General features: G+C 41.0%; 6 protein-coding genes across 6 annotated transcripts; 4 read left to right on the top strand and 2 right to left on the bottom strand.

Annotated features, from left to right (window-relative positions):
* Positions 1–2,560: 2,560 nt before the first annotated feature.
* LOC311002609 (somatostatin receptor type 2) lies at positions 2,561–3,547 on the top strand (the record flags this gene model as incomplete). Its single annotated transcript, XM_083994021.1, has 1 exon — positions 2,561–3,547. Exon 1 carries the CDS (start codon positions 2,624–2,626, stop codon positions 3,545–3,547), a length of 924 nt encoding a protein of 307 aa, XP_083850147.1. The 5' UTR covers positions 2,561–2,623.
* A 21,738-nt stretch (positions 3,548–25,285) lies between these two features.
* LOC311002422 (somatostatin receptor type 2-like) lies at positions 25,286–34,126 on the top strand. Its single transcript, XM_083993787.1, has 4 exons — positions 25,286–25,728; positions 27,888–28,560; positions 29,156–29,481; positions 31,002–34,126. Exons 2-4 carry the CDS (start codon positions 28,173–28,175, stop codon positions 31,431–31,433), a joined length of 1,146 nt encoding a protein of 381 aa, XP_083849913.1. The 5' UTR covers positions 25,286–25,728; positions 27,888–28,172; the 3' UTR covers positions 31,434–34,126.
* A 16,367-nt stretch (positions 34,127–50,493) lies between these two features.
* tnfrsf13b (TNF receptor superfamily member 13B) lies at positions 50,494–55,564 on the top strand (the record flags this gene model as incomplete). The annotated part of the gene is made up of 4 exons (XM_083994890.1): positions 50,494–50,608; positions 51,494–51,610; positions 54,240–54,467; positions 55,277–55,564. The coding sequence occupies 4 exons, from the start codon at positions 50,494–50,496 to the stop codon at positions 55,537–55,539; spliced, it is 723 nt and encodes a 240-aa protein (XP_083851016.1). The 3' UTR covers positions 55,540–55,564.
* A 2,069-nt stretch (positions 55,565–57,633) lies between these two features.
* Positions 57,634–81,730, bottom strand: usp22 (ubiquitin specific peptidase 22). Its single transcript, XM_083993964.1, has 13 exons — positions 81,274–81,730; positions 73,745–73,877; positions 69,969–70,082; positions 66,941–67,042; positions 65,092–65,258; positions 64,071–64,218; positions 63,638–63,740; positions 61,504–61,662; positions 60,803–60,929; positions 60,065–60,156; positions 59,406–59,468; positions 58,761–58,910; positions 57,634–58,629 (listed from the first exon to the last, which is right to left on the bottom strand). The coding sequence occupies exons 1-13, from the start codon at positions 81,391–81,393 to the stop codon at positions 58,587–58,589; spliced, it is 1,521 nt and encodes a 506-aa protein (XP_083850090.1). The 5' UTR covers positions 81,394–81,730; the 3' UTR covers positions 57,634–58,586.
* Positions 81,731–82,107: 377 nt separating this feature from the next.
* On the bottom strand, positions 82,108–92,431 carry cops3 (COP9 signalosome subunit 3). The gene is made up of 12 exons (XM_083994038.1): positions 92,259–92,431; positions 91,148–91,277; positions 90,322–90,434; positions 89,640–89,689; positions 86,944–87,036; positions 86,051–86,230; positions 85,765–85,905; positions 85,020–85,193; positions 84,044–84,130; positions 83,446–83,559; positions 83,230–83,310; positions 82,108–82,933 (listed from the first exon to the last, which is right to left on the bottom strand). Exons 1-12 carry the CDS (start codon positions 92,311–92,313, stop codon positions 82,880–82,882), a joined length of 1,272 nt encoding a protein of 423 aa, XP_083850164.1. The 5' UTR covers positions 92,314–92,431; the 3' UTR covers positions 82,108–82,879.
* A 718-nt stretch (positions 92,432–93,149) lies between these two features.
* nt5m (5',3'-nucleotidase, mitochondrial) lies at positions 93,150–100,829 on the top strand. The gene is made up of 5 exons (XM_083994361.1): positions 93,150–94,103; positions 94,870–94,970; positions 96,810–96,870; positions 96,957–97,071; positions 98,936–100,829. The coding sequence occupies exons 1-5, from the start codon at positions 93,828–93,830 to the stop codon at positions 99,073–99,075; spliced, it is 693 nt and encodes a 230-aa protein (XP_083850487.1). The 5' UTR covers positions 93,150–93,827; the 3' UTR covers positions 99,076–100,829.
* Positions 100,830–144,179: the final 43,350 nt, after the last annotated feature.

Raw genomic sequence — 144,179 nt, forward strand, 5'->3', positions numbered from 1 at the left:
AAGCAACGCTGGCTGTCCTCTGACTCTTTGCCCCACAGACGGATCAAAGAACCAAACTTTCGATAGACGTTTATTGTTGCCAAGTGATGTATTTTATCCTAGGTGATCCTCTGACTTTTTATCTGTAACATCTGAAAATGGGGACAACAAACAAAGCAAGAAATGAAAACCGCTAAAATACTATATTCTAGTGCTGCTCTATAGTCAAAAAGTCTCACATTGAATACATTCATCATGTTGCCAGATGTTTGCACTCACAGGGAGAGACAAAATAGTTTAAGAATAGCTTCAGAGATAAATGGGAAAGGTGTAAGTTATTCCACCATCCAACAAGCGCTTCTGTTGGAGCGTACTGGCCCCTGAGGAGCTGTCTGCTTTAAGATTATGTATTGAGTAGGTAGTCATCATCTCTGATTTATCCAGTCTTTACAAAGCAAGAATAATCTTCTTCCCATCAAAAGGGAGCAGATTGAAAGTATAAAGCTTTTCTTGTGACCCCCGCAATGTGCAAAAGGGATCGGAGAAAGCAACGTCCTTGGTAAAATAACACCTGAGAACAGAAGATTTCTTTAAAGCCTCTTTTTTTCTGAGAAAAACAGCGGAGAGCAGCCCTTGGCCTTGAGTTTACTGACATGCATTGGATTCCACATGGTTTCTTCTTTCGCTGCAGACGGCTCTGAAGCACGTGGACGTGGATGCCAGCATGTCTTTCTGAACACTGCAGTGAAATACTGCCTGTGAAACACAAAGCTGTCAGACGTCTCTAAATTTAGCACCGCAAAACAAAGTGTTTCCAGTGATGTTTTTCTTTTAGTTTTTTTTTAACGTACGGGCTGAGGTGGAGGTGGGCTACGTGAATGAAGTGCCACTCTCTAGAGGAGAGTTAAACCACGAGCTAATCAGGAGTTAAGGACTACAAAGGCTTTTTTTTTCACTTAATTGGAACCAGTTAAAAGCAGAGTGGTGGTATGTGAGGAAATCTGATGGCAGTGTTAAGAGTCTTTGAAATGAGATAAAATTGCAGGACGGAGGTAGAAAACGACGGCTGGTTGTGACTGAGCTGTGTTGATGGTGGGCAGCAGAGCAGGCTGGGAGTTTTTTTTTTTTTCAGGAGGACATTCCCCGGGTATTCCAGCTATGCGTGTCAGAGCGACAACAGGATAGAGGTCATCGCTGTTGCTGTGTCTTTTATCTTCGCCAACCACCACCCCACCCCACCCCCAAACACACACACACACACACACACACACACACACACACACACACACACACACACACACACACACACACACACACACACACACACACACACACACACACACACACACACACACACACACACTTTCTCCTCTTTTCAATCACTTTTTCCTCCTTTCCAAGCTTTCATCGGTTTTTCACCTTTCACTCCTTCCTCTTTCATCTCATCCCTTTGTGATAGATGGCGTAAGCAAAACAAGGTGCGAGGCTTGGAGGAGAATGGATGGATGGAGCCTGAGAAGCAAAAACAGCATCCCATGTCAAATGTCAGAAAACAAAAGGCGCTCTTACTCTCTCTCTCCCTCTCTCTCCCATCGGCAGCTGTACTCAGTCTGAGCTGTGAAGGTGGGTGGCCTGAGTGACGAGATAGTGTTATTATCTGTGTGTGTGTGTGTGTTTAGGTTTCGTTGTACGGCCACCCAACTGAACTGTGAAAAAGCACCGGGTAAGAGTGTGCTGAGACAAAATGGATGGAGAGGGGGGGCACAGAAGAAAGAGTGGAGAGAAAAAAGTTATGAAAACAAAAGTATTGTAGCAGATGGGGCCACGGGCTTTACCTTGGAAACCGCATTACGACAGAGAAACTGGGGGAGCACTCAGGAGGGGCGTGAGCCAAGCTGGAGTTTATCACAATCTCTGGAGACTGATGAACAAGAGGGGGGGGAGGGGTCTGACACACACACACATGTATACACAGGAGTAGACACACTCTTCACACACACTGTGGGGGAAGAGATATAAAAGGGCTCCCAGGGAGAAAGAGCGCTCAGGCAAGCTTCTGAACGGCCGTCCTGCTCATTTCCACACTGAGTGTGTTTAACGCCGGTGTGTATGTGTGTGTGTGTGAGTGAGTGAGTGAGTGAGTGAGTAAGAAAGTGCACATGAGTATCAGAGAGAAGCGTGCTGTCTCCACCACAAAGGAAGAAACTTTGACAGTTGTTTTTTTTCTTCTTCCAGAAGATAAAAGGAAGTAACGATTGACTGGTTGGGGGGAGTTGAAGAGTTGCTGAAGCCTGAAAGGTTCTTGTACATGAAAATGGTGTTTTGATTTTTTAGGGTTTTCTGTCTTTCTTTCTTTTTTATTTTGGTTGACTTGTTTACTCCTCTGAGTAGTTTTTACCTCCATGACGGGGGGAGTCAAGAGGTGACTCCGGAGCTGCTTGCAGAGGAATTTGAAGAGAAGTAAAGATTTTATCCTTTTGAACTGCTGCTCTGAGACAAGTTTAGTCTTTATATTTTCTCTTTGATCAGTCGGTTGATGCACCAGGGCAGAATGGCATCATTTTTAACAGATCTAGACTACAATCACACCTACGTAGACGAGCATTTTTATCTGGAGGACACCATCGACGGTTTCGGCATCACCATGGCCATCCTCTACCTGGTGGTCTGCATCCTGGGACTGGCCGGGAACTCCCTCGTCATCGTCGCCATCTTGAAATTGGACAAGATGTCGTCCTCCACCACCGTGTACATCTTCAACCTGGCCCTGGCCGACGGACTCTTCATGGTGGGTCTGCCTTTCATCGCCAGCCAGAACTTCCAGAACCAGTGGATGTTCGGCGACGTGGCGTGCAAGGTGGTCATGGTGCTGGACGGCATCAACCAGTTCACCAGCGTCTTCTGCCTGACCGTGATGAGCGTGGACCGCTACATGGCGCTGGCCGGACCGCTCCGGTTCACCCGCTGGAGGACGCCGCGCTGCGCCAAGATCGTCTCGGCGTTCCTGTGGCTGTTCTCGCTCCTCACCATCCTCCCCATGGCGCTCCACTTCTCGGCCGACCGGGGCCTGTGCATACCCGAGCTGGTGTCGGACGCCTGGTGGCTCGGCGTCCTCTCCTACACCTTCGTCATGGGCTTCGCTCTGCCGTTCACCATCATGACGGCGTCCTACGCGGCTCTGCTCTTCACCCTGTGGTCCCAGCGACTCCGGACCCCGACGCAGAACCAGGAGAGTCACCGGGCGGAGCGACAGGTCACCAAGATGGTGGTGGTGGTGGTGGTTGTGTTCGGCCTGTGCTGGCTGCCGTTTTACACCTTCAACTTCTGCTCCTTGTACCAAAGCGGTCTGGTCCTGACCTTCGCCAGAGCTTTCGAGTTCGTGGTCCTGCTGTCGTACTCGTGGAGCTGCGCCAACCCCATCCTCTACGCCTGCCTCTCCGACACCTTCAGGAGACACTTCCGCACCCTCCTCTGCCCCGGCGACAAGACATCTCCCAGCATGCAGTGCAACACTGAACGGTATGACTTAAATGACACTGGCGTACGGGATATCACCATCCTGGCATAGAGGCTAAACTAAAAACTCTCTCAGCATTTATTTACATTGCCTGTCATCATGCACTCTGGTGCTTTCCAACTGTCTTTTGTTGTACTCATTTAGTTGATTCATATGTTTTTCCACTTACTTTTTCCTTCAACTGGTAAAGATGTATCATGTTCTACAAAAAAAATGAAGATGTACAGATTTTCTTTGAGTTCCTTTGAGTCCAGCTGAGTGTGTTTGTTTTCATCCTGACAGTAAATTATATTGAGTTGTATGATCACAAAGCAGGAGCTGTTCCACTGTTTCCAATACACGTGATGAGATGTCTACAGAGACCGGGCTTTTCAACACAACCGTAAAAGGCCAAAGAAGAAAGAGAAACACACTCATCAAACGGCAGCACAGTTCGATGCGACTATATGAGAATTTCAGTAACACTAACAATAACAAATCCCCTGTCTTGATATTGAACAGACCCACTTCCTGTTCCTCACACAGCTTTTCACCAGAACTGATGAAATGAGGCACAGGAGACATAAAGTGTGGACAGGCGGAGTATAAACAGACATGCACAGTCCACATGCAGCAGACACACACGGACAAACTCCTCAAATGCACACTGTACAGTAAATCTCCCGGCAAGTTGTTTTAATTCTATAAGAGGGAGTCACATGTGTGTTTATACCCGGGTGGCCATGTACGCACCTGTACACATGTGGTTTGCTTTAAAGCATTTCCAAAACTTTATTGAAACATTCCTGAGAGTGAAAATTTACCAGCACTTGTGTTAAAGATTTTGTAGTGTAATTTTGTGGATATCAGCACTTCAGCTTAAAAACCATAAACCAATGTATTAAAAAAAAAAGAAAAAGAGAAATCCTCAGAATGTCAGGAGATGAGACATTTTAAAAAGCCGTCTTGGGTTTGGGTCGATGAAAATGCTGTTTCATTAATATCCAGTCTCACTGGATAACACTTTCAGTGCTGCTGAGAGCATGACACGACAGTCGCCTCAATCCAAGAATTACTTTCACATAATAGCAGTTTAACATTCAGTTATTTCAGCTTTGGGTTTAACGCCCTGTTTCATGCATGCTGATGCTGGGTAAAGATTTCAACACACTCAGCACAGATCCAGGGCTCTAATCACAAAGACAGGCAGCCTATTTACAAACAGCCCTGTTAAAGGTGGATCGATCAATTTCCAGTGATGTAAATATGTCTGAATGAGAAAATGATGTCTGTGACAATCTGTGTTTTGTAGAGAAAGACAAACGTGATATTTAAATGTGTGGCTTGTTGTAATCCAGTTACACCACATCTAATCAAACATTGTTAGGACTAGGAGTTCACCTCATATCAAATATTACTCTATCTACCCAAATCCTGTAAGTGCATTTCTTAGATTGTTGCTCTATATTTTGTAAATAAATATGTTTTCTTGCATTTTATGTGTAGCTCTGTTTCCTATTTCACTGCAAAAATGAATCACAGCTACATCTTCTATCTTCTATCTTCTATCTACATTTTCTTTTTTTATATTTCTGATTCTGTTGCTCTTGAGGTCATGGTGATCATGAGAAATGACTAAATACATTTATACAACCGTATATTATACTTGAACACTTTGCACTTCAATAGGAAATATTTATTAATCATTAATATGCTTCATTCAGAGCAATAACCATCATCTTCATCTTATGAAATAATCTATTATTATAGATTAAAGAAGGCTAACATACCATACAGGAATCTAAAATATTCAGAATAACCACTTTGACCTGAAAGAACAAGGACTTATTTCTTATGGATCAGTAATGTCAATACAATAATAAAAAGTGAAAGTGGCCATCATCCTGAATTAATATCACTTTTAATCCATTGTATACATTTGTTAGTATTTTTACATACGCAAAGTGTGTTACACCACCCCCTCATGACTAAGCACAGATAAGTATACTGTAGAATGGATAACCAAAATAATCAAAGCAAAACCAATGTTTACATTTTGTTTCTGTATTTATTATTTTTTATTTTTACATAAAGAGACGCACACATAGAAACATATAATAAAATAAACTTTTACAAAAGATTCTAATCCTTTTCTTCTTGTGATCCATCACAAAACACCTCTGCATACTCAGGGCTTTTCAGACATTCATGATTTGTTAGCAGTTTCATTTCACCTTATACCCATTCAAGGTTTTATTGAAATAACAGTCTTGAGGGTTAAGATGTAAAATCATCTAACATTTTACCTTCTCTCATATTATGAGAGAAAGTTCCGGAAAGATGAGTAGCCTACAGGTGTGTGAAGAAGAGTTAGTTTTATTCCCTCTGTCTCAGTGATCATGACCAGCTGTGCCCTGACAAATGAGTGGAGAAATGAACTGCCTGCACCCATCCACAGAGCTTGAGGTTCACTGAATGGTTTGATGGGTATGACCGTGATGCGAATCATATGCTGTGGCCTGTGCAACCACCGTGTCTCAACCCAGCTGGACATCTAATACTTGAGTAAATACTCCTCCACTTCTCCCACTCACTGATTTATGAAGGGAACCCACATAGAAATAAGGGCTCCGCTTAAAACATTCTCTAATTGTCTGATGAGTTTTTGGATGGCCATAAAACCATTGACTTCCTCTGTAACATGTAAAAGCAAACTGGGTGTCCTCCTGACCGTCTGCTCTGAGACTTTCCCCAGAAGGCATCCTGTGAACTGGAAAGACTCTGTAAATGTCAAGCCTGCGAGCTGAGACTCACTTGTGTCTGTTGGCTTGTTTTTAAAAGAGCTAATAAACCCTTGCCACATTTCCTGAAAGTTTGAAAGATGCTCATTTGCCGACGGCAAAGAGGAAATTTGATGGACAACACTGTGAAAAAGGAGGCCAAGTCCAGTGTCAGCTACAAAACACTCAATTGATTCATTGGAAATCACTGTGACTTGAGATACAGAAAAGAATTTCAATGAAAATTATATCAGAATTGAAAAATAAAAATCCCAACATCTATTCAGCATATTAATTTTGGGTGAACAGATACATGACATTTGTTTCTTTTAATTCTATAGGAGATCATTTCCCCTTGGAACCTTATAGTCTTACGCCTGTCAGTTTATGGTAAACTGTGCTGTTTTAGCTGTTCAGGTTTAACTGAGAGGATTTTTCCCTGTAAAGAAATGAAGTTAACATTTTCAATTACACATGCATATTAACAAAAACACATTTACTCTCATGTGAAACATTTTGCACATGTGGTTTTGGCCCAATTTTATGTGAATCACATGTGACTTCCCATGTGAACCCATTTTCCACATTTGGTAACATGTTTTACACATGTGCTCTACACATACGTTACCAAATGTTAACACCATGTTTTGCACATGTGTAAAACATGTTAACATGTGGAAAATGGGTTCACATGGGAATTCACACCACTAAATCAGACAGTGCTTGTGATTTTTGTGGTTAATCACCTTGTTAGAGAACAGCATGTTATTCAATAAGTACTGAAACACTGAACAATTGGTCATATGCATTCAAAAGTTTAGAGAAGGTTAAATTAAGTTCACCTGTAAAGGTTACAGTGCATTTTAGGTGCATTCTGAAATTTAATCCAAAAGCCAAACATCCCTAACCTGTGAGTAGTGTATATTACATGAAGATATTTCTAAGATGAACAACAAATTGGTCAAACAGCAATAATTTACAATAACTAAATAGCATGGGCTGCTATATACCACTTTTCAAACACAAGATGTGTAACTACCTCTATTTACTATTTGCATGATGCCACTGTTGTTGCTGCTGCTGCTCCGGCAGTTGCTGGTGACGTGGTTAATTTGCATTGCAATGTGTGAGCCAGTTCGTCACAGGTGTAGCTATTCAGATCCAAATGCTGGCAGTTGGCAATGTGGTCATCTGTCATGGTGCTTCTATGTTTGGATTTTGATATTTTCATATCAGAGAATGGGAATTCACACATGGTAAATACAGCCAAAACACAGAGCTGCTCATCCCCAGCTCTGGCTTTGAGCTGAATATCACACTGCAGGTTTACTGTGTAGTTGTGTGTTGTGTATCTACTTACTAGAGGATGCTGGAGATCTCAGGATGCTGCGCTGCATGTTTTTGCAGTAGACAATGAGAGAAGAAGCAGTGGAGACAAAGTTAACTGTTTGTTTGTTTTTTATTCTTGCTTGTCACACTAAGAGGGACAACTGACCAAATATGAAAAAACGTGCAATTTTCCAATTTTTTCAACGATTGTGGGCATTTCAAAATCAGTATCTTTCACATCCAAGTCCTCTGTTAGACATCTCTCAGTAAGTCTAGTTCACTGAGTGTATTGACAGTCTATTAAAATAGAGGTTGACACAGTAGAAGTCTAAATATTAGGATGTCTGTTACAGCAAGAACTGAATACTCTGATACGAATAAAGAGTGCTTTGAGAATGTGCCTTACACTTCTATTTTTGATTTATTATGGCATTTAATGCTATTAATCCTGACAGCCCAAGGCCATAAATTGTGTTTCATGCTGCATTTACTGACTTTACGTCTCTTTTAGTTTCAAATAAAACTGCATTACACATAGGGCTGTTTGATGTTGGGACTAATTGCGCTGAACTTAGGCTTCATGATGGATGATCATGTAGACTTAAGGTTCTTACATAAGTAAAAACAACTTTCCTTGAGTTATGTGATGATCACTAATGGAAATGTAAAGCTACAGCCAGCAGCCAGCTCCTTCCATGATCATCCATTTCAGGTGATCTGCTCACAAGTGAAGATGCATCCAAACCACGTTCAGAGGAGATGTGAGCCACGTGCAGCATGAACACGAATGCATCATGGGCCACATGGAAGGACCACCTGACATATTGAGATCCAGTCACAAGTGGTGAGGCACGTGGAGATGCATTTTAATGTCAGAACTGTAACAAGTATAGCAGGGACAAAGACTCTGCTGCAGAGACAACATCAGAGGCCAGGGTGAGTAAAAAACATGTAAAAACCTTTACTGCTGGTGCAAAAGGTCATACACATGTAAGCAGTCCACTGAAGGCAAACAAAACAAGCAGGGAGTTGGCAAAAATCAATAAAGCAGGGAAACAAACATTCAAATATGACAGGAGAAAACATTTGTAAAAGACAGAGAGACAGTGAACATACAAGGGAGCAGAGAGAGAGGCACGTGGAAATGACTCCAGGGATAACCAGGGGCCAGTGAGTAATTAACAGCAGGTGTGGCCAGCGAAGGGAGGGAAATACACAAGAAGAGAGGTGGGCTGCTATAGAATAGAAAAAAAGTAAGTATAACAAAAGATTCCCATTAGATTGGGATGCCAGGCCTTCTAAATGATTGTCAGTTGTAGCAGTCCGGAGCTCAAAGAGGAACTGACTCACCCCAACCTCCGGTGGACGGAGCTTGAGAGAAGGGAGCTTTTTAAAATCTCTTTTTTGATTTTATATTTTTTTTGATACAACACAAAAGGGCAGGAAACTGCAATGACTGCAGAGAGATGAGTTCTGCCGGATAAAGCAGGAAATGGACACAACACAGAAACAGCCTGACCTCACCGCCTTACAAAACCCTCAGGATGTTACTGCCCACAGTACACGAGACATAGTCAGGACGGTGGGGATTTGTCATGTTCACTGTATCAAACAACCTGGATAAGAAGGTAAATTGGAATTTGAAGTTTTTTTTAATATAAGGCATTTTATTTATGCCATGTACGTACTGTATACCTACAGTAGAACATGAAAACGTCATTGCTTTAAACCCATATAAGATGCTAGAAAAAAAACTAACAAACAATTAGGTTGATGGGAGACAGAGTGAAATTGGAACATTTGTCTTGGCTAATTAAGAGATTATTCCAGTGTTTTGTATGACACAACACAAAATCTGTGTTTTAATACTATGAAAACAACCAGCTGTGCTAATAGCAGCCAAAACCCACAACAGAACACCGCTTGAATGAGTCAACAAATGAAGTGAAAACGTTCAATTAACCTCCGTTCAGTCAAATGTCCTGAAAAGAAGATGTACTGTAACACCCAAATCCAAAAGGTCGGACTGATTAAAAAGGTCTGGGGTGTGTGTGTATGTGTGTGTTGGTCCTAATTAAAACAGTGGCAGACAGCAGTTATTTTCATTGGTCCTCTTTACTCTGACTGATCCAACCTTCACCCTCTACGTGTAATTAAGACCAGATGCAAACTGCCTGAGAGGTTTCTCAATAAATAATATTGATGGGGCCCCTGAGAGAGAGAACGAGAGACAGACAGAGACAGAGAGTGGTGTGTTGTGTGTCTGTGTGTGTGTGCGTGTGTGAATCTCTGTATTTCCATGACATGATTAGAGGCAAAGATCAATAAAGGTCAATTAGGCAATTTACATAGCCTTCTTGCTGTCAGGCATTTCGTAATTTCTTTTGGTTGTCCCTCCTCCTCCATTCCAGTCATTCCCTCGCCTCATTTCCCAGCAATTGATTTATCTCTCTAAATCTCTGCTTCCTTTTTTTAATTTGGATTATGCAAGTGGACTGACAACACAACCAAACAGAAACAGCCCAGAGTCATCAGTGTTCTTAGAGAGCATATTAAATAAATCTGTTGCACAAAAAAAAAAAAATAGGATGTAAAGCCACCCCTGCCCCTTTCACACTGAAAAAAAAAACACAAAACTAACAAACAAAAAACCCCCACTAACACTCACTGATGTGTGTTTTTTGTGGTCATTGTGAAAGGGTGCAATTGTCAGTGAGTCCTGGGTCAAATCTTCAGCTCCAGCTCTCAACTGGCAGTGATGTTAACATGACACCCAAGGGAACACGCTACTTTTCACCCCCTTTTTCCAACTGTGATGTCATTGGGAGTACTGTATACAATCACTGCCAACTGCTCAGTAAGGTGTTGTTAAACCAGGAACACTGCAGCTAGACCAACAGCCCTGAAATAAATTTCAAAAGCTCTGACGCTTATGGGTAATGAGACATGACAGATATGTCAATTTTTCTGCAGTCTGTACCGAGAAACACAACGCAGAGGGTCGGATTAACATCGGCTACACCAACTAATTGTGACATACCAAGCTATCATCAGAAGACAGCGTCCCCGTTTTGATAAGGATGCAGATGCACCTAGCATTAGCTAAATGTTACACAACACCAGAGGTAACCTGTGGTTTGGGAGTGGCAGTGCAGACACTTAGAAGAAAGCTGTCTGTCGCACTTTTTGTTTACTCCCACCATGTCTTTGAAAAGCCGGAAATTCGTAGCAAAGAACTGTTTCCATCAGCATTTGTCGCATTTGCATTTATCAATCGAGAGAGAATCCAACAGTATACATTTTTGTCAATGTTCATGACATTTAATCTAATTTTAGTGTTTCCATATGACATTTTTAATTTGATATAACCTCATATGCATAAAAATGTGTGGATTGAAACATAGCTTATATGTCTCACCAAAAACAAATATTACACTCAATCAATAGCTGTTACCATTGGCCAGTTTACAAAATACAATGCTACAACCTAGATGAAACTAAAGAATCCCCAACTCTCTGGTTACAAAATAGGGTGAGGAGCTAGATGGGTTCTCAAATGAACAACATTAAGTAATGTGTTGAGCCGCCACAACAGCCTCAGTGCTCCCTGGTGTAAGTGTTTGGAGAGACACTGGAGAGAGGAACATCATTCTTCCCTGAGATCCTCCCTCATTTGGTGCTGGCGTGGAGAGCACCACTTGATTTTCATACTCATCAAACCATCCAGCGACCCCCGCTGTGGATGGGGGCATTGTTGTCCTGGAGGAGAGCACTCAAATCAGGATATAACAGTCTCACCATAGGATAGAGGAGATACTTTTAATGTCAAGATGCCATTGATTTCAGTGAAATGTAAACGTGCAGAGTTGAATTGGTTGAAGTAAATTGGATCATTTACATATCAGGAGGAAGGAGGAAGTGCATCTCAGTCATACTGTGATTGACTGCCAGTTTTTGGTCAGTGAGCCTGTGCTTCATCAGGATCTGTGTCTACCTTCACCTACCTATCTCTCTTCTTGGACAGTTGGTATTATAAACTAGGCATTTCAATCTGAAACCAAGATTTTTAAAATACAGAAGGAAAGAGTCAGATACAGAGCATACATTCATTTAGAAGTTTAATCGACACAGATTAAACTTTTTCTAAATAAATTTGTGCTACTTGGGTCAGTTTGAGTTCTCAATGGGCCAGCCCGACCAACCTGACTGGATGCACTGGTTCAGGCCAGGTTCTGGTTGAAAATACAGTATATACAAATAACTCGGGTCGGGATACAAGATACAAGAACATGCACAGAAAATAGACCCAGCTTCTAATTGAGACCGGCTTTTATTTGCTCAAACCTGTAGCCAGTACAGGGGACTGGCATCTATTTGAGACTCGCCTTTTATTTAAAAAATGTACGGTAGATACACATAATAATGGCTAAAGCTGCAAACACACAAAATAGTCTTTGTTTTTCATACATTTCTTAATTTAATTTACCCACAGTAAGTAGGATTATGAATACCAGATTTAGAAGTATTTTCAGATTGTTGAAGGAAGATCTGAGCACACTTCCTCCCACTGGTTTAAGCCTTGAAGAAGAAGAAGAAGAAGAAGAAGAAGAAGAAGAAGAAGAAGAAGAAGAAGAAGAAGAAGAAGAAGAAGAAGAAGAAGAAGAAGAAGAAAAAACTCATGCTGTTTGATTCTGAGACAAAACCAGTGCAAAAGCTCCACAGTCAGTGTCACAGATATAGACATTAATTCAATTATTTTCCACATCGGTAATTTATTGTAATTTGAAATAAATGATCTTGTGCTTTCTATTGACTGAACATGATCATGAAACAGAGTGGAGTGGATTGTGGATCATCTAAAGATCAGACAAGTTATAATTATAATGGTGGATCAGCCTTAATATGGATTTGAAGTTAGCAATAAAGGGGATGTTTGATTCCACCCTCGCCTTTTCAGAGCCACGTTTGTGTCTCGATTTGAATTTTTCAATGAATAGAAATGATATTTTTAATGACTAAGATAAATGTCCCGGTCATCTTGGGAAACAAATTACGAAGCACATCGTCTTGAATAAGCCTGTCCCTCTAGTATGCGTAGGTAGAAACAAAACAGAATGAGTCAGTGTGGAGGGTCAGCCAAGTTTGGGGTATTGCTTTGATTTAAGAAGATTTATATGGGAGATGTCAAAAGGGGGAAAACGTGCAGGAGATTTTTACCGGAAAGCTGATTTATGCAAGTACATGAACGCAGCACTGGCACATGTCTGATTGTTTCCAAACATGCTTTCCACTTCTCAATGAGAAAAACAAAGCAGAACTTTTTTTTTTGACTTTCCATTACTTTTTATGTTTACATTGTATAAACCACATTGAAGCCTGAGTCACTTTCACAAACACTTATCTCCAGAGTGGGTTGCAAAGTGAGTAATGTCTCTACAACTCTATTGCGAGTATGAATGCAGACAGTACTACTTCTGCTGCATATTAACATTCATTACACCGACTGAATCAATATTTCAAGGTAATTCATTTTAATAGATTTGTTTTTAATTTGACTCCTTTTGTTGTGTGCCTGTGTCAGAGCATACACTTTATACAGACAAGAAAGGTTTAGCTTCTTGCCCAATGACTCTTGACTTACCCTCTCCATCCTCTCTGGATGTTTTTGTTTTCTTTTTACATAATCTAAAAGCATCTTTCCACTTCATTCTGTGTCTGAAACCGAGCAAACGATCTGTCTAAATTTATGTTCCTCCAGGGAAACAACATGATCCAGATTCCCACTGGACATTGTCCCGGGATCATGCAGAGGGCAGCACATAGGACCAAGTGTGGTTTATCAATGAGCTGTTTTTAGGTGCTGGGGATCCGTTGATAGACCGACTCTCACAGTGATAAGGTACGGACTTCTATCTCATTTGGCCACATGAGACTCTATAGGCCCTTCAGACTGTGCTAAATACAGATATAACTGCAGTAAACAATGGTTAAAGAATGGTTTTCTTTTTTTTTGTATGTAAGTATCTATTGTGCCAACTATTTGTTAGTTTGTTCAAAATACCATCTCTAACTTACTTTTAAATGTAGATGCAGAGATATCTAATTTTAAAGGGACAACTAGGAGTTTTGGAAAGTGAAGTGTTTTTCACACTACATTTCCCATGAGCCTCCACGCGCATGGTGAAATTCTTGGACCGGCGCAAGATGGACATCTTGCCAAGAATGCTTTCATTCATCAAGAATGAAAGTCAGAGGTTTGAAGACGATCAGATACCGTCGTAGTTCCGACCATAAACGGCGATTTGGCGGCGTTATTCTCATGACCCGCTGGGCAGCGTCCACGAAACCGAAGGTAGGAAACACTGGTCGGCTCTCCCAGCATTTCCACCACCACTAATAATAACAAACTATTATATAAGTGTGGGTAACGTAGATTCATCCACATTAATGTGAGACTTTTTTATTGTCGCGGAATTTTTCGTTCTGCCAATGGAGAAACTTCTCGTTGTCCCTTTAATTATGGTCTGAAATGGTCATTGTTGTGGTTGACTGTTGTAATGATAATTTCAACCATGTCTTTATGTTTCAACCACTTGAGATGTCCCCATAACCTCCCTTTTCCACCAAGATATCAGACCTTCTTGTGTATTAACCATTTGTGAGTTGTAATATAAGGCCCCGTCCACACGAATCCGTTTTTTTTAAATCCGGATAAATACTTTATCGGATTGGCCTCGCGTCCACACGAATACGGCGTTTTCAGGGGGTGAAAATGGTATTTTTTGAAAACGGGTATTTATGTGTGGCAGCGCTGCAACGCCACACACGCTCCACACACGCCTGCAGTATGTAGGTACTACAGCGTTTTGGGTCGTTTTCACTGGATCAGTGTGGACGCAGATATTTCTGAAAACGATGCCGTGTTTACAGAGATTTTTTTCAAAACGATTAAGAAAAAGATCGGATTCGGTGAAGCCGCGTTTTCGTCTGGACGGGGCCTAAGTTTCACCCTCTCACCCACTGTTGTTTACTCCCCCACTGGGGGGTCAACTCCAGTAGGACACCCCAAATGGGAAAACAATGGAACTAGGGGGACATCAGTTCCTGTAAGGTGTGAAATCCAGGGCCCCCACTAGACCAAAAGGCCCTTTGAAGACCCCTGAGAGGTGGTACCTTGGAACTCTGGGTCTTTCCTTGACCATCACTGCTCGGGTGAGGACTGACCTTTCCTTGCAAGGAAATAAAAACTTGTCGGCCAGCAGAAGTTTCTATTTCATTATTCACTAACAGCAAACTGCTAAGAATTTCCACAACACTGTCACCACTCACTAGAGAGCCCAAAAGAACAACAAGGGAGAAGGCAATGAAAGTTCCGTTTACTTCATCCAAAAAGTCAAAACTAGGAGAAGAGGCACATCAGGCAAACAAATCTGACATGGAGCTGGCAGAAATCCAGAATCCAAAAAACAAAAACAGCAACAAGGGTATTAACAGGAAGACAGAACAAGAAACGCTGGAGAGCTTCACCACAAACACACACAACATAATCTGCCAGAGAACAATTGAAAATGGACTAATGAGCAAATGGGCTGCAGGTGAGGAGATGGGCGGGGCATACTGTACCAGGAATGAACAGATTGCTTTGCATGGTAGGAAGGCAGGATCTGAGTTAGTGATGAGACATAAACAAATTCAAATGAAGGAAGTTTTGTTGTTATATTTTTATCAGATTTCTAGAGTTATCAGAGAACCAACCTATACATGGACAATTTAGAGTTGCGAGTTAATCAGATTTTAATGTCTCTGGATTGTAGGTGCAGCTGGAGCAGAAAGAGAACAAACAGAAGTCCACAGTGAAAGGCCTCAGTGGCCACAAGGTCAAACAGGACTTTCGTGCTGTCAGGCACCAGAGCTAAAGACTGTACCACTTTGGTGCCTAAGATAACGGAGAATAAAACTGAGCAATAAAGTTGAGGTTCGGCTCAAAGACACTTTAAGACACTCCCCTAACAGTATCAGCGACTGAATGATTTGTGAGATGAAACTTATTTGGTGCTCTACACCAAATCCAAACCTCAGCAAGTTCACCTCATCACTCATGTTGATTACACTCACACAAAGTGAAAACAACCTCCCTCCGAGTTCTGCCCACTGAATCAATACATTGTCAATGATTTCTAATCTTCGGAGGCCGGCCCTGTCTGCTGCACCCTGATGTCAAACTGATGTCTAACAAGACCATGGTTGTTATTGTTGTTTTTTTCAGCATGGCTTTTCAATTTTCATTTTGCTCTGTTTGCTTTTTACTTTCCAATCTTTGGTCCAATCTGTCTTTTTGTTTTTAACAGAGTTTTTTTTTCAGTGTGAGATCCAACTTTCTGGTTGTTAGGACATTTAGAATCCAGCCAAGCAGTTACAGTAGCTGAACTTCCAGAACAAGTTGGTACATCTTGTATCCATCTTGAATGCTACATGGATATTGAAGACTGACCTCCATGGTTACATGATTATGCTGTGTACTAGTATTTAATAGAAAGTGATGTACTAAATGACTTAATCTTCTATTGTACTTTTCTTTTTTAATTAGCATTTTTCCTTTTTTTTTTTTTTTTTCAAATTAAACCGCAATTTCTAATCTTTGTCTTGCAAACCATCTTTTGTGAATGAAAGATTAATATTGTTTTATGGCAAAAAAAATTGTTGGTTGTTGCATTTCCACACATACTCTATTGATTTTCTTTCTGTATCTTTTTCATTTTTCTGTGTCTCTTTTTTGACATTTTCTGTCTTTCTCTTTCTTCAAAGTCCCTAAATAAGCTACAGTGGTGGGTTTGACCCTTATTCTGCAGAGCAGCCAAACTTCTTTCAGACTTGAACTCAACAAAGTTCTGTGAATATCTCACAGGGTCCATGATGGTCTTGATAATGTCAGTCAGTTCCAGCAGATATTTTCCCTCTCTTTCATCCAAGAAATCTCAAGGATCTGGGGGCTTAATTTAAATCCCAGGTGTTCCTGGACCAGCCTGTTCTCAGAACTGTACATGTTACTGTGAAGAAATTCTTTTTCCATCTTATTTTCTTACTTTGTAGGCTCGCACTTGTAATCCAAGTCATAAAGACCTCACAGTGTTAGACAATGGTTCACCATCAAGCTTCTATTGTGACTGATAATATACAGCTGGGAGTACCTTTATCATCTGTATCTATGGAGACCAAGGTCTTATAGATAAGGATGCGGACAAAAGCATAACTTTGAGAAAACTGCCCAAATCCAGTTCCAATCATGGTTGAGTGAAGTGAGGTAAAGGCCAAGTCACAGATAATGTTAATTAGATAACAACATGGGACAATGGTCACACTTCAGTGACCAAGAGTCCTGGGTATAAGGTCTACAACACAGTCTAGCCCTGTGTGTCAATTATTTAGAAAACTACTGTATCCATGTGATGCCTAGGAATATTTACACCTGAGGTTCAAGACCTCTTGGCATGGAGTCCCTTGGTAGGTCTGTACCATCGGTGTATAAAACTTGCATCTATCCACTCCTTTGAAATTTGTTGTTGCATATGCATTGCACGTTTTGGCTTCTGGGATAGACTCACTTTATGGTGTATGCAGCTCTCTGATTATGTGCAGTGGTGTTACTCTCATCATAACTGTGCTACAGGGCTGAGCTAACTGGCTCATGTTCATGCCATGCTGACAGACTGCATGGATATGCAATAAAACCTTTACAGGTCTTGCTTGGGGGCTTGAAACTTGTATGGCAACAACAACCAACACTGGATATGACTCTCCAAAAAAGTAGCATAATACCAAATGCTATGAAATGTATTAAATGAAATGTAATGGTTCTTGCAAGAATAGCTCCTTAAGAGGAACTATGAGAGTCCAGTCGCTTTCCCGCTGTTTTGCTAACCCTCCTCTCAGCTATGTGCATTTGTTTACAACGAAGCCGGCCAGAATATCAATCAATAGAGTGGTAGATAACATTATATATCACATCATGTGTATATTTGTGTAGTTTAATCTATCATTTTGGGTTACGGGGCACGTTTGTGTCACTTTGCGCAGAGACGAGAGCTGTATGGGGGGGTGACGGCCCGGGAGCCTCCATCCTCCCTCGTAACAAGTTAAGCCATTTATTAAACCATCACAATTACTCCAAAGCTGTTTAATTAAGGTAGAAATGTAGCATAGATAAGCTACAAATCCCGTAGAGTTCCTCTTTAAGTCTGTGCTATTAGTTTTTTGGCTCTGAGTGCAGACTGGCTGAAGAGGGATGCAGGGGTGTACTGTAGAGGAGACTGGCTGGAGGCTGGAGCTCTGGGGTCCCGGACCCATGGAGAAGATGTTAAATAATGGTACTGAGATGAGCAGCCTGAAACACCAGTAATAAGTTCTCTAGTGCGGCTGAGAGCAATCACTGAACAATGCGCCGGTGAGTGAAGAGTCGGCCAGGACACTCGTACAGGAGTCTTGATGACATGATGAGCAGCGGGTATGGAGATGAGCCAGGTGGTGGGAGAGGAGGCCACGCTCACATGAACACATACACACACAGAGCAGAAACGAAGGGGGAGGCACAAGGGCAAGCAGAAAACACACTAAAGTTGCCACATACATTTCCCACTTTAAAAAGCACAGAAAAAACATATAACTACTTGATGATATACAGAAGTAGCAGCTAGAGTTATTTGTTTCCTGATGCTTTCCACTTGAATAGTGGCTGTGTACTGTTAAGAATGTAAATTACAGCAGTCAGTGAAGGCGCCGCTGAAAATTTAAACCCCCCATGTTTTTTTTTCCATGAGGACAAATTGTCAATTTGAACCTTTTTTTTTATATATCTGTAACATGGGGAAGGCAACGTTTGTTGTGTTGTTTGTATCAGTTCATACTAATGAGTGTTTCAGCCAGCATCCGACACACCCACAGACAAACACACACCCTGCAGCCACAGAGGAAATTGTTTATCTCGCCCCTGTACCCTTGGTCTACAAGGGCGCGATGATGCACAATGATGAGCCGATCTGCTGAGAACGCACTGAAATAAAAAATAAAAGGTGACTGCAGGAGCATCCAAATAATTCTCACACAGATTCTAACTGTTAGAATGAGTGATCGCTCAATCTATTCACTCTGTGATTGTGCCGCAACCTTCAATGCAGGGTATGGAGCCTGAAGGCCCTTAATTAGAGGAATAACAGATACTTATTATTACAGCGGAATGGTGGTGGTCAATGCACTGAGCATGTGATCACACAGGCCCCCATGTGTCCTTCTGACAGCTCACACTCTGATCACAGCAATAACACAGCAGCATGCGATGCACTTGTCATCAGGAATGATTCACACTCTCAGAAATGTTTGTGCACCGCCTCAGAGCTCTGCGCCCGAGACATATTTTAAGCGACCATGATATCATCGTGTGTCGTCTCTGGGTTCTTTCTTATGTAAGTTCACAACTGGCTTGTGGAGCGCTGAGGCTGGGAGTGTTTAAAGTTTAATCCAGGCAGCAGCGGGCCTGCTGGCTGCGTGCACCGCCACGCCAGTTTGGATGCGAGACTGCGCCGACTTCTTCGACTGATCTGACGTGCACTGCATTACGTTTGAGTCATATCTGCACAGGAACGGTGCCTTCTGCTATGAATAATTCAAGCTCATCATTCGTATATGGACGTTTTCTCGCCACGGTTACACAGATAGGAGGTTGTCGTTTCATGCAGACAACACATTATCTCATGTCCTGTGTGCTTTAGTGATATCAAAGCTTTACTGTATGTCTCAAATGTAAAGGAAATTGAAATCACATATCTTAAAATACTTTGGATTGCTGACCTTTAAAAAAAGCTATATAAATAAGAGATCGCAGCAGTTCATACTTTCCTTCTCAGCTGCATGTAAACTGCAATAAAATCATTCATTTCCTTGACAGCTCCACTTCGTTCTAGATTGCCTGGCTTGCAAAATAGTGCAGTCACACTCCTACATCTAAGAAAAACTCACACCAGAATTAATATTCCCATATTTCTCAGGATTTTTTTTTTTAAATCATCAGACTCATAAAAGTCCTTTGTATGATCATTCTGTGTTGATTGATTTTTAAAAAAAAATCTTTTTTAGTGTTGAGAAGCCCATGATTATTAGAATGGATCATTCATTTATACAGTGGCATGCAAAAGTTTGGGCACCCCTGGTCAAAAGCGGAAGATGAAATGATCTCCAAAAGGCATAAAGTTAAACATGAAACAGTCTTTTGCAATATTTTAAGAATGGAAACAAAGCAGCAGCCTGCAAAAGCCTTTGACCATATACTTAGATGCTGTGATAGTTTCCAAAGGGGGAGCTAGGTACTAACTATGCAGGGTGGTCAAACCTCTGCTGCGGGCGCTGAAGATGTAAAATGATGGATGCCTTTTAGAGATTATTTCATCTTGCTTAACTCTTCACATTAACAGAAATTTTGTTTAGTTTTCCTTCTGCAGGTACTCCGCTTTTGAACAAAATGATGGACTAGAGAGCTGTTACACCTGTCTAGCACTATCATGTTTCCTGCTCTTAAGCTTGTTAGCTGCCAGATACAACACATTACCATGCCTTCTCTATACTTCACAAAACCACCAGCCTGTGTTTCAGGAGGATGCACAGTGAAACGTTTGACCAAGGAGAAGTTTTGTGGACAAAAGTGGTCCCAGGTTGAACTCCACAGACACAGAGATGGAGCAGAAACATGGTCACTAAGAGAAACAAGGCAACTTTTTTTTTTGTTCAGTACAGAGGAGTTTAGCCACTTAAGGGCTGTCTCTGATGGGTTATTCACAGACTTGTGAGTCAGGACATTGGTCAGTTCAACTTTGGGTCCTCTAGAGCAGTCATGCAGTCACAGAGGTCTGTTTTAGAAACACCTGTGCAGACAGTGGCAGGCAGAAAAAGGGTGGATTTCTGAGTGGGGCCATCAAACACCAGAGACCTGACTGTCACATTGCAGCATACTGAGACTACAGATAGATTATTATGAAAATACATAATTATATAATAATTATCAAAGCAGATTAAATCAGTTTTTTTTTGACAGTTTCCTATAATATCATATATTAATGTGCTTTGGTATTTAATGTGATCCCTGTTCTTGTTTGTCTTTTTATTATCATTTTATTGTAGTTTTAATCTGTTTACTCTTAATGGCTCTTATTTTATTCCCTTTTTATTGCTATTTTTTTTAAACTTTATTCATTCCTTTTATTCTTTTAACTTATTTTTATTTTATCTTTATTTTTAATCCTCATTACGTTTTCTCACCATTTTGGGCTCTATGTCTTTTATGTAAATCACTGTGCAGCACCTTGGTAAACTTTTATGTTTTGAAAATGTATCTATAAATAAAGTGGATTGGATTGGATGTAATGCTCTATGTACAGAGTGGGTGTCAGTAGGGAGTGCTGCTCACTAGTCAAGTCACAGGTTTGCTAAACCCCGGTGTCGACTAAATATTGAACCTCAGCTGCAGCAGCACCTGAGTTTCTGCTTCACCAGCATAATTTCCTCTCCTGAGACTTATGTAAAGAGCTGTGGTGGAAAGACACAAAGCATGCAAAATATGCACCCACTTTTTTTTTTTTTTTTAGAAATAAAACTTTGATTGATGTCAAACCCCCCCCAACACTGGATATGTGACGCGTGATATTCAGGGTGTTGTATTTTGGTCGCCACGGCTCATGACTCGCAGTGTCAGTATACTCTATATTTAAATGGTGTCGGTATGAGATGCTTGGAGGACGTGTGATTTAGGTTTCCTTCGCGGCACAAGTTACGAGCGACGGAATCGCAACATCAGCTGTTGTCAATATTCTGTGTCACATTATACTTGCCTTGATGTTGAAATTTATGTCCATCTATCTATGTTCATCCAAATAAGAACATCTGACGTCCAGCTGCATGCCTGCTGAGATGAGATATAAATAGGCTAAGAGGCTCTACAAAGACAGTCACAACTAACAGGGGATTCTCATTCTCACATAATCCCCTCTAAGGGGCCTGGCCTGACCTGACCTGCTCACTGATGAGCAGTGCCACGCAGGACGTTGCACTCTAGTGTTCAAAAATCCTTTTGTGTGGGACTAAAAATGGCCAGAGAACACGAAATAAGTTTTTTTCTTCTCTCTTATCTCTCTCTTCTAGTCAAATAACAGGGAACCTCTCCAGTCAGCCAACACCGGCCTCCTCTAAGGCCGTCGCAGTGGATGGATGGAAACTCAAGTAGAAAAACGTTCAAAGAAAATTATTCAAAGCTCTGTGACCTTCAGGACCAGTCATTTTATTTTTGTTTGTCCATGCTGTGTGATTCTGTTGACATGCAGCATCTTGGCACTTGCTCTCAGCGCTAAGGGCGTCACATGGTGTGTGATATTATGTGCCGTAGCGCCGCACTGTCACCGGGAGTCAAGGTGATAAACAGCAGATAAATCATGTCTCGCCGAATGCTTACTTTCTCCCTGGGAGTTTCACAACGAGTGCGACGTCAAGGCTTCACGTTTTTTTTTTGTCATGGCATCGAATCAGTCACTTCTGTGGAAATTGTGTTTGTGTTGCTTTACTATGCCCGGGGCCATTAAATGTATGTGACGCTGTGCTGACGAGAAGGCAAAAGAATAACTCATATGACAGGAGGGTATATGCTGTAAGAGCTGATGGGCTGTTGAGGTGAATTTGGCTTGGCACTTTTTTTTCATCCAGCTCTTTCCAGTTACATGTTGTCTAAAACAGCAAAAGCAATACGACAGCGGTGCAACATCTCAGAGCGCACAACACAAAGCAGGAAATCAGTGGCATAATCACCCTTAATTAGAGATACTATAAAGCTTCTAGTTCATACAGAGAGGACAGCTGCAGTCTGCTGTCTACCAGGGCACAGACAGCTGCTGACAGCTGGAGTGTTTGTGCTGTTGACATGTTGTTCTCTCTGCAAAAAAACAAGGCCCACGACAGGAATGTGAGAAAGTGTCAGTGATCTCCGTTTTTGATCTGATCTTTGGGTCTTATCATGAACGGACCTTTACCCTTTAAACTAGGCTCCGTGTTGACTTAGACATGCGTCAGAGTTGAAGGCCGAGTAGAGAGTGGCTGGGTAATGACGTTCAAGGCTCTCTCTCTCTCTCTCTCTCTCTGTGTGTGTTTGTATGCTGAGAGGAAAGCAAAGAAAGTTTGTTATTCAGCTATTTCAAACACACTGCACTGTATTTTAAACATGTATCTAGCGAACTTCGCTGAAGTTCCAGTTTTGACCAGTTTTCTGTTGCCTTTGATCGTTTTCTGTCAACACGAGACTCTGTGGGTGGTGGTATTGAGCCGTAGACTCGATCCTAATGAAATGAGTGCTGCTTTGCTGATCGCACATACAGAAAAGCGGTTAATTAACTCCATTGTTTTGATCTTTGAAACATGCAAATGGTTTATATAGCATCAATTAAATCATTGAATGTATAAGATCAAGGCCTGAGTAATTATGTGTATGAAAATCCTGATGAACTCCCTGGAATAGAGGCCACAATCATATTGAAAGGTTGAATAATTAGTGCCAGAAGTTAGATGAGAAAATTAAATGCTCCGTCCTAGGTCCATTCACTGTAAGGTCACAGCAACCAGCTGCTTCGCTTTAGCCTGTCTAAAGCTGAAAAGTAATTTATGACATAGCTTTGGTTGTTAAAACAAGGGTTTGCAGTGTTGCAGGTTATATGTGCAGGACCGTTTCCCTGCTAGATGCCGAACGGCCTCAAGTGACCTTTTACCACGTGTTTGGACGAGAGCCAAGTTAGATTTCAGAGGTGGAACACAAGTTGATGGGGAGATGACGAGCCCACAAATTCTCCCAGGGGTGATGCAAAACTGATGCAAAGGTGGGTTTGTGTGAGTTGAAAATGTTTCAAAGTGAGAAAATAAAAAACAAAAAAAAAACCCAGCAGATTTAGAAGGCTGCTGCATAAATATATGGGAGATGAAAAGAAAAAGTGGAGAGAGTGAAGAGAAAAGATTTTCAGGTGAGTTCATTCAGAACTTCTGGGCCAAAAAGTTTATTCTGGGCAAATAAACTAATATAAAAAACACATAACACTGGGCCAAGGTAGCCAGGATGAACCTACTCTATGTATTTGTATATTGATCCAAACTTGTGGAATTTTTAGCACTGGTTTCAGTGAGATATCCAGGAAACATAGGGAACAAGCTGAGGTTAAAGGAATAGTCCAACAAAATCCTTATACAGTATGAGAGTCAATAGTGCCCAACACAAAATGTCCATAATACTACACAAAAACCTTGTAATATTCCTCCATACTGATCGTCCACTGCAATCCTAGTGTCCTGAAGGGAAATAGACCAGAGTTTACTCAAAAAGACGTCATTTAGGACGTTTTTACAACCTAAACAGTCCTGTATTGCGCTCTGACGTTCACACGCATGAACGCGAGAGTACGCACCAGGCAAATTCAATACAGGACTGTTTAGGCTGTAAAAATGTCCTAAATAACGTCGTTTCGAGTAAACTCCGGACTATATCCCTTCAGGACACGTGGATTGCAGGGGAAAAGCAGTATGGAGGAGGATCACAAGGTTTTTGTTTAGTTTTATGGACTTTTTGTGTATATGACTCCCGGTACTCCAGATGCACTTTGAGGAATAAAAAACTACTCTGTATTCATCAGTATGAGGGTGAGTCAATAATGACTGAATTTCATTTTTTTGTGAACTATTCCTTTAAAATGCTATACTCTCTGATTATTTAAATGTGAACTGAGGAGCTTTGCTGTTTGGATGAAGTTCTCAGTGCCAAACGACAGTGAACTCACCCAGAGAACCTGCTGACCTCAAATGCAAACCTGAACAAACAACAGCACCGAGTGGACGCTCATTGACATGGATGAGATTTGTGCTCCGAAGACAAACCCCTCTCTCCTATAACTAACTCACTTTCACCGCGCTTCCCTCTCCGAGTATCTTCACATCCTCCTATCATTTTGGACATAAATAGAAGCATTAATCTTTGATGGGACAACAGCTGGTATAAATAATAACAGCACTTTTGTGTTGCTATGTTGAGAGAAGTGGTAGGACATTTTCTCATGGATCTTTCCAGTGATAGAGGTCATGGGGGATACCCACCATCTGCAGTTGACTGAAAATCCCCCATTTATAAAGACAGAAAGGAGGTAACTGGACAGCTTTCATCCACCAGAGCTATAGGACTCATCACTTTTGGCTGAGGAGAATGTGCATGGATGACTGTGATCTGTGCCTGCAAGGCCTGGGAACTTGAAATAAACCCAGTGGAAGGTGATCCATTCGTTAGGAGACAGGATAACTGTGCCGTCTTTCTGTCTGGGCTGTTTTCTTCTGCACCTTCTCACGAAGAACCAGAAAATGACATGTTTCTGAATGAGCTGGAGGACCAATCAGAGAAGACATTCAAACTGTGACAGTTCAGGTATGAGCAACAGGGAATTATGTAGTCTACCTGTAATTTGGTTCATCATGGTGCATTTAAGATACACAAAGTGAATGAATGTAATAGGACTGTGATCGTTTTTGCTGGATGGCGCCGGATAAAGAAACCAACTCAATGAGCGTCACTCAAAACCATTAGTGAGCTGCCGCACACTGACGCACACGCTCAACGCGCTCTCTCTCTCTCTCTCTCCCTCTCTGCGGTGTAGTCGCGCGCCCGGTCGCTCTGATTGTCTCTGTGTGGCTGTGTGAGATTCGGTGCCAAGACCCTTCTCCGTTGGACTCAGCACACTCCACTTTTGAACGCACGCCGGCTTTTTTCTTCTTCTTCTAATCTTCCTCATTTACTCTAAAGTTTCTATGAATAAATCGGGATATATTATTTTTCGGGGGAATTAAAAAAAAGAAAAAAGCATGACTTGAGAGATGTAGTGGGCTCGAACCAGCAGCTCTGGTGACGGCGGTGGGAGCGGGCAGCGGAGCGCCAGCGCCATGCGTAAGCCGAGCAGGTGGATGGAGAGGCTGCCGGGATGCAGCTTTCCAGCATATCAGCGCCGCTTCGGAGCGTTTGGACTCTTTACTCGCTGCTGAGGGAAGATCTCACCACTGTGATCATGGTATAAGGATGAAGTTTACTATTTAAAAGTAAGTCACGCTGCTGGAAATACAGAAAGATAATTTTATGTAGATATGAATGTAATTTTTTATTTTTCTGTATTGATTGTTATATCTGTCGCTCTGGTTTCGCTCGTGCGCACTGTAACATGATAGGTTTTTCCATCTTGGTTTATAAAAAGAAGCGTGCGCTAAAACCTGACACGTGCGGTTATTTAGTTATTGGCATTCAAATGCAGTTAAACAGAAATCTTATTCCAACTCTTTTATTTTTTTTCTCTCTGATCTTAACTGCGCTGTGGAGGTGGAGGATGTGTGTGGAGCATTCACTACTCCCTCATCAGAAATACCTGAAACAGGTGCAATTCCTGTGGAGACACGTAGTTAATTCACCTGCAGGGAAGAAGTGCTCACAGGCAGCACACGAGGGAGAGTAGGGGTCGTTACTAAATGAGTAGGTACGGTGATAAGAGTCTGCCTGTTGCTACAATTGTAAAATCTATCCTTCGTGGGCTGTCGTTATGAACTTTCCCCTGCAGCGCACTCACTCTTACGCACACTTACAAACACTGTAATGGGGCCCACCTGTTTGTAAGGGCTTTGTGGATTTTCTGAATTTTGCTCTAAAAGTGGTGGAAGTCGTTCTTAACATTTTCATGAAATGTCAGCAATTACCATTTAAATGCAACACCAAGGGGTCTATAGGTTTTGGTTTTCAATTATAGTGGCTATTTCTGTTCCCGCGCAGGTGTCTCAGCACTGCAACATTCAGGATCAGAGACAAGTTGCAGATATTTCCAATTTCCAGTCTAGCACCGTCAAATCCACCATGTGATAATGGATGAGCCTGCACTGTTGCAGAAGCAAATGGCCACTGGAGGAATAGAAGTGGCAATATTGATCCCTCCCATCAGTGCTGAGATTGACTGACATGACTTAACCAGTGGCAATTCTAATAATTGTATGGTTTACTGTCTATATATTAATTTAACACCTTTGGGGTGTTTTCACTTATTGATTTTTTTTTAAATCGTACTGTTTCACATTTTATTAGATAAGCGGTGAGCCTATTCATTTTAGTGAAAAGACTTTGGAGAATATTGAAAAAATACAACAATCCCCAGAGCCAGGCTAAACTCTGCATACATATGCACAGACACAGGTCATCTGCTGTGATAGCCAATACATGTCCACCTTATTAGCACAAAGTGGCCTGTCTTAGTTCAGCACACATGTGCCACACATACACACACACACACACACACACACACACACACAATTTGGGTACATTATGAGAGCAGGAACTGGACTGTTGTCCCTGTGGAGCCAGCTGCTGTGACTGCAGGAGAGGAGTGAGTGATACTGCCACAGTGTCAGAGCTGTTTGTACCCAAGATCAATTGAATAAACATTTGTCTTAAGCGGCGCGGCCGTACCTTTTTGCATGCATGTATTCGTGGGGGAGGCATGCATACACGCATACACACAACCACACACACACACATACAGGCCTGATCTGAACTACTTTGGGCTCAATGTGTGGCATGGAGGGGATTTGCGGTCTAGACAGAGTTACCAAAGCAACAACAGAGCAGTAAAGATCCAAAAGTGATTTTGACAGCTCTGAAGTAGGTGTCATGGTCAGTTTAGCAGGTTTTAAATTAGTTATCGTCTTCCACTTTTCGAAATCAATGCACATCAGTGCCATGACATAAAATGCTTCATGTGTTTGGGATGATGTTGGGTAATGGATGATGTCCTGGTGGCTGCTGGCTCAGGGGCCAACTAAAAGTCTCCATGATGTTTTATACGTGTCTCACATTGATTCTCATTGGTTTCCAATCTTTCTCACTGTTTCTGCTGTTTCTCAAATGATGGAGAAAATGGGCAGTATTAGAAAACAGCACAAGGACATTGGACTTGGCTCAGTCTCACCATCTCTATCATATCTGTCTGCTAAATGCTTACCATGGGAGGTAAACACAGCGTTGAGGAAAATCTATGAAGTAAACATGTGTAGGAAGTATTTTGAGCATTCTCCTGAGAGTATTTTCCATGTTGCTTTGATTAAAGGTGTGAAAATTGTTATGTAAACTCACCCTGCAGCTGTTGCCATGGATCCTAAAGGACTATTGTTATTTGTCTGAAGATAATTTCTGAGAATTCTCTCTGTTGTCTGTCTTTCCATAGATCTATCTTGCTCTTTTATCATCTCTGTGTTGCTGGGATGTGAGACTCTTGGTTCCTTGTGCTTGAAAGTCCTCAGTCGTCCCAATACCCAGAGCCCCAAGCCCTCAGAACCCAAGTTCTGAAACATCCATTACCTTTGTCCAGTGTAACACCTGAAGCCCCTCAACCTTATTCCATCCACCCTGTGCTTTATAGTCAATACTTAAACACAAACCATCCCCACCATTCTTATATGTTTAGTCCCCTTTGACCTCCCACTACATCTTCAGTACCCTTTCAGTCATCATGGCCTTGGATCCGTGGCCTTTCCTCTCCACTCCCCCCAACACCTCCATCCCCGAGCCCCTCCTGTACGACAGCGACATCCAAGGGAATGAGTCCGACCTGGATCTGAACATCACGAAGACCAGAGAGCCTCACCAGGACAAGACCAGCTCGGTGGTCATCACCTTCATCTACTTCGTGGTGTGCGCCGTGGGGCTCTGCGGCAACACCCTGGTCATCTACGTCATCCTGCGCTACGCTAAAATGAAGACGGTGACCAACATCTACATCCTGAATCTGGCCGTGGCCGACGTTCTGTGCATGATGAGCCTGCCGTTCATCGCCCTGCAGCTGACGCTGGTGCACTGGCCCTTTGGAGAGGCTCTGTGCAGGGTGATCATGACTGTAGGTGGGTGTACTGTAGAGGAGAAGGCTGGTGGTGCTCTTCAGAAAACAGCAGTAGCTGGGGAAGTGAGGCACTTTTAGGGAATTGATCACGTATTCATTTATTCATTATTCGGAGGCAGGGTGAGCTGATGGTGGGCAGGGTTGTGGGGGGGGGTTGTTTGGATGTGTAGATGACTATCACTTTCATATCTGTCCTTTAAATGCAAAGCTAAAGCCAGAAGGTTTGGCAACAGACTGGGCTTTGTGGAGGAAACAGCCTGCCTCTATATTTAATGAACTCAACTGTATCTAATTATTTGTTTTATCTGAAAAACTGAATCATTTTCAAAAAAAGTGTATGAAGTCAAAACTTGACCTGATCGATAGTGCATCTATCATCCCAGCTGCTCCCTTGTGCTTCCAATCGTTGTTAATTCAAATTAACCGTTTTGTTGCCATAGCTTCATAGTAATAAACTAGTAATGATCTTTTAATCTAACTAGAGAAGAAGTAAAGCAAATTAATCAGAAACAGCTTCTTGTAGCATTAGTGATTCCTGTTCTCAACTTCACCTCACCTTGTTCTCTGCTTCCTCTCATCCTCCACCCTCCTCCCAGACTCTCTCAATCAGTTCACCAGCATCTTCTGCCTGATGGTGATGAGCATCGATCGATATCTGGCTGTGGTCCACCCTATTAGGTCCACAAAATGGCGGAAGCCCCGTGTAGCCAAGCTAATTAATCTGACGGTCTGGAGCGTGTCGCTGTTAGTCATCCTGCCGACGATGATCTTCAGTGGCCTCGACAAGGTGCCGGTGTGTGGCATCGTGTGGCCGGAGCCTCAGGACGTCTACTACACAGCCTTCATATTCTACACCTTTTTCATTGGATTCTGCCTGCCGCTGGCAGTCATATGTCTGTGCTACCTGCTGATTATAATCAAGGTGAGAAGCCATCACTATAATGTGACTGCATTGCTGTTTTATCATCACACCCGTCCTCTACATTCAAAAACAGGTTCTTTTGATAACTGGCCTTGGTACAAGGATGCTGTGCAAACACTCACAAGTCAACAACACCATTTGGCAAAGTCATGTTTATTTGTGAATCCTGATGAAATTACTCTATTTTGTAGTGAAGTGTAGTCACTTCTGATTTATTTAAACCACTGCATGTTTTACTGTTTCATTTTTAAGTGTATGCTTTATCTTATGTGATAATAAAAAACATACATATCATACATAGGCATATCAAAAAGTAGCCAGTGTTGCTCAATGGATTAATAACTTAATTAATTAATTTATTAATAACTTAAAGGAGACATATTATGCCCCCTTTCCACAAATTAAAATAGTTCCCAGGTGTCTTAAAGACATATCTGTGACATGTATTTGTCAAAATACCCCAAGGATCAAACATCACAAACAGCCCTGTTCAGAACGGCTGGTTTCAGTGTCCCTTTAAATGCTAATCGGCCACTGCTTGTCCGGCCCACCCCTTCTACCGGTCCCAGGTAGAGGTGTTATTATGCAAATTCGAATCCTAGTTACATCACTGGAAGACAACTGAGGGAACAGCTTGTAAAACCAAGTGTTTTTCAACCTAGGGAGCCTGCACATTACAGATGTATTTATCAATTCTCACATTTTGGACCAGAAAGCAAGACAAACACCCAGATTATATGTTAAAGAGCCTTCAAAAAGTGATGTTTCCATAATGTTTCCATAATATGTCCCCTTTAATGATTATTCTGAAGGATAATAATGACACAAATTAGCTCTGGAGGGCTATGTAAAATTGGGAAGTTGAACAAAACTGGGAAAATTGGGAAGTGGGAGGTGGCAGTGTAGTTCATGTAACTTCATTTGGGCAAAGAAAATCTATGTCAGGTAAACACAAAAGAACAAAACACACCAACACTGATTTAGAGTGGGATTACAGGAAGTGCACTATTGGTTGTTTGTTGTCTGAAGCATGACAGGAGTTTGTTCCGTAGAGTACTGCCACTATGCACCAGAGGCAATATGAATGAAACGATTCTTTTGATAGTGTTTACAAGTCTAACATTCACGCTCTGAGTTCATGCTGTTGAGTGATGATTTAATAATCTTCCTTGGTTCTTAAGGGAAATGTTTGACTTTTTGTGTAATAGACCTGCTGCTACCAGTCCTTAGGCTAAACTAAATTAAATACGTGTGATTGTCGGTTCATACTTAGTGGTATCAATCATATAGGGATATCACAACACCTATTAAATTTGTGATAATATATTCAATGCCACACCAAAAAAGGAGAGACTGCTAGACAACAATGTGTGTTAGCACATTGTTGTATAGCAGTCTATAGTATATAGTCACCTAATTTTTTCTCACTATTTGCAAAGACAAATATGTTTGTTTTCTACAATGCGTATTTATTCCTTTAAGATGTTTCCATAACCACTGACAGTTCTTCCTTTTGGCAGGTCAAGTCCTCTGGCATGAGAGTGGGTTCCACCAAACGCAAACGCTCAGAGCGTAAGGTGACCCGGATGGTGTCCATCGTGGTGGCGGTGTTCGTCCTCTGCTGGCTGCCGTTCTACGTTTTCAACGTCACCTCCGTCACCGGCTCCATCAAGCCCACCTCCGCCGTGAAAAGCACCTTCGACTTCGTCGTGGTCCTCGGTTACCTTAACAGCTGCGCCAACCCCATCCTGTACGCCTTCCTGTCGGACAACTTCAAGAAGAGCTTTCAGAACGTCCTCTGTCTGAAGAAGGTGGCCGGCCTCGACGAGATAGAGCGCAGCGACAGCAGGATGGACAGGAGCAGGATGGTCCATGACGCCGTGATCACCAACGCCAGCTTGGAAACTCACAATGCTGCCCTGCTCAATAACGAGCTACAGACCAGCATCTGAGGGCGAAGCGGCGGCAGTCACATCCAGGGAGGCCGGTGCACTGCTAGTGACCTCTGCTCAAAGAAGCGGGGGCAGGGGGATGATGTAATAGCGGCTGCTCGTGGACACTGACACATGAACAAAGTCTAACTGAAAAATAAACAATTTAAGGGTTTTTAAAGGTCAGGGAAAGTGCACTGACTCCAGCTCAAAACTCCTGATATTTGGGTTAATGAGGTAACTCAGGCTGGTTAGCCCTGAGATGAAGCAACACTGAAATGATTTTCAGCACCGTAGAGACAACTGATGTTGAAATCAAACACAAATGAAACTGCCTGCCATGCTCACCAGTTGGTGACTTTATCAAGTTGTCAGAAAACATGCAGACCAAAACAAGATCGAAACGAGACGTAGGACCAGAGAGTGGACTGCTGTGGAGCCGCTGCGGAAAACAACTCACCCATGGTGGAAAGAGGTCGAAGGGGATCGGAGTTTCCCAGAGCTAAGAAGGTTCGGCATTGATTTGTCTGAATGTGGAAATACTGCTGAAGAAGTCGGCCAGACGTTTCTCACACATCTGAAGACTTTTAAAGATAAAAATAAGCGACCGCAACCCAAGGACGGATAGTTTTACGGTCATGTTTTATTGAGCTGATAAGTCTGGTCTTACACATTCACCATGCAGCAAAATGGCAAACGCCTCCAAAAACATAAATACCCACAAACCAGGGATGCTCTGTTTTCTCTCTGGCTGAGATCTCGGGAGAAGGTGCGTTGATCCGTAAACGCTTGAATTTAACATCTTGGGTTATTGATTAAATGGAAGGATGGAACAACAACATCTCGGAGAGCCGCTCTGACCTTGCTCAGTTCAACAACATGATTTTGTACATAGGAAATGATTTTCTGTCAACCTCTGGAGGGGAAGTTCAAGGGGATGACGACTTCATATCCCGGCCAAAATGAATTTCAAAGGCAATCCGTGCTGTCCAATTCTGTATTGTTGTGATATGCATCAAGGACAGCATTGAAACTATGTTTGTGGAACCATCATGTGTGCTTTGTACTTTGCTCTATCCTGGTCTCCACGCTAGTTACCCCCTGTACCAGTGATGCAGTTAAAAAGAGCTGTGTACTGTGTGCTGTGTTTGGACATTGGTTTTCGTCCTAATTTCACGTTGAAATGTGGTGAAATGTTTACTTGCAAAAATTCCTAAATTTCACATACGTTGGGGAAATGTATCCTTTGTCACAGTGAGAGGAAGAGAAGGGACTAAGGAGATAAGGGAAGAAAGACAATTAAAGGTTATGTAATGTATTTTCATTTCCCAACACAACAGTCTCACATGTTGTTAGAAGCCTACTGATGGCTGCATTTGAGGTTGTCAGGTATTGGGAAACAGTGATTGTTAATACATAAAACCCATAATCATTTTCTAGCTCTTACTTATTGGATGTGACGTACAAAGTCCGTGGCAAAAAAAGATGTTGAGTCCCTTATTGACACCACACCTCTGTGTATTGTGTATGTATTGTGCCAACCACCAGTCCACCAGTTTGTGATAGCTAAATGAAACACAATCTTATTCAGAGGTATGCACCACATAAGCATTTGTTCTCCCATTTCCAACTTTATCTAGTTGATATTCTGGCCTTGGCTTTGCCACACATTATTAGCACACACACTAACTTAATATTCTCTGTAAAAAAGAAAAAAGAAAAAAAGAAAAAGACTGGGACCAGATTGTACATATCATTTTTTGATTTGTGGATTTAATGGTAAATTACTATTTGAATTCTTACACAGAGTTCTCATCCAGCAACATCCACACCAAGGACAAACGCTGCTAAACTATGAACGCTCCTACATGGAAAAGTAATCATGTCGTTATGTGATAACATGTCTGTTTCCACACTCACCAACATAGCTGGGTGACGCTTGTTTCTTATACCAACTCATTGTATGTCAGTGACAAAAATCATAGTGTCGTGCCACTGACTAAGACTATTTTACAATTCTTGACCTTCAATGTACTGGATGAATAGAAACCACTAAGCTGGCAGCTACAGTGTAGTTAAGTGTGCATACAGCTGTAGTGCATCCCTGTGCTCTGTATTTAGTGGCTTGTTGTAAGAGACGTCAGGTCACTTTGTTTAAAGGAGTAATCAGTCAATGAGTGGAACCATGGAAGGCCTCGTGTTTTTATCAGTTTTAGCTCTGCTAGTGGTGTGGATCAATGGAAGGCAATGAGTCTGTTCACCACTTTGGTTCATATTGGAATATGGGGGGGAAAACTATTGGATGGAGTGGCATGAAATTGGGAACAGTGATCCACTGTACCCTCAGGATGAAATATACTAACTTTTACAATTCCCTTAACTTTCCTGTAACTTTCAATGTAGCACCATCTGTTCAGTGCTTTCATTTACAAGCAAGATCCGCAAAACGAATGGCATTCCCCTTGGCCCCAGCTGTGCTTTGTGTTTAGTGCTAATAGAAGTGGGGAGAAGGAAGAAGAAAGAAGTGTGGTTCCTTTAGTGTATTCTGTGTTCCTATTTCAGTTTTTTCATTAAAAATGTCCTTAAATTCATTGAACATAAACATTCCTGATGATGTAATGTTCCAATAGGTTTGGTATGGCCACTAGGTTTAGGTTGATGTGTTTACATATACAAACACTTGCCGTAGTTGTTTAATTCATATAAATTGACCCACTCAATCTCTCTTGTACCATAGGTGGTGTTGTTACTATCTACTCTAAAGCTTTTATAGAGTTGCAGAAGTAGTCCAGTAATTTTAAGCCAAAAAAGGGGTCAACGTTGAACAAATTGCAACAGAAGCAAACTCAACTGATTTTGTATCCTCAACATGTCCTGAATGAGGGAAAAAAAAGCCCCGAAGAATCCCATTAGGGGAAAGTTTAGAAAAAGACCCAAATATAGGCCATTCATACGCCTATTAATTACTTTTCTCACGTGAATAGGGTAACATTTTTAACCTTTAGATATCTCCATGAAATTTACTGAGTTGATTACTTACATTTAGACAAACAAGAAATGATTTACAAGTTTCATTAAATTATTTGTTAACATGATTAAATTTTACCCTATTCACGTGAGAAAAATAATAAAATAAATAAAATAGGCGTATGAACGGGTTATATTTGGGTCTTTTTCTAAACTTTCCCCTAATGGGATTCTTCGGGCCTTTTTTTCCCTCACTCAGGTCATGTTGAGGATACAAAATCAGTTTGCTTCCGTTGCAATTGGTTCAACCTTTTTTCATAAAATGACTGGACTAAAGGCTTTCAACTTTGATGTCACATAGCAATATTTATTTAGAGAAATGTCTGAGAATGGGGTGAGGGTTTATTTCCATAATCAGAAGCTTCAAACAAGCTCCTCCCATACCCATAGCAAATGTCAGACATGCTAAGATACAGTAGACCCAAATATTATGCCAAATATCTGAGCATTTAGCATATATGCTGACATTAGCATTAGCAGTTAGCACTGGATTGTAATATCTATTCATTTTTACATGGAGCTGTTATAGAGATATATGGCCATCAACCTGTAACATTAACATTTTGGATTTGGCATCACTCTTTTCAGGAATTAACTTCATCTTTATTTTACAAACCAAAACAACACAAGTTTGTGTGGTTTACTGGGCTGGCTCCCTATGTTTCCAGTACAGCAAGGGTCAAGGAGCAACAATAAAAGACATTATCGCAATAACCTGAATTCTGAAAACCTTATCACTTCATTAATACAGACTGAATGAGCCCACGTCTACTGTAGACATACATTTCCGTTGGAGCTATCAAGCTGTTTGTGCACTGAAACTTCTCCAATGGACCCCATGATGGAGCCACGCCTGGTTGCTGGGCGATTTGTCAAACAAGTGCAAAGGCCTCTATAACAGTAATAAGGCCATCCACCATATGCTGCAGTGTCAGATTCACTCGGTCCTAGTGTCGCCTATGGTCAAGCCAGACGCCATCAATCAGTGCAATCACAGGGCATGAGGAGACAGACAGGGCCTGTCCTGAGAGGTTACTGCAAAAAAAAATAATTACGTGAAGTCACACGCACTCGCAGATAGATGTTGGTAGTGGGGCACAAAGTATGTAATTTGTCATGACAGTTTCTCTGTGCTGTTGTCACTGTGAGTTGTTATAGATGTAGCAGGGCCAGACCCACCCACAGTCCCAGCTCAGCGGAGGAATGAATGGATGCACATACACAGTCATGGTCGCAAACATTCATATACATTTGTATAGGTAAAATTCTATTTATACTGTACGTATAAAGACAACAAACTCTTTAGCCTTGCTGCTCTCAGTACAGTATGTCATACAGACCTCAAATTCCTTGCGCTCTTGTCTGAATAATGTAGAAGGCGATAGGATGACCAGCTCTGTGTCAGGGAGTCATAGTGACCCCACTGACTGTGTTTGTGTATGTGTAAAGCAGTCCAAGGCCAAAGGTTTCATGTGAGTGGTACTGACATGCAGACACATGTTGGTACGTAGAAATCCTGAAATATTCAGTATCATTCTTTGTATGTGCACTGGTGAATTCTCTACCAAATGTGTGTGTGTGTGTGTGCGTCTCAGCGTAAGAAAGACATCTCACAATCACAGTTTAGGTATTTATCACCTTCAAGCCTGAGAACTATTTTCTTATCCACTGTTAATTACTTGTGCTTTCTCTCTCTTCTCTCTTGTCTTTGAGTTTCTCTCATTCATCTGCACAGTGAAAAATATACAAGAAACATTTTACACTTACCCAAACTCAACTGAACTGAACCATACTGAGGAAAACACATTATGCCTATCCTTGCCACAGGCTATTTGGACATACGTAATGGGCTTAATGTACTTAATGGACCATTCTGATGTTTAATAGATGTTGATAATGCAATTAGCACCATTGATAGTACCACAATAAATGTAAATGTAGCTCCGAAGGTTCAGCTGAGGCAACGACAGGGGCCCGCATTAGCTGCTTTCTTTGTCTTTTTGTGAAATCAAGACCCAAATATGTCTCTTATTAGGTTGTAACTGAATTCCGAAAAAAAAAGAAAAAAAAAGTTGTGATTATTTGGGTTGACGTGAATCTTGGCTCCGCGCTCGCCGGGTACAGCTCAGTGCCAGATGTGAAAAGGGCATTTGTCTGGATCTCTGGCCAGTTCCTGCCACTGTATAGTGTACAGATCAGAGGCGGAGGCAGGGGGGCGGGAAACCTCTGCCTTCTTGTGCTCAGTTTCTTAAACAGAAACATAAGTTCATTTGTGAAGGGCTAGAACGTGCACTCCTGAGGATGCACCGTTCAATATTAACTCTATGTATTTGTGGTATCCTCTTGCCTGTTTTGTTTTTTTTTGCATGGGGAGGGTTGGGTGGCCCACCTTCTGTGTCACCTCATCAGTCAAAACCAGCTTCACATGCTTACTGGATGCCACCTTTTTCCCCCCTTATTTTTGCTTGATATATTATCAGAAAAAAAGGTGCAGTGCGAGTTGTACTTAAGTTGTGTTGTAGTTTGGTTTCATGTTTGGTGCAACGGGTACAACTGTGTAGCATTTTCAGTCATGATCAGCAACAAACATGATGCATTCTTTTGGTAAAAGAGAAGTGTAGGTTTTCCACACTGCAGATTATAATCCTGATCGAGGCACATATACAGTAGGCTACATGCTTGTGTCTGACAGTGTACAGCCATGGATATGTATTTTTCTGTGCAGTTACTTTTATCTATGTGCCTTGAATTTTAATTTAACTATAAAATCACATGATGATGTTGGTGTACAGCAAAAACAACACTGTAACCTGTTCCACCCAAAAGCTGAGCAACCAAAGGCCTTTGTACTGTACATGGACAAATTGGTAACCAAAACATAACAGAGACCTACTGTATATCATTTTTAGTATTTTTTTCTTTCCCTGGCTTACATAGTGTGTTTGTGTGATGTAATGTCGGAAGCAGATGTTTATTTGTGACTCTTTGTTGTTGCATAGATTATAATGTGATCATTGATTGTAACGGACAGGTCTTTGTCCTCGGCTCTACAATTAAAATGCAGACCAGTCTCTGCTCCCATGGTCAAAACCTGTGTGTTTTTGTTTCTGTGGATGTAGCCTATACATGTAGGCGTTTATATGCGTTTGTACCGTATGGACTCACTTGGCTGATAGCAGCGCGCGTGATGAATACTGTATCTCTCAGAAAGTTCCAGGAATTTGAAGGGTCATTCCTCAATGCATTTCCTCCAGGAATACATTCTTTGGAGGAACTCCAAGTTCCCGTTTCTTAGTGAAGCTTCAAACTCAGCTGTACAGAAAACTGGATACTCTACACATGATACCATCAGCAATCAACAGGAACCTCCAAGTACACCAGAGGTAAATCTAGCTCATAAATCACAACTTATAAATTATTGCAATTGTTTTTTTTATCATTAGGTCTACTGCATTGATGTGTTTTTAAATCACTTTTGAAACACTGAATTGTTAAAAAGATGGTCAGATATCTGGATGCTTAGGTTAAAATCTGAATAATGCCCTGTTTATACTTGGCGTCAACATGTGTCACAAGCACAGGTGTCAGTGCACCATACACAGCTGGAGGATGGATGCACCGAGATTCAACATCCTGTTTGACCACATTTGGTCTGGACCGAATGTAAACATGTCCCGGGTCACTCTGAGGGGCCGACCTCTCAACCAAATCTGACGCAAGCTAATTTTTCCACACAACAGGAAGTGAAACAATTTCTACACACTATTTGCAGCTGATGATACCGATCCAATTATCACTGACCACCTCATATTGACTTTCTATTTAAAACGGCCAAAACTGTATTTTATTGTAAAACTTTGCACAGCCCATTGTTTGCTCAATGCCCTCTTAGCCATTCCTGATTTTTCTCTTAAACAAACAAACACATTTGCAACACACACATCTGTCAAGGCCAGACAGGCTAAAAAAACAACACACATGTCCTTGGCAAACAGAATTAATGCAGGCTATTTATTTGCATATGAAGAGAGAGTGTAAGATATGATAAGTGGTCACTGAAGACTCCTCCAGTCTAATTACATGTGTGAACTGACATAATGATGTACACTTGCGATGATTAGATAACCCAAGATATCATCCATCCATCCATTAGCATAACTACTTATCATGCAGGGTCATATTTAACCACCCTGGAAATCAAACCCAAAATGCTCAACTTGTGTCTTTCATGAAGTTTTTCAAAGGTTCCAGCAACAGATATAGAGATATGACTATACTTTACATCCGAGTCATTTGCAACAACATACTTTAACCAGATAATGCCAGAGAATCACAGATTTTCAAAGTAAAACTGCATAATTTGTTTACTTTTAATCCCCTGGTCTGTTTGTTATGGAGAGGAGGATACCTCTGCAGATAATTCAGATGCAGGAAAGAAAAACCTGCTGACCTGGTCCATAAGTTATTGAAGAAACAAAGGGAAAAAGTCTCAGTTCACAGCTGCTCCGGGACATCAGGTCGGAAATAACCCCCACGATTTCAAAGCACCAGCTCAGCAGCTCATCTTTTATGGCTGTTTTGGGTGAGAGGGGAAGATACAGTCCAGACTATTTAATTCTCTTGTTTCCATAATCGTGGTTTCATGGATCATAGCACCATTGCCAGTTATCATCTCAGCAGTAGAAGTCACAGTGGTCCCAGACTCTGCGAGCCTGCAATACGACCATGGGACCACGAGCGGTAATAAAAAGTTAAGCAAAGCAATAAAAACAACAGCCAGAGCCCTATGTGAAATGGACATTCAGCATAATAAAAAGCTTGTCAGTATGAAATTCATCCATTTCCTACTGACTCATGTGCCTGAGCACTGCGATACCCAATATTAACTCAAACATTCAAGACACAAACAATTGAAGATAGAAAATTGGACAAAGGTCAACCTAAAGCCAACCACATGCTCACTACGAGACGCAGCACAGTTAAAGAGGAACTATGCAGGATTTGCACATTAATTAAACAGGCTCTCTGTCATCCACCTAGCATTTGCCGAAAACCAATGATGCAAGACAATCTCGTCTCTTGAGAAACATGAACTGCTTTACAGCACTACGACACAAACACGTGTGGTAATCCATAATCTCGGTAGACATCGCTCCATGGATTGCCTTCCCATTGGCTTTTTTGAAAACAAATGCACATGGCCAGGGAGGAAGGGAGCAGGATTAGTGGTGAGTTTTTTACGACAATAAAAAATATGCAAGCCAAAACTGTAGGGGGAGCTCTGTAGAGAAAAAAAAAGCAACCAATCAGTCAAAAAACGACCGACTTGCATAGTTCACCTTTAACAACCAGCAACCTGTGCCCATGATGCAGCAAAAACATTCTGCTTCCTGACTGGAAAGTGACGTAAAGATGTAGAGTTTCTATTCATATGTTTTCAGAAACACTTTCACCCAAATATAATAAAATGATCTTATGAAACTTTGTAAACCCTGTAAACAAAGCCAGGAGGAGCCATCATGTTTTTACCAAGTTTCTGTCAAACACATAAAATCAGACTTACGGTCTGTCATGATGTCCTGGAGGAGAGGATCCCTGCTTGTCAGGAAGTGGATAGTCCAAGGATGACGTTGTTGTTGATGTGTTTGATACTTCTGCAGGCTTGGCCACCTAGCCAGACTGGCTAACACCATGTAGTCAACCTTCAGCCCAGAGTTTTTTGAGGAATGACGAGTTGAAGACCAGATGGATTATACTGGTTTGGAGTCATCAATGTTAAAGCTCTGCCGGGATCCACATTGGAAGCCAACCCAAGTTGTTATGTAGGTTGTTGATACATTGAAAATGAAGGACCGGGCAGTAGCCTACATGCTAGCACAGTCCATACAAACAGCTGATTAATCCACATTGTTGCTTGGGAAAGGCCAGGTAAGCACAACAACAGACGACTTAAGTTGTCAAGGTTTTGTAAGAACTGGACCCAATAGCACAGACGCGAACTAACCAGTATGGTGGAACAAAGAAACTATTTTATTTAACTCACGGAAGGACATGAAGACGCAGAGAAACGCAGGAACACGGTAGGTAACATGGACACATTTAACGAGGAGAAACAAGACACAGGTGGGAAATCAACACAGGTGAGACACATTAGGCAATCACAGCAGGAGCACACAGGAAGACAGGACACTGCCTTCAGAATAAAACACAAAGTAAAATGAGACAAACTATGACAGCACCAGAGATAATCTGATTGTTTGGCAGCTTGTCCAGGGCAGACTGCAACACTGTTCGTAGTGAGGCAGAGACCGGAGTGCAGAAGCACAGGAAGTCGGTTAAAAACAGTGGAAGGGATCAGACCAGAGAGCAGCAGCAGATAATGGCACTACAACTTCCGCAGGTCGCTTTTCCACTAACTTTCAGCTGCTAATGCCCATTAGATGTGAAATGATTCCTTCCACATTTTAACAAAATGTGATTGGCTCAGACACCTGTCAATAGCAAATTCATGTCCACATTCACTTGAATTACACAGACCTTTGTTACAGCTACTGAAGACCTGTCCTGCCAGGAAGTGTCACTGATACCATCAGAGGAAAAACTGTGATTGGTGTATTTCCCCGTTCTGTTATAATAACTAACCCATTGGTTGGTGAGACAAGTTTTTATCAATACAAATTATTACTTTTATACCAGTGAGTAAAAACAAAGAAACAAACAAATTAATGAATAAAATACAAAAATTCTTTCAATATTTTTTTCTTATGCCTTAACTCACTGAATAGCCTACATTGAAAGCTCAGCAGGGTTCCCCTCTGATGTAATAAGTATGCATTTTGGCTCCAACAGCTTCCCCTGGGGGCTACAGTCTGAGTTTAGTGTCTATTTGATTTTGCCAGTCAATTGAAATTGGCAGGAAATGTGTCAAATGAGAAATTAAGTCATATCTGAGCCAATCCCAATCAACTGACATGTAACTTGCCGTGAGAGCTCACCACCATGCCCTTGACATAACGACATCATGTAACCATGGCAACCCTGGCCCTGCTGGGCTCCCCCGCATCGCAGCTTGTGGCTATATTTTTGTATGGAGTTGTAGCTGACAATCTAAAATCATCTCCAAGGAGATCCTTTTTGCAAACAAAATAGTGTGAAATGCTTGATTACTCTGACTTAATGTGGATTTATTCAGGCATCCCCTGACACTAGAAATAGGGAAAGTTCAATTTAAAACCTTCCCCACACGAGTGAGCCTGCGTGTTAGAACATTCACTCACGTCACCTCTCTTTTTCCCTCCCGCCTGAGTCGCCTCCAAATGACTCACAACTTTTAACGCTGTGCCAGTCTGTTCTGTTGAGACTTCAGTTCCACTGTGAAAACAAATAATTTTTTGGTAATTAAAGTCGTGCTCGGGGGTGTTTTATTACGGCGATGGCAGGTGAGAGGATGGAAATGAGGATTAAATATACACAGTAGAACACAATGCACCTCTAGCAAGCTGAATAAAGTTTTAGGAGAGTTTGAATGTCAAGGTAAAAAATGTCACCGAGCACAGTCCTTGTTCTCTAATGCGGTCAACAATAGATTTATTATAATGGGTCAGTGCTGTGCCAAAGGTCTGGTACTCTGAAGCCTCTTTGAGTATGACCTTTTTCATAACCACATAGAAAAATGACAAGTCGAACCACTTTTTTTTTCAGAAGTTCTCTGGCAAAAAAACATATAAAACAAAGTCAAACCAAACAGACTTTAGAATCTGTAGCATGCAGCACAGGTCACATGATGTGTAATAAATCAAGGTAGTGAACAGGATGAAAAGGGATAAATATTTGACATTTTAAAGTTCCTGAAGCTAAATTAAAGTATCCAAGTGTGATTCTTAAGAGTGGTTATAAAGCTTGGAGTGAGCTGCTCTGCCATTTCCAGCTGTCCAAAATCTGTCACTTCTGGAGTAAAGTTGAACATTTTAATGTGAGAATAAATAGAGATTGACTCACATGACTCAATGGACTGAAAACCTGCATTTATTTGTACCTGCATGTTTTTTTTTTTTTTTTCCATTTTTTAGCCTGCACTGGAAATGTGAATATGACCAATAATAGTGTTACCGGTACACACAGTTTTCATGACTACAATGAGCAGTTGCAATCACTGTCAAAGATTTTACAGCATGTGTTCGATTACTGTTAGAACTGCAATTATGTAAATTGGCTCTAAATACGACCAGCATGGCCACCAGCTTGCTGCTATAACTTTAGCTGCACTTCTCTGCCTGGTGACAGGTGCTGGTCAGGTGGTGTGCTGTGGTGGAAAACATGCTCATTAGAGCTGTGAAAACCAACCAAAGTAGAGGAGATATGAGCCCGAAACACCAAAACAATGACGCTGAAATACTAAATTACTCTGTTAGGCTAAAAGGACTAGAGTTGGGTGATGTGAGATTCTGTATGAGTCACCACTTCATATTCAACTAACTCAATTTAACATATTTATAAAAACTGTACATTTTCTTTGGAATAAGATGTTTGGTTTTATTGTTCCGATATGGAGTCTCAGAGGTGGTTCACATGATTGCAACTGGATCATTTGAGTGGAACAAGGTGAGAGCCCCTAAGACAGTAGTCCATATTCTTTCTATTAACACAGCCTCCACCTATACACAGTTGAACTAGACCTGTGGGGTTTCTACTTGCCTATTAATAATGAGCACGGTTTTCCTCAACATGGGTGATATTCTGTTGGTTTTATTAGACTGACACTGAAGAAAAGAAACGTAGTCGGTGCAACATTTGATCTAACATATATACCATTCTGACACGGAGGCTGTCCAATGGTCTAGTGGAGATTTCAGAGGATCACTACACACTGCACAGCATGTGGATTCTCAGTCTTTGATTGCAGACTTGCAATACTCTCTGTCTGATAAGACGGTTCCTTTCATTTCCTCTAAATCCCCCGCCTAAGACAGTTTCCACACCCTTATCTTTTACCTCGTCGCCAATACTGTGGCACCGGTCTACCCCCCCTGCATGATCCTGTGTAGGATTAGCGGAGATCACTGCTGTTCCTACAGAATGGCGTTCAGGAATTTAAAGGTGTTCTTAAGCTTTCTTTCAATTTATGTCAAGTTCATACGGATTCGCTTGAAAAGTAGTGTTGATCATTCACTTTAACTGGCTGTCTTTTTATGTACTGCCTGCTGTCTCCATCTGCTGGTGTGATATTGGTGGAGCAGGTGAATGGCTGTCCAGATTTATGTGTGACAGCAGTGCTCAAGTTTAACATTATGTTCAGATTAGTACAAAGTAATGCCAGACAAAGAAAATTATACTTTAATTAATTAGAATTTATCCTTAAAAAAAAAAAAAAAAAAAAAATCTTAAGTGTTTGATATTCCTGTTTGGACTAGCCTTTTCAAAAAAACCAAACCCCAAAACAGTGATTTTAGACATGTACCAATCAGTGTAGCATGATATGAATGTTGCTCTTTGTTGATGCGCTTGAAAGTATTTCATCTTTTTTTTTTTAAAGTGCAAGTCTTTAACTGACTCAACATTTGCATCATTTGCTAAATGACTAATATGGTCACAAATTGGACGTACTTTGTTGTTGTTGTTCTGTTTTTTTTTGTTTTTTTTTTGAGCATGTGAACCAGCTTCCTTTTCCCTTTGCAAAATTTGACTACCCATCTGCAGTGAGTCTATTCTGGGAGAAACCAGGTTTCTGCACATGGCGTGATCCAGGCTGCACAAACACCTTCTTAACTTCTATAAACTCTACTGGAGTCACATCAATCACCTGCCATCTGCAGTGTGTGTGTTGAAGTCCAGCTTTGACATTTTTATTGTTTTAACCTTTGCTCTTAACTGCATCTACAATTATTTGCTTTTATTGATCTAAAGTGCCTGTCAGTAAATCTTTGAATGATTTGTCATGCATGCTTGCATGGTTTGCCCCTTCCTCTTTGTAATTTTTCCTCACTGATGACTCTGACACTTAGTTCCTCTATGTGGAATTTTTTGATGAGGTAAGCAGTAATGCATATCATATCACAGTCACAGCTGTAGTCTGCAGGTTTTGTTGTATTTTTTCCCCCACACGTATATATAATACTGCTTTGTGATCATGTTATTCATATCAATCAACATTTTTCTATTTTTTATATGGAAAGAATTAAAAACTGTGTGTATTGAGAGAAACAGACCAACTGCTGTGCACTCAGCTGTGTGAACAGAAATCATTTCAGAACTGATTTCTGTTGAGATTTTATCAGTGCTTCACCAAAGTCAAATGAGTTGTTTTCTACTTGATTTGTCCTCACACAAGTGGAAGTCCAACTTATTAACTTACTTTACACTCTATGATTGAACATACAACAGATTATTTCTTCTTCTTCTTTTTTAAAACCCAATTCCATTTCTAATTCTAGATGTTTGTTACAGGTTTTCTCCGTTGGTTTGGCTCATTTCTCGAAACAAAAATTACATTCTCAAAACAACATGGACAAACCTCCAAACCACTTGGCAATTGTTCACAACAGAATAGAATTTCTCATTCATTTCATCAAATTGCAAATGTCTCAGTACATCTTTGCAAATGATTAAGTAGCAGGTAGGCTACAATGGTTGTCAACATCATCTCATTGTATTGTAAGTCATCACATGCACAGTAGTCTGTTGTGACTCAACTGTCTAAATTAATCAAGAACATAATACCATGAATACCATATATTTATTTACAACACTGCATGTTATAGTTTATATTACAGTATATTATACTATTTTCTTTTTACTCTGATCTATGGAAGTTACTTTATGTGTGAATAAAAATGGTTACCTTTCCTTGGCAGCATCAGTGCAATGTGTGATGTCAAACCTTAGAGGCTACTTTTACCTAAAATCCTTTTTTCTTTCTTTCAGTTTTATACACAATTGTATTCTGTTAACGAGACAAAAAGAATAGTCAATGAAGGACTGGGCTAAGACTGAGAGGTGGACATGAGGGATATTTCAATGGTCCTCTGCCATAGGCTAGTGACAAAACAATGAAACATTTTGACTTGCATTGCTTACACAATACCAAAGGGATGATGCATTTTGGGGGTACTGACTATTTATGACAAAGGAATTTAGTTTTGACACATGAGCGAGCTGTTTTGGGAGGGATATGACAGTTTTGACAAATGATCTTAGAGTTTGAGAATGTAATTTCTGTTTCAAGAAATGAGCCAAACCAATGGAGAAAAACTGTAATACCCCTGTGTAAATTGTATCTAGTATGTTGGACTCTGCAAAGACCCGGCATCAGTTCTTATGAAGTAATGGATGGGAAGCCAGTGGGGGATCTTGTCTTTGTCAGTGCACTGATTACTTGCAGGCTCAAGAGGCTTATTGTTATTACTGTTTATAGACCAGGCACATAATGGCCAGAGCTCTGTGACCATGTTTCTCTTTAGTTTAGTCACACATGCTGCCAGCACATCTGCACCTGTTCTCGGGCTGCAGTGACTCCCATACTGCTGCATCCAGCTTTGCCTCAGGTGCCATGAGGCAGAACAAAATTAGTGTGTTGTAAAACAAAACTAACACCTTTTAATGACTTGTCACCTCATCATTTCCGTTTGCATCAAACAGCTGCACTCTAAAACCACCCTGAAATTCTGAGATTGAAACTCAAAGCTTTCTAGTCAAATTTTTACTCATTTATTTATTTAAGTTTTGTTTTAAACTTTTCAACCTTTTCTGATGTCCTCATTTGACATTTCACTACACAGACACATTAATATACATTAGGTTGTAGTTACATTGTTAAAGAGCTTCATAGGTTTCTACAACTTCATTGAACTATTATTAACTAGCCTATTATAAACCTGATTAACTCTGCAAGACTTCAAGATTCTTTGAGTTATCATACCTTATTTATATCATCTCTCTCAGGCAATTACTGTTTATGACATGCTTAAAAATACCATCCACTCTCTTCACAGAACTGAAGTGGAGTTGTAAAACTGAAAACAAGTGGTGTGTTCAGTCAAGAGTAAAACACATTGTGTGGAATGATATGAAAACAGTTTCATATTGATGTTTAGAAAGTGGATTAGTCACACCTGCATTAATACCTGTACTGTAGCACTGAGTCATTGTTGCAGTTGGAAGTTTTGGCAGTGTCACCTTATGGAGGGTTATACAAAGATTTAAATATCTATTGCACTTAAGATTTAAGATATTCCCGTTATTTGCAATTTTAGCTCATTTTCATGTCAAATAAACAAACTAATAAAACTAAACCAAGCAATAGACAGCTCCTTCTACATGGAAATTGTAATTATTGGTAACACTTTATTTGACGCCTATCGCTATAACACATTATAACCATACTTATAATGAGTTATAATGCAGTTATACTCATAAATGATCATTATGCTTTATACCAATAATCATAAAACACTATAACGCATTTTATCATGACTTATAAGGTCAGGTATTATAATACGTTATAATTGTTAGTAACTCACTGACAATGCCCACATCGATAATGCATTATAAATATAGTTATAATGTGTTATAATTGGTATACATGATGTGGACTGGAACACCCAGATGCATTAGGATAAGATGTTTACATTTTGTGAACTATCCATTATGTACTAAAACTAAAACATTATGAACAACCTGACATTTCTGGAGAAAAATATGTGCATTACCACTAGCTCTTTTATCAGTATAATAAACATAGTTTTGTTCAGTGTAGTTAAAGGGATACTTCACCCAAAATCGATAATTCACCAATTTCCTACTCACCATCATGCCAAGGAAGGGTTGGGAGAACTTTCTGAGTTATCAAAATGCTTTTGGAGTTCCAGGGGGGGTCCAGCTCGCAACATATTTTCATATAATGGCAGCGGATAGTGCTCACTTTTGAATAATCCAAAACACACACTACGAAATATCCAAATACCTCCATACTGCTCGTCCATACCGACCCAAGTGTCCTGAAGCCGCAACATGAAAAAGTTGTTCGTAAAAAAATAATTTGACCTCCGTTTTTAGCCTTGTTGTAGTAGTGGCTTCCAGTGGCTCTGTTGATGATGTTTGTGCGAGATTTGCACGAAATTTGCTGCAAGATGTTCATTCGTCGTTGTTTGAGTGCCTATCATTGTAAACATGTAAGAACATCTCGCAGCAAATCTTGTGCATGCACACAAACATCAACAGAGCCATGAGAGCTACTGCTATAACAAGGCTAAAAATAGAGATCAAATTCAGTTTTTCGGACACCTTCAGGACACTTGGGTCGGTACAGACGAGCAGTATGGAGGTATTTGGATGTTTCATAGTGTGTGTTTGGACAATTCAAAAGTGAGCAATATCTGCCGCCATTATATGGAAATCTGTTGCTAGCTGGACCCCCCTGGAACTCCAGAAGCGTTTTGATAACTCCAAATGTTCTCCGAACCCTTCGTTGGCATGACGGTGAGTAGAAAATTGGTGAATTATCAATTTTGGGTGAAGTATCCCCCTCTATTAATATAAAATCCATTCTCATGATATATTGTAAAAAGGTTAAGCCAAAGAGTGACACCGATCATAAAGATATGCACAAATGGCATCAAAACAAATGTAATCAGCTGCTGTCTCTATGACAACTGAGCGGATCTTGAGTTAAATATATTTAGTGAAGATTGAACCTTCAAGCTCGACATTGATGTTCTGGTGACAGTTACAGTTAAAGTTGGGACTTTAATCCAAGTCTGTATCAGGACCGGATAACGCATATTTCCTGTCATAGTCAAACTTTAGACTGGCAGCAATGAGTCAGTATGAGTGTTAGGTTGGGTGGTGGGTTGGGGGGATCCTCGTTATACGCACAGAGGGGAAGGGGAAGTCCCAGCCCAGGCAGTGTGTTCATACTCAAATGAGCTTCTATGCTGAACTTCAGTACAGGCCCCGTCTCGGTCTCAGTCTCAGCCTCAAACCAAGAATTCTCCCAGCGCGTCTTCATCTCGCCAGGTGAGTGATCCCTTTAAATATCCTTCTCATCCTACAGGAGGTCACATCAGAAAACTGAATGATGTGTGTTCAGGGCTTGAGGACAGTAGTTACGGTCCAGGTGGGACAGAAGAACACAATAATTTAAGTTTGTGTCATGTCAGGGGTTCGAGGGAAGCTAACTGCCCTGAACACTGGTCTGACTCCAGCTACATTTAGCCAACACATAGACAAAATGAAAATGACAGAGAAGAGAAGAGAAGAGAAGAGAAGAGAAGAGAAGCTTAAAATATCTATATAAAAAAAGAAAAAGATAAATGGAAAGGAAAAACTAAACATACTAAAATATATGAATCAGACAAAGAGTATGACATGAAATTCTTGCAAAAAAAGGTGTGTGTTTATGTTGATCATGTTGAATCTGAGAAGGGGCCACAGTAAGACGCTGAGTTCTGACTATCAGAGTGTGACAAATACTCAAGAGTGAATCCGGCTCACACTTCTGTGTGTGAAAGCGGTGGAGGGCGGAGGAGGTTTGGATCTTTCACAGTCGGCTGACACAGCGCTCACCAGAGCGAGGAGGACTGTGTGTGACAACTGACACGATCTCAGAAACCATGGGAGTTGACAAGTTTCTGGAAGGATGGCATGTTGATGTAGCCTAGTGTTCACTTGTGCTCTAAGAGAAGTTTTAAAACAGTGGAAATGGGTGAGCTTTGAAGAGAGTTCTTAAATACTGGAAGACACCTGCTTTGAATACAAACTCTTTTTTTCCAATAACAATCACACATTCATATGATGCTGCTTCTTACACCTTTCAGTTGAAACAGTATTTTACAAATAAAAAAAAACCTGCCCTGAGGTTCTCGGTGGTCAGGTGGTTAGATAGCATGTCCCATGTTTGTATGCTCCTGAAGCGCTGATCACGCGTTTGACTCCCGACTGAGATTATCTTTACCGCATGTCATTCCCCCAGTCTCTCTACCTGCTTTCCTGTTCTCTGCATTGTCCTATACAATAAAGGAATAAAAAATGCCACCCCAAAAACACCTGCCCTACAACCAGTAACAACCAAACAGTCTAACCCACGGGGCAAAACCATCCCACCAGAGGGTCTAATCCAGCCTGAAGGCTGAATTTTCCAAGTGTCAAACAACATTTAAGACAGAAGGGGCATTATATAGTTGAAAGTACAAATAAAATTTCAGGTTGTTCATAATATGTTTTGTAAAATGTATTATCATTATATTATTTTACTGGTCCAACACACTTGAGATCAAATTGCGCTGTATGTGGCCCCTGAACTAAACTGAGTTTGACACCCTGACGTACCAGTCCTGAGGGAGTCTGAGCTAAACTTTAAAAGTCAGAACAAACAGTTTGAATACCGTGAGATTTCACTTTTAACTTTTCAATAAATTTGCAAAAAATTCAACAAGTCATGTCATCAGGGGGCACTTAGTGCACATTGGTGAGGCATAGGCTAATAGCCTAAGATGTTTCTGCAACATAGCAAAGTGTTGAGGTCTAATTGAAAGGCTCCGAATACCCTGAGTTCTATTCCTACTATACAATAAATCCAATATTAATAACATTAATAGTAATAATAATCCTCTAATGGAAAGGGAAGGCCCATTCACAGAATACAGTGATGTAGAGTAGAGAATGGTACCCAGCATGTCGGGCTATGCTGTAGGAGTGGATGCTGTATGCTGCAGCCTAACCACGTGCCCTGGAAAAGAGTATATATTTAGTTTACATGTCATTTAATACAGGTTTAAAATATATAAGTGCATCTTGCTAAGCATTTATAAATAATAATGAACTTTTCGTTCGTTTACTTTTGAGAATTTGTTCATTTCATTGGTATATAGAATTTGGTCATCACTTATTTCATGTGAGTATTCAGTTAATATTTTACACTTTGAAGCTTTGTATGTTCCAATCTAGCACTTTTGCCAATATAAATATATACATATACGTACATACATTTATAGATACTCACATGTCACAGCTGTTTTCTCTCTCTGTGTCTGTTTTATCAGTGTGAGGGTTTTCGAGGCTGATGGAGGACAGCTGTGCTGACGGTCAGTTCTGGGACCCTTTGACCAGATTATGTATAAACTGCCGTTCAGTGTGCGAGCAAGAACGAGTTTACAGCAGATGCATCAGTTACTGTGGTGAGTACACACACACACACACACACACACACACACACACACACACACACACACACACACACACACACACACACACACACAGACATAAGACAGAGGTGTAAGAAACACATAAAGTTTGAATGTCACAGGTCACACGAACATTCCCATCTGAAGCTGTTACTAATGTCTGATTGTATTGATATTAATATACACTTACAGTACAGTGTACCTAGATATAAATTGTTGTCAGAATTAATGTTTTTTTTGTCATAAAAATTTTGATGACATTTCTTTTCAGTATTGTACTTAATAAATGCTTATAAAATATAAATTATTTCATTTCTTTACTATTTCATTAAATGTCTAAATGTTGGCTGTCACCAAAAAAGGACAATTTGTGTTTTATGTACACAAAATCAACAGATTACATTTTGTACACTTGGACACTAACAGATGTGAGATCAGGCGGCTAAAATATATATTAAAAATTCTTTACAAAATAATTTACTCCAGCAGTTTCTATTTGCCCTTGTTGTTCTAAAGTTACGGGGGTTGGATGAGAGCCAACATTTTCACAGCGACAAATACATGAGTTTTGATTTTTTCACTGTCACTCACTGAATTTGTCTCAAATAGAAACTGTCAGTTACAAATCGAGCAAGAATTATTCATTTGCCTTGCAATGGAAACAGCATCAGATCAGAACAAGATAAGAATGCAACCTGTTTTTAGGAGATTATTTCTTATGGAAGATGAATTAGCATTTATTGATCATTTGATAAGCATTGGTAACTCCAGGATTATTCTTGAAAACTAAAAATACCAAGCTGAATGAACAGGACAGATGTTGTAGGTCATCCTGTCCTCCACTACTCCTGACTGCTTTCACGTGTCTTCCTGCGTTAGAGTCTGCACATTGTAAGACACTGCCTGGCCACTACTATGATGTGCTGCTGAAGAAATGTATGAGGTGCACTGAGATTTGTGGCAAACATCCAGCAGAATGCTCCCAGCACTGCCAGAGTGAGTACTGACCCTGCTGGCCTGGATTAGAGTTTGTAATTAACTAGTCAGGCATTAATGTTGTTGTTTGGTTAATGAAGTTGGACCTCAGTGGACAACTGAAATGTCAGTGACAAAGAAGGAGCTCAGGCCAAATTAGAAACAAACAGTGATGACGTTGAGTTTTGTGGAAAGCCAACAGTTAGATAACAAGAGGTTGGATATACTCCTGTCCAGAGACAGAGGCCTGTTGGTGGAGAAAGTGAGAATAGCGTAGAGACCCGGAGGTTGGACTGCTGACAAGAGGCTACAAGGATCCCAGGTTTCATTTGGTTGGGGTCTTTGTTGCTATCACACCTTCTCTATTTGCCCTTCATTTCCTTCTGTCACCTCTTCCCTGCTGACTAATCCAATGCAAAAAAAAGGAACACATGTATCAGTACTCAAATATCTCACAAAGACTTTTCTTTAACATTCTGCTTGACTACTTGAATAAATAACTTTAAAGGAGACATATGATGCCCCTTTTCCACAAACTAAAATAGTTCCCAGGTGTCTTAGGCCCCGTCCACACAAATCCGTTTTTTTCTAATCCGGATAAATACTTTATCGGATCGGCCTCGCATCCACACGGATCCGGCGTTTTCGGGGGGTGAAAACGGGTCCCAGAGTGGGAAAATTTGAAAACGCTGCCCCAGCGTTTTCGTCTGGACGACCAAAACGGGTTTTTTCTGAAACGATGATGTCATGCCCCCCGCTGCTCTACCTGTAACCTGAGACACACACACACACCGCTGCAGCAGCTACACAACAGCCTATATGGACGTAATAACAACAACGGCCGACTCCCGTTGGGTCGCGACGCTGCGGCTGAATCGCGTCTGTTTAATCATCACTGATCGTCATATTTACTCTGACACGACGCCCTGTCAACATTTAATCCCATGTTTGAGTTTGAAGACAGCGGAGGACTTCTTCTTCTATTGAATTACAGCGGGGACTTCCCGTCTTCTTCTCTGTCTTAAGTGTTTGCGTGTGGCAGCGCTGCAGCGCCACACACGCTCCACACATGCCTGGAGGATGTACTACAGCGTTTTGGGTTGTTTTCACTGGATCCGTGTGGACGCAGGTATTTACGGAGATTTTTTCAAAACGATTAAGAAAAAGATTGGATTCGGTGAAGCCACGTATTCGTCTGGACGGGGCCTTAAAGACATACAGTATCTGTGACCATGCTTCGGTCAAAATACCCCAAGGATCAAACATCACAGCTCTTTTCATCCGCCCCAAAACAGCAACTGTTCAGAACGGCTGGTTTCAGTGCCTGTCCCTTTAAATGCGAATGAACCACTGCTGGTACTCACAGGTAGGGGTGGAGTTATGCAAATTTGAAAACTAATGACATCGTTGTAAGACAACTGAGGGAACAGCTCGTAAAACCACATGGATTTAAACCTTTTTCTGTCTTTTTTTTGGTCAATTCTCACATTTTGGGGGCCAGAAGGCAAGACAAACACCCAAATACATGTTAAAGAGCCTTCAAAAAGCGATATTTTCATAATATGTCCCATTTAAAGGTTATGCTATATAAAAAGAAAATAAACAATACATCTTTGGAAAGTTGTACAGGCTTTGTTGTGCTTCAAATTTGCATTGAAATAGTGGATACACAGTCAAACAGAATGATCATATTTCATACTTTGTGGAAAACTGTTTAAATTGGTGGATCTGACCTATAGACGTCAGCAGATACTTCTTGTGTGGTGATTCTCCCCCAGCCTTCTTCTGCTTGTGGGGTCTCTGCCTTCAGATGACTGATTCAGCCAGTCGAGGATATTTAACCTCTTTGTGCCCTCTAATTAGGATAAGATTGATGAAATGTTGTCTCATTTGGCTGAAGGCGACCACACAGAATGCTCCTGTCGACCTCTGTTTTTCATCAGCAGTGAAATCATCCATAAAAGCCAGTGCTCCACATTCAAAATGCAGCCATATACTGTACTGAGGTGGTGACTTTGGGTCATGAGCTGCTCTCTTCTTCTTCACACTGTCTTCTTTCCATCATTCTGATTGAAGTCGATTTGTTTCGTCAATCCAGAGATCTTTGTGCTAGATTTCTACTTGTTTCTTTCTGTATGTTTTTGTGAGCTGCACCCTGATCAAGACGCTCATCCTTGAGACTTGTGGATGACCTTGATCTATCGGCTCGTTTGCTATATCACAGTTTTCCTCTGCTTTGTCTTCTGTACAAACCAACTACCTAAAATATCCTTTAGAATCTAAAGACGTTGTAGATCAAGGTGGCGTTGTCTGCAATTCCAAATCTAAAATCCACCTTGATCTACAAGGTATTTGGGTATTAAAGTAAACCTACTGAAATCAAACCTGAGATTCAACACTTACAACATAGTATTTGGGGTTTTATTTGAATTGAATGTTCTAACGTGCAGAGCTTGAAATCATGTCATACAGTAAGAGTAAACACAAAAGAGGAAGAAATCCAATACCTGGAAAACTCTTGGCATCTAGAAACAGTCAAAAACAACAATGCTATTTTGTCTTGAAGGTCTTTTGCTCTAATATTCACATCACTAAAAGCCATTATTCTTCCCATCCATCCCTCCTGCGGCGCCTCCTCCTGTGCTCTCAGTGCCATCAACCCTGGAAGACTCCACCATCCTGCTCTACTCCCTGCTGGCTCTCTGCGTGGTGCTGCTGTTTTCTAGCTTGTTTCTGACCCTGGCGGTCTTTCTGAGAGGATCCAGGACCAGATCATCCAAGGCGGGGCCCAAGAAGGCTTACCACAAGAAGGAGACTACGGTCCAGCCAGGCGAGGAGGTCGGCCTGCCAGGTAACCAGCTGAGACAATCCCCCAAAGGTGAGTGTGGAGTGGATACTAGGCCACATTAGTCCAATCAGTGAGCGGTTAAAGGGATAGTTCAACAAAGCTCGGCAAATTGGTCCATTGCCATATAGCAGTAGGCTATAGGTTCATTACCTTTATGTGTCGGTGCAAGCTATTTTTAGAACGGCGGAGCAGAGCCGTGAGCTGCTCAGAGCTACACTACGGAGGCTAATGGGATTTCTTGGTTTCCCTCATCAAACTCATCAAATACACAATTGAACAACTCCAAAACGCTCTCGTAGACAAGTTGTGACCTGCACATTCACCATGAGATAATAACGGAACGTTACGAGACAGAGTTGTTTTTGAGGTAAATTCATGCATAACTGATGCGCATTCCCGTTGGGGGCAGTTCTTCAGCAAGCAGTCTCTGCATTTGCCTCGAAAACAACTCTGTCTCGTAACGTTTCGTTATTATCTCATAGCGTGGTGAATGTGCAGGTCACAACTTGCCCACAAGAGCGTTTTGGAGTTGTTGGATTGTGTATTTGATGAGTTTGATGAGGGAAACCAAGAAATCCCATTAGCCTCCGTAGCGTAGCTCTGAGCAGCTCCACTGTTCTAAAAATAACTTGCACCGACAATTAAAGGTATTAAACCTACTGCTATGACTATAGGGATATGGCAATGGGCCAATTTGCCAAAATGTTAACAACTATCCCTTTAAATTAGAATAAGGATAAAATTAAATGGACAGATCTCTTTAGGTTTTTTCCTCTATAATATCTCAGCATAACTAATTGGCATCTGTTTCATGTCTTCTCTCCCTTTTCTGTCTACAGATTACGTAACACGTTCGAGATCAAATGACTCCAGCCCCACAGAGACTTGCGTGTGCATTCACTGTTTCCCTGATCTGAAACCACTAAGCCAGAGTAATGACAGGCTGCTGAGAGAACCCGTCCTCACCAGAGTCCAGACCCAGAATGGGGGGCATCTCTGGACCGAGAACCACCATCACGCCTCTGGAGGTCCAGCAGAAAGCGGCAGCGAGATGAGGTCCATGTGCTCAAATCAGAACATGTCCTGTCCCCAACACACCTGAGAGAGTCATCGACTTTGGCTCAAATCGATTGTGAAACTGCGTTAGAAGAGGAGCGCGTTTTTAATGACAACTGGTAACCTCTTAACAGGCGGCAACGGCTGGAACGCATCAGCAACAATTAGTGCTCACTAGTCGATTGCTCAACACTTTGAGATTGACTGATGATTTTTTTTTTCCACATTTCCTCTTGTCTCCTGTTAAGAGGTTCACATAAACAAATCACAGCAAGTACGCCTAACAACTGGCTGGACACTGACAAGCTCATACAACAGCTCCTCTACTCAGCTTCTTGAAACAACACTGGAAGAAATGGAAACATCTAGTCAATAGTTTTCACGACTGTGACAAAACCATAACGTATAATACAGAAGTAGCTACACAATGTCTGTAATATACTGTATATCTGATGAAACGTAGCAACTGATTCACGTTTAAGCCCAAAATCTCAGGTTTGGTTTTTTTTTTCAGTGTGTGGGTAGAACAAGGGGTGCAACTAAAAAAAAAAAAAAAAATACAAAAAAAAAGCCGTTACACAGCTCTCTAACTGACTGCCTCTATCTGAAAAGGTTAACTTCATTCACACAGGCTCAACTGTCACCCAGGAGTTTCCCTTGTTTGTTCAATTTTCCACCAATACCACTGAACCCACCATACTTTTTTTTTTTTTTTTAACCTTTATTTTACCAGGCAAATTGCTTGAGATAAAAAAAATCTCTTTTACGAGCATGGCCTGGGAATACTATATATATTCAATGGAAACAAACTGTATTAAGTGATGAGTGAATAAGCACTGCTATAGTCTAAATCTAACACAACAGCAAAGGTCACATGACATAAAAGTGTTAGGCTGCTTTATATCTCATCGTGGTAGGAGATTTTCCTATCTGCTACATGTTGATCAGTCAAGTGTATTTCATGATACCACCACTAGGAGGCGCTGAAGTCAGAAAATGTGTGTGTTCTTATGATCCTTTTATTTCCTTCAAATAAGCACAAAAGTTAAATACCGGTAGACTGTTTGAAGCACATATATGTACAAGCGCACATATGTACATATTGTGCCTGCATGTGTAATGTTAGTGATAAAAAAAACAAAAACATTTGTACTACATTATGACTTTTAAATAAAGAAGCAGCACAAAGGAGTTTACAGATATAGATTTGTCTTTATTTGTGTGTCTTTCCATCACTGTGTCCAGTTCTTGCAGCAGTTACATGTGTGTGCGAGGAATGACTGATCGGGTCAGGACGAGCTTCTTATGATTATGACCCCGTGGCTGGATCCAGCAATATCAACTTTTTGAGGTTTCACCATGTGTCTCTTACATACAAACTGTACATATATACTTTTACATACATACATATCATAGACATGTGGAAAAAAAAAAAAAAAAAGATCCTATCAAACTGTGATACTCAGCTCAGACGGCATGCTGAATGCAAGTACTGATTCAGTACACGAACATACGCCACATACGCACGTGCAGGACACACGTGCATACAAACAAGAACACATACATACTTTGTTTTTTTTCTTCTCTCTCTCTTTACACGCGATAACACATTTTGAAACAAACACACATACACTGAGCTTTTTTTTTTGTATCCTTTCTCGGGCACACGCACGCACACACACACACATACACAAATTAGAGCGACATGCGGCTGACGGTTAACACTGCAGGATTGAGTTTCTGACTCTTTATACAGACTCAGTACTGAGAATAAGACCCTCCTCTTTTTGTTTCATTTCTTTTTTTTGCCATTTACCCGCAACAGCATCACGACAAATGTGTCTCGAAAGTTGAGAGAGTTTGTCTCAATAACAGAAAAAAAAGAAAGAATCGCCTTAGCAGCAGTTTCATGAGAAGTTTCAGCACTACTTTGCTTTTGTGTACAAAAAAAAATAAAAATCATGATTTGACGGCATGATGTAACACGGACAAACACTGTGAGGGATTGGGGAACAATGCAAAACTGTAAACAAAAGTATGTATAAAAATATAATATTCACTGTGTAATCTCACCCCCCCCCTCCCTCCCCTCCCTCCCCTCCCTCCCCTCCCTCTCTCCATCCTGTGACTGTTGGAAGCAGCAAGGCAGAACAGAAACAGATCCTTTAGTCCTTGTTGAAGAAAATGTTTCCTCAAAAACATCAGACAACTAACAACTACAAACTCACACGTAATGAACAGAATTAAGTCTCACTCGCTATACAATATTAATAATATCATTTGTCTGGTGATTTTTTTTTTTTTTTTATGATTCCCCCCCCACTCTTTGCATTTGGGACAAAAAAAAAGCATAATAAAACAGCTTCTGTCCTTGAAGTTATTTGGTCATTTGGAAGAGTGTGGGTGTGTCAGACAAGTTGTGTGCTTGTGTCCGGAAACTTCGATCCTTTTGGGTAAAAGTGAAATAAAAATCGAAAATTCACATCCTTCGCTAAATCAGAGCCCTGAACCCCTGTGGAAGGTCGCTGCTATTTCTTAGCACCTTTGGGTGTTAACGTTTTGCAGCTGTGTGAGCGTGAAGCAGGACACTGGTGAAGAACAGCATTTTGTGATCATGTAAACCTTCCCCAGATAAACCAAGGTTTAAATTTAAAAAAAACAAAACAAAAACCTTTTGCCCTTTTGCCTTCTCCTGTCTTATGTGAAAGCGAGCAGACTGATCTTTCTTTTTCCTAGCTGATAATCAGAGCTGATTTCTTCTCTAGCCCCTGAATTCCAGTGAACAACTTTTTTGCATGTGTGCAATATTCCCCTCAGCGCCCAAACAAATCTCCCTTCCAGATTTCTTGCATTTTGTTTGGTTCTTGCATTTTTTTTTGTCTCTACCCGGCCCCTGGCAGTCAGTTCATTCTTGAAATGTCGTACAGAGGAGCTGGATTAACATGTATAAGGGTGGTTCTGTGGTAGAGTGACTCAGGTGGGCCTGTGTCTCCGTTTCCTTTGCCTCTGTGATCACTCCGTTACCTGTTCCCATGTGACGGCTCCTTGCATCGTCCCTCACCTCCTCCCGCAGGCTGTGCTGATGGGGGAGACTTATTCGTACTCCAGGAATTGTTTGTGGTAAAACAAAAGGTACCTGAGGAGAAAAAAAACAGCACAGGGTTCAGATTGCGGTTGCTTGTAAAGGAACAGTCCCTGTTACTTTAACTCTTGCAGCTCTTTTATTTTCATTTCATTTCAGATGCTGAGCTGCTGTGACCTGCTCACCCTTCGCTATCCAGGACGTCCTTGATGCTGGCCTTGGTGATGATGGCGTCGTCACACTTGAACCACTGGTCCTTGTGCTGCCTGATGAAGGTGGTGTAATGGCCGCTCTCTAGCGTCCCCTGGTGGTTCACCACAGCAAACAGGCTATATCTGAGGGACACGAGGAGAGAGAGAGAGATTTTACAAGGTTAAATTCACAATATTCTAAACTACAAATATCTTAAAAAAAAAAAAATAAAATACAGGTTAGATGACAGTTCACAAATTGACTGACCACATTTTATTGGTTGACAAAGAAATTGAGGTTGTAGATTCTCCTCAGTGAAATAAATTATTACTAACACCTAAAACTGGAACTTTTATGGAGACACTGCTGGACCAGGTTCAGTGTGAAAACTCTGGAGTTGAGTTGTAGTTTGGACAGAAACAGAAGTCTTTGGACAACATGGTTGCTCACTGATTGGGTGAAATCAGTGAAAGCAACATGGATGGAGAAATACACATGTAACTGGTCCTGTTGTCTTTGCTGGCAGCTTTTGTTCAGTAAAACTCTGCATTTTAACTCAACTTGCCGCATATTTTAACCGATTGGTCTGGAGGCTGATCGTATTTGTTCTAAAATGAAAACAGAGATGTGCGTCTTACTTGTTGTCATTGTTGAAGGGGTCCACTGTCTGCTGGTACTGCCCGTTCATCCTGCTCTCCTTACTGGGTCACACAAAACAAATGCAGAACAACACAAGAGTTAGAGTTTTTTTTTTTTTTTTTTCAAAGGAGGTTAAATCGAAAGCAACTGGACTTAGTAATTTGTCTAGGAAGACGTTTCACCTCTCATCCAAGAGGCTTCATCAGTTCATGTACGCAGCTGACCAGGCTGGGACTGTTAGTTGTTAGAGTTGTTTTCTTTAAAGTCTGTTTTTTAATTGTTTCTTTGTTATCTGAAATCCCTATAAAATGTTGTTCTATAATTGCTAGAACCCGGACATTTAAAGGGATATTTCAACATTTTGGCAAATTCACCCATTGCCATAATCCCTATACTATTAGTATGTAGTAGTAGGTTCATTACCTTTAACTGTCGGTGCAAGCTGTTTCGAGTTTTGAGAGTTACTGTATCTTATCTTATCTGAAGTGTTTCCCTGATCACTCAGACTATAGAACAGGCAGTCAGTCACTGATTTTTTTTTCCAGAACAGTCCTCTCTTCAGTTTATCCGTTTTTTTTTTTTTTTTTACACTTCTTATCTTACTTTCTTGTTCTATTTTCAGGTGAGTGCTTCAGATCTTCATTTGGATTGTGCTCACCTGGAGGCCATGAAGGGAGTCATGTCCAGCTCCAGAGGGAAGGAGACATAGGTCGTGATCTTCCGCCGAAGTTTGGCTGAGTGCTCGAACCTCTGAAAACACACACAAGTTTTCTCTACAGTCATAACCAACATCCTCTACATCACCCAGTTGTATTTATAAAGTTTTTATTTCCTCTTTTCTGCATAATTTATTCTTGTGTATTTTTACCTTGCTTACTCAAACAAGCCGTACTTTTCCTTTTTTTTCATGACCACCCATGCAATATCTCCGACCAAACAACATGTATAGTTTTTTTTTCTCTATTTATATATAGTTTTTAAATAATATTTTATTTTTATTTTTTCATGTATCCTGTACTCTTTGCTATTGTTGTACAGGTGAATTAATAACAATAAAAAGTCTTATGTCTACATAAGCATCTCAACACACTGCAGGTGTAGGTCTGGTCTCAACACTGGTAGTGACTCAATGACTCTTCCAAAACAAAGGGGCGACAGGTGATGCATCAGGATTTAATATCTGATAATGAAAGGAAGAAAGCTGTATAATGTTAACCTATACCTGAGTTTACCTTTATTAGCTTGCAGCCAATCAAATGCTAGCATGCCTAAAACAGTAGTCTTGTGGAGGTAGCACTGGAATTATCTATCAAAAGTTCACTATAATGACAATAAGGACATGTCCTTTACTGTCCATAAGCAAATCTACACCCATGCATCACAGACCCGTTCTTACCTTGAGGTGAAAGCAGGCCACAATGGGCAGTTTCTTCATGGTCAGCTGCTTGGTGGACTCCTGGTAACTATGGCAACCGCTGCATTTGATCTTAGCGCTGCTGCCGAGGTGCTCTGGTCTGGTGAACCTAGGGAGGAGAGGGTGTGATATTTAGTGCACGTGCAAGTGTGTGTGTGTGTGTGTGTGTGTGTGTGTGTGAGAGAGATGCTGCCACCTGAGGTCTCTGCTCCAGTGAACTCTGGGAAAACGGGAATTAGTTTCAGGGAAGCGTGTCTGTATGTGTGTTAGTGGCTGCTCTCTGAGGGGTTTAGTGTGATGATTCTGGGAAGAGCTTTTAGATTGGTTTTGTCTCTGAGCTTGTCAGTGCGTACAAGTGTTTATGTTGGCTTTGGAAAAAAAAAGAAAAAAGCCTGTGATTCTGTTCTGGGGCTGTATGAAAGGGAAAAGTAGATTTGATTCACACAAGAAGTCAATAACAGTGTGGTATAAAACGTGTAATATCTGACGAATTGTGTGATGGAAGATCAGAGGTGTGGCGTCTCTGCAGGCAAAACTGAGTGCAGTGTAAATATGACTGGAGGCTGAGGTGACTGTGAATCAGAGTCATGTTTGTGAACCCTTTGTTTGTACTTGTAACTCTCTCTACTGCAGCCATCTAACTATCTAACTCCAGAGTGTTTCTGATGATGTGTGTTTGTTACCTGCGCAGACAGTCTGTGAGCGTGGTGGCTCCAGTGGTGTGACTCTCTCCGTTGAGGGCCGACCCGTCTCCTCCGGGGCTGAGGGGCCAGAACGGCGTGGAGGATCCTGGCAGGTCCAGACTGATGTCCCAGAACGGGTCTATGGTTGTTGAAACACCACTGGGAGCAGGACACAGAGGCAGATGATGAGTACAGACACAAACACAAACACAAACAGACACTGGACTTAGTTATTTCTCCTTTATTGCGATCATGTTGCTAATGTTGACAGCTGGGCTTCTTCGCCTGGGCTGTGAAGATTACTCGGCGGCAGCTTGGCACTGTCAGTTGCTGATATAAAGCAACTTATATTAGCTGATAGCGTTAGGGAGAAAACTTGGGTGGAGACCAAGTGCTCTAAGCTGAACTGCAGAGGGGGGGCGGAGTCTGTCCTGGACATTACTGCTACATGATGTGTCCATATCTGCTTCACTGAAAGATGCTGTGATTAATCATTTTCACTGTATTGAGACAAACTTGATGCCAAGTTACAGACAGCTGTGTTAAAGGGATACTTCACCCAAAATCGATAATTCACCAATTGTCTACTCACCGTCATGCCAAGGAAGGGTTCGGAGTTTTAGTTTTAGTACATGATGGATAGTTCACAAAATGTAAACATCTTAATAATACACCTTTATTTTTGGGGACCATTTAGAGTGTTGGTTTTTAATAGGTTACTATGCTTTTATTTTACTGTTCCGGTCCACTTGAGATCAGATTGCGCTGTATATGGCCCCTACACTAAAATTAGTTTGCTACCCCTGAGTTAGAGGATGGCTGTGCAAATAATAAGATGAACAGAATACGGGTTAATAGAGGTTGATAATGTTTTCTGCTGGATTTAAAGGGGTCATACAATTTGAAAAAGGTCAGTTTGGCTCGCTGCCTCTGAAGACCAGGTGTAAACACAACTAAATGAGGTCCACATCAGCCACTGGGATGGTTGTAGAGGCAATACAGAAACATTGAGACAATTTTTAAAAGAGATATAGTCATAAGCATGGTTCATTTTGTACAACATCATTTGTGTTAATTAATCTTAAATTATAGGCTTAAAAGAGGAACAATGCAGGATTTGTAACTTAACTATGCTACATTTTTACCTTAATTAAACAGTAATTGTGATGGTTTAATAAATGGCTTAACTTGTTACGAGGGATAATGGAGGTTCTCTGCCTTCCACATGTGTGTTATTATTGCGTCTCTTGGCTGAAAACCAACCTTGCAAGATCAGCGTAGCTGCCGCCCCGGTGTCCCAGCTCTCATCTCCACGGCATCACGAAACAAACGCGCCTCATAACCCCTAATCTCTTGTTTATCACAGATTAAACTACACAAATATACACGTCGTAACATTGTATATCATATATAGCATTATCTACCGCTCTATTGATTGATTTCTCGCAGGCTTCGTTGTAAACAAATGCACATGGCCAGGAGGAGGGTTAGCAAAACAGTGGAAAAGCGACCCGAATTTACATAGTTCCTCTTTAATAAGATATTCAGTGACCATTTGACTGGATTTACCACTGTGGTCTCATGAAACATGAGCTGTACTGATGCCACCTCCTCCTCCATATCCGGAGTGCAGCATCTAGAGAAGCTGTCAATTAATCAATTAATGGTGTAAACAGCTTTTAGTAAATGAGTACATAAATGCTTAATTTTCTTTCCCCAGTCTTCTATGAAAGATTTATCAATAACTATTAATATTTATCACAGAGCATGAAACTCCAGCAGCCTGTCTGGCCACCAGGTGGAACTAGAGATTAACTTCACAGTCTGTACGCCATGAAGGGTTTTTCCTGTTGCTGCAGTGAGGCTGTTCAGTGTGTGCATGTGTGTGTGTGTGTGCGATTGATGGTGCAGTGTGTGAGAACGATGGAGGAGAGGGGAGAGGCAGCAGGGTCACCTCAGAGCAGGGGGATTACAGAGTTCTGATCCGGGCTGGCGACTGACAGGTGAGGCGTATGGCGGTTTGCACAGGATGGTTTTGCTCTTTAAAAATTCTTCATACGGTCTCGACTGAGCATTTAATGATTCTTTGTGTTGTTTTCCCCCTCGGTAACACACAGACAGAACACACACTCACTGGCAGACTTGACAGGTGACGTCAGACTGCAGGCCTCCTGTGAAGATCTGGTCAATGATGCAGTTACAGTGGTTTGGGTTGTTGGCTTTCTTCCCGTTGTCATCTGTGTAGTAGATATGAACACACACACACACAGTCACTAAAAGCAATGCTGTGTAACATCACTGCCACCCTCTGCTTATAATCTGCAGAGGGAGGCACATCCCAGAGTCAGGACTGTTCCTCTCCATCTTTCTGTCAGTCAGTGCATCTCTCACTTCTCTCTCCATCATCCTCTCTACTTCCAATCATCCCTCATTCCAACCAGCTCTCCTCCTCTCTGCCATTCGTCCTGCTTTTTCCTCACCTCTGTTTCTCTCGTGTTTTGATGTTTACGCTATAACAGTCACAACAGTCCATTTGTGTGTCTGTGTAAAAAAAAATTGCATTCGACCTTTGCAGTGCCTGTGGAGGACGTCCAGCGCCGCGATGAGGAACTCGTGGGCGTCTTGCTGCTCGTAACCGGCCAGGTGTCGGGCGTGAGTCCACACCAGATGCAGGAGGCGGAACGGGATGTGAGGCGAACGATGGCCTGAGTAGAACTAAAACGGGAGAGTTAGACAGTTTGCGAGAGAAAACTTTGATATGTCTTGTGTATTTTAGCTGTTACTGAGCATGTAGCTAAAAATATAAAAATATGTTCTGCGAGGTCACAGTGACCTTGACCTTTGAGCAACAAATTCTACTTGGTTCATCCCCACATCCAACTGGATGTTTGAGCCAAATTTGAAAGAAATTCCCACAGATTCCAAAGTCACACGGTCACATACAGAGCAATGCAAGAATGGAAGAATGGAACTCGGTACTCAGTAGTTCTATTAAACAACTAAATAGTATAAAAGCTCTAAAAGAATATTACTTGAAAAAGAACTTCCATTAATTAGGATGTTGTTCTTGATATAAGCATATAACTTATAGTATAGTCAATTGTGAATAATTGGGTATCATTATATTATAAAACCCTAGTTGGAGCTGTCTTGTCTTGTTTATGAGATGTTCTGATGTTCTGTATGTAATTAATTTCTGTGAGGCGACCTTGAGTGCCATGAAAGGCGCCATACAAATAAAATCTATTATTATTATTATTATTGTTAATTTATTGTTGTATCAGTAATGGTATTGTTGAAAATGTATATAATGTTATTAGTGTATATACTGTTTTATATCTATGTCTCTATTGTCTATTGTTTGTATTGTTTCATATCTATGTCTATATTATCCACTGTGAATGTGTACTCTTTTATTGTCTCCATGTACTGTATACATTTTGACCCCAGAAAGAATAGCTGATGCTAATGGGGATCTTAATAAACATAAACATGTAGTGTAACTGAAAGGGACAACCCAAAACACATAATGCCTCAAAAAAATAAAAAGAAAGAAAGAAAAAAAATAATAAAACAGAGTGTAGGTACCTCCTGGAAGAGCTGTGACATCTCACACACCAGGCAGGTGTTGCTCTGCATCTCGCATTTGTGTCGGTCAGACAGGAAAAAGTCACGCAGCAGTGGAGTGTGTGTCAGTGCCTGGACGATGCAGTTCATGAAGCACGTGTTGCCCAGGTTTATGAGACCACGCAGGCCTGAGAGCAGAGCAGAGAGGAGGGAAAAAATAAATAAATAAAAAAAACCTGAACTGAAGAAGCAGACAACACAGAGCACACGAAGAGAAAGAGCGAGACGAGGAGGAATAAAGACAAAGGGGAGGACAGAGAGAAAGAAAGCTGAAGAGAGCCGGATCATTTTTCTTGGCTGCTGCAGTGGGCCAAATAAGCTGCAATGCTGTTAACGACAGACACACACGAGCACACACACCACACACACACACACACACACTGTAGTACCATGATGTCCCTGAGGCAACGCTGGGCTGCACGCAGGGAAACCCTTCAGATTACAGCCGACCAAGCCACACACAGACACAGAGGAGGAGGAGGAGGAGGAGGAGAGAGGGAGGAGAAAGCAGGAGGGAAGGTGGGAAAATAAATAAGGATGGAGGGAGCGGAGAGAGAAAAGAGAAGAAGGATGGAGGTGGTGTTCTCACAGATGAGCAGAGCAGCCGGGCCTGTAATTTCCCTCACCTAAGACGGTGCTGAGTGAGGAAGGTAATGGTGCTTGAGCAGATCCCTGCAGGCGGCATCGAGGTGCTTAACGTACAGCAGCTCTCCTCCTCCCCCACACACTAATATTCCCTACGCTACAAATACATTATGTTGTCATGTGTCATGTAAGATGTTTCTGATGATTTCCTCCTTCCTGTATGTAAATGAGGTGGACAAAATATTAGAAACCTTTCAATATACAACACCAGCACCCACTACCACTGCTATAATAACCTCAGCTTTCTGACAGTGTATCAGGCTGCATTAGACTGTGGTCACTGGTCAGTAGGCTGTAGTTCAGATCTGCTTTGGATGACACAGTTTATATCAGCACGTTGACGGCACTACGAGTCACACAAAGCACTTTGTGTACAAAGAATTTTTGTTGATGTAGATATTGAAATGTCCTCGCTGCTGCAGTGACATGATACAATTGAAGCCCTCCCCCTCCCCCTCCCCCTCCCCCTCCCTTCACGTCCAGCATGGCCTTCTGTCTGAACCCGAGTGACCTCTCCACAGAGAAAGAGAGAGAGAACAGACTCACCGACCATCAACTAGAGATTGAAAAAGGTCGGCATAAGAAAGAATGGAAGCGCAGAGAATTAAGAGTCTGTAAACACTGTTCTTCGGGAGAAATAGAAACCGAGACTCCATCGTGTCAGGGAAAAACATGTGATGAACTGTTTTAAAGGTCTTTCTGGGAGAAGATCCACGATTTATAAAGTTAGCTGCACAATATGTAACAATCTGCCATGAGACTAGAGAAACACATGAATGCTGATCAGAACCATTATTGCTATAATATGATGTTGTTGTTGTTTTTTTTTTTTTATCATTATTATCATCATCATTTAATATGAACTATGTGTATATATTTTCATTATATATAACAACTTGCAACTGCCTAATGACACCCAATCTGTGTATAACAATGTATAAGAGAGAGAGAGACAGCACTTCCATCAGCGCACACACACACACGCACACATACTTTTTATTTTTATTTGTATATATTTGATTCTGTGAGTTGTATTTATTTTCATTGATTCTTGATGCTTTGGCAACATACCGGTAGTTCTCGTAACATTCATGCCAATAAAGCAAATCTGAATTTGAATTTGAGAAAGAGAGAGAGAGAGAGAGAGCGAGATAGAGAGACTGACCAATAGTACAGTTGGAGGTGATTCTTCTCCTCTTGGGGTTGTGACGGAGCAGCTCCAGCTCCCTCTTGGTGGGCTCCCACGTTGAGTACTTCTCCCCTATGCCTGGAGGAGACACACACACACACATGTTTGCATCATGCACTTTTCTTCCTTTTGGGTGCTGAAGGCAAAGCAAGTGTATTTGTTTATGACCTCACAACAGCCAGTGTTGTTGTCTACAGTGGTTGTGTCGAAGGACAGGTGGAATAAAGGAAGTTAAATAAAAGGAAAGAAAAAAACAAAACTCAAATTGAATAAAACAGGATAAACAGGGAAATGCTTCTTGGCACTTTAACAGGCTGTGGCTGTGGTGTACTAACTTTAGTAACATCTCCATCAAGCAAAAGATATCACCAGGTGACTAATTTCCCTGTATTCGAGCTTGTGTGGCAGTGATGCTACCCTTTGTCTCTCTGTATTTTCAATTACCGGTAGTGCATAATGTATTTTGTTTATTCATTTATTACTATTATTATTATTTTTATTTATTTATGTCTATTGTCCTGTTATTGTGAGTTCATTTCATTTTTATGTTGCCACCTTGTGGATTTTCTTTTGTCTTGTCAGTCCGTAACTGTAACTTTGTTCTTGAACAAATCAAAAATCAAATATTACAAAAAAGACATCACTAGGACACAGACTTCCACCTACTCTACATGACTAAAATTAGGGCCTTTTCTGTGGATGGCTAACGCTGATTCATGCCACTGTGTCATTGTGTTTTCAGGCCTGTCACGTGTTAGAGCCATAAATACTCGGACGGTGCACGATTTCAGACTTGAAGGTGCTTCTAATGACATGACATCATAAAGGGGCAGTCCGCCTCACACCTCTCCTTATACCTTATCCCCTGCTCTTCACTCTCCCTCCTGCTGACTATATGATTCTGTTGAAATGTTTGAATTCAATTTTAAAACTCATCTTTCTACCTTAGCTATCACTTAGTGGCTTCAGTATCTGTTAATGTTCTCCTGCTGGTGAGCTGGTCTCCGTCTCATCTATCAAATCTAGCACATACAGTGCAGCTCGCGTTGTCCTGCCGATGAGATTACTGTTTACTTTCTGACAACCACTACATCTCTCTAATCCTGTTTTACTTTCCTCCCTCAAGCACATCCAGCGATGAGGCTGTGTCTGTCTCTCTCTCTTCACTCAGCCTCTCTGTGCTGCTTCATCATCAGCTCTTGTGAGACCTCGCTCCCTCCTTCTATCTGTTGATATTTCATTCCAGATGTTTTGGATCTGACTCTTCTCCCTCCATGTGTCCCTGCCCCCTTTGTTTGTTCCTGTGACGCGTGAACGATTTTGGCTTCGCCGCCTGTGTTTTGTCTCCTCTCTCATTTTTCCAGGTCTTCGTAGCGGGGGAGGAGGAGCTCAGCCTCGGTCTGTTAGAAAACACCTGGAGGCTGCTCAATATTTTCAAGCTACGATGCTGTAATCCTGGCTTGTAGATCTACTTTGTTTGTGTTTGTTCTTTACACATCACATTTATTACATGTCTGTGTCCATGTGCTGTAGGTTGACTGGCGACTCCAAGTTGCCCGTTGCTGCAAATGTCTCTATACTGTATGTTGTCACTGTGACAGACTGGTGACCTGTTCAGAGTGGACCCCACCCTCACCCTCTGTCAGCTGGGATTGGCTCCAGCCTCCCACAGTGAATGGATAAGCAGTGTATAGATAATGGATGGATGGTTGCAGATACAGGCAGATGATTATCGACTGTAGGTCATCAATTATTCAGTAAACACATCCAATTATTTCCCTGATTAATACATACATATATTATTTAGTTTATAAAATGCAAAAGTTGAATTTCATATTGTTTCAGGGGACAGTTTGTTTTGTTTTGGATTTATGCTTCAAGGAAAAAAAGAAATGAAGTATTATTTGTTGTTTATTTATGTTTAAATCACATGTGTATATAATGTTGTTTACTGAAGTGGGTACTTGATTCTACAAGACCGAAATAAACAAACTAAACTAAACTAAACTAAACTAAAGCCAACTAAACTAAACTAAACTAAACTAATCTAAACCCAACTAAACTAAACTAAACTAAACTAAACTAAACTAAAACTAACAAAAACAATTTTTGAAACCAAAGGTATTTAATCAACTGTCATACTGTACATGAGAAAACAGAAATTATTTGGGACTTTTGATTGGGAAATAATTGAAATTATTCAATTATCAAAGAAGCTGGAGATTAATTTTCTACCAGTTGACAAATTGGTTAAATCCCCTGGCCTCCCCTCCCCTTGCAGCTCTGCAGCAGAGCAGACCTCAAATTTTCTGGGAGTGTGCTCCAGCTCAGGCTAATTCTATCAAACAATTTTCATGTAGCGTCTACCTTCTGTACTTATTGCTATTATTTTATCTCCCAGGCCTGTTTCCAGCCAAGTGAATAAAATATAGTTGTTTCTTGCTTAGTTTTGGATGGCTCACAGTGGTGCAGCACATCAGAAACGTATTACATGTTTTATGTAACAATGCGGAATTCTTGTCAAGTGTGACACAGGCTGTGGTCTATATGGTGGCGCCACCAGTTTTGGCTTTTGGCGGACCGGTCCAAGTCTAATTCAAATGCCCTGGGCCTATTTTTTCCTTCCACTCCCTGGCGGATGTTGTCTGACACTGGCCTTGGTGGAGCTCTGTCCTCTACTGAGCTCATTTTCTTTTTCTTTTTTTTTAATGTTATTGGCACATGGACATTAAGGAAATGTCTGACGAGCTGAATGTCATTCCCTCTCTTATTATCTAACTTTACAGATAAAGGAGTGGTGATGAAGCAGTGCTTGTTCTGAATTCCTTAGATACGGGAATTGGGAATGAACTGTTCTGAGTGAAGTGGCTGGCATGCACAAGATGATATGTCGCTCATTACAAACACTGGAGACTTGAGCCTTGACTCGCTCTTCAGAGACTTGTGACTTGACTTGTGCTTTGCGAAATATTCATGGTACGTTTTGTGTTTGCTGCTGCCGTACCTTGCATTTTCCAGGCTTTCCTTTGTTCCTCTTTGGCAATCTGTTCCATGTCTTTGTCGTAAATGTAGTCTTGGCACATAAAGCAGTAAATTCCCCCGTACAGCAGGTCAATAGCTGGAAGGACAGAGAGGGAATGAGAAAGAGAGAGAGAGAGAGAGAAACAAAACAAAATGAGCTGTTTTATTCAAATGCAGGGACACTGGGGTTTATCTGTTATGACTGTCATAGAAGGCTGTGCTGTAACCGCTTCATCTGTCAGTCTCCTTCTATTCAGGCCACGTTGCCATGGTGCTGGCAAGGTAGCGAGGGGCTTATCTGCTATCTGTTAACACCATCCAGAAACGACAGAGAGACACCCTGAGAGGTGGACAGGAGCGCTGAGTGAAGGTGGGGACGAGGCGGAGGAGGAGGACAGCCAATCTCTGGATGTCTCACGCTCACTTAAACGTTCACACCGAAACTGTCCTTCCACTCCCTCCCCGTCTCTTCACCTGCGCTGTGTCCTTCAGCTACCTGTTTGCTGTTACCACGACAACCGTCTCCAGGGTTCTGCCAGCTGTCATCCTCTGCAGGTATGGAGCAAAAAAACAAAAAAGAAATAAAAGAAGCAAAGCGATGACAGGATGGAGGGAGGCGAGAAGGTGAGGAGGTAAAAGTGCTGCTACGTTTGACTGGATTGACAGGAGACAGCGGGGAAGACGAAGCTGATGATACCAAAGCAATTAGATGAAATCTTGTTACAATTCTGAATATCGAATTGTAACCATGGGAACAAGCGGAGAGGGTAAAAGAAAGGAGAGAGGCACGGAGAGATAAGCCCAATGCGAGGCTGCAAACTCAATACACCAAAACTGCATAAAATGGTTAGAAGATGGAACAGTGAGGGGGGAAAAAAAACAGAGGAGAAGAAGCGGAGAGGAGGAGGAGGAGGAGGAGGAGGAGGAGGAGGAGGAGGGGGAGGAGGAGGAGGATGGGCCCGAGAGTAATGGAGGCTAATTCCGCTGGGTTTGTTAAAGACGACTTAATTACCTCCTCACCAGTCTGCTGAGATCTGTCTCTTTTTCATTTGATCTTTTCTCTCCCTCTGTATCGCACCATTTCTCACTATGTTTTTACAACATTTAATTCAGAAGCTAACCTAATTAAACTCTCTCTCTCTCTTACACACACAGCCTTACATGTAAAGGCATAATGCACTCCCTCACCCATTACCACTGCAGTATTTCCCCCTGAATTAAGACTGTATTTGGTGGTGTAGCTCAGGGGGGAGGGTGCGGTGGGGATTCTTGAATTCATTATTAAGCACTACTGTATGCATACTGTGTCAAGTGCTTTGTGACAGACATATAGCTGATAATTATATACGGTTCCATTGATTCACATGACAGCCCTCACTGACTCTGAGGGTTGGACCTCTGAGGGTTGATTGATTGGCCAGTGAGTCCAGTCCCATCACATCACGTGCTATGGTTTGGGAATATGAACCACAGGCACAAAAAGAGGTGAAGAAATAAGACAGGAAGGATAGATCGATTTGAAAAAGAAAGAAAAAAAGAAAATCAGTATGTGCTGGATACTGTAGCCGTCTGCTGCGAATAAATCAATGTATGACTGAACTCCTATCCCCAACCTAGTTCTAACATGAGCCCTAAAACCAAGTCTTAGCCCTCTAACAGCTCTTTGAAGTTGTGAAGAGAAGCTAAAACGTCTTCACAACACACATACGCACACGCACACACACTCCACAGGGGGTCCTCCTGAGACGAGCGATAATGCAGAGTGAAAAAAAGAGTCCTCATAAAAACAAACAAAAAAACTAATTCTCAAACCCAGCCTTTGTCATGCCAAGTATTTGCTGCAGAACCGTTCTCCTCCAAACATAGAGCTGCAAGTGAGATGAAAAGACAGACACAGCAACATGTAGACTGACAAGATGTGGCCTTGTGTTGAAGATACACTGTTTAGAAGACCTTTTGAACAGTCTGTACTTTTCATTTTATTCACTTTGTACATTTTTGATAAGGTTTGTCTATTCATTAGATAGTTAACCCTTTTAATACCTTTTATCTGTGGAGTTGATAAATACTCATAAAGCCATAACAATCATCTGCTGCTGCCTTAGAATTTACTCTGTATTGATGTGAAAAGCTTTTTCTCCTCCAATGACAGTGTCATATTGACTTGAAGAAAATATGGAAGACAATATATTGTTTAGATGAATGAATGATGTGAATCATATGGTTTGGATTCTGCAGTTACGCCAACTGGGAGCATTGTATTACACAGTGCTCTCCACCAATATCATAATAAGACCAAACCCAGTCAGAACTTACAAAGAACATACACAGGTGACATTCAAACCCTCCTTGAGGCCAAGTCTTTCACGCCACGTTGCACTAACAGCTCTGTTGTTCTTGATTGTTTTGCTTGATTGAATGCACTTCACAAAACCTCAAATTTAAATCTGGCAAACTCTAAAGCCAATGCTTTTGAGGCTTTATGGTGATTGTTAACAATCTGCATGTCATTATTATCTCCCGCCCTTCACTCCCAGAATGCTTCGCTCTTCAGTGGTTGCTTTTACAGAGTGAGCTCAGGTAACATTCAGCATTTCCCTCTGCATTAATTCAGTGATTCTTCAGCAGTGCTTTTGATTATCACAGGCCGCGTGTCCCTGTGGGAGTAGCAGAGATTGGGAAAACAGCCAAGCGTTCTTGGTGTTCGACAAACACCCACATCCTCGTTCAAAGTCTGAAGTCATCCAGATTGTGCGTCTTTGATGCAAATATTTAATTCAGGGAATTGAAATACAACTTTCCCCATTTCTCGCTATGAACCCCTGCCAACGGAGCGAGCTCCGCGTGAGCTGTGGTGAGCAACACGCTGTGGTTCCTGCTGCATTTCTGAAAATAGAAGTCATTTTTATGGAGGAACATTTTAACTCTATCGCAGATTTTCACTAAAATCAACTGTTGTGCCATGTTTTCCAACACTTTCTCTGTCCGGGAAAAATAATCCAGTCAAAAGATTTTCATCATTCATCATTTTCTGTGCTTCCTCGTAAAAATTCTGAACGTTCTGAGGGATTTTGGAGGAAGCTGATCGTAAACCAGGGCAGTGTACCCAATAAAAGTAGATTCTTGGCGTGCGTGAGTGTGCTTAATTTTAATCAGCTGCTATTAAGACAGATCTTATTCATTAGGAGGTTCGCTAATGCATATATTCCCTCTAATGGGCTGCATGTGGCCAAATACACAGGTGACATTCAAATCCCCCTTGAGGTCGGGCCTTTCACATTGTTGCAATCACGTTGCACTAGGCTGTGTAGCGGCTCTCCCTGCCACTCCTGCTCACTTTGCTTGATTGAACGTATCGCAAAACCTCAAATGAGTCCAATAAACAGTGAAACTATCCTCGAAGCCACATTACATATAGGTGCAAACAGCAAAACGCACACACTGTGCTGTTTATGAACCATCGCTATTTGATGCAGTTGCACCAGGCGACATCTTCGTTAGCCACTCGGCTGTATAATTAGTGCTTTTAGCTGCTTTTGTTCAGACAGAAGAGGCATTACTGACGGCAGTGTGTGGGGGTGTGTGTGTGTTTGGGTACATGGTGTACTATACCGTCAGTGTGTGTGTGTCTGTTTAGTATGGAAGTACCAACATGTTATAGCAAAGAAGGTTAATTGCTGCTGGCTTGGACGCCTTGAAGCTTCAAAAACACACCTGCTTGTATGTGTGTATGTGTGTGTGTGTGTCGGTGTGTCGTACCGAGGTTATGCCTTTTGCTCTTGGCGTGTTCGTGGATGTGTTTTTTGGCAAAGCAGGCGAAGAAGACGCAGTAGAGGCAGGAGTGGAGCCTGTTCAGGTGGGCACCGCACATGTGGCAGATGCATGACTTGGCCTGAGGGCGAGAAAACAGAAAGAGAAATGATTGGCAGCATTGTTGCACCAAAACCAACACATTCACATGCAGAACCAGTAACTCATCATGTGGCTAATTTTAGAATATACATCAGTTTAAAAGTAACTTAGAAACAGAAAACATAGCTGGGCTGTAAGGCTGCAAAAAAATAGTGATGAAAACAGAGAGGAAACAAATCATTGGATGTTCATCAGGTTGTGTTGTTTTTCATTGTGTTCTGCTGTCTATGAGTTATCCCCAAAAATAAATACAGTAAGTGCTGTTTGGAGATTTTCTTTTCTTTTGAGTTGATTTGTTCTTTGTTCCCAGCATCACAATGCACCGTCTATTAATGGACTTCACCATCACGTGTGTGCAACAGCAGGTCTGATGTGTTTTTAATGGTTGTGGCGGAAACACATTTTGTTCAGCATTTCAAAGCTTCTTTTCACACATTATGTGACATATAACCATTTCTTGGACCAAATCTGTCATAGCATATATTAATTATACCTCCTTTATTATTTAAATACTATTCAAATTGCCATTTAATAGTTTTTCTACCATGTACAAAACAAGTATTTTGGCACTTGGTTCATTTTTCCAGCTATAATGACTTACATAGCAACATGTAAGATAATGTAATGTGCAAATCTAAGTTGCAGCAGTATGACTATTAATGATTAATACCTTCCTATACATTCTGTTTGAAGGTCTTGTGGGCAAGATGAGGGAAAGAGGGGGAGCATGACTGAGGATGGAGGGCAGATAGCTAAAGTTCAAAAGCATGCAGATGAGGGGCTGACATCCCAATGAGCCAGCATGGATATGAGGAGGTGAGAAGAAATAAGAAATGCCCAGGAGACGAGAGCAGGGGGAATAAGAAAAGACAGGAAGGACAAGAAAGAGGATGAAAGGGGCGATGAAGGCAAAGAAGAAAGTCAAAGACAAAGGGAGAAGATTAGAGAAGATGTTTCGTTTACAGAGGACATAAACATGCCGACTGGAAAGATAATGAAGTTGTAGGGTGGTACAGTAGAATGTGATATTCCAGATAAATGAATAATGGAAATACAAAACCTGAGGAGTTAGTAGGAAAGTGCAAATATTCTAAGTGGAGCTTAAAAAACTTGCTTTTTATGAAAAACTGTAAAACTTCAAGTAGCTGCCAATTATTTTTCAGTCCATTGGTATAACAATAAAACAACATTTGGTTTGAAAGATTAAAAAAAAAATTACATTAATACATTTTTTCAAGAGGAAAAACTGCCATGTAGATAAATTTGTTGTAGAGTTCAATGAAAAATCTGTTAAATATGAGCTACCACCAGCCGCCAGTTAGATTAGAGATTCGATATGGGGGGATAAAAGGCGAGCTTGTCTCTGTACTAGGGTTGCACGGTATACCGGTACTAGATTGGTACCGGGGTACTAACGCATTTAAAACGGTACCATACTGCGCTTAGATGGGACCGGTACTTTCATTCTGCGCCGCTGGCAGCGGTGACGTCGCCGCGTGAAGTCGCCGCATTGTAATTTGAGCCGCGAGGAGCGAGAGAGCGAGTCACAAACGAAGCAAGGTGCTTTTTATCATTACCGTTACAGCGCCACCTGTCCATGTGCCTGTGTTGTGTGTGTGTCTGTGCGCCGCGCGCGAGAGAGAGACGGCCGCCACAGCCTCGTTAATAAGTTTTGTTTTTACCGCGGATCACCACTGGCTGCATGCTCTCTCTGTCTCACTCTCTCTCTCTCTCTCTGTCTCTCTCTCTCTCTCTCTCTCTCTCTGTGAGTGAGTGAGCACGGCGAAGCAGCGCTACGCAGAGATGAATTAACGGAACGATATTGCGTTGATGGGGGTGGGGGGAACAGAATCAATTTGGTCTACATATGGGAAACAATAGGTGTGTGTGTTTGAGTAACATGAACATTTGTGTTTCATTCTATAAACTACTGATAACAATTTCTCCCAAAAATTACAACTGGTCAAAATAACAAAAAAAGATGCAGTGTTTTCAGACCTCAAATAATGCAAAGAAAACAAGTTGATATTCATGTTTAAACAGACATTTTTTAATTTAGGAAGAGTTCAGATTAATATAGATGGAATGTTAATCCTGCAGCAGCAGTAACTGTTTACTGATTTCCTGTTTTATGGTCCAAAATTTTTCTATTAAAATAAAGCCAATAATGACATTTTTTATGTTCTCTTTTTATGTGGAAAAGTACCGAAAAGTATCGAAAAGTATCGAAAAACATGTTGGTACCGATACCGGTACCAAAATGTTGGTATCGTGACAACACTACTCTGTACACATTATATCTTTGTTGTTTCATCTGCACACAAGAATATTAGCCGTTTCCCACTGTTTCCATCTTTGTGCTAAGCTAAGCTAATTGTCTTCTAACTGTAGCTTCATATTTAATCAACGTGTTTTCTCATCTTGGTCTCAGCAAGCAAGAGAATATGCGTTTTATATGAATGTACCCAGAGACTGCCTGTTCTCTCACAGGTTCTCTGGCTTCCTCCCACAGCCCAAACACATGAACACTAGGTTAATTGGCAACTCTAAATTGCCTGTAGGTGTGAATGTGAGCGTGAATGCTTGTTTGTCTCTGCGTGTCGACCCTGTGATAGACCGGGAACCAGTCCAGTGTGTATGCTCTGTGTGTCCTCGCCCAATGTCAGCTGAGATTGGCTCCAGCATTCCCACCAGCAAACCTTCCATAGCTAAGCGGTGTAGCTAATGGATGGATGGATGGATGGATGAATAGAACCTGATTTATAATAGGCCATATGTGTAGGCTTCATGATGTTGGAGGCCAAAACACACCTGACAAAGGCCAAATTAAAAACTCGTTTGATCTTGAATCATGGTCAGAATGAAGATGTTCACTGAGAGACAAACAAACCCAGTTGCTGACATGTCTCTCTCAGTGGACAAAGACGTAAAACGGGGGAGAAAAAAAAAGGACACCAACCCATTCTTATTCCAGTCACCCACACACCTCCATGCATAAAGTGCTTATACAGCACATGAATAATGAAAATGCATCAATATGCAACAATCTCCCCTCACTCATTCTTCCAGCTGTCAGAGTTACACTTACATTTTTCCTAGTCCCTGTACAGTACACAGTGTCTTCATGTAGCAACTTGTGTCTGTTTGTCTATCAAAACACCTTTACATGCTTTGTTGTTGTAGTCTGAGTGCAACATGTAGTAGTTATAGGCAGTGATACAGTGGTTGTGTTTTAGCACAGTGGTCGTGTAACTGACTAATGGGCTTGGGACCTAGAGAAGCAGAGATCTGTCCATGTGTGAGTGCTGCACCGTCGGTGACGGGCCATCTGCAGGCAGGAAGTTATGTGAGAGGAGCAGGAGAAGGTAATGGGCTGGAAAGATTCTGGTTAGAAGTTTAAGTGAGGACATTATCACAGTGTGAGCCGACTGCAACAGCATCCATCTCTTCATTCGAAGGGGAAGGCTTACATCCAGGGTACGTGCCCAGACAGATGGATTAAAGGACTATTTACCAAAGAAATATATTTATTAGGGCTGTTAATCAACCCGTAAATAATCGCACATTTTTTTATCTGTTCTAAATGTATCTTAAGAGGGATATTTTTCAAGTGTTTAATACTCTTGTCAACATGGGAGTGGGCAAACATGTTTGTTTTATGCAAATGTATGTTTGTTATTATTGCAACAATCAGAAACAAGGACAAATCCTCTCCAGAATAACCTCTGAGGTGAACTGGTTGGACAGTTGTCCATGTGTCTCGATGTACTCTGGCGCCTGGCGGTAACTGGGTGTTTTCACACTGGTGCGGACCAAGGGTGCACACACCAGATGTGAAAATGATACATTATTTAATTTTTCAGCTCGTATACGGTTCACGTTTACGCACGTTTGTTTTCACTCTGGTCCAAAGGCCACACCACTGGCAGAGCGTTATGTTTCCATGACGACTGACCGGAAGATGCGTGGTGGTACATCATGTTTAGGAGCTGATCAAGGTCTGGCTGCGTTCACCACGGACCGCACCAGAGTTTGACTCCATGTATTGATTTTTTGACGGCTTTGTTGTAAACAAATGCACATGGCCAGGCGGAGGGTTAGTAAAACAGCTGAAAAGCGACCAGACTTGCATAGTTCCTCTTTAACTGGTCATTATCGCGTTAACTTTGGCAGCCCTGATATTTATATTATACTGATCTTATTCTACCAAATACCACATATTTATGACCAAAAGTAACATCATAACAAGGAGCTTTCTTAATGTTTGCTGCTGCGTCCACCAACCATTAAAACAAAACATCCATCTGGACAACCAGACTGTCACAGAAATATGTGATGGACATTTCAAATAAAAATAAAAAAGTAGGAAACAAAGTAAGGTTTGGGGCTTCACCTACATGTGACAAGTTCTACAAGTTTTTTTGTGTATGCTTTGTTGGAGTTTGTCCCTTAATGCATGAAAAGCTGCAAGATCCTCAGCCACAGCAACACATCACATCCAAACAGTCGATTCAAGTGGAGTTTTGTTATTATGATAATTACAAGTATCGTCCGACTGATACTGGATTTTGATTTCCAAATCCTAACTCTAAAAAAGACAGGTCAGCTGATGACAAACTAAGTCGGCAACATTTTAATTTTTAATTACTACTTTCTCGATGAATCATATGGTCTATAAGACATCACCAAAAAAGAAAAGAAAAACGTCCATCACAATTTCCCAGAGCCCATAATCACATATTGATATTGATCAGGTCAAGAATTGTAAATGTGCAGCTACGACAAGCAGCATATTTACTGGCTAAGGCTGCACAACAGAACAAGGACTCCCATTGCCAGCTGCATCGCCCACTTCATGTATAGATGTGTATCTATCTACACAAGAAATAAAGAAAAATCACAATACAGGTCATCTACTGCAAAGCTGGACATGTTTAGTCCAAGAGCTCACACTGTCAGCTGGACGTTTAGCTCAGAGGAAATATGTCCTTAACCTTGTGTTGGCTGATTCTGTTGTGTGTTGCTGTGAGTGGAGGCAGCAGTGTTGGTGCAGGCTGACAGAAGACCGCCTTAACAGGACTTAGAGGAAAAGTGCTGCAGATACTGCCACTAAGCTCTGAGACTGAACATGACTGACACTCAGAGTCATTTTGCATGTCTTTGGTCTTATTTTACGGTTACCTGGTGAATACTTTTATATGGTAAAGATGAAACGCTTCACATTGGCAGACATTTGACTCGCATTAGCTTCTGCGCAGCGCCCAACCGGTATCAGCCTCCCAGAGGCATGGGTTTGTTATGCGTCAGTCAAAACATGGAGTAGGCAGTGACACCACCACTCTGGGGAGTGTTCTTATACCTCTCTCACCAAAGATCACAGGGTGTTTTTTTCTTTAGAGGAATGGCTTTCTCCTTGTTTACAGAGTGAGAATGCAGCAGACAAACTGAAGCACTGCTACTGGTCCTTTGTGATTGTGATGCTTTCAGCACATTTTCACAATATTGTGACAATACTGAAGATTAATCATTTTTCTCACTATAATCATGATGTCAAATTTTGATATTGTTAGATGTATGGGTCCTACTGGATGTAAAACTGTGATAATAACATATAGAGATGAGCTATTTTACCACTAACAGCATCATGGGAAAGTGAATCCTTTTGTGTTTTACATTGTAGCTTAAGTGGAATCAGAATTATCATCTGAATGACTGAGGTAAATGGATGCCCATAATGAAATCTAAGCGTGGTTCCTGACCATCTGAGGGCTGCCAGTAGTGATGACATGGAATCAGATGTGAATAATAGGGGAATTGTCTGATATTTGATGCCTGATATTTTATCCTGCAAAGGATATTGCTGCTTAAAATGATGGACAGAACTAATTTAAAACAAACAGCGATTATTTCTGGCACAGTGTCAGATATGCCCTGTTTGTCTCCTCCGAGGCTCAATATAAAGACAGTGGGAGCAGTGAGCCTGGAATATTTAATAAAACTTGTAGCACTGCCAATTCTCCCAGAGGCTGATCATGCATGATTCTAGACACTGCCTCCACACAAGCACGGATAAAATGCAGAATGCACTGGTTGAACATGAACATGTGACTTGAGAATGTGATGGAAAACATCAATCACCCTCCTCTTCGTTGAGCTCTCGAAGGATCCACGGCATAATTGCGATCTCCTGAAACATTCAGAGTGCGTAGAAACAAAAAGGGAGAGGCACACTGGATTTTAGACACAATATCTGCCGTGAGAGTTCCCTGAGAGGGGCGTGCTGTGTCTGAATTGGAAAACAGAGCCGTGATCAATAAAAATGTAGCGCCACGGGGAAGTGATACACAGCAGGGATGTGAGCCCTCCTGCCAGCCTTGTCTGCTCTTCAGGGTAGGGTGGTGGTGATGGTGGGGGGCAGGGGCAGAGAAGCGGGTGCTTGCTGCATGAGGAGACACTTAAAATATTTACACCACTTATTTTAGTGTGTAAACCCCTTCTGGCCCTGCCTCCTCCTCCTGATCCCATGCACATGACAGGGGACATAGGGGCGTCCCAGTGCGCAGAGGAGTGCAGGATGCAAGTAGACAGGCACAGACTCGCACTGCAGATGCAAACACAGCATCCTAGCATGAAACTTAAACTGTGAACAAGTCTAATAAGACAATAAAAGGTGGGTTCCTCTGTAGAAAACATGAGCATAAACTGTATTGAGGCTGACAGGATGATTCACACACATCCTATTGCTTTGCAGGTCTTTGATCCCGTCATGCAGTGCGAGTATATCGATTGGAATAAGCAGGGTAACAGGTAAACAGTGCGTTGTTTTGGAAAGATTCAGGGCTGCATAGTGAATTTTACACCCATTAATAACCCCCCACACGCTTCCTCCTCCTCCCCCCGTGCGAGGAAACCCCTCCATGTAATACTGGACGGAGGCTGTTGGACGGAAGTACAGCCACTGCAGCCAATGCAAACAGATGCAAAACAGCTTTCCTATTTCTGTCTTTCTTTTTTTTTTTTTGTCTGTAATGCTGTCTCTAGCTCAGAGGTAGGCTAACGGTCTGCGGTTGGGAGTTTGTCTGTTCCGCAATAGACCAGTGTGTCAGGTGTGTTAGCTGCAATTTATACCGGGTCAGATAACAAGGTAAAAACTACACTGAGCGTGGGAAAACCATAACTGGAGGGAACCAGTCACAGTTTGACGTCCACAGAGACTATCTGTGTGTCAGATGGTTGGGTTGTTTTGGAAGGGCGGGGAACTGTCCACGCACGCGATGCCAGCTCTCACTCATACACACACTCATGCACACACACAGTCTGTGGTACGTTTGGGTCTCTTGTCAGCACTCAGTTTCCTGCCTGTCACTTGTTGTTACCTTGCGTTTTCTGGTCTCGGCTGAACCGCTCCACACGAAACACTGATAAATAACCCTCAGGTTCTGCTTCCAGTTGTCCACTTTGAAGCTGCTGACATGGGGGCAGCCCGCGGGACTCATGGTAGTCACAGCATCCGGCTTTCCCGTCCTCTAGGGGCGATGAAACCTGTTCGAAATCCCTCCACGCAGACGACCCAAGTCCAAACGGGCTGACTAGCTTGCCCAGGTTCGTTATCCACCGATTGCTGCGTTCTGGCTAACTGGACATGTCCTGGTTGCAGTAACGCGGACACGCGCAGCGGCAAACATGAAGGCGAGTTTCCAATTATTCCTCAAACGGAGATGAAATGTTATTCATGCGCGTACATCCAGCAGAGCGTCGTAAACGTAGTTGTTCACATTCGCTGAATTACATGTTAGCAAGCTGGCTAAAGTTGGGTTAGCACTGGAATTTCAACAGTAGCTTACACGGCGAGTGTCATCAAGTCCCGCCCCGTTCACGAGGCTGAGCCAATGAGCGGCCGGAGCTGCGCGTGATTGACGTTGGCCAACTTTCTTCTAGTGATTAAGTCCCGCCTCTGTTAAGTGGATGCCGCATCGTGATTGGTAGCATTTCCCTAGCGAGCCACATCCGCCAGGATAAGGGCGTTCATTGGTTGAAGCGTTCATCAACTTCAACGTCAATCAATCTCTGACAATGTGACAATATAGTGGATGGAAATTCGTATCCACGCACCACAAGCACACGCAGAACCACATGGACAGAAATGCTTTCACAAAGGCATGAAACCCAGGACTATATTCTTAAACAATTTATTATTAACAGATCCACAATCGCAAAGCTCAAGCTCCCAAATGACATGACAGTTTGGTTTCATGTTAACTTCACCTCTTGTAGTAACAAGCTGTCAAAACGGTTTTCTGTACAGTGCTCCAGCGACCTCTAGTGGATCCGACCTAAAAAACAAAACAAAACCAAAAAAAAAGAGAAAAAAAAACAACCAAAACAAAAAACAAAAAAACAAAACAGTGCACCAGATTGTGAACGACTCCTCCACTGTGCCGTGTTTGGTTAAGGGCATGTACATGTGTACAGATTTGCTATCAATGATATCTACATTCTAACCAAAAGGAGTGAGAGGGAAACCATCAGTCTTTACAAATGTAGAATATATCATATTTATTCCTCGTCAACCATAGATGTTTAACCTCATATGTAATGCCCTCAAGTTACGGCCATCATGCAGCAGAACCAAAACAAACAGTGAGATTATTCACACATACGTTTGGAACAAATAAGTCCAGTTTTTATTATTGTGGTTTCTGTTAATGTAGCAGTGGCGCTCCAACCTGAACATTGATAAATAAAACACTGACAAAATTGTAATGTTTTTTTTTTTCCTTTTCTGTAAGGATCTTTTGTTATCCTTAAGACACTGTGAAGAAAGAATAACCAAATTTATCATCATTCCACACAATAAGATTTTCCTTGACCAATGTCCTTATGCAATAGAATGTTTGTTTGTTTTCCTCTTTTAAAAAATCCAACTCATCCCGGGAAGAACGTGTTGGGCGGCTGCAGCGTTCTCTCCCTGTCCAAGGCCCCTCAGGAGTAACTTGATGTTTTGCTACCAACATCGTCCTCCTGTGATCCCATACTCTGCAAAAAAGAAGCGTGTCAAATGTTACACGTGTCAAATGTTACCTGTTCAGACAGCAGATGCAATAACTGGTACAACAAACAATAACTACAGGAGCACCTTTAAAGTCCCGGAAGACTCGAGTTTAAGGTTGTTATTTGTTCAGTGACAAGACTTTTACGACATCTGAGCACCAAAATTGGGCATAACTGAAAACGTAAATCTTGCACTGACATTAACAAACAAAACATTAAGTCCAAAACTCACACATAAATGTTAAAAAAGAAATAATTGATGTTGTTAAACTTTGTCTCACCTTCTGCACAAATTGTGGGTTTACTGTGATTTCTTGATCCATAGACTTTAGTTTCTCATCCAGCTCTATACATTTCAACATCTGGAAAGAGAACGATGACTTAGTTTCACTTCGAAAGCAGTTACTGACAATAATACCAGGTGATTCATGAATAAGAAAATGATACCAGCTCATGCAAAGCAAGGTAATACTGATAACAGAGATGGGCATCTTTACCTCTTGGTCAATTTTGTGGAGCATTGCTGGGTTGTTGTATTTTTCGGGGTTGTCATGGAAGCAGACCATACCATCCTTTTGGTTAATGCTAGCGTAGATCTCGCCATCTTCGATCTACAAAAAGCACAAAGACAGACATGAGGAAAATAAATAAACAAATGAATAAGATATGGGCAGAAAGTATCTTCAGATATTTCCTTAAAGGTTTGTAGCCATTAATGGATCATCAATGGTAGAAATGCCAACAAGTGAAGTTGACATAATATATTGTACTATATATTGCACAACGGATCCTGTTAAAGGTTCATCCAACACAAACAAGACCTGTGACTGTGATTTAAAAAGTAGTACTTTAACAGAGTTAATATCTTCTCAATGTTGTAACAAATTAACTGTCCAGGAGCATACTAGTGGCCTCATGAAAGAGTGCAAAAGCATGTGCAGTCATAGCAACAACCACAGGTGACTCACTGTCTATGGAGTAAGATGGGAAAAAACATAAAATAAATAAATGAAAGGCACTGTAGATATGAGTTCAACATGTATGTTGATGAAGGGGCCTGGCTTTTTCCACTGACGTCGCTCCAGGACGACTTACCATGTGTAAGACGTATTTCTCTGCCTCCTGGGGGCCCGACAGCTGCACTCGACTCGCCATGTCTTGCAGAGACAGTGTCAGGAAGGTCTGCAGGAAACACACAAGAGTTACAAATCTTTAATCAGAATCAGAATAGCAGATCCACAGACCTATGAACCATAGTAAAACAGTTGGTTGAATCTTTGCATGAGGCCAACTAACGACAAGCAGACAGAATAGTAAGTAACAGTAACAGCAGGTCAATCAAAGTCCCCTAGACTCTTCACTTTGTTTATTGACCAAAGTTAATTTAAGACTTTATTGCCCGTTCAAGTCATACAGTGTACAAAAGATATCAATGAAAGACAGCGGGGATGATGACTGACATTTCTCAATAACGTTTCTGGCAGTACTTTCCTGCAGTATACAACGATAAGTCTGGACTAATAATACTTGAGACTCTCTGGTCACTTGTTGCCAAAATCACAAACATCACATACTTACTACACGTGCTAAAGGTTTTAAATGAAACATAAAACTTAAGCAGACCTTCAAATATTTTTTTGAGGGAACAGAAATCAATATTTTGTCAGACTCAGCGGCTGTATTGAAGCCTTTATGAGCAGAAAATCACAAATCAATATTGTGATATAAACATATCAACATCAACTCTAAAATATGTCTACTCTCATTTTATGGGAGACAAAAAAAATATGGATACATAACTCAATTCTCACTAACGTCAGGAAACTCTTTTTCTGTTTTGCACAGTACAAGTCACAACTGGTTAAGAAAAGTCTACATCTGCCTTCACACATCCATGACACTTTTCCAGGTGTGTTCACTGCACTCTTCTGCTTAACTGAGTAAATTCATGGTGTGTGTGCAGCCTAATATAAAGACTGAACTTACATACAGAACAGTCCATGATGACTGAAAGATTTTCACCCGTACTTTGTCATTAAGATATGTTGTGTTTTAACTTTCACACGCTCACCTTTGTTAGCCTCTGGATGTTCTTCTTGTAGAGGGAGGAGAGGCACTGTTTGACCAGGCCTGTGTTGTTGTCTCGTGTGAAGGTCTCGCCGTGTTTGTTGACCAGGCCGCGCAGCTCAGCCGGGTTGTTGGTGGAATAAACCTGAGCTAACTCGTGGTACGCATTGCTCAGGGGCTGACGGAGGGGAGAGAGAGAGAGAGAGAGAAAAGACAAACATGAAAATAGAAGATAAGTTGATGGCATAGATCTTAAGTGGCTTTGTCAAAGTGTTGCCATTGCAAACATCGCTGAAGTATCTATTACTGTTGTAATAATTGCATTTCATTTTATGACAATAACTCTTGCTATGAGAGCAAACGTAGAACATTATTGACTAACTACCTAATTACGACATAAACAGGAAGTATTTCTTAAAATGAAAGGTGGTTGATTTGATATGAAACACAGATAAATATATTGCACATGTATTTTAAGCCTCTAGCAAGTAGCACTAATCCTGTGTATTGTCCTAAACATCAGTGGTGTATGTATTTCTGTTCTGCTACATACTTGAAGTGACTGCTTTAAACAGATTCTTCTGTGTAAAAAAAACACTTTAATAAGTAATGACAGCCATCTACAAAAGAATGATAATTATATAAAAGTATTTAAATATGGCATGATCTGTGGGTGTAACTTATTGTCTCTATGTATACTTAAAAGAGCAAAGTCCAAATACTATTGCTACATTTGCTGGCACCCTTACCTTGATGAACCTCCCTACTATTTGTGAGGTGTACTTGGGCAGCTGTTGCACTTTGCCATGGAGAATGAGTGACACCAGGATGTATTTCTTATAGGCTTCCAACATGATGTGGCTCACTGCCATGGCTGGAGTGGTTATTGCCTAGCAGAGAAAAGTTAGAAACCTAATCATTTACAGGAACGGCACAGAGGAACCGACTGTTAAATGCGCTATTACTGGTCACATTACTGGCAATTTTCCACACAAAAAAATGTGTTACTGCATAGATAAAAATGAAAGAAAGTACCTGTTCATAAAAATACAGTGCTCTTTCGAAGTTTTTGAGGCCCGTGTAGATCATGCCACCATAGTAGTAGTAACATAAAAAGTGCTTTGCGTCATAGGCTCCATTCTCCTTACAGATGTCCATCATGTCCAGCTCCAAGAAGGGCAGGGCGGGCTTGAAGCACTTTGCTAACAAGCACAGCTGCAGAGAGACAGTTATGAGTTGAGGGTGACTGATGCGTTACACTGGACATAGTTAAACAGTGAAGGAAGAAGACTTCCTAAGCTTGTCTTTGAATAATGTAACACGGCCTATGAATTGCATATTCAACAAGTACAGACCTAGGAGGTAGAATCCATCAAAAACAAAGGCAAACTTGATAATAGGTATAACCCAACCTAAAGGGATACTTCACCCAAAATCGATAATTCACCAATTTTCTACTCACCGTCATGCCAAGGAAGGGTTTGGAGAACTTTCGTGGTCATCAAGACGCTTTTGGAGTTCCAGGGGGGGTCCGGCTGGCAATGGATTTTCATATTATGGGGGCGGATAGAGTTCACTTTTGAATCGTCCAAAACACACACTATGAAACATCCAAATACCTCCATACTGCTCGTCCGTACTGCAATATGGAGGTATTTGGATGTTTGGATGTGTGTCTTTTGGACGATTCAAAAGTGAGCTCTATCCGCCACCATTATATGAAAATCCATTGCCAGCCGGACCCCCCCTGGAACTCCAAAAGCGTTTTGATGATCATGAAAGGTCTCCTAACCCTTCCTTGGCATGACGGTGAGTAGACAATTGGTGAATTATCAATTTTGGGTGAAGTATCCCTTTAACATTATACTCGTTAGTTGAATTAACTGTGCTAAAAACATTTTAGGTTTACAGACATGGCACTGACTCACCTGACACAGGTCTGCATGAACTGAGGTAAGTTGGTTTGTGTTCATCTGCATTTTGTCTATTGCCTGTTTTAGGACAACGACACCCCTCAATGGCTGTAAGAGAAGAAAGAAATGGGTTATCCAGCTGCAGCCTGCCTGAGACATCCCAGCCCACTGAAAATGGTTTAGGCCTGCACCGCACTTTAAAATGCATTTAAATATTTAGATGAAGAAAGAAAAAGAAAAAGCACAGTACTCCTGGGTGCTTTAGTGGCTTTGGGGATGACTCACTGGGACCTGACAGTGTTTAAAAAAGGATTTAAATGTCATCTCTCCTCTATCCCAAAGGGGTAAATCACTTTCCCAATAAGATGCGTGGAACATTTCATTAGAAACATTTCAATCATTCAGGCTACACTGTCAAGCAGTGCCCTTTGAAACACCGCATATACTAATGGGCGAGTTGGAAAGGACACCTCACAGTAACACAAAAACAACACACAACAATGTTAAATAGAGCATGAACAGGAACACGTGTATTAAGGTGGAAGGAAGTGGTGTGCCTTTGTTTTCTCTATGTGACAACACAGCCCAGGGGTCATGTGATCGTACCGCTGAGCATGTGTTTGTTAAGAGCTGTTGAGAATTTGAAGGTGTGTGCGAGTACGTATACGCTCACTTGGCGTCTTATTAGGAACGCCACCCGACAGCTTCGATTCTTGTGGTACGGATTCCACAAGACATCGGTAACTTTCATTTGAGAGATTCTGCTCCGGGTTGACATGATTGTGTCACCTCGTTTCTGCACATCTGTCAGCTGCACATTCACGCTGCCAATCTCCTGTTCTACCGCATCCCAAAGGTGGGAGGAGAGGCCGTGTGAGTACACTCAACTCACTGTCATATGAAACCAGTTTGAGAGAGCTTTTGCATGACTTGTTGCACAAACAGGCCACGGCCTTAGAAATGGCAAATTGGGGCCATAAGGTGATGCACGTGGTCAGCAACAATATGTCACATAATATTAAACTGTAGCATTAAAGGGATAGTTCAACATTTTGGCAAACTGGTATGTTCATTACCTTTAATTATCATGCAGGTCACAACTTGTCCATGAGAGCGTTTTGGAGTTGTTGGATTGTGTATTTGATGAGTTTTGAGGGACAGGAGACCTGTACCATTCACCTCCATTGTGTTTGTTGAGCAGTTCACGTCTCTACCCCGCTGATCTCAAAACAACATGCACCGATAATCAAAGGTAATGAACCTACTCCTATGATTATAAGGATTATGGCAATAGGCGAATTTGCCAAAATGTTGAACTATCCCTTTAATTGGTTGGTATTAGAGGGACGAAGGTGCGGAAATGAAATACTTCCCACACCATCAGACCACTACAACCACAACCCTGGACTCCCCACAGGTAGGATCCATGGGTTTATGTTGTTTATAACAAATTCTGAGCCTCCTATCAGCACGCTCAGCAAAAGCCCAAATCCACCAGACTGGGCCACATTTGTTCAGTCCTTAACCATCTTGTTTGGCAAGTCTTTTGCAGTTCCTGCTTCATATTTCTGTTCTTGGCCGACAGGAGTGAAACTTGACATGTTTTGCTGTTGTAGTCCATCCACTTCAAGGCTGGATGTGTTGTTTACTCGGATGCTTTGCTGCTCACCACGGTTATTCAACGAGCGGCTATCTGTATGATCTGTCAGCTCCAATCAGTCTGTCTAGCCTCCACTGATCTTTCGCAAGCTCTCCATCTACAGTGCTGCTATTCATGCCTTCGCACCGTTCTGATTAAACTCTCGAGACTGTTGTGTGTGAAAATCCCAGGGGCTAAGCCGTTTCAGAAATACTGAAACCAGACCATCTGGCACCAACAATCATTCCACAGGCAAAGTCACTGAAACACAATTTCTCACCGTTGCAGTGTCGGGTTTGGTCGTTAACTGAAGCTGCTGACCTGCATCTACATGATGTTTTGCACTGCGCTGATGTTACATGATTAGCTGACAGGATAACTGCATAGATAAGCAGTTAACATGTACTCTTAATAAAGTGCAATGTGAGGATAAGTCAACACAGGCACATATAAATTCTGTAAAAGAAATAAGGATTATGTGGAAATTGTAGAGATCGACTGTTGGTGGAATAAAAAGTTCATGGCTGGTTGGCTAGTTTTTGTAGTTGGTGGCCTCTACATCACCAAAACACACGACTGACACCATGTTCAACTGTGCAGACATGCTATGATGGAAGCTGGAGCTGTATGATTCAACCACAGCAATGGACACTTGTCTAAAATAAATAAATTACCCTCATTTGCATTTTGTCTTTCCTGCTGATATTCAAACAATTCAGTCTTCATTAGTAACCACAGCACCACTGAGAGGCTGCTGAGTCATGAATGAAAACAAACTGTTTTGGACAAGCATGAGAAGTTGCATTTATATTGTTTATAAAGAGGTGCCACTGAGGAAAATACATTATTTGAGGAAAAAGATACTGCATAGGCACCTGCTCTATGCACCAATATACCACTGAATAGAATTTTTTTTTTTTAAAAGATAGAAAATCACTCCAAACTGATTATCAAGCACCTGCAATGGGTATTGACTAATTTGCAGTATAAAAAGACATCTTATATTAAATGTTTCTTATGATAGCTAAGACATTTCACTCCTAACTTAGACAGAATTAACTATTAGTCTTACCTGTTTCCGCTCTACAAGCGCATTTGTCAACTGGTGGCAGAGACCAGCAACTACGATGGAAGGACAGGGAGAGAGGAGAGTGTTCAAACATGATCATGCACTGCTCCCAAGAGTGCAGGACATAGTGTATTTATACTTAAATGCAATCTTTGTAAACATAAATGAGTTCACATGCGATGCAGATCGTATACAACAGCAACATGTTCCATTATTTAACTAAGGACAGTTGCTACATCATTTATAATGAATTAGGATGTGGTTAACAAAAGCAGACACTATTGAGCACCACACTGCACTAATAAAACACAAATACACTTTTGAAATTCACATTAGAGACGGCATAACATTGTGAGAGAATAAATTGTGTTCTTATCTTTAGGTTGATTCTGAAAAACATTTACAGTATCTGAAAGCGGAGACACAGTCTGTACATGATGTATCGCCACAACTAATTAAATCACTTGTGAAGAAGTGGGCCTAATTTATAACGTTGCAGTGTTGAGCTGCCAACAGTGCATATTTTTAGTGGAGTGCATGCTCTCAACACAATCAACAAGACTCCAACAGTGCTGGAAGTTCATCTGGTTCAATCTTGAACCTATACAACATGCAAACAACCATCGTGAGACAAATATGCTTCCTAAACATTGAGGAGTGAGAGTTTTAGTTAGTCAGGGCTTACAAGTGTCTGTTGCATATCTAATGTGCTCCCCATTGCAAGTACTGATGAAGAGCTGGACTTGGGAGAAGAGCGTCTCAAAGTCAGGGATGTTTGGCATGGAGAACTTCACAAATCTGGAACAAACAAAACAAAGAAGGTCAGTGAAAACCATTCCACACAACAAGATGGCGTGTAGAATGGAAATGAAAGAACACATAATTAGTTGGTTTATTTTTAGATCATTTCCACATCCTCAGTTTTCCCATGTGAAATAGTGCATGGAACAATACTGGTCAGAAATGTGAAGTAATGAGGTTTGACCTTTGGGATGCATGTGTGAACTGAAAATATTCAGTGTGATCATAGAGAAGCAATGATAAAACGATTTCTTTATCTGATTCTCTACCTTTACCTTTTAAGTTTTAGTAAGTTTCATAACCTTAATGTTCAATCCAACACAGGCACTTCTTAACTTTGTAATACCGCGATATAATAGTTCTCACTCCTACAGCAGTCGGCTGTTTCATGCCTTTGTTCTTAGACATACATGCAACAGGTAGCCGTTGGCTGCTGGATGGTAGATTAAATTTCTTGTGTTACATGCAACAGGTAGCCTATAATAAAATGCATAGTGTTATTGAGACAAAGTAAATGACACCCAGTGTAGTATACTGGAAACTGTTCTAACAAGTAAACAGCCAAGTTTTTTCTGTCTGCCGAGCTCCACTACCTACATTCCATTCATAAAAAAAAGTACAAATCGACCTTGACTAGACACAACAACAGCACAATCTTGTTTCCCAAGTGGCAACCCTGGAAAAAGTTAGTGAAGTAGGAAGCTACTTACAGCACAGCCAGCACACCGAGGGAGTGCTCTTGGATATCCAAGGCCCCCAGCACCGTGTCCAGGTGGGACAGATTTTTGGCCAGCAGCTCCCCACTCTTGTTGATCAACTCGCATAGCTGAGTCATCTGGCCTGGAGGTTAGAATAGGGCAAAGCAGAGGGCACCAAAAATTTGAGTACTTTAACCTTTTTGAACCTTCATGCAAACGGTTTAGATCACTGGAAAGACACATATCTCGAAACATGAAAGATCTGGGTCACAGCCCAAGATCCAGTTAACATTTTTTGGAATCACTGATTTTTTTTGACAGGCTAGCTATTTCTTCATTTATATGTACATGTTATCAAGTTTATACAGCACTGGATTATACCATGTTGTGGCATCTAAAAGACACATGCACAAATATGGAATTGCAACCGTTATTATAAGACACCCCTATCACTGCCATTGTAAATAATGAGGTTAAATTAATAAAATCCACAAAAGGGTAAAGGGCAACACATTCTTTCAAGTATGTTGAGGCGATTTCTTCATTGTAAGAGTGGTAAAAAATAAATGGCAAATTAACTATCAAATTACCAACGGTTGCTGGGGGCATATTCTTCACGAATCCACAGAACAAACTGACTTAGAAAATTTGTTTATAACATTCGCTCTATGACCGAGTATTTCAATATTAATCGGCCGGTCAAGTGTCCTGTATAGGCCTTGCAACAGAGGTAATGCAAGGAAGATTGACAGATGACTTAGAACCAATAGTATTAGCTTATTCAGTTCGGGAGCCAATCATGTGGGGCCAGGGCGGGACTACCGGTAGGCAGTCCCCAGAAATTATTTTCTAGATCAAAAACAAAAAGTATGATTTTGACATTTTGGTTGATAAGCTGACCAGTTCGCGGTTATTTGTAGCGCCACCGTGTCATAACGCATCATCTGATGATACTTTACAGAACTCTCGCAGTCAGATAAAGTCATTTTTACGTTGTGTTTACATGATAAAGCAAAAAGAGGGCTCTGACCAGTTTGGCTGCCTAGCTATCGGCAAGGCATTGGATAGCATATGCTAGCTAACCAGCTAATACTTCCCACTCGAATGAGTTTAGCAACCCTACCTTGAGCGGAGAGCTGCCGCACATTGTTCACAAACTGCTCCAAGGCTGAAGCCATTATTTCCTGGGTCCAAAGTGGAGGTAATTTGCACTGTTTTTCATTCAAACGTCAGAAACAACTCCGTCCGGACTGAGACAGGGGGCCACACAGCCGCCACTGAGGTGAAGCTATCGCGAGATCAGATGAGCAGAACAGACTGCAACGAGATTTACGAACCGACCATTGGATTCTTAAAGTGGCAGGTACATATTTTGACAATAGTATTTGTTACACAATTTCCATAATTTGCCTAAATGTATTTTTTTTAAAGGAGATGCAAATTATTGTGCACGTTTTATGTGTTAAGGAACTAATATAGTCTATTTCAGGGTGTACGGACAGTTCGTCCTTTAAAAACAGAGGAAATACAGGAACTGACGTATAATTACCGGGGTTTTGAACAAAGATGGTATAAGATGTAAGAGCTCCTACCGAACTGATATTTAAGCATCCACTGAACGTAAACTGGACATCAAAGATTTCAGAACATCTTTTAAGAAAAAATACGGCAATAGGCTACGTAATTACCTTATCTGCAACTGTAATCAGTTGTTTATTTTTCCTTTTTTGTAGAAGTAAATACACAAGCTATTTAACTGTTATGTTGAGAACTGATGAACATGATACATTTCATACACCCATCTAGGCCTATTTCTTTAATCGCTCATCAAGTAGTTGTTGACCAAAAATGACAGACTCAAACACAAATACAGATACAATATTTATTTTTTGACACATTTTCAGATACTTTTCATGCAGTCAGTGGATTCCAAAAACGTCACTGTAGGATGTCCAGTGTTGAATCTTGGGGACATGAGTCATTTATTTAAACAAATGTCTGTAGCAATATTAAACAGTTAATTGTGTATTTATAATATTTGGAAATTGTTTCATAATACAAAAACGCATTTACACACCACACGTTAATAAATCTGTAGCATAGTGGAAGTGCAAACTGTGAGTGTTTGGAGACGAGTGAGACATCTCCTCAAGGAAACCTATCTTTGCCTGGAGCAGGATTGTCGTACAGTTTGTTCTCACTGCGGAGCTCTCCTCACCTTGGTGCAGTGGTACCAGTTTGTCCACGTCTGGTTTCAGTTTCGTTTGCCCCCCCGCAGGCAGTCTTTGGACACACAGGGATGCCGTGGGCTCGGGGGAGAGGCTGCGGGGTGGCTGCCGGGCAGTTGACACACACTGACAGCCGATGTAAACAGCTCCCAGTTCCCTGTAGAGGCATGTTACATTTGACCTGCCCGCTGCTATGCTGCTAGCCTGTCAGCTAAAGATAGCCACACCGACCGTTAGCAGCGACTGAGTGAGTGGCAGAGATACGCCCAACAAAGTTAAGCCACTGGCAGTTCAACAAAACTTGATTTAAAAAGAAAAAAAGACGACACAACTAGTATTAAGTGCTGACAACTACACAGTTTGTCAGCCCGCAGTGTTTGGGAAAACTTTATCCTCAGTTTCCACTCGGGTTTTATGGTAGATAGTCCCCAGTGCTGCTGCAGCCGCTCAGTCAACAGTCAACAATGATCCTGCGCGGCGCTACACGCCTCTTCGGAAGAGGAACAACTCTGCTCCGTGATCCGTTTAAGAGGATTTGCGTCAACATGTCGTCCTCCTCCTCTCCCACGGGTAACAGGCTGCGGGTTCTGGTTGACATGGACGGGGTCCTGGCGGACTTTGAGGGGGGTTTCCTGAAGAAGTACCGGGCCAGGTATCCGGACGACCCCTACATCACTCTGGATGACAGGAGGGGGTTTTGGGTGTCAACGCAGTATGGACAGCTGAGGAGTGACCTGTGTGTAAGTGACATGCATACTGCATAGTGTGTGTGTGTGTGTGCGTGCATTCAGGGGACCATGGCACATAGTTAAATTTAACCAGGATAAGATTAACAACAGAATCCCTACTACTCCATAGGGTTTTAAAATTGAAGTGTCATAATTACCAACGTGAATCAGTCTTTTTCCATAAGACAGAAACAATGTCCAATGGGCTTGTATGTTAGTGGCTGTAAACTTTGATTTGTTTGTGATTTACTGAAATATGCAGAACTATGTGTGTATAAGCCCCTAGATGCTCCATGATTGCATTTTCACCATGGTACTCCTTTTGATATTGCAGTTGTTTTAAATTTTCATTCAGTGGACCAGGAAACAGAAAGCCTGAAAATCAATCTGCATTTATAAAAGGACCGATGTGTATTATGGGATCCTGCTTCTGTCAAGGGCAGATCAGTAGGAAAATTGTCATCATGTGTTTTGCCATATCGCCATGACATAGAGATTGTAAATAAGGCCAAAGGTGCAAGGTCTATGTCATAGGTCAGATACTGTGAAGGTTTCTGACAAACTGACCTTGAATAATGGAGTTTTTTCACATTCCTCTATCAGGGCACATGGACACTCACGTGGATGCGAACATAAAGCAAAGAGCAGTGTTTACTGATAAGTGATAAGCTGTATGCATGTGTGTGTGTGTGTGTGTGTGTGTGTGTGTGTGTGTGTGTGTGTGTGTGTGTGTGTGTGTGTGTGTGTGTGTGTGTGTGTGTGTGTGTTTTGACTGCAGGAAAAAGCCATCAGTATCTGGGAGTCCAAAGACTTCTTCACGGAGCTAGAGCCGCTGCCAGGAGGAGTGGAGGCAGTCAAGGAGATGGCCAAGATGGATAAGTATGTGTGGAAGATACAAGCATTTTACACAATTGTTAAGCACATATCGTACACAATGTTGTTAAGCACACATCAAGTAAAGAGGGGCAGATGACACTTTGTGAAGCTTTGGCATCTTCTTTCTAAATATTCAAATTCAATCAAAGCAGCACAGTGACATCTGGTGGTTTGCAAAGCGTATTGCAAAGACTGAAGCTGAAACTCTGCAACACCTGACACCACATGTAATTAAAGGGGAGTTGTCATTTAACTGTATAATTAATGATTACATCATTGAAATAAGCCATCAAATTTCAATGCTGATTCATTCACTGGTTCTTGATTGCATGGTTAAAGTCCAGTGTCACTATAGGGTCAAATGTTTGGACCTCATGGTGGAAATGTATGTGACATTTATTTTATGAGTCACAATGTGATTTGATTAAAGAAATTCAATTTATTCAATTCCCTTATTACATTTTTACTCATTATTGGGTTGACATGTTCTCACATGATCATGTCTTTGCCCTGCACATCTCTATAACTTTCTTTATGTGCTTGTCCCACAGTTCAGTTTCATGCATTTCACACAAGTAAAACAAGTTTTGCAGCTTCAATGTCATCTGCCTGTCTTAACCAGACTGTGGAAATGCCCGCAAGCAAACACGATAGTGTGGTATCATGTTTTATAACCTTTCTTTGGTTGCCTACACATCCTTGGTTGTTAGTAGATGCATATGCATATTATCTATATACAGTGCTGTGAAAAAGTATTTGCTCCCTTCCTGATTTCTTTCTTTTTTCTTTTTTTGCATATCTGTCATTTGTATACTTAAGATAATCAAACAAATATACAAGATAACCCAAGTAAATAATATATAATGCTGTTTTTGAATTAATGATTTCATTTATTATTAAGAAAAAAGCTATCCAAACCTACCTGGCCCTTGTTAAATCATGAACTAACTAGGCCAACTTTCTTGGAAAGCTGAGTTCAATTTCACTATCCACATCCAGGCCTGATCACTGACCAGAACAGTTGAATCAAGAAAAAGTGAAAAAGATCTCAAAAAGCAACATATAATGCTGCAATCTCAAGAAACTCAAGAAAAGATGAAAAATCAAAATCCCTGACATCCATCTGTCAGGAAAATGTTACATAAAATGTTAGATAAAAACATATAACTACTTTTTCTCTGGGCTTTTATAAAGTATTTAATAAAGGCAGGCCAGTGCTGTGCCCAGTTAATATTGAATGGTGTGTTTCCTGTCTAAAGATGTCATCATATTTGTTTTTATCTGCACATGATGTAACACTGCTCTGTATCAATGTATCAATATGGATTTCCTGTGTTAATAATAATGACCAACAGTGACTCACTGATAGTGACTCAGTGATGGAGAGTTTATGTCCCAGTGTATTGTCACTGTCTTAGGAGCACCTTCATCTGAAATTGGTAAAACCCTGGATATTTGAAGCTTCATTCAACTTATTTGATGATTCACATGTAGTCTCAGTCGACATGAGGAAGGCTGGAATGGAATCTTTGCAAATGCACGACCCATAAGAATAACATCTAAAAATAGGCATCGTGTGGCCATGAAACCATTATGTTTACATTTCCTCTCCTCTTGGAAATGGCTGTCTTTAGTCACGGTGGCTGAATGAACTTGTTTTTCTCATCAGGGAATTCTACCATATGGTGTAATCTCGTATTTTTCACGTGCCTTTGCGATAAGATATTCATCCGTACACATAAACAGAGAGTGTGGCCGTCAGGTATCAGCAGCTGGAATATAAACATGTTTTTATGTTTGCAAAGTTTCCTCTAGTCGTGTTGTTTCTCTTTCTGTTTGCAGCACAGATGTCTTTATTTGTACCAGCCCTATAAAGCACTACAAACACTGCCCCTATGAGAAGGTAGGCCTTCTGCCAGTTCTCTTGAAAAATGATAAGTGTGTCTCCTTTTTCTAATGAAGTCTCATCTGCTTTGTGTGTGTGTCCAGTATGCCTGGGTGGAGAAGCATTTGGGTCATGACTTTTTGGAGCAGGTCATCCTGACCAGGGACAAGACAGTGGTCTCCGGTGACCTCCTCATAGACGACAAGCCTGACATTCTAGGTGAGGACCGTAAACATGTTAATGTGTGTGGATATGAACGTGCATTGTTAATGTTGTCACATGAAAGACAATGCTTACTAACTAACATGTAAACAGAATCAGTGATTCATGCGACAAATTGATTGATATTGATTGAAAATACAAATACTCCCATTGCTTTATCTGTCGTCTCCTTCACAGCAGAGAGGTTTGCAGACTCACAACTTAAAATTCTTAGCTTCAGAAACAGGTTGACAAACAAGCCTCTTATTTATAGCCAGCAAACATACATTTTTCTGGGCAGATTGGATCAACTTTCCCTCATTAGTTAATTGAGTTAAGCTCAGCTCCTTTAGTTAGTTGAAAACTCTGGCTGTTGTTTTAATGTTTCCAATCCTGTGAAAGACATGATATCGTACTAAAAGACTAATGCTAAAGTACATCTCTCAGGCAAAAAGTAAGTCACAAGGGAACTGTCCATCCATCCGTCTATACAGATTGCCAGTCTATCACAGGGCCAGTTTAGAATCAGTTAATCCTAATTTAAAGGAGACATATTATGCCCCCTTTCCACAAATTAAAATAGTTCCCAGGTGTCTTAAAGACATGTCTGTGACATGCTTTGGTCAAAATACCCCAAGGATCAAAGCTCTTTTCATACTCTCAAAACAGCCCTGTTCAGAACGGCTGGTTTCAGAAGTGCCTGTCCCTTTAAATGCAAATGAACCACTGCTTGCCCCACCCCTTCTACCGGTCCCAGGTAGAGGTGGTATTATGCAAAATCAAATCCTAGTTACATCAATGGCAGACAACTGAGGGAACAGCTCATAAAACCACATGGATTTCAACTTAGGGAGCCTGCACATTTGTGTCAGTTCTCACATTCTGGGGGCTGGAAGGCAAGACAAACACCCAAATATATGTTAACGAGCCTTCAAAAAGTGATATTTCCATGTTATGTTCCCTTTAAGGGCTGTAATGTAAAATCGGAAACTGTTGTGCACTATTTTTGAAAATGTTGGCTGGGGTATTTTGTCACATAATTTGCCCAGATATGGAAAAGAAAAGACGGCAAAGCTTATGTATAATGGAGCGATGGTAATTTTAACCCACATTAACCCTCATGCTCATCAGCCTTGGATTGTTTTTGGTGAATTAGTTCGCCAGACATGCTAACATTTGCAGCCTATGTTAGAGCAGATAAACACCTTGTAATCAACTATTTTTCATGTGTGTAGTGGTTTGTAAAGGGAAAAAAAAAAAAGACACCAGCCCTCTTACCAAACTATTATTATAGCGCCCAGCACACAGCTTTAACATGTGGAGCAATCCAAGCCTCAGTAGGCCTGTTTATGGCTGGACAACCGCTGTGCCTGGGGTTTACTAAACCTGACTCTGTGACAAAAAGGAAGTGACATAACATGATCAAAATGTAAATACATTTCTAAGAATAGCATAAAAAAGAACAGCATGCAGATAGAAATGAAAAGCGAAGAATAATCTTAAAGGACAAGGACTTCATAATCCTGTTTGTATAATGTTACGTGGGTGTTGATGCTGTTCTCATTTACATATTGCTGCTCCACCGTCAAATATGATTCGTACAAACTTAATGTCACAAAATGGAAATTTGTCTAAAAGGCTTAACAATCAGCGTAGCATTACCTCCTAACACTTCCTGTCTTTAAACCATAGACACATACAAGAACAAAACTCTATGGATTACAATGGGGATGATCGGGATGAGAACATTACTGAAGAATATGATGAAAGGACATCGAGTAATGTGTGTGTGGTGTCAGTAATTGCTGGGCTGTCCAGAGCAGCAGCGCCAAACACTGTTTAATACGTGTGGTTGTTGTTACATAACGTGTGTCCTGATCAGGTGTGGAGCTCGAACCGACGTGGGAGCACATCCTGTTCACCGCCTGCCATAACAAGCACCTCGCCATCAAGCCCTCCCAGAGACGACTCCTGTCCTGGTCGGACGACTGGCGGGCCGTCCTGGACAGCAAGAGGAAGTGAGGAACTCGTCCACGCAAAAGGGGGCCAAGTTACTCGGGGCGACTATGGAGGCTTCCAGGGGGTTAACTGTATTGCCAAACTTGTTACGTGAAAAAGAAAGGTACTCAAAAGGTTTGATGTTTTACACAAAGCAAAATACTCACAGTTAGTGTGTCGAGAGATGACATCAACTCATTTGACCACAAGGGGGAGCTATGAGACTGAGTATGAAGTCATGGTAAACACATTTCCACCTCTTTGAATCACAAAACTGTGACATGAAAACAAAGGAAGATGACTCCAAGTCCAAGGAGCAGAGTGAACTTGCCCACTGGTACCACATCTGTGTCCTTCGTGTTTTATCTTGGCTCTTAATGCAAATGTTTCCGTTCAAATATCAGTTTTATCTGAGGTCTTTAGTTCTCAGCACTATCTTGCATCCATGAGTCGGTGGACCACAGGTGACTCACGACAACCAGCCTCACCACTACACACTGAGATGTACAGTATTAAAGAAAAATAGTCTTCACTAGCTGTGGGCATCATCAGCACGCATGTGCAATACATACACATAGGAAAGTGACCAGTACTTACAAACAAACACTGTAACTGTGTTGTCTTGTTATTTTTACGTGTTTGGTTTTTTGGGAGTGTACCACAACACTGTCAACGACGGAAATGCAAATATACACATACAGAAATACCTCTAAAGGTTTTGAAGAGTTCATATGGGTACTGGTGCTTTTTTGTTTTTAAGGGGGAAAAAAACAGTTTCCTCTGTTTCACAATAATCTATGCATCTTTATTAATGGGATAGTGATGGAAAAAAAAGTTGAGAATTCCACACATACATATGCATGTTGCCAAAACCATCATTCTTGTAGAATATATTAGAATGAGAGTAACTGAAAAATATGTATTCAATATTAAAGACATATTAATAGGTGCAAAGACGATGTTTAATGAAAAAGAAAATGAACATAATACTAGTTTTCTGATTTAAGTATTGACTAATACTGAAACAGAGATGATTTTATATTATTAGATATTAAATGTTGTTTTTACTTGCTCTATGTTCACAGCCAGATGAGCACAATGTATTTTATTTTTTTTTTTTTTGTTATATCTTAAATAGTTCACTTGTTAAAATGAGAAAAATGGTACCTAAACAGTATATCAAAAACCACCAAGCACTCACATCTGTTAGAACACACACTCTTCACTATACCTGTATAAGTAGCAGTGTTGATCTGTGTCTTTTTCTTCCTCATATTTTCTATTTTTAACTTGTTTATATAAGCTAATTGTATCAAATACAAACCAAGTTATAGAATTTAAAAAAGACTTGACTTACTGAGTACCTCTACAACACCATAGTATCCGTTGTTGTCAGTTTTAGCATGTCTTTAGTGAATTTAAAATACAAATTGAGAGAAACGGTAACACACAGTTCAATCCACAGCATCTGTCTGTTTCAGCTAAGGGCTGCTAAGCTTCAGCCTGAGGTCAGGATGTGTATCGTTCTGCTTCATGTCACTTGAGGAGTACTGTAAGCACACCGTGGCTGAATGAGAATGAATATCAGCTATTTCTGTGCAGCCACTTTTGATTTTTTTTTTCTTCTGCTGTGAATGTGCTTGGCAGGAAGAATGCAGCAGATCCTGATTATGTGTAATAGAAGATGTACTTATCGAGCTGAGTGCTTTGTTCTCGTGCCTAGTGTGATGTGCAAATTCAAACTCTGTCCATGGGATGTTTTTTTATGCTGTGTTTTGTTCCACCCAATTAAATACACAAACAGAGAAGAATGAGAGGACCAAGGTACTCGAAATGATCCTCTATGTGTTTTGGTGTTCAAATAAAGGTGCATCTCATTTTCTTTAGTCTTCTTCTTGATACTTTCATTTAGACTCACTGCAAGAAGTCACATAAAGATTTTTTTTTTTTTTTTTTTACCAAAGTTTGGACATTTCTCCACCCTTATGATATAACATCAGCCTTTTTTATTATCATCACTGTCACTCTTTCTTAATTACTATACTGTCACTTGTTGCATTCTCTTTTCTAATGGGACCCACCATGGTTCTTAGAGTTGAAATTTTCAATTCTTCTGTCAGAGTTAGACTAAGACATGTTCATAAAAGCCAAATCAAGAGTGTCATTAACAATTTCACCAAGTGAGAAGCTATTACAGCTGAGTAGGCGTAATGTCTGAGAACAGCTCTAATCATCATATAATGGATCATGTACTGTACTGTATATGCTTAGAAAGAAACAACTTTCCATTCCGCAAAAGCATATATGCTATTTTTTTTAAGTTTATTTTATCATTTGAAACTTTAAATATATTTAATAATTATAATAGCAATAATAGTGTATGTTTTGAAAAGGATGAATTCATAGAAAATCTCCTAAAAGGAACACAAAGAAAATCAAAGCTGACTTCCTGTCTTCGGAGGAGGAGGGTATCCATCATAGACACCTGCAGTCATGAGGAGTTACTGTATGTTCTGCAGTGTCAAGAGCTGACAGTGAAGATGCATCAATACATCCTATCAAATCATAGATCAAACAGGGGGAATTGGAAACTTGAAATTGCAGAGGAAACCCAAAGAGGAAATTAAGAACTTGATGCAGAAAATTGCTTTGTTTACCTTCCTCCATCCACCATTGACTAGTAAACTAGGTCAGCTTCTTCTCTCGAGTACAGGAAGCATTTGTGGAACAATCTTAGGAAGTGATCCGTTCCATGTGATCACCCTCTTGATGGCTGTTGACTGTTGTCGAAGCCACTTGGCAGCAAATGGCAAGTCAGCTGTTCCACAAACATTGCACGAGTGTCAGCTGTATGTCAGTTTTGTCAATGAATGCCCCCATGCGTGTGGTGCTGTTGATCATTGCACAACATGGAGATAATAGGTTCAGTAGGGAATTATGAAAGTTTAAATTACAGTAGCGATGACACAAACTCTGTTTTCACTATTTTACACCATGCAAAAGTGTGGTTAGGTCTAACTAACAATGTCAGTCCTGATGTGAACCACGACACAAAGACTCTCCGTGTCCATGTTGTGCACAGCAGGTGGTGTTAACTACACAGCCGGTGTTGTACAATCCTTCTCCACAGTGTTTCATCAACAGGCCGGAGTGTAGAAGGAGAGAGGCTGGAGGTTAAAGATTGTTTTGTCTGGCTCACACAACACCACGTCACCATCTTCTTCTTCACCTTGGCTCTCCACTACTGTGCTCTGCTGTGCTGCTCAATGGAAATCAAGGACATGTTGTGCACTGTGCGAAGTGAAGCAGAGAGTAAAGGCCGGTCCTAAAGTCTCCACTGTGTGGTCACATGGATCAACATGATGCAAGGACTGCATGCAGCTCGAATGCAACAATTGTGCAAACACCTGAAAAGCAAGCTGGACACTTATTTATTGTCCTGTATTTATCTATTCCCATCGGTGGTCCAATTACATTCAAACACTCACAAGCAACATTTTCCGTATTTGGCTTTTTTCTATTGTTTGGCCAACACTGGAATTCTTCTTGCTGCTATGAGGTAACAGACATGTTTTCTGGTGCACATGTGTGCCCATGCTTCCAGTTGTAGTAGCCTATGCGTGGATGTGCACCTGCTGTACACGATGAGTTGTGTGATGAAGAATGTGGATGCTGTGGTGGTAGACAGTCGTGTAATAATAATAATAACTTTATTTATAATGCACCTTGAAAAACACAAGTTTACAAAGTGTTTGACAAAAACAAAATACAGAGAACACAGAAGACAGGTCACAAACAAATGCCATAAAACCAACGGAGATGGACCACCCAAGCAATACAGCAACACAGGCAGTATATGAGAACCCAACAACATATTTGAGACCTGGAGGAGTCAAATTAAAATTCAGGATGCAGTTAATTATTTTAAATAAAAAGGGGGGTTGTATAATGAAAGGAGATACGATTAAGAAAAGATGGGATAAAAGAGTTGAAACAGAAGAGGGCGTGAAAGTAAAACTAGGATGATCTGAGTAAAACTGTGAGATTAAATAAGGCAATAGTGAAGGGGCAGTGACAGTGATTATAAGAGTGGAATATGGTGAACTAAAACTAAGCGAGAAAATGTACATTACAGTAAGATGGGAAATAAAATGATAGGAAACAAAATGAGCATAATAAGGGGTTTTGCAGAATCACTGATGGTGACCCCTGGATCTTCTTAACCCTAAATTGCCAATGATGGCTGTTTTCATCAGTGTTGTATGGAAGAGGATTAGAATTCTGACTTTAAACTCACTATTTTTTCCCACAGTGGCCCTAATCCTCTTCCATAGTGTTGTAACCTGCTTTGAGTGTATTTTGTTTTTGACTATGTTCATAAGAATTTAGACAGTATTTAACAAGAAAGCTAAATTATTTCTGTACATGTAGCTACGTTTATCACTGCCAACTAAAATGATGTTTCATTCCTTCCAGCTTTCCCTTGTATGGTTGCACAGTGCTACAGTGGGTAGCACAGTGTGTGCATGTCCTCCCTGTGCCTGTGTCGATTCTCTCCAGGTACTCCGGCCTCCTCCCACAGTCCAAACACATGAACATTAGGTCAGTCGCTGGTAGGTGTGAATGTTGAGTGTGGCCCTGTGATAGACTGGTGACCTGTCCAGAGTGAACCCTGCCCTCACCCTCTTTCAACAGGAACTGGCTCCAAATAAACACTTAAGCTAATGGATCTCATTCAAGCTGAATCATGTGTAAGTAGGAGACTGAAGAATCAGATATAGAGGTGGGACACGTGGCTCAGATGATGTGGGCTTCTGTAAGTGTAGGCACAGTGTCAGCAAAGAGTGTTGGTGGAGTTTTTAACCATTGCATATAAAGCTAAAATAAAACAATTGAGTTTGTGTGTGTGCCTGTGTGGCCATGTGTTTGTTAATCGGAAATTTGTTTGTGTTTGTCATCACCCAGAGACCCCCACAGTGATTCATTTCCACCCATAACACCGGCCTCGGTGTAGAATAATGATTTGTGTTTGGTGTCTTGCGCTTTGCTTCCTCTATCAGACAGTGACAGCCATATTTTATTTTTGAATGTGTCATTTTACATGAAGGCAAAGCAGTGCGTCACACCGAATGATTCATTGTCAGATTTCTTCTGTTCTTAAACTGGATGTTTAAACTTTAATTCCGATAAATATGCATCTTTATTTATAGGCCTACTATTTAGCCATCCAGTGTCTTTCATCTTTGAGCTGTAGACCTGTCAAAGCCCTTTTTTTAAGACACTTTAAAGGGATAGTTCACCCAAAATTCAAATTTCACTCATTATTTACTCACCCTCATGTCGACTAAGGGCTGGGAGAAGTTTCAGAGTCCTCCGTGCCTTCTCTGAGTTACAGCGGGGCTCCGTGCAGCACTGCATGTCCATATGACGGTTGCGAACGGAGCTCACTTTTCTTCGTCCAAAAAACATCCAAATACCTCCATAGTGCGCGTCTGTAATGTCCCCCATATGTTTTGAAGCCCCAACATGAGAAATTGTTCAAAAAAAAAAAAAAAAAAGTCTATATTTTAAGCTTGTTTGTAGTGGAAGCTCCCAGTGTTGCTCTGCCGGAATCTCGCGCGATTTGCGGAGCCGTGAACTGGGTGTCAATGCAAATCGCGCGAGATTTGCACAGACACAGGCAAAGCAGTGAACTGAGACACTGGGAGCTTCCGCTACAAACAAGCTTAAAACATATACTTATTTCATTTTCTTTTGCAACAATTTCTCATGTTGGGGCTTTAATACAAGAAGGACATTACAGTAGAGCTGACAGCATAAATACAATAGATACACAGCTTTATTCTCTCTTTCCTGTTTCTCTCCTCTTGACCCCAACCGGTGGAGACACAAGGTCACACTCCTTGCATCCCTTGAGCCAGTGCCTCTGCCTGGTTAGTTTGGTTATTCTGAAACATCCTCTTTGGCACTTCACTTGTTACAGAAATAAAGCACTATTTTTAATAAAGTTTGATTGCTTTTTATTTTTTAGAATGAAAGATATTTTTGAATGAAGACACTTTTTACAATTTCTTAGTTCAGTTATAAGTATTCAGTTTAAAACGTGTGAGGGTTGATAAATCTGATAAATGATTAACTGTATTAATATAATATGAGTAGTAAATATCAAATAAATAAAAACAGTATTGTTAAGTAAAACGTTGTTTTGTTATTACTTTCATTTTGGCCAGTCAGCAACCCAAAATATTGTTTGGGTGATAGATTTCATGAATAGGTGCAGCTTTAAACAAGGCTTGGGGTAGGGGGAGGGTGAAGCTACATCCTTGAGGTTTAAATGTGTATCAGTTCATCAAGTACACATGAATGCAAACAAATGATGTTTCTTATCAGAGGCAGGCCTGATCGTAAGTCTGTATCGAGCCTTGGAATAGAGAGTACAGCCTTGTGTCGACTGCAGTGTCCATTGGTTTGTCCTTACTGGGTAAATGCGTCAGAGTATTGAGGAAATCCCAACAGGGCAGTAAAATTTAGTTGGAGTTACTGTTACAGACAGGGCTTCTGGGAGTGCGCTCAAAAGGAAATGCCCTGTAGAGTACAGCTTGTGTTGTTTGTACTCTTGAGATATAATGTACAAGATGTCCTTACTGGGACAGGAGGGGACTTATAGGGTCAGCCCTTATGGTCAGTGTTACGCTAAACCACGTGCTGCTAATAGTGATGGTTAATAATCACAGACAGGCGTATTCCATGGAATCTTCCATGGGTCTGTGCGGTGGGACGTAAACCAATGTGTTTTGGACATGTACTCTCCATGAAGGAAAATGGCACAAGCCCATGACTAAGACTAAAAAAAGGAAGTACATAAAGCTCATAATATTGAGAGAACAGGTCAGGTGGAGCTTTTTCCTGTTTGCTGACTTGTTTCTGTTCCAGGTGTCACAGGTCCTCGACCACCTCCCCCCATCTCACACACTCTGTTATCCTCCCTGTCTGTTTGGATTGTTCTCCTCCTGTTTGTCTAATTGCTTTACAGTGGAGAGTGAGACACACAAGCTTGTGTGTTGAAATATCTGTTCCAGACTGGATCATTTGCACATCATAATAACAATGAAAGTCTGGTTTTACTGCCTGCCAGGTGTGTTGTGTGTGTTTATTAGAGGATCAAAGTTCCCTTTTCGTAATTTACACGTCTGTTTATTTAGATTACTCATAAAAACCACACTGATAAGTATGTTGGATTTGTCAGTAACCTCTGGGTTATATTTTAATGGTGACATAATGGCCTCTTTATTTCACCTTTATTTATTTAGGGAAGGTCAAAAGGTGACTTTTGTACAACAACAATGTTACAATGGGAAACCAACGTGAGAATGTAAAAGGATTTAGTACTGACCATTCAGACTGATCTGTATCGGTATTCCGGGCACCCCGAGGAAGACACGCTGGAGTGACTATGACTTGGCTGGCCTGGGAACGCCTGGGGATCCTCCCGGAAGAGAGGAAGTGTCCATGGAGAGGGAAGTCTGGGTGTCCCTGCTCAGACTGCTGCCCCCCGCGATCTGTGCTCTGCTGTGCTGCAGTGTTTGTGGAAAAAAAGTATGTTGTCTGTCCTGCACCAAACAACAGACAGTGCTGATGCATTTAGCAGCTAAAGATAGCCATATCCCCTCAGGCATTGATATAAATGAAAAAACAGAAGTAAGAGAGTGAATGTTAGACTGTGGTTAGCACAGCAAGAAGGTTTTGGGTTTGAACCCAGGGGCCTTTTTGGGTGGAATTAGCATGTTCTTAATATAAGGGTCTCTGGGTTTTCCAGCTTTCCCCCATAACACAAACACATTCAATTCAATTCAATTTAACTTTATTTATAAAGCACATTTCATGTACAAGGCATACTCAATGTGCTTCACAACAGGTTTCAGCCATTAGTTACAGTAAAAACAATCATACAAATCAATTAGAAATCAATAGGAGAGTGCAAGTATGTATGCCATCTTCACCACATACATACTGAAACTCACACATGCGCACACAACCACACATGCACACAGTTCAACAGAGCGCTGTTGAAAAAATATAGGTTTTTAATCTGCTTTTAAAAATGGCTACTGATGTGGCATGTCTAACTGTATCAGGCAAGGTGTTCCATTTCTGTGGGGCATATACTGTACACTAAAAGCTGCCTCCCCTTCTTTGGATCTGGTGTGAGGGATGAGTAAGCTGTCACTGCCTGTTGACTCAAGTGTTCTTGCTGGGGTGTAAGTGATGAGCCTATCTGTGATGTACTGAGGTGCAAGGCCATGTAGTGCTTTATAAACCAGGAGCAGTATTTTGAAATCGATTCTTGATCTAACGGGTAAACAGTGCATAGATTTAAGAACGGGTGTGATGTGTTGATATTTCTTGATACCAGTGAAACATGGGCATTAGGTTGATTGGTGAAATTTCCTGTGAATGTAAATGTGTGAAGTTGTTTATCACCCCTGTAACAATTAAGCTGGAGACCTGCCCAACCAGTGGATGGTTGTACTTATATTAACAAGATGACAGGAACCCACTGCTGGAAATAAACATTACGTGTATTCAAGGTAAACCTGAGAAATAGTGCATTAATTTGGGTTCTGTGTGTTAAAGAGGAACTATGCAATTTTGACCTTAACTATACTACATTTTTATCTTAATTGATGGTGAAATTAATGACTTAACTTACGAGGAGAATGTAGGCTCTCTGCCTTCCATGTAGAATCTCTTAGCCGAAAATCAACCTTGCAAGATCAGCACCTCTCACCCGGTGTCCCAGCTTTCGTCTTGGTGGCACTGCGACGCAAACGCGCCCTGTAACCTGTAATCTCTTATTTATAACAGATAAAACTACACAAATATACACGTCGTAACATTGTATATGATCCATTATGTACCGCTCCATGGATTGCTTTCTCAACGGCTTTATTGAAAACAAATGCACATGGCCTGGAATGAGGGTTAGCAAAACAGTTCCCCGTTAGCTGCTTTCAAATTCTATTTTTAATATTTTAATATTATCAAAACATTTTCACATCAACTTTCCTCACAGAAAATAAAGGCAACATCAACAAAAAAAAGCATGTAGGATCTTGAACACAGATCACCTGACATAACCTTATGTAACTACTACTGCTTCTGACAACACTGAAGAGAAGCTGTACTGTATGTGCCCGACTGCTCTATGTGTTCTGTGTGTATATGACCTTGTGCTTGTGTATATGATTCCCCTTTGTGTTTGCGTGTGTGAAATGTCACAGATGCTGGTATGCAGTATCTAAGCCAGTAGATAGCATGTTTATGCTAGCGTCAAACTGAATGAATTGTCTACCGGCAGCATGAAACTAGTGCGTTGGTGCAGCTTATTGTCATGTGTGTGTCCGTCATCAGTCATATATCTGTCCCTGTTTGTGGTTAAAAGAACAGAACACAGTGTTTTGCTGAGCTGGTGTTATGAGTGGAAGTCAAACACTGCAAGTAATTACTGAAAAAACACACACCCACACTCAGTAACACAGATAAGCTCATTTTATGGGATCTGATTATGTTGCCCCTCTGTCTCCTGTGCAACGTACTATAGTTTTGATTTAGTTTGGAGAGAGTTGTTTATGTTTCCATTTCCCCTATGCTAATGTATTTTATCTTCTTATCTTTAGTTTTATATTGTCTCTGGCTTGTTGTACAGCAATAAGTGCTAACACAAGGTCGGTTAGCTCAGCTGGTTAGAGTGTGGTGTTAATAACGCCAAGGTCATGGGTTCAATCCCCATACTGGCCAGAAAAGTCACTCTCATCTTGCACTGAAAGGCACATTACATGTATGTGAGCTCAAGTCCATATGTAGTTATTGGGTGTTCTCATCTCAACTGTTTCCAGTGATGCTTTTTCTCTACAGAAACCAATGTACAGCAAACTGCAGCTACCTCTCCAATGCTGTGCAATGTCTCAGTCATTTTGCACGCTGCACAGAACCAAGCCCATATACATGAATAATAATCCAAACTGTGGGTCCATCAAAAGGTTAAAATCAAAGATTTGTGACCATGTGGCCTAATGGACAAGGCGTCTGACTTCGAATCAGAAGATTGAGGGTTCGAGTCCCTTCATGGTTGGATCCCTCATTCTGTCCTCTGCAGTAGGTTATCTCTAGTATTTGAAGGAACCACCCATCCTTCCTCAGTCAACCACACCAAGGTTTACAGTGATCATGTGGTGTTTGGAGCCTGTGTGAAAAGTTAAAAGATTTCTGCTGTAAAACAGCAACTCATTAGGAAAGCTGTATTTCAGTCCAGCAAAGTGTTTAGTGTTTGAAGAAGCAGTAAGGAAAGAAGATGGATTGACTGTGACTACAAAAGTGAGACCGGTTCGCTCAGCTGGTTAGAGTGTGGTGCTAATAATCAGGAAATAACACAAATAACACAGAAATAATTGGATCTCAGAAGGCCATAATTTCTTTGCATATTAAGAAGACTCTCTCTGAGTTTACTGATTTCCCGTCTACAGAGGGTTGGGGGGATCACACAAAATTAGTAGATTGCCTGTGGTTTACTCTGTGTGTGGCTTAATTACAAAATGTACAATAATATGGCTTGTTAGCTCAGCTGGTCAGAGCGTGATGCTAATGGGTTCAATCCCCGTACTGGCCAGTACTCTGATCTGGAACTGGAGGGTGGATCACATACGTATATATGAGCTCAAGTCCCTGTGTAAATGGTAGGTGCGTTCTCTCTCTCATTTTTCTCTCGCTACAGAACCAAACTGATAAAACCTGGTGGTATCAAAAGCTACCAATTAATGTTCGTATGACCATGTGGCCTAATGGACAAGGCGTCTGACTTCGGATCAGAAGATTGAGGGTTCGAGTCCCTTCATGGTTGAATGTTGTATCCTGTGCTTTAGCTGCAGTGTCTCTGAAATTTGAAGGATTCACACAAGAATCAACCGTCCTCAGTTAGCCACAGTAATCAGCAGGAAATTTGGGCCTTGTTTCTTTAGAACCAACTAAATGAAACATTAATAACCATTCAGATCATGGGTCCGTCAAAGGGTGAGACCATCTGGCCTAATGGACAAGGCGTCTGACTTCAGATTGGAAGATTGAGTGTTCAAGTCCTTTCGTGGTTGGGAATCACATCCCATCCTTTACAGTGTCACTAGAAGTTGAAAGAGTCACACTAGGGGCCCTAGTTTGCTGGCGCAGCGCAGGTGGCGCAAGGTAGCGCAGCCGGTCTAATGCAAGTTTCGACCAGCGCAGCCGAGCGCAAAGTCAGATTGGGAGATTTGTAGATCGCGCTGCGCTGAGATAGGCGTGGCCGCGCAGCAGGGGGAGGCGTCACAGATTCAGCTTGGTGCAGTGGAAGTTTTGTGCGAAAATGTCTCGCCGAGGTTGCGCTGAAAGCTCGCCACCTCCAACCAGGTCTAGTCTCAGCGCAGCGCGAAGCGCAGCAGGTGCAGTGGAAGTTTGGCTGACTGACCTGCAGTGCACACACGTCACCAAGACCTCACAGGCAGATCTCCACAGTTCCAGACACATTTCAATGCAATAAATATCCACAATAACCACTATTTAATGCAACTAATGGAATCAACACGTGAATTTATATCTATATAGATTGTCCCGTCACATCTGACGTCAGATCAAAGCAGAGATCAAAGGCTGTCGGCGCGTAAAGGAAACTCCACCTGAATTAACACAGCAGGGACGAACTGGCACTGAAAAGCAGCTGTGGATGTCCCAAGCAGGACTGAGGGTGGATGACTGCATGTCGCTGCCGTGTTGAGATACCACTCTGCCCTTGTGATGATCGCTTTATTTATTTATTTACTTATTAATTCATTAGCGCATCAGGCAGCCGTACAGTAATGAAAAACAAAACACAAATCTTCATCTCTCTTAGTCCACCACAGCCTCGGTATCAGATAGTCAGTATATAGCCGTATACTCAGCATCTCTATCACAGAAAAAAAAGAGAAAAAAAGAGACGGACAGAGAGAGAGAGAGAGAGAGAGCGTCCTTTACGCTGATTTTATCCGTTACGCATGGTGTTTGTTTATGTTGTATTATACCTCTCATCTTGCTTACAGGGTTTGAATAAATGTGAGTTTCTTTATTAGTTTATTAGTTGTTGTTTCTTTCATTGGGCAGGGGTTCTCAGTGTATCAGATCAAACCTGATTAAGGATATTTGTATTATTATTAGTAAACTCATTATTGGTCACTCTGAGCTCGGACCTCCGGGGAAACAGCTGTTTCCTCCGGGGAGAGGTTCGGCCTCTGGCGTCGCTGTCTCCTCCGTCCAGTCCAAGTATAAAATGACAAACTTGCAGCGCGCATCGCCCTCCGCGCAGTTAAAGGTGAGGAGAGGAGCTCATTTGATTGGTGAAGATCTGACTCGGCTGTGTCAAACCCACTCCACGCCTTTCTCTCCTCCTCCTGTCTCCCTCCCGCCCTCTCTCCTCCCTCTTCGCCGTTTGCGCCGGTGGGAGGGACGAGGGGAGGGTTTACGCTGGTCTAAGTCTGACTGCGCGGCCCACGAATCTTGCGAAATGGACCTGGTCCAGCCCCGTTGGCGTGGCGAAGCTGCGCTGCACTTAGACTTCGCTCGGTCAACGAAACTAGGGCCCTAGGTCACAGAAATCAGATAACATTTGGGGCCTTGATTACTCTTACTTCCCCAATAATAATTGTTCAGAAAAACATCTTTACCTTTTATCTTACAGGAAAGCTGTGTTTAAGTACAGCAAAGTGTTCCTTGGTGAACCAACCAGGCTGGTTAGCACAGCTGGTCAGAGCGTGTTGCTGATAAGGCCAAGGTCATGGCTTCAATCTCCATACTGACCAATAACATCACATTCCACTGAGGACAGATATAGTGTAGACAGTGTAGTTGCTGGCTTCATCTCAATGAAGCTTTTACTTTACGGAAACAAATAGAGTGCAGTAAGCTCTCTGTCATTTTATACAGTACTCTCTACAGACCCAAACTGATAAAACATTAATAATCATCCAAACCATGTGACAGAATCATGAAGGGCCATCATTCGTCAACCAGTTTCCCCCATTGTTCTACATACATACATTTTCTATTACAGTAAGGGGCATTCACAGCCTGCAGTTTTACCAGCTGACACTCTTTTTTTCAAAAAAGCACCTCAGCATCAAATCTAGAGACTTTTTCGACAAACTGCATCTATAGCCAGAGAGGCACAGCAGCAGTTTTCTCCTAGATGACAGCTGTGTGCTGCAAGAGAAATAAGAAAGATGTTGCTTTTGTCAGAAATCACTCACTCATTCTCTCCTCTCTTCTAACCATCCAGGAATTTCTAGAAGACTATTGTGAACTCATTGGATAAATGAAAACCCACTTTTGGACACTCCTCCTTACTGAGTCATTTGCTCTGCACCGTTTTTTCTCTTTTCAGCATGAGCACAATGTATGATGGTATACATATTGCTTACACTCCACTATGTGGAGTATCATAATCCCCATTATACATTCAGACAACACAACAAAATGGCAAATAAATATTCAATATCGTAAATACAGCCAGCACAGAAGTCTTTAGGTGAAGCCCTAATATATGCGACAATACCACAAAAAGTCACTTCCGTCCTGTGCAGCAGGTCGCCTGTGGGTGTGTTGGGAGTGTTCTGGCCCCTTCTCAACCAGCTCCCTACAAGGGTGTTTTATTTGTACTAAATTCAACATTACAAAACCTTTTTCTGGATAATAGGATAATATTGAGAAAAATGAATGAAGGGAAAGTAGTGGATTGTGGATAAAATGCAGTTCCTCCTCCAGCAACTTTGTAGCTCAAACAAGACTTTGGTTAGCTTCTCCTCATGGCGTCTTTCGCTCTTTATTAAATCACCAGTGCTGCAACTTGATTGGCCCTCTTGACCAGAGGTCAATTGACCATCGTGAGCAAAGCATGCTGGGATGTGCAAAGCATGCTGGGATACCTGACGGCACAACCCAATGTAATCCCATTGTGTGCGAAGCAGCTTTCGGCGATATTGTCGCGATTAGTGGGGCTCCATCTATTGTCTTAAGTTCTAGATGTATTAGTAAGACAACATTGTGTTTACAATGCTATAATAATGCTGTTATGCTCAGTGGAGCTAAGATGAAGTGCACAAGATAATTCTCAAAGGGTCTGTGGAACCTAAGCCCTACACATTGTCACTTATATACAGCCTTCATTTCAATGAATCAACAAATGATACAATTTTCCAAAATCATTTCTTTCTAGAGCTGTGTTTTTGCATCTCTGTGCAGCAGAGGGAGACCTCTATCAACAACAAATGATCCAAGTGTCTGCACCCACACCAGAATGTATGTCATGTTGTGTTGCTTGACTGATTATTCAATGTCTCAGTGTGAAAACAACACATCTGATCTGACTGTCAGTATGAGCATTGGTTAGTCTTAAGAACTAGAATTGTTGGACAGACACAGATGAGACAGGTCAAAGTGAATCATCTGAGAGTCGAATGAACAAAGTCAGGTGGAGTTCTCATTTAAGAAGACTGTTGTACCACAGATTAAATAACAGTGTTGCTATACTTCTCTCTCCCTGTGCTGCTTCGTTGGGTAGACACAGTTTGTAGCATTTCTGTGAAAAGCTATTGTTAAGAAATGATTAACCCAAGTCAAGCTTATAAAAGATTGTACTTTTTCTTTTATAATTTTCTGACATTAAATATTTGAGTTGAACGGTCTGTTAATTAAATTCTTATTTAGATCTGATGCTTCATCCCAAGGATTTTCTCATTTCAATGTTCCCTCCTTTTTTTCTTTAAAAAAAAGGAACAGACTGCCACATTCTCATTCGCATAATCACTATGTGTGACTTCTTCTCCGCTGAAGGTCCCTGGAAATGTAATTCATTTCCAAGTAGGACCTAATGTTTTCAACAGAAAGGAGATAAAATGAAGCGCGCGGGGAAGGAGATTGGTATGTGAGCCAGTGATTGAGTTGAACATTATGATTTAACAGAAGAAGTTAAACAGTTCAGCTGTAATTTTGTCTGACGCACAATGTCAATTAAAAGTAAAAAAGAAAAGAAAAGATAAAAGAAAGACAGCCTGCATGGCGGATCGGGATGATAAGATGTGGGTACAGTGTGTTGTTGATTACGATTCATTTCCTATGTGTTCTGTCTGTATCCGAGGGACAACGTGGCTCGTGTGTGTTTGTTTATATCCGCCTCCGTGTGCTGTGTGTGTTTGAGGAAGTGGAAGAAGGGAAAAGCAGGTAAATTTCCACAGCCGTGGACCTGACCAGCACATTACTCTGCCATCCGTCTTCACAGAAGAACACATATTGCTGTTAACGTGCTGATGGCTGCAGAGGGAACATCTCTTAATGCTGCTGCTTCATGCTCATGTCCATGCTGCACAAGACTGAGCTGGAAAATTTTCACATTAGGCTGCTCACGTCATAAACTTGTGTCCATTGCATCCCAACTTGGTCTTTATTAAGTTTTGATACATAATAGGAAGTATTATTAATATAGTTTTTATTGCTTTGCCCTTACGTTTTTGCTTTTTGGGTGATCTCATTTGGAGTCACAGCAGGTTCTGAGAAGAACACTGCTTCATTGCAAGTCTTGTGTCTTTGTTTCTATATCTGTTAAAACCCTGCCCCACTGAAGTCCCATCATGATGTCAAAAGATCTGGACAATGAGCCACCACCTGTGTTATAATGACAACAACAGTGGCGGCAATATTAGTGACGGTGATAATCATAGCGATATTTATGATTGTTTCATTCAAACGGAAAGTCATTATTGAATCATTTTTAAGTGCGTCTAGTCTACTCATAATAATGATAGTTGACAGGATCAGTTTAGAGGAGAAGAAAATGATACACTAAAGGACACAAAGGATGGAAAATAAAAAGATTACAGTTACAGAAAAGTCACAGATCACTCACCACAGCCAATCTTTTTCTCTCACTAGCTTCTATAAATAGCAAATAGGCAGCTGACATGAAAAAAAAAAACATACTGCAGGCTTCAAATGGCATGATGAAACAGGGATGGGTGAGTTTCTATTGTGCTGAAAATCCGTTTTATTTACTGAAAATAAATGGTTTTCACTGCTGCTGCTGCTGCTGCTGCTGCTGCTGCTGCTGCTGATGATGATGATGATGATGATGATGATGATGATGATGATGATGATGATGATGATGATGATGATGATGATGATAATGATGACAGCAGTGAGAGCAGCTATAGCTACAACTGTCTTAATAACTACATTCTACTGTTGAATGCAGTTGGGTTCTCATAAATGGTGTAACTCAGTGCACATTTACTGAAATAGTCTTGATTTGAAATTGGAGTAAGAGTAGCCTATCTATTGTCAAATATTAAAAACTGACCAATCAAGATATAAAGATATGGGTATTTCATACATGTTATGTATTTCTTCATTAGTGGATGTATACCATTATGTTATATAATAATCACCTTATATGTGACATAATGGCAACATCACTCTTGCTATATGTATAGATATTGAAAACATATACCTAACAACCGACATGGAACTGATTAGAAATTCATTTGATGTATTTATATAAATGCCCTGGTCCATGCAAATATGTCTGTTCGTAGCCTATACTCATATTGTGGACATATAACCATTCCAAAGCCTGATGTTGATATACATTGGGCCCCTACTGATAAATAGTAGGTACCCAAGTTAGATTAAGAGATCCAATTAAGATAAATACATCTTTACTATTATAACAAATTTATATGAAAAACCTATATAAGCACAGTGAAATAAAAACACAAAATATAAAGGTATATACATTTTACAATGGGTATTTCATACATGTTATGTATTTCTTCATTTAGTGGATGTATACCCCTATGTTATATAATAATCACCTTATATGTGACATAATGGCAACATCACTCTTGCTGTAGACACTTGGTATGAATAAGCTACAGATTTTACTGCCAGCCTCTATGTGGTAAATGATGTAAGATGCAGAATAACAGCTGATCTTTTTATTGATGATGTTTTTCAGTAATTACACTCACGTCACAGAATGACTCTGATATAATGAGCTCGTCATAAATGTCGAAGACATTATTAAAATCAACCACACTGACTGGTAAACACATCATCCATTTTCTCATCGGCCTTCTTAGTTTGGCGTACGACGTATAGAGCCTGCCATGTTAATGCATGCATTGTGATTTGTTTGAACCACTTAGTGGTCCCCATATTTAGGCCCAGATTACGTTCAAACACTGAATCAGTGTCGCTAAAAATACATTTTCCTCGATATATGACTTGGTTATTCAGCCATCGAGTGGTGGTATTTGGCTCATAAGCTCTTCGCTCTGTGACTCAACAGGCTGTTGTGAATTTTTCATATCGCTGGGTTCGATTTGTTTCCATCGTGTGGTCATTTTCCAGGAGTAATGTCCTAGACAGGGGAGCGTGCTATAGAATACAAGATGATAAATAATGCAACAAGCTTAGCGGCGAAGGAGGCTCAGAGTGTACAGGTGCAGGAGACGTGGAAATAGAAGATGACGCAAACAGCACAGTGCACATTTATATGTCTCTGTGTGCCTGTATTGGTGGCCTGAGGAGAGAATGGAAAAAGTGAGGAAGCTCCACGTTGGTACACTGCATATATCCCTCTGTGATGAGTGAACAATGCGTGTGTTTGTGCATCACTCAGCTCTGATGTGAGATAGAAGTTCCAAAATTAGATAAGGAAGTAAAGAAGTGCGATAATTAAAAAAGCTTACAAATTTATCTCTTCTTACATTTCCAGGGAAATGAGTCATGTGTGGTGTGAAAATATGAAGGCATGTCTTTCAAGCTGGTGCGAAGGTGGTGGAATCTTCTCAGGGATGTCCTGTGATTTTTAAACCTCAGGAGCGGTGCACTGAAGCTGAAATAGCAGCTTGTCGTAAGTGTTGACTCAGAGGGTTTGTGTTGCTCCACTCTGTTAGTTTTGTTGTGTTCTTGTCTGTTGCTGTGGTGGTCCACGACCCTCTATTGAAAAAGTGGTGAGTATTAGACTTTTCTTCTCCCCCATCCTCACCCACTTCATTTTCTTTTGTATACGTCTGATTTGCATGTCTGTGTGTTTTTTTTTTCTGTGTGTATTGTGAGTGTGTGTGTAGGAGAGGGAGTGATGAGCAGTCTCGACTCTGTCTGTGCCAGGAAACTTCACACATTGACGTCTTTGCCTCAACAGATTGAGGCAGCTCCACAGAGGAAGGCTCACACTGCGATGCCCCGCATTGATGCCAAATTGTCACTCCTCAGAGTCAATATGGTAATCCTTACATGGCGTTCCAGTCATTCCCCTGGTGTTTTGTTGTTTTTAGACACAGGCTGACGCTGTGTGTCGTCATTGGGCAGCGGAAAATCTGATCTGTCCGACATCCACAGCACATGTATGGACTATTATGCTACAGTTAGAGGGTAGTGTTCCGGGAAATACTGATCACCCTGATATACCTTTACATCCTAGTGCATATTGGTGTGCTAGTAGCTCTACTTTAATTGTTCAGTGTGAACAATCTAAAAAAAGAAAAAGTGTGAAATACGTCATGTCATGTGTGATGAATTACACCAAATTGGAGGTTTGTGATTCTAATCTAGTGCACTCTTCTTTGGTCTCTGTGTGTGCTGAAAAAAAACATCCAGTGTTCCTAAACAGCCCCGACTCTCTAGATAGGAGATGAATAAAGTGGAGTGGACAGGTGAATGAACATAAGAGCAGGGAGGGGGCAGTGGGAATGAGAGATAGTATTTGTAAATGGATTGTAGGGGGAAGAAAGAGGATAAGTCTCTCAGTGCCAGATGAGTTTTGAGTGGAATTGATTGGGTCTGCAAACAAGAGAACAGTGGCATTATAGTGAGTGCAGACAAGACTGTGACTGGAGGCATAAATGCATCCTCAAGAAGGAGAGATGGCCGAGGAGCAGTCAAAGAGGACAAGGTGATCAGCCAATGAGCTGTGGTGATGTGAGTGAGGCTTTGCAGTGGCGGAGGCTACACAGTCAGAAAGGGAAAGAAGCTGTGGTAGGTGAGGGCTGACTGCACGTACTCCATGGCCACAGCTGATCGACTCCCAGCCCTGTTGATCATTTACTGCATGTCATTTACCCACTCTTTACCCACATTTCCTGTCAATATGCACTGCTGCTATCAACAAAGGCATTAAATGGCATCAAACATACTATAAATAAATAATAATAACAATGTATAGACACATATGCATACACATTTTAAAATAAAGCAAATTCAGCCCTAGACTTATCTGATCAGAAAGGCCCCAAATAGGGTTCAATTCAATTAATTCAACACATAAACATTTTTGCGCTTGGAGTGTTTTGGGGGCCACAAGCAAAATCTTGTTTAGGGCCACCAAACTCCTAGGGCCGGCCCTGAGACACCTCCAGAAGTTGAAAGAATTCAGAAGCTACTGTGTCTCTCCACTGTGCGTAACATGAGTGTTGCTAAGTTATATAGAGTTAGTAGGTAAGCATTGTTCTGTCCCATTTGCTAATGTTTTTGATAGCTACCTGTGTCACACTGTAAACCCTCACCTGTCTACCTCCTATGTCACATTTGCAGGCCAAGTAACAATACACGACTTGCCAGTGGATATTCTGTTTACCCTGAGTTTGCCAAGACATGCTGTTGGTGTGATGGATGACTCATCTCCACTTCCTCCCATAGTACAAAAAGTGATGCAAGCACTGACAACTTGTGCTGGTGGTGATGTCATTCTGAGCCAGAGACCGTGCAGTACTGTAGGTAGAAAGGTGGAGGTGGAGATTCGAGGTCCACCGACTGGATGCAACAGAAATAATATGAGGTAGAGATACAATAAATGAGTTTTATGTTGTATTGTACATTACATGCCTGTACCTGTTAAACAAAAGGGTTAGTCAGTAACCAAACGTAAATACAGCCAAGTTCTAAATGAAAGAAACCATGTTTTTTAACAAATAAAATTATCTTGGCTGTTTGGTGCAGCCGAGGCCAGCCTGAGGACAAGGGGAAGCTGTTTTTGAGAAAGCGAGCAGACAAAAAAGATCATTATGATTTATGTACAAAATAATGCGTGAGACGTAAGTGTCTGTGTTTTGGTTCTGATCGACGCTGAATCCTCTGAAGAACAAAGTTAAATCAAATGTACTTTTCCTGAAGTTTGATTTAATCCAAAATGCAAAAACATCAAGCATGTGACTTTCCATCTGACTTCATCAGTACTTATCGAACATTCAGCCACACAGACAGGTCCCTCGTTGTTCCCTGCCTAATAAAATCAATGTCCGTCTCCACAGCCAGTATATGATGTGTGAATGTCTGTAAATGATGTCTCCGTGATGTGATGTGAAGTGCAATTGTGTTGCGTCACGTCTCGGTCTGAACTGTCATTAAGCCCTGTTTAAAAACAAAACCAAATCAACGCGAGCTTCAGTCGAGTAGATGGATGATATGAGGAAACTGCAGCATCATTTGGTTGTGCATCACTCATCTCACTCCTCTGCTTATGGAGACAATTTCCTCAAGTGATGTGATGTTATTTTAAACTGGCTGTTTCCATCTTGTGCGAGGGATGATCTAATCTTATGCATTACTGAATGTTTCTATGACTTCCTGTGTGGCAGGTGTATCATTTTGTGGTTGAGTAAAGATAAAAAAAAAAATACATTTGTAATGTGTACGTTGTGCGTTTATGGGTCTGTTGCTTGACGTAACTGTCTTTTACCAGAAATCAGTGAAATACACACACAGGGACCATATGAAGATATTTCTAGAACAGCAATAAAGACGGCAGTACATTTTTCAGCAATATCTAATGCTTGATGTTTTGGGGTTGTGCTTAATACACTGTCTTATTAAAATGCATTGTTGGTGCAGTATATGACCAGAACCAGCATGAGAGTAGTTTAGTCAGGTCAAGAATCTTGACATGCTGTTTTCGCATAAAACTACAGAGTCTGTGATAAAAATACGGGCTTAGGCCACCTCGACATGATGATTAAAGTCCAGTTTATTGTCTAAAACAGTGCCCAGGTATTTGTAAGTCAGCATGCAGAAGAGGGGTGTGGTAAATCTTGAAGATTTTACAATTCCTTACAATATGACATCAGAATAAATTACATTTGAATATACATTTTTTATATCCGTCAGTGATAGAAAATGGCCAATCACCAATAAAAACCCATTGTCTTTCCCGCTCATTTTACTCTCCATCCCCTCCATGTTGTTCAGCTCTCTGGAATTAGAAAACCCTGCAACAACAAGATCATGAGATGAGGACATGTCCCTATCCTTGGATTAGTGGGACTACTTCTATGAAAGAGATTCATAAATTAACTGCTGGAATGATCTGATCACATGCAGAGAGATGACAGTAGATTGGAGGATTGTCATTACCATGTCCGGATCACATGAGTTGACTTGAAGCCCCCTGGGACTTCATGCTGAACTGTAGCACCTGGTGACTGTTTAATATCAGAATATTTCATAATTATTGCCCCCCTGTATAATGGATAAGTCGCCTACTTAAATGTAATTTACTAAAAAAGATTCATCTGAAGCCTATGACTATAATTTTAGCAACTGTCACAGCTTTTGAGCCACAAAGGTCACTCTACAGTAACACTGTTGTCTCTTTGGAGGCAATTTATCAATGTGACGTTAAATGTAGATACAATTAAAGGAAACAAGAATAGAATAGGATCTGTGAGAATCTGTGAAAGATACATTTGTTTCTAGGAAAATGTAATAATTTCAGTGCCAGCACATGCATGGAACTTACAGTACTCAAACCGGAGTCATGACGTCAAGGCATTTAATTTCCATTTTTATTCTCCGTCTCTGTTTTTTCTCAAGAAAAACTGGAAACATTGTAAAAATTAGATGTCCATGTGTTATGTGGCTGACAGAACCACACCCTTTTTTTGGTTTTCCATAAAGACAACCCTGATTTGTTCAATCATCAAAGAAAGGCAACAGAAGGCGTAACACCTTCTTTCACATCACTGTGAAACAACAATCACTCTCAACATGTGATGTATGACCGGACTTGAAGAGAGGGAATGAAATTGATTGGTCGCACGTTATCGTGACGCCACACAACGATCACACATAGCCAACGTGATAATAATGTGTAGAGCTTATTGTTCTGTTTTTCTTTCCATTTGCTGATATTCTGGGAATTTATGCTAAAGATGAAATATCTGATTATCATGACAATAAAAGATTGCTCACAAACAGAGTGACTGCATAACAGAGCTATTAAATGGATTGCACTTGCACATTTCTTTATAATTACAAAATACAGTCATCCATTTACACAGTAACACACTCAGACAACACCTCGGCCACATGTATAGACACATTGATAATGAATCTGCAATTAGAAGTCATTTGATGTTCTATAGTGTCACGTGGACTGGAGGAGCTGGGATCAAACCACAGAGTTTCTGATTAGTGGACAACTCTAACACAGCCAATGTTCATCTATATCACAGAATAAAATCGATGTTTTTCTCCACAGCCAGTGTTGTAGCCTGTTCTGTGGCTACAACACTGCAACAGCATGTGTAGCTGATGTTAATCTGGCCCTCTGCGTTGTGTTTCGGTACGGACTGTCCCAGGTAGGGTTCGAACCCTGATCTCTCGCACGGCGGGCGGCAATGCAAACCGTTTTGCCAAAAGAAAAATGATTACTTGGCAGTCAGGTTTGCACGTCCTTTATGGGTGAGTTAGTGCACCCACCCAGACCCTCTGTTTCACATGCACCATACCAGGAACCTTAACATGGGAGATAAAGACAAATGAGCATTCTCCACGCGTTTCATATGAAGTTATACTACACACTTTAATTCTCTCTCTCTCTCTCTGGTTGTGTGGTTTTCAGACTTCATGATGCTTGGAGGATGAGTCATAAAGGTTCACCTATCAAGTTCTTTCCTCATTCGCACTTTACTCCAAACATGGAAGCTGGTGAATTCACAATGGTCACAATGTGACTTCTCAAGAACCAGTCTCTGCTCTCCACTAGCTGGCCTGCTCTCCCTCCCTGTCTTTCCTGCCCACCAGAAGCTGCCGTCATCAGCTCTTGCTTTCCCATATTCCATGTTATAAATTGTTTTCTTCTCTGTATACAACATCTATTGCATGTTTGTCCATCCTGGGTCAGGGATCCTAGCCTCATAAACCAGCCTCTCGCGGAAATGCATTTCATTTCATTTCTCGGGAGAGTCTGGCCTCGTCCCCCCTGTAAGCGTTTGGGGTGGGCGGGAGCTGGGCGGGAGTAGTAGCAAAGACGGTTTAATATCTTTGGTAGTAGCGTTGACAGACAACCCCATTCAGCCAATCAGCAAGTTGGTGTAGTGACGGGGCTTTGCACCAGTCGGTCCCTGATTGGCCAACGTGCTGTGACAATCACAGCGGCGAGCCGGCGACGCTGATTGGCTCGGCCTTCTGAGGGTTTCAAGCCAAACGCTTACAGCGGCAATGAGGCCAGACTCTCCCTCGGAATGAAATGAAATGCATTTCTGCGAGAGGCTGGTTCACGAGGCTACAGGGATCCCTCCTCTGTTACTCACCCTAAGGTTTCTATTTTCATGTTCAAAGGGTTTTCCTAGGAGTTTTTAAAATGGTTTTCATGGGAGTTTTTCCTGGGCTGATGTGAGGGTCTAAAGGACAGAGGATGTTGTAATGATGCCATGTAAAGCCCTTTGAGACAAATTCTTTGTAAATATGGGCTATAAAAATAAAATTGGCTTGGCTTGGCTTGCCTTGATTTATATGGTGTGAGTTCTGAGTAACTACTGCTGTGGAGATTAGTTAAAAAGAACACCACAACACAGAGATGGATTCATCAGTCTGTATATTGAGTTACCAAGAAGCATGTGGGGTTCAAATTTGATAAATTTGCACTGAGAAACACCAAGTGTGGTCAATATGTCGGCCCTGTAATAGAAAGATTGGAGCTTAGTTTGTGGTCACTTTTATTTTGATTCCCCCCCAAACATCCAAAATACAACAACAACTAACAGACTACTGACAGTCTGTAGTAATGTGTCTGTGACTGTCCTCAGAACAGTCTCTAACAAGACTCACCCACAGCCTCAAGTCAGTGAACGCTGCCAAAGTTGCCTCTGCTGAATAACAATTTAAGAAGAGTGAACACTTATGCAATGAGTTATTTTGGATACTTTACAAAAAATCCTGTGATTCTGAGTTGGAAAACAAAAAAACACAAAAGTCCAAAGGGTATGAAAGAAAAAAATGTAATTTTGTGAAACACATTTTTATGTTCTGCTGCAGCCTCTTCTGTGCAGTTCTTTATATTTAAAAGAGTTGTATCTGACAGTCAGATGTTATTTATTAATGCCTCTTTGGCATGCAGCTTCAAATCCATCAGGCTGTAAAGCTCACATCATGGTTCGCCTGCAAAAATAAATGTGTTATGCTTCAGCACGCAGGGTGGAATGCAAGAGATGGTTCAACTGAGAACAACCGCAACATAAAATATCCACACTGTAAATGAGCGGAGTAAGAAAACAGTATTAGCATAACAGCCATAATTCTTTTTAATAACTCATTAAATCTTGTTAGTGCATTTTGAGTAGAAGTATCCCTTTAAGCAGTGGATCTAACAAGGGAAATAAATGTTAATCTGTAATTTCTCTTTAGATAAATCAATGGTTTTACCACTAAGGTTAAGCAACTGACCCAAAAATTACTGGAAAAAAGGGAGGTTTAGTTTGTCTCTGTTAAGCTATCATCTTGATTTATAGTCTGCAAGTAATAGAAAAAAGATATTTTTTATTGAAAGAATGCAGAAAGTTATCAATTACCACATTCTCATTACTTTCTTCTTTCTTCTGTACCTTCACGTCATTTCTCACGTTGTCATTTCATTGCTCCACTGCCTTATACTTTTCTGTTTCTATTCCTTATGCGTTTTTCTCTCCCTTTCTTTCCACTTTTCCACTCTTTCTTTTGCACTGAAGCTCCTCATGCAGACTACAGATGGCCTCTCTGTCGTCAAACATATGGAACAAGTTCTGCATGGAAACAAAAGTCCTTGATCTGGTCGGATGCTCCCAGCAGAGTCTCTCTGCTCCTCAGACCTTGTTGTCTTTAAGCAACAGACTGACTGCAGTTCAGTCCCAGTGGTTTTTACTCTTTTTGCTCTTACGCACATGGATGCTTATCAGTATGCGTGCAGGAGTAGTAAAGAGCAAGAAATGGCAAGGCCTGGGAACTCTTCTGGGAGGAAATACATCTGTGTTTTCTATGCCAACCTTGCTTTCACAAAAGATACATTCTCATTTGCCTGCTGCACATACTTGTAGCAAAATTCAAGACATTCTAGATGTAAAAAATAAAATGAAATTTCTCAGTGTCTGCATCTCGATTGATTTTTCCAAAAAAAAAAAAAAAGACAGTGGACGGTGTTGTCCATGTGTCAATTGAAAAGGTTCACAGGCCAAGAACGTGACAGGAGACTCATTACGTCTCATCTCCGTTCATGAGTTTACATAGTGGCAATGAAAACAAATACTGTGTGTGTTTAATGCGGTATGAGTGGCAATATAATTGATCATTGCCATATGTTTTATAGCGTACACATACACATGAAAGAGATGCGTGTGTGCGTGTGTGCTGAGAAGTTGGTCAGTGTGGGAAGGTCACAGGGGAGAGAGGATGTTGGGAGGAGGGAGCATGCTGTGCCTAGATGAGCTGGGTTACGCAGATAAAGACAGTGACCTTTAATCTCCAGTGTACCGCCATTCACAAACACGCACACACTTACACACACACAATATACAGCCATTTACACACACCCAGATAAATCCACTCCCAGGCACTATTTACGTAATTCACCATTCCTAAAAGTCATACAACACTTATTAGAATCTTAAGCATTGTAATATTGAAATCTTAGGTTTACCACAGTCACATCTATGGTGCACACAAAAGCTATTTGATGACATAACTATTATGAGGTAACAGTTTAATTTTTTTTTTTTTTAATAATTAAATCTTTAGTGCGAACAATAAAAAGGCAATTTTGTGTCCTTGCAAAACCAGTTCAATACCCTCCCTTCTACAATACAAGAACACATAACAATCCCTTTTTCGTGACTCACTGCAACTTCTCATCATTTTCTGAAAGTACAGTGCAAGTCCTTGTCAGAGCAATCAATGTTGCCAATAAATCTTGTATGCAGCTACTTAGATGACTTTAGATGTGAAAAGTTCCAGCAAAGAAACATTACAAACCACATATGAACTGCTGCAATGATACAGCACATTCTGCTGTTTTCTCTGGACAGGTATGATGTCATGTATGACCTCAGTAACGGGACACACATGAACAAATACAGTGTTACGCCCAGCGTGCCTTCCTATGACACTGACCTATGACTTATGACATTCTTGTACCCTAAACTAGAAATGGGGAAAGCACGTTTGTCAGTGTTTGAAGAGGAGCAGTGGAAATACCACTGGTCCTGAGGAAGGTTATAATGCAATTTGATAAATTGAGGATAGCAGAGGGGATTTTTTAAAGTGAAGGTCATCGATCATGTGCTTCTTCACAGTCAAATGATTGATCACGAACAGAACCAAAACATCCCTGTTTATAAAAGAGTGAAGAAAAAGTTCAAACAAAAAACCAACTGTGCAAATTTGTTTTTCAACTTGAGTGGGAGAAATCAACCACAACAATGGCTTTTGTCTCAGAGGGCTACAATGACATGTCGATGTGACTGAAGACATTTGATTACTCCACTTAAACAGGCAAAATCTGAACATTTTGCTATCGCTACAGTTAACATTAGCATTAACAACTGTTTACTTGAAGCTACAGAAAGCAACACAAATGTTAAGTCTTGTTTTATCATACCTTTTCTCATTCTCTAGCTAAGCAGCTTTAGCCTCGGCTCACATCAGTCTGTCATGTCAGTTTCTGATTTGCAACTTGCATCTGCCCTGAGGACACAGTGTATAAGAGGGCGTATTGTAAAGACATCATGGGCTGAAACTCTGTCAAACAACTGTCACATTTGAAGGATAGATAAACCCAAAGGCAGACAACAGATGATGACAAAAAAAAACGTGTAGGAACCACAACAAAACACAATGCAAAGAGGAAAAACGGACAAAACACACTGACTAGGGGTTTCGGGATAGACGGACTGACAACAACATGCATGACTGCAGCGATGTAGGCTGGATATGATTTTCTTTTCTTATTTGATTTTTAAAAAATGTGAGACCACAGACATGAGGACAGTTTCAAACACAGTCCTCTGAACACACACACAAGACGATCGGACCAGACCTCACAATTACACAGCGTTGATTCCCAAGACACAAGATCTCACAGAAACTCAATAAACAAAAATGAGGCCAATCTACATAAATTCAGTCAATATATTCTGATATTATATTCATATTATTCATAAGAGCCTTGAATTGGGCCACGAAAAAAAATAAAACAGGAAAATGAAACAAAACTGCAAACACAAAGCAATCAAAGCAAGAAGAAAACATTTACAGTAAAAAGGTGTTTTTCTCCAAAGACGTGATGGTAACACTACCAGATGGTAAACACAATGAAGGTAATACTCCAGAGGAAATCTCCAATATTTTCTCAGCGGGTCTCCTTCTGCAGACACAAGAAGGAGACTGACATTCATATTTTACCACTGACTAAGTTGAGGGGATAACCACAGAGCTGTGTGAAACCTCCTGGCTCACACAGCTGATATCCATGTGTGAACACTGTGAACATGGTGCGAAGCCTGTTGATCGAAGTGTGATGGTTATGTGTTTGACAGACGTAAATCCCTGTCAACAGGACAGATGGAGGGGCCCATCTACATTGGAGGCAGACAAAGTGTCCTCAACATGCACCATTTGTCAATGGCATTTCAATATATCTTGAAGGCCTGCTGTTTCAACCCCATTTCTATGAAGGTTTATGATGAATGTGATGATAGATAGATAGATAGATAGATAGATAGATAGATAGATAGATAGATAGATAGATAGATAGATAGATAGATAGATAGATAGATAGATAGATAGATAGATAGATAGATAGATGATAGATGGAGATGTTGAAGGTGAGTATGGATTCAATGAGAGATTGATCAACCACCTTTGTCGGTGCAAGCTATTTTTGAACGGCGGAGCAGAACTGCAAGCTATAGCTACGCCACAGAGGTTTTCCCTCATCAAACTAATCAAATACACAATCCAACAACTCCAAAGCGCTCACGTGGACAAGTTATGACCTGCACATTCACCACGCTATGATAAAATAACGGAACGTTACGAGACAGAGTTGTTTTTGAGGCAAATGCAGAGACTGCTTGCCGAAAAACGCGAAAATAACTCCATAACGTTCCATTATTATGCACTTAAGACACATTTTTGCAGATGGTCAAATCCACAGCAGCTCATTGCTCAACTGTGCAGGCACCTGTGGGTGCTTCATCAAGCTGGGAGCACATCCACAGCAGACTGCAGGTTACTGACTATAACAACCTCACGTCAAGTGACTCAAACTATCACTTAAATCTATCTGAGACCAAATAAAAACACACCCATTGCCTTGAGTGGCCTTGCGCCTGCAGCATCACATTATCGTACAACTCATCAAACATTGTTGTAAAACAGATGTTATGTAGGTACAGCTGTTTAACAGCAGCTTATGGCAACAGTAAAAAAAAAAAAACACAGTGGGTGTGTCAGAAATCACACAAAATGCAAAATGCAAAAGGGAAGAGCACACTGGAAACAGCTTTAGTGAATCAATCATGATGTACATGACACATGTGATCCAAACACTATTGAATTAGTTGCAGATTGAAACATCAGATCTATCCAACAATGACGATGCTACATTCCAAAAATTAATACATGAAAGCTGTTTATCTTGATCAACTATCTCCTCATGTTGGCATGACAGCATTAGATAGAAATCTGCAATATTTTGCATTTTATTTTTCCTTTTCTTTCTCTAAATATTGAAATTTGCCCTACATTGAGATCAAAACTCATCTGATGATCTAAAAATTTAAAAAAAAAGCAGCTGAAACACATGTAAAACATTTAGTGGACAGAGTCTTACTGCACACACACTCACACACTGCTGATGACGAGACTGTGGCACATCCGACTTTCACATAAAAGGCCAGAATTTCTAACTTTTTTTATACAATCCAATTCTGTGACAGCAAATAATAGCTATACTGTAGGTATTTTCATTTCATTGTTTGCGTCATATCCCCATCGGTCGGCTACATCCTGTCCAAATGCTTCCAAACACCGGGGAGGAGGAGATTTGTGTGCCAGTTGGTTGTAACAGGTGGTGATGCACCAGTCACACTTGAACACTGCAGCACCACAGAGAGAGAACAGGACATAAGCACCTGAGAGAAATATGGAGAATACACTGTTCTTGTTTGTATTAGAAAAAATGACTTCAATCAAACTACTTAACATTTGTATAAGGTGGCAAGAAAACAATGGCACAGCATCACATCTTGACACAATGATGTCACCAGGACGGTCATATCGTTTCCTGACATTTTCCTTCACTTTCATGGCTCTGAAACCTGTCGTTCACAAGGAGAACTCCTCCTGTGTAGTGACGCAGAATCTCTTTCTCCATGCAAAGCAATTAGGTCCTAACCACCGCTATTTGTTTGTTCTGCACTAGGGAAAAGAGAAAGGGTGGAGAGAGGAAAAGATGTTGACGTGACTGAAGTATGTCAGTGGAACATGCACAGAAACACAGAAAAACAAGGTCTGAGTGAGTGCTGTGATGTAGCAATTTACAAATACCATATTTCACATTTCGCTGTTTTCATTTTCTGTTTCTTTCCTCTCTCACTCTCAGATCTGCAGAGACACATTTCAAGTCACTTGCTGCATGACTCCAGTTGAAGTGTTTTGTATAAGAAACAATGAAATTACTCTTGATTAAGATGCAAAATCCCTGAAGGTGGAGCTTTTTGTGTTGACATGCTGTGTTCTCATGTGCAGCAGTGGTGACTTAATTGTCTACCACAACCTGAACGTAATTGTAACATACAAAACCTATATACTCATATCTACATATTGATATCGAGTGATATTGTGCAGTTTTTCAGAGTGGCCAGGCCTATAAAACTAAAGGCCTGTGACTGACTGGCTGAGTGGCAGCGTTGAGTGTTCAGTGTTTTTATGTAACTCACTTTTACAATGTTTGTTTGTTTTTATTCTGTTGTCCTATTTGTTTTATTGCAGCAATTTTAACCTTTTAAAAGTGCTTTATAAATAGGGTTTATCATTATTATCAAGTTAAACAATTGGTTAACTGAAAGCCACGTGTTGAGTCATGCAGTTACAACATAGCTCAGCCAGCCAAGGGTTGATCTTTTCTGACTGGCAGTTGGTCTTTCAAGATGAATTGAAGGACGTATGTTCATGTTTACCTCTTGTATCTTGTCAATGTAAAATGACATGTGCATATTTTAAGAAAAGGGGAATGTGGCAGGATCTGTGGTGTCTGTTTTGTTGCCCTCTGCCAGGTTTAACATTGCACTCTTATACAAGAAAAGTGTTTTTATACTGACAGTCAAGACCTGTTGCTCACTAACAGAAGCATCAAGTAGCCTAAACATAAAAGTTGGGAGGTTAAAGGAAGATGAAGGTGTGATGGATGGAGAGGCCGGTGAGGAAGACATACAGTATAACACTCAAAACAGGTGTCAATGTGACCTGGAGTGAACTGCTGCTTACAGTAATATTTCTTATTGAGTTGAGTCATACGTAAACATAACGCATGGTTTCCTTGATTTAATAAAGAACATGGAACACTACAACAACAAGTTGTAGTCAATGGCAGCCTCTCCATGCAGATGTAAACATTAGCACGTGGGTTGTAGGATATCCTGCCCTCATCTGTCGCACCAACCACATGTAGTTATTTACCAGGGGAGGAATACCAAACTAGGAGTTACTGATTAATCCTAAATGATCATTTAGTCATCGACAACTACAGTTGGACCATAACAGAATAACTGAAAAACAAACTGACCTAGACAAACACAGGGAGACAGATATTTCTAATGAGTGCAGATAAGCAAGTGATTCTTTCATTTCAATGGTACTATAAAGAGGAAAACTTATTTTATTTTAGTTATGTTTAAGTCCTACAAACTTACATAACAGGTCTCATTTTGTCATTCCATGTCAATTTTAAATTAATATTTATTGTGTAAAGCTAATGGCGCAACAATATAGTGCAATAATCTAAAAAGTCTGAACTAACTAATATGAGGAAAATGAATTGTGATATTTAGTTAATGTAAAGTAAACACAGATATCTCAGAACTTTTTTGCAAGCATGTGGAATTGAATTTCCCTTGAAGCCTATTACCATTGTGGACACACTCTGCCTGCTCAGAAACCACAAAAGCAGATAACATGTGCTGCACTTGCGCAGAGACAATTGATGAATGTTACTCTGACACACACACATGGTATATGACGCAAAAGAAAGTCAGCAGAATAGTTTCCCCCAAAATGAAGTCAGTCACACTGGATGACATTCATGACTTCAATATATTTTCTACGGGAAGCGTGTCACTGCTGCAAACTCAAAAACACTGGTATTAGTGTGAAGAGTGATTAACTTATCTTCCTGGCCATCTCCACGCTAAACAAACTGAAAGCTGTGGGGGAAAATAATGACCCAGTGGTCTTCTTCATGTCTTTGATTAAAACTGCCTGGAACTGTCACAGCTGTGGCCACAATATGTTCTTTGTGTTTCTGCTGTGTCTCCTGCTCTGCTCTCACTGTCTCTCTTTGTGGATGTGTTTGTTTCTGTCTTGCGGGCGTGGTCTTCCTCAAAGTGCCAATATCCAAGTACTCAACAGGAATTATAATGAATAATTATTCCACTCCATTCCTATTCCACATTCAATGCCTCTTAATTGTGTATTTAGTGTTTTTTTCTTGTGTTTTCTCTGTGCTAACCTTCGTCTCCCTCTTTCCTCTGCTCGTCACCTCAACAGGTGCTCCTTGCAGGTTATCCAGGCTTGCACACCACCCATCCTTCATTTTCTAATCAGATCTATATCATTATTGATTCTTAATTTAACCTTTATTCAACCAGGTGCTTTGAGATCCAAGATCATTTGATGGGGTGACCTGGACAAGAGGGTGACACTACATACCATGATAAACATACATTTTAAGAACAGTAACAATTAACAGACAAATGATCTTAGTGGAGGTGGACATACTCCATCCTTATTGGACAACATGAACAAACCAGATTTCCGCATTAACACACTAGTCAATATAATGTGAAAATACTGCTTTCGTGTTAAAATCATTTTGGCGTTGTTGGATTGTGTATTTGATGAGTTTGATGAGGGACAGGGGACGTGCCCCATTCACCTCCATTGTGTTCACTGAGCAGCTCACGTCTCTGCACCACCACATGCACCAATAATTGAAGGTAATGAACCTACCCCTGTGACTATAGGGCTTATGGCAATAGGTGAATTTGCTAAAATATTTAACTATTCCTTTAAGTTGGTACTAGGTGTCATTTGCTTAGGAGGTCCTCGGTCACATGGCATGCAATGGTATGGTAGTTGACATTGTGAACTCTAATGATGCTTACACAAAGTGAAGATACATACATTTTAGAGTATTTCTATGATAATACTACTTTAGTTTACAACCTTACAATCACAAACTTAACTGGAACTTTATTCTGCCATGAATCCCGTAAACAATTTATCATTGTGTTTTAACCTCCCCTGAACTTTGAAAACCACATGAATTAGCACATGGTGTGCAGCTTATCAAAGCCATCTTTAACGTTGCATAACTGTGTTGTAGTAACAATCGGGGAGGTGTCGGGCAAACATACAGCAGATCCCTGTTTTTGTCATTTTGCTGATAGCTGAAATCCTGCCTTGACCCAGATAGTAGCACCTACGAGACATGCCACACAAAAAAGTGACCTCAGAGGTGTGCAACAGGTGACCTAAGCTCCTGTTTTAGGTCAAAACTAATCCACCATAGAATTGATTGTTTTCAGTACACTAGCAAACAGGTGCTAACTGCAGGTCTTTCTATAAATGAATACACCATGTTGGAGGTTGCCTGTTTCCTGCTGTTAATCATGAAAAGTCAATTGATTTTTATTGACCTCTTTCTATTCCAGATGTATAACAGGTGTAGTTGTTCTGAGCACATTAATGTGTGATCATGGTTAGAAGAGCAGCTAGGTTAAAGAGAAAATAAATTTGTGATCAGTGACAAGTAATGGATGTAGTGTTGAGGTTTCTTTCTTTCTTTCTTTCTTTCTTTCTTTCTTTCTTTCTTTCTTTTTGTTTTCATTAGGGTCCGGGCAGCGCAGCTGACAGGACACTATTGTATTCCTAGGAATTCTTCTTCTTCTTCTTCTTCTTCTTTCTTTCTTTCTTCTTCCAAGGAAGTCATACTTCCCATGGGCGAAAACTCACCAAACTTCACAGAAACATCCAAACCCATGCCAGATTCACTCAACTCCAAGGACATGTGCCCCCCCCTCCTAGGGGGGGCACAATAAGCTTTTAAATTTAAAAACTTTAAAAATTCCTACCAAACCAACGGTAGATGCTACAGTGTTGAAACTTCACCACAATGTAGCCTCAATACTGCTGAAACTTTTGTCCACTTAAACTTATTACAAATTATGAAGTCCATCACTCTGTTTTTTTCAATAACTGTAAAACTTTTAAAATGTATCTCCTCCCACAATTTTTGCTCAATTGACACCAAACTTGCTACAGAGCATCTCCAGACCGTCCTCCACAAAACTTGTTTCTCGGATTTTTGATTAAGCAAAAATTGAGCCTACAGTGCATGAAAATGTTTGACTGTAAACGGTACTGTAAACATATACCATCAAATTCTTGATAAATACATTTTCAATCTTCCTGAAAAAAAATGACAATATTCTGGAGTCATGGTTGATTAAGTTTGGCAAATATCAGAATTTTAACTCAAAAACTGAATTTTTGAGAACATTTTGAATTCTGCTCTCATGGGAACAACTGCAGTCAATGTGAGAGTGGAATTTATAAACATCAGATTTTCTCTTATGAAGCAAAACACTTATCATTAAAAACAAATCACCAACATTTCCATGCTGTCAAGATGCAATTTATGTATTATCAGATTTTTGTTTAGATGACTGAATTATTGACATTTTGACCATTTCATCACAACAGCTGCCCGGGCACTGGCTCACCTGAGTGGATAAATGAAGCTACACAGCAGGTCTCACTACCAGCCAATTAGCTCAGCGAGTTAGGAGCTGGTTCTTGGTGTCAGAGATTGTGGGTTCGAGACCCAGCAAGGGTGATGATGATGATGATGACGGATCAAAATGTCACATGTCCTTAAGCTGTTTTGCTGTCTAAATGCAATTTATGTATTAACAGATTTTTGTTTAGATAATAGAATTTCTGACTTTCTGAAATCTGCCTTGACAACAGCTGCCCGGGCACTGACTCCCTGAGTGGATAAATGAAGCTACACAGCAGGTCTCACTACCAGCCAATTAGCTCAGCGAGTTAGGAGCTGGTTCTTGGTGTCAGAGGTTGTGAGTTCGAGACCCAGCAAGGGTGATGATGATGATGATGATAGATCAAAATGTCAGTTGACCTCAATATGAAACACAAGACAATTGTCCTAATGGTGGCATCACAGCAAGCCTCTAAATTAAAAAAAAAAACAAATAGCTTGGACTGGTCCATGCGCGAAGGCTCCTAACATCTTAGACTCATAGTAGATGTTTGACAAATACATATCATTATTTTACCTCAAAAACTGATTTTTCTTTTTACTGTGGTTTCAAATCTGCCTACACGACAGTGAATGGCTTACTCAACTTGTGAAGCCACTGTTAAACTGCCACTTCTCAATTAGCTCAGTGCGATAGACACTGGTCTTTGGTTCCCAAGGTTGTGGGTTCAATCCTCAACTGGTGCAAATTGAACATTAGGAGATCAACTTTCTTGTCTTCCTATTCTCCTGTTTGTTGCTCAGAATTGCCTAAATTTGCCCAAAAGTAGCCCGGACCCGACCCATCGCTGCGCAGCAGCTATAATTACGTTTGTTATTTCTGAAATCTAAATAAAACCTGGATCACAAAACCCCCACCAATTTTTACAAGCCTGAGGGAACAAAATCAAGTTGCAATTTCAACATGAAGCAACAGACACACTGAGCTATTTTTATTCTCGTATCTGTGATGAAGTCATATTTCGTGTGACTATATGATGATCATTGTTTTATAATAATGGGGATCTAAGAGGAGGAAGAATAAAGCCTTAGTACTGACTTGAAGAAAACACAGGCAGCATTAGCAGAGCTGCTCGGTGACTAACCACAACAACATGAGGGGCAGTCGGCACATGCACCACAACAACGCTGCAATTAAGATCTTCAGACCCCTTGAGTCATCACCCACCTGTGGTGAATCAAATCCATCTGCGGACCTGGCTGGTTTACATGGCTGTAAGACGCCTGTTATATCGTTTCTGTTTGAGTGATGTTGTGCATCAGTGGACCAGCCTCCACCTCTCCACAGACGCAAGCACTCTCAGACGCACATCAGAAGGGGCCTTTGATGAAAGCGCCTTATGTCATTGGTAATTGAATCTTCACTTCTGTGCCTTGTCTGCTTCGATCCAGAGCCGTTGGAGGATCACATAATCCGCACACGCAAGACACTTAAATCATCTCAAATCATCTGTTCGTCATAAAAAGCTCTTTTTTCCTCTTGGCCCAATTTAACATCCCTGGCATGAAAATCCTGCAGTAGCAGCAGCTCAGAGTGGAGGAGAGGAATTCAGGGTTAAGTAAACGTGCAAGTCCATGACAAAAAGGCTTGACCTCAAAACCACAACCTAATAGAGTCTGTTCAACAATATCAAGTCAGTGGCCTGGCAGGTATCAGGAATAATGGTTTCTTATGCTCATAAATCAGTGATTTATACTCTTAGCCACACTTGAAGGCACTACAATCAATGTATCAAATAACAGCAGGAGTTAAAGGAGTCACTCATTGTGATAAACACACAACAATCACGTGAATCTACAGCTTCCCAAAGGCGTTTAGCAACTCAGCTATTAGGGGTCATTCAAGCAACAGTTCTCAGGTAAGAAGAAATAAATAACTAAACTGCTTAGCACCAAACAGCTGACAATAGTTTGAGATTTAGCTGGTGAACATAGAGGCATATCTAGAAGCAATCCAGATATGAGTCCTATAATCTCCTTCTTCTGTTTCCTGTTCCCCTGAAAATCATTTAAAAAAAATATAGGCCATACATCAAGACATCATCTGGCTTGTTAGCTTACCAGCAAATTAATAAACCTCGCCAAACCCCAGATGCTAGCTGTGCTAACAATGCTATGCTAAGATTGTCTGCAGCAGTTAATAACTTGCATAGGCCTACTGTATGCCCCACTCCACCTGCCCCACAATTTTTTTTATTGTAGACTGCTAAAGCAGTATTTACTAAAACATAATCCAACTTAAATGAACATAGAAGCAAAAAAAAAAAACTTTGTTTCATCAATGAATTTTACAAGTTAATCATTCAGAGTATTTTTTTTTGGGGGGGGGGGGGGGGGGGGGGGGGGTTGCCATGGCTGTTTGGACATGGCAGTCAGTTCTTTCTGTGAGAATCAGCTGAATGGCAGAAAAAAAAAAAAAAAAAGGCAGACACACTGTACAGTGCAGTGTAGTGCAGAAATGAATGTGATGAGAATGTGACTTCAGACTTTACACACTGACGTTAGAGTTTAACTTTACTTCCTGTGGCTCGGTTACATCCTAACCAGAGTCAACCTGATCATGTGCTGTTTGGACTGGGGGTTTCTGGAGGGCGACCAGCCAGCCAGTCAATAAGGAGCCATCATGTGTGGTATGCACTATGCACATTAAGTGCATCACATCCAGTTGACCCCGGTTAGCCTGTAACATGTGTGTGGCATGTACACACAAGACATAATACGACTGCATGCAAAAACAGTTCCAGTGTGTGCACAAGACACAACAGGATGGCATCCTGTGGGACACTCTTCCTGTTTAGTGTTTAACCCAAGTGGTAGATTAACAGCAACCTCTGACGGATCACTAATTCGGAGGCGCAAGGTTTAATCTGCATCTGGAGAGCACAGCTGAGATACTGAGCATGAGAGAAACTTGATGCAAATGTGAAATCCAAAGTTCAAACATTCCCTGTTTAATTTTACCAGCATATTTTATGACAAGACAGCTGTTTGTGCAGTGTCATTCACTGCCCATACAAATGTACCAACACAGTGTAACTGAACAGCAGCACAAAATGCAACTTTAGAGATCCTTGCCAAAGCAGGAAATTGTTAACATCAATCATTACTGGGTCAGTCTGTCGTAAGGTATTGTGTTACAGCTATTTTTTCAAGTCAAAATCGCTGTCAAAAAGATAGTCTTGATAACTAAAACAGGTTTACTTTTGTGATTGTAGACTATTTGGAGGGTGGGAAGGATTGTTGTTGTCCTGTGGATGAAGGTGTCAGGTCAGGAAACACACTCCTGTGCCAACCTTCTGGTCAGGATCATTAACTGAAAGTGAGATGGGACACAGATACAGATACAGATCCCCCTGAAAGCATCACTTTTCACATGAGGGGTACACAACGCATCGGCAGCGAACACAACACAGTGTGCAGTACGTTGTTATGTCACTATGTAATGTTGGCCTCTCCTATCAGTCTGATCTCAGCATGTCTGAGCCACATCTGAGTCTGCATGTGGTTCTCAGCTGGAGCATAGATATATTATGGATTAAGACCGATCCTGGCAGAGACTGAGCTTCTAATCATGTTACGTATGAGGTGACAGTCTGGTGGAAGAACAAGCCATCCACTCAGTCCTGTGTTGTGTAAAGAAAGCGTTCACTTCACACACTTCCCCTGTCCGCCTGAAAATAAAGGTCTCTCCTCGTCTGCTACAAAAGCTACAGATCTCTAATGTAGAATCAGGCCAAACAGGCTGCTCCTCTCCCACAGGAATGCCCATGCCAACTGTCTGCGCAGGTTGATGCATCCATAACTGGTTGTTACATAAGGTGGCTCATAACACAGAGAGCTTAAAGGTTACGGAACACTTATTTTTATTTAATCATGACTCAGTAACCAATTTCGGTTGTATAGTTTTCCGGCTGATCAGTCTGTTATTAGAGGATTTAATGTGAATGAGAAGGTTCAAGTGAAGACGAGGGGGCAAGGTTCCCATCTCAGAGGAGAATGCTGCACAGCGATATCCCTATTCATACTGCAGGAAAGCTTCAAGTGCTGTTACACGGTTCCCGCAGTCCTAAAATGTTACTGGAAAAGACCAGAAAAAAACGAGAATGAAATTTGAAGCAGCTTCTTGGAAAATGAAGTAAATGTGATTTTCTGTAAAATTGCACACTAAAGTTACATATTTAACATCTTTATCCAGTGCTGGGAAACATTTGGAGGACTCATCACTGAAACACATTGTTTAACAAACAGCTGCTGTGAAAAAATGTGATACTGTAAACATTACACTTTGAATACGCTGCAATTTTGCCATTCAACACTCATACAAAGTGAAATTTATTCATTAAAAAATTCTGCAAAGAATGGACAATTATTTTATAGAAAACATACAGAAACATGACAGTAAAGTTCTGGTTATGGCAAATGCCATGTGATTTAGCTGCAGTAAAAGTTATAGGCAACTAAAACTCTTCATTAAGGTTAGAATAAGGACGCAGTTTTAAAAACCCATTCATTTTAAATCTGTGACAGATGGATGAGATTCCCAGTCTCCTGTATACATGCCCATTCCTCACCACCCCCTCATCACATAAGCACAGCTACATCCTGCACTGCACCGAGCTGGGAGCTGCACAATCATCCAGTGGACGTCATTTCACTAGATACTGGTCTGAATCGTCCTCAGAGGAGAAACAAGGACGAGCTGCTGCACTATGAAACAACACCTGAATGTGGCCTTAATATGAACTCTGTTTGTCAGACAGACATTGAATAAATGACTTGCAACAGTGCTGTGCGCAGATAGACATTTCTTAATGCATTGTGATTATTATCTCTCCTTTATTGCAATATTCTAGGTCACCATTAATTCCTTGTTTATTCACAAGTCCCAATAATGGACCCCCACAGGAGAGGTTAAAACAGTTGCCAAATGCATACAGTGGGCCTACATAACAATGTGGTGCGTTTCTTCAAATTAGCTCCATTTGGCTCTTAATTACCAGGATGTGCCCAGTAAAGGCCAACACTATTTGTTAATTATATGGAAAACGGACAAATCATACAGTAAGTACCACTTTCTCACATTATGTTAATTATCTTAGGGAAAACCAAAAAATATTTCATAAACAAACAGCAATAAGAGGGTATTTCTGTGATTTTCCTGTAATGTCTAGTAAAAATTCTTAAGTGATGTTTATATGGAAAATGAACCAGACTGACTGACTTTATTTTACTGGTCTGTTCTGTTGAAATTAGGCAGAAATATGTGTAGTTTACAGGTCTATGGAGTTTTATAGCTTGGAATGTGTTTTAATGGTCGATCGCCATCAGTTTATGTTGACATTAGCCTTACATTGTGTTGTAAACCCTTGTTTCCATTATTTGTAAAAATGCTATAAATTCATGTGTAAAATAAAGTGTGATCTGCAGAGTTCATAGTTCAAGTTGATGTAACTGTTGCATGACTGCTGTATTTCTCTGAGAGACAGAGAAACATTACAACTTCAGTTTTATCTGGGGTTTGTCAAACAGTATACTGGGAAAAGCCGTCACAGGAAACCCTGCTTATGTCAATGTTTATATTGTATATTAACAACAGCTCAGAAGACTATGTGTAATACCAAAGGCTTTAGGCCTATGTGATAAATTCACACCAGCTGTGTAGTTCTCTGTAGCTCTACCACTGTTTCAGCAGTTTTAGCTGGTTTTGCTTTTACAGATCAACTGAGCAGTTTTGGTTGGCTGTGAAAAGACCCGCTGAACCGAACCTGTTCAGCACCAAAAGACACACAGGTAAAATAAGTCGTTGATGAACATATTAGAGCTTTTAGCAGCCACCAGGGCCGTGGCTAGGAATTCTGGACCCCCTGAAAGAATACTAAAGTGGGCCCCTGGCCTCTTACTTTCCATCACCTCTGTTTTTTCTTAGACTACGTGTGTGTTATCATTTTTTATTTACTTTGTTTTGATGCAGCATTAGTATGAGTAGTAGTCAGGGTCATAGCAGATTAATTTAGTCATAGAAAGGTTAGCCTTTTGGGGGATTTTGTGGGCCCTACTGGGCTGAGGGCACCAATTGTCATCCCTCTGCCACAGTCCTGGCAGCCATACAAAAAAACCCAGATGGAAACGCATTCATGAATGGCTGATGTTTACAACTTGCTCTGTTCCCCTATAGAACAGCCAGATAAACAGGATTCTCTACTTTATTCACGTTCTATAAGAAGTTCATCAGTATTGTATGTCCCATTTTGACATGCTGAAGAGAGCTAGTTAGTTTGTCTCTCCACCGGTTACTTGACAGAGTCTCAGCTGAGACGACAGAGTGAAATGAAAACTAAAACCAGAATCGGAGGACAAATAATAAAATGCCAATGAAAACAGACCTGTGTCAAGTCCACTACAGCGATTATTGGACAGTAAGAAAATCTAAACTTCCTCTAAGTCATCACCAGCTTTAGGATGATGCCAGTCAGGCTTGACTCCCAAATGAACAGTATGACAGGTGCATCTATTAGAGCAGGAGGCCGTCCCAGATCTCTGCCTAACTTCCTGAAGACACTTGAGGTCAGTTATGTTTGGACCTAAACATCTCAGGGACACTTTTCTAATCAGATTGCTACTCTGGATGGCAGCACCCTGAACGCAAATACAACTGCGAGGAACCTTGGAGTCATTTTTGACCATAAAACATGTGACTCAGACTGCCTTCTTTCATCTGCACAATAGCTAAGATTAGGAATATCCTCTCTCTGAGAAACTGGTCCCTGCATTTAACACTTCTAGGCTGGACTACTGTAACTCTCTCTTGTCAGGACCCTCTAAAGAGTCTCCAGCTGGTCCAGAACGCTGCAGCGATGGGTTTGACAGGAGTTGGTAAGAGAGAGCACATCTCTCCCACTTTAGCTTTGCTTCCTGTAGGAATTAGAATAGACTTCAAAATCCTTCTGCTGACCTATAAGGCTCTTAATGATAAAGCTCCATCTTATCTGAAAGACCTCATCTTTCCTTACTGTCCTACCCTCCTCCTGTTGCTCACCCTAAGGTTTCTCCAGATTTTTCCCTGTTAAAATGGTTTTCCTGGGAGTTTTTCCTCAGTGGATGTGAGGGTCTAAGGGCAGAGGATGTTGTTATGATGCTGTGTAAAACTGTTTGTAAAAATGGGCTATACAAATGAAATTGCCTTGCCTTGCCTTATGACATAGTATTGTTGCATAAGCAGGATCGCAGGACCTCCACTGTGTCATTAGTCGCCAACATAGAAATTACATGCACTCTCTCACCCTGCGTGTCTTTAATGACGTATGTGGGGCTTAATCACTGTCATTTGATTAAAGGATTGGAATATTTCATGAAAGTTCTTATTCTTACCGTAACAATGAAGGCCACATCAGTTTGAACAGAGACAATCAAAGTGTCATCTCCTGGAGAGCACACACTTAGCTTTTTTGACTTAATTTGCTCATTGGTGTGTCATTGTGTGTGTGTGTGTGTGTGTGCGTGTGTGTGTTCTTGTTTTTACTACATTGTGAGGACCGGCAAGTGTTTTAAAACTGAGCGAGAACATTTTTGGGAAGTGAGGACATTTTGGCTGGTCCTCACTTTTTCCAAGGGCTGTTTGAGGGTTAAGACTTGGGTTAAGACTTTAGGTTATAATTCGGTTTAAATTGGGTTAAGACTAATGGTTAAGGTTAGGCATTTGTTTTGGATGGTATGTGCGTGCACAGCCTTTTCTAAACTGCTGTGGGTTAATCAAACACACTTTCTTGGGAAAATGTCAACTAGCTGTAGAACACCCCCCACCTCCTCCTTGTCCTCAATTTTCCCCATATAGTTTCTACCTCCAAGAACACAAACTTGTTTGTTTTGGTTGTATCTCTGCAGCTTTTATTTCTTAGACTACTCACCCGCCACCCCCAACTCCACCCTATCCCATTGTGCATCATTGAGTTATACATTTTCCTCCCTCGGCAGCTGTCACAAGACTTTATTTTTGCCCTGCTCGTCTTGAGTTTCTTAAAGTGCAGAGCCGCTGTTTCAGTCACAGGACAGTGACCTGGGGAAAAAAAACAGCAAATGGTTCTTCAAGTAAAATACAGAAGCACATGAAAAGATTTAGTCAATGGAGGAATCTTTGAGTATTTATCAAAACAAAAGTAATGATAGAACAATGCATAATAACTTCATCATGCAATAGTCCTGCGGGTGTGGTCGCTCCTCTCTGGACTGTGTGGAGATGCACAGATTCACTCTCTTGTTCATTGTCTTGCAGGACCTTGCAACTTCAGCAGTGGAGTGAAGTAAATCACGACACGGCTGCAACCTAAGTCTGATCAGTCACATGACTGAAGCTCCATTGTGGATGTGTCTGGCCTTGAATCTACAACCTTGCATCTTATTTTCTCAGATAGAAGAGCCTGAAAAGAGTCTGTTTTACAGTAAGTTTTCTGTGTCTGATGGAGCACAGGTTTTAATGAATGTAACACTGTTCTGCTTGTTACCTTGTTAGTGACTTCTCTCTGAGTTCAGACTTCGTATGGAGCCACAAAAGACTTTATTCAACTGTATTTTCACACATTACACAAAATCCCCACTTTGAGTAAAAAAGATCCAAATACAGAGAGGGCCTTTCTGATTATTTCAAAGGAAAATCTGCCCTGAGCTATACTTAATAATCACCTGTTATTGGTGTATTAAAATATATCTTACTGATCTCCTGTATTTTCTTCGTGTATTCATGTAGTATTCATGAACTTGCCTCATTCAAATTCACAGTCTTTATGTGCACAAATTAACTTAATGTTGCAGACAAAGGGGGGACGTGCAAACTCCACACAGGATGACCGCAGACTGAAGGCAGTGAACAGTGCCAACCACTGCACCACCATGCCGCCCTACAACATAATATAACACAATTTAAAAATAGTTTAAAAAAATAGTATGATAGAAAGCTATAAACAGGATTGAATAATTGGGTGTTGATTGCAACTGTAATGCTGTTAAATTATTTATTTCTTTTATTTTTTTGGCTACACTTGTTAATTATTGGATAATTATTTCTTTCTATGACTCTGATTGCAACTGTAATACTGTATAATTATCTATTTATTTTATTTTTGGCTACATTTGTTAATTATTGGATACTTGTTTCTTTCTATGACTCTGAAATCATGAAGAGCTCTAATGGATATAATGGAAAATTGAATTAAAGGGTAGGCATCTATAAGCTAGATAGCTTCAGCCTACACCTTTTCGATCTATTTATGAACTAGTTGAACGAGTGATGGTATTATGGAAGGTTGACTGACTGTGATTGATGCTCAACTGTAAATGATTTTGTGTTAAAGATCGAATAAACTACTACTACTAACTATCATGAAGCTGGAAATGTGCAAGTTCAATTGACCACAGGGGGCGGTAAATGCTACTGGTAACTATTCATTTCTACACTCATAATATTATCTGATTGAAAAGGTGAATTTCTTGGGTTTATTGAAAGTGTGTATATGTCATGAGTTTATTACATCATCCTGCACCTGTGCCAACAAAGAAGATATTGATTGACATACAGGAGGCAATATTTGATGAGACATTCCTCATTCAGCCCATCCCCCTTCCTCTCATTGCTCTGCTGCTGAAATGTTTCATACATTCTGTACTTATTTGCACACTGACGTTCCCCTCCCTCAGTGACACTGGTACAACAGTTGACTCTTGCAGCATATGGGATGCTGATGGTGATAATGAAAAACGTATGTTCTGGCTGCTCCACAGTGAACTGCTGCGTGTAAGCGTTGTACAGCACACTGTAGCCTCATTAAAATATTTTTGTGCATGGAGTACCAGACAGAGAGTGCTGCTGCTGTGCCTCAGACTAGAGATCAACACATGAATTTCAATGTAACAAAAACAAAAGTTGCTCTTCTGCCACTAGACACGACACTGCATACTAATTAACGCCGTAATTATGCATTTTTATAATGAATGCAACTGGGAGCAGAGCACATTGTGTTACTGATTAGTAAGAGGGCAGTGGTACAGTCTACAGTGCTCTGCTGAGTGTCCACAGCGCTCCTTACACAAGATCTGTGTAACAGACACACAGGATGATGCAGGATGATATCTTCCTGTACTGTATGTGTGTGAACTGAACAGGAAACAGGTTTACAGGATTATTCCTCACAGCAAGAGGCCGACACGTCATGGAGAAAGAGAGAGCAAGGACGAGAAACGGAGAGAGAGAGGGGGAAAGCACTGCAGGGCGCTGTGTTTGGTTCTTTTCAGGGGAAAAAAGGTTCAATTTCTAAATGTTGGTGCAAATCATGTACAATTAAAATAAAGATGAGGACAGACTGTGTTCCAGAGCTGCAGGGTGAAATGATTCTGCAGCTCCCTGTTGTGCAGCCTGTTATTGAAAAGTAGCCTGTGAGTAGAATTGGTTTATAATCTGCCCATTCATGCCTCATAAACAACAGTGGGTAATGAGGCTCATTATTTACATTGATACTGTGAATTGTCTGTGTGCATTATGCATATAAATATAAATATATATCAATGTCATTTTTTTTTTAAACTTCTGCTGCAGGATGATTCTTCATTTGCTCCACTAATGTGAACTTACAGTGAGCAGATCTGATTCTTATCAGTGCGATTATCTCATATCCTGTTTAAACACCCATAAAAATCTGCTTTCTCTGTCATCATTTCTTTATTGGAT

This window comes from Trachurus trachurus, assembly GCF_905171665.1.
Source record: "Trachurus trachurus genome assembly, chromosome: 19".
Taxonomy (NCBI): Eukaryota; Metazoa; Chordata; class Actinopteri; order Carangiformes; family Carangidae; genus Trachurus; species Trachurus trachurus.

Coding starts and splice junctions, on each gene's coding strand:
- LOC311002422 (XM_083993787.1), top strand. CDS start 28,173: ATGGCCTTGGATCCGTGGCCTTTCCTCTCCACTCCCCCCAACACCTCC. Junction 28,561..29,155: donor CAGGGTGATCATGACTGTAG/GTGGGTGTACTG, acceptor CCCTCCTCCCAG/ACTCTCTCAATCAGTTCACC. Junction 29,482..31,001: donor ACCTGCTGATTATAATCAAG/GTGAGAAGCCAT, acceptor TCCTTTTGGCAG/GTCAAGTCCTCTGGCATGAG.
- usp22 (XM_083993964.1), bottom strand. CDS start 81,393: ATGAGTCCCGCGGGCTGCCCCCATGTCAGCAGCTTCAAAGTGGACAAC. Junction 65,259..66,940: donor CACCTCCAACTGTACTATTG/GTCAGTCTCTCT, acceptor CTCTGCTCTCAG/GCCTGCGTGGTCTCATAAAC. Junction 63,741..64,070: donor CCTCCACAGGCACTGCAAAG/GTCGAATGCAAT, acceptor TCTACTACACAG/ATGACAACGGGAAGAAAGCC.
- cops3 (XM_083994038.1), bottom strand. CDS start 92,313: ATGGCTTCAGCCTTGGAGCAGTTTGTGAACAATGTGCGGCAGCTCTCC. Junction 87,037..89,639: donor CGCTTGTAGAGCGGAAACAG/GTAAGACTAATA, acceptor CTTCTCTTACAG/CCATTGAGGGGTGTCGTTGT. Junction 85,906..86,050: donor CACTGTATTTTTATGAACAG/GTACTTTCTTTC, acceptor TTTCTCTGCTAG/GCAATAACCACTCCAGCCAT.
- nt5m (XM_083994361.1), top strand. CDS start 93,828: ATGATCCTGCGCGGCGCTACACGCCTCTTCGGAAGAGGAACAACTCTG. Junction 94,104..94,869: donor AGCTGAGGAGTGACCTGTGT/GTAAGTGACATG, acceptor TTTTGACTGCAG/GAAAAAGCCATCAGTATCTG. Junction 96,871..96,956: donor AACACTGCCCCTATGAGAAG/GTAGGCCTTCTG, acceptor GTGTGTGTCCAG/TATGCCTGGGTGGAGAAGCA.